This window comes from Grampus griseus (assembly GCF_964374135.1).
Source record: "Grampus griseus genome assembly, chromosome: 3".
Classification (NCBI taxonomy): Eukaryota; Metazoa; Chordata; class Mammalia; order Artiodactyla; family Delphinidae; genus Grampus; species Grampus griseus.
In genome coordinates this window covers 109,707,594-109,827,925 of record NC_139019.1, presented here as the reverse complement: position 1 = coordinate 109,827,925, position 120,332 = coordinate 109,707,594, and the positions used below count along the sequence as shown (strand labels likewise).

Sequence of the window (120,332 nt, the reverse complement as noted above, 5' to 3'; positions counted from 1 at the left end):
AATTGTCCTTACAGTCAGCCACTACTTTTAGTGGATCTTGTCTAGAACAATTATTACTGTGATGTTTTGCAAATGGTGATTTTCCATTTCCCTCTTTACTTCTACACTAATTGGAATTATACTCTAAGGAAGAGCTGCCCCTTCTCCCCCATTCATTTAATCAATGGTACTGTGGACTCCTGGATGTTTATTTTGTTCTGTGGGTTAAAATTCAATAATAGTGTTCCTTTGTTGCTCAAATTCTTACACCTTTGGCTATTAGAAGAGTTCCTTCACGTAGGCTCCTTCATTCTTTCAACAAATCCTCATCTTTTTGTTAGGACTTCCTTACTTTGTGGGACCACAAGATGTTCCGGGTTCATCTTGTGGACTCCTTGCCCCATCTTTGGAAGCAACCACTTCTCCAAGGGGCCTGCCTTGGTTTTTAATTGGAGAATGGTGTTTAGAATCCATGATCTGGGTGCTGTCTTAGTAGGTTTCTTATACATTTTGTATAATAGTGTTCTAAGGTAGGTAGTTAAGACATGGAGACCTGCCATTAGCAGGAAGAAATTAGTTAATTCAACATTTCTCAGGTTAACTTTTTTTACTTTCACAGGACTCTTCCTCAGCAGCAAAGCTCTTTGACAACAGGTGGAAGAGACAAAGTCTTTAATTAAAAATTGCCATTAGAGACTTCCCTGGTGGTCCAGTGGTTAAGACTCCGTGGTTCCAATGCAGAGGACGGAGGACGAGGTTTCGATCCCTGGTCGGGGAAACTAAAATCCCACATTCTGCGCCGTGCAGTCAAAAAAAAAAAAAAATTTTGTCATTACTTCCTCCCATCCCCCACTCTATAGTATATCTAAATTGAGACATAGGCCAAATATATATCCATATTCAGACCTTGGGTTATAGTGCCTTAATTGAAAGAAATTGGCCCAAAGTAATATTTCAAATTGTATTTTTATATACTGTCCTGTGGGTTTATACATCCTGGGAAAATTGTGCCATAAAAAGATTTAGGTGTGGGGACTTTCCTGGTGGCGCAGTGGTTAAGAATCCGCATGCCAGTGCAGGGAACATTGGTTTGATCCCTGGTCTGGGAAGATTCCCACATGCCACGGAGCAACTAAGCCCGTGCACCACAACTTCTGAGCCCGCACTCTAGAGCCCGCGAGCCACAACTACTGAGCCCACTTGCCACAACTACTGAAGCCCACGCATCTAGAGCCCGTGCTCCGCAACAAGAGAAGCCACTTCAATGAGAAGCCCGCGCACCGCAACGAAGAGTAGCCCCCACTCTCCGCAAGTGGGAAAAGCCTGCGCGCAGCAGCAAAAACCCAAGGCAGCCATAAATAAATAAATAAAAAGATGTAGGTGTGGTGGTGGTGGTGGTGGTGGTGTGTGTGAAACAGGGAGAAAGGCAGTGTGAGAGAGGAAGAGAGAAAGGAAAGCCAGTACAATACCTGGGTTGCAGACATTCTCAGATGAATTTTAGGAGAGGTTACAGATGGAAGTTGAGGACCTGGAAATTGCCAATGTCCTTGAAAAGTCTTTTGTGTACCCCCAAAGACACTTGTACCTGCTATTCAAGGTAATCAGTAATAAACACAAACAGTATAACTCCTATTTGGAAGGTACTGTACCACGATGTATAAATAACACTTCAACAGTGATTTCCTTGGAGTTCACTATCCGTTGGGGAGACACACACAAAATCATTGAGAGCAACGGAAAGAAGACTTTCATTGAAACATAGCAAATTGAACCCATGTTTATTACACACCTAACTAAAATGGTAGAAAAGAAACAAAGAGCATAAACCCATAAGGCAAAGAGAAAAGTAGAGGAGATGAAACATGAGAAATTGCAACTCTTTTGGAAGCTGGAAAGTTGATAGAATCCTGAATGCCAACTTAAACAACAAAACAAGGCCAAATTGTTGGTCTACAGTGACAGAAAGTCAACAGTAAGCAAACCAATTTATGCCACAGAACTTTGCAAAGGCTCCAAACTTGATGGTACAATATACTCATCAGCCAAGGTGCAGGGAGTGCTCGAAGACAGAAAGAGTGGTGCTAAGTTTATGTAAGAAACTGTGCCCCTGTGTACTCCTCTCCTGTTTGTGCTGTTTCAGTGGGTTTATTTTTACTATTATTATTTTTTATTACTTGAATGTGACATACTGTGAGTTAGCAGTAGTATACACCTGGGTTCAACCTGCTATGATTAATGAATACTATGTTAATTTAAAATTAAATAAGACATAGTACAAGTTGCCATATGCTACAAGCCACTTGGGTTATAGATAATAAATGCTATTAAACCTCGTTGATAAATCCCCAGCACTGGATCTTACTCTCCCCAAAATTCTGGACAAAATCAAGAATGAAAAACCATGGAACTATTGGGTAACATTTTTACATGGACATTGTGGTATACACTTGATAAAACAATTCCCTTCCTTAAGAAGTCCTGAGGGTACTCTGAAAAGATTGGTTCTGTACTAGGCAAATCCATAGGATCACTAAACATATAAGCCAATACAACTAGATACTTGCACAAAGAAAATCATCCCTAACTAGTTAGCTGCCTTGAGGGGAATCAGTGTGTATGTGGACAAAGGAGAAAACACTCATTCACATAAAATTTAACAGCTAGTATTAAGTACCTGTCTTTGTCCTCTGAGGATTCAGAGGCTATTAAACACTTATAGACATGTCTTAAGTGGTGCAAACTTAAGTCACTAGAGAGCTTAGAGTAGAAAATTGCAGGGAGAGTTCGGTAAAGCCTTTCAAGGGAGGTGTATTTGGCTGAGAAAGAGTTGTTGAGCCCATGCAAATATATATATGTGTGTGATTAATACTCAGATATATAAAATATAGTTAATTGATCAGCTTGTAATCAACATTTAAATGTCCAAGAAAAATTGATTTTTTCACATTTTACTAGATTTATTGGTTTAATATCTTTAACATTATGATAAAAGAATGAGAGATATTATTTCACTTTTTCAGAAGAATAATGAGGGTCACTCCTGGGGACGTTGGTCCTCAGAGCCTTGATACAGCTACTCATCCCCATCACTCTCTGCAAGGCCAGAGGGAACACATCCCCTTACAGTAGAGTCTCTGTTGTATGATTTTTGTGTTCTTGTTTGTAATTTATGCAAGCCTAACACAATTATACTAACTTAACACATTAAAGATGAGAGTGGAAAGGAGGTGACATATGAGAGATATTGAGAAGGTAGAAATGACAGAATTTAGCGATCAGTTGATTTTGGTGGTAAGAGAGGTATACCTAGGAAGGTTTCAAGATCTGTTGTCTGGATGACTGTATAATAAAAGTATTCATTTCAGTATAATTATAACAATAATAGCAACTACTACCTTGGCAAATATAAACTGACGCTAGCAATGGGAGAAACGTCAAACTATTTTTAACATAATGGAATATTACAGTTTGTGAAAATTTTCAGATACCACTTGGGTATCTGAAAATGTGTCTATAGAGTTTGATAGTGAACAAGTTGCTAATAGTTATCATATTTGGGTGGTAAGATTATAAATTACACTTTTTATTTCCTTACTTTCCAATTTTATTTTCTTTCTTTCCTTCTTCCTTTCCTTCTTTCTTCCTTTCCTTCTTTCTTCCTTCCTTCCTTCCTTCCTTCCTTCCTCCCTTCCTTCCTTCCTTCCTTCCTTTCTTTCCTTCTTTCTTTCTTTCCTTCTCTCTCTCTCTTTTTTTCTTTCTTGTGTGGCTTGCAGGTCCCCAAAGAGGGATTGAACCTCGGCCATGGCAGTGAGTGCCGAGGCCTAACCACTGGGCCGCCAGGAAATTCTCTTCAATTTTCTTTTTAAAACTTTATGAGATGCACTTGACCTACAATAATCTGCACATGTTTAAAGTGTATAATTTGATGGATTTTGACATATGTATACACTCATGAAATCATCACCACAAGCGAGATAATTAAACCTTGCCCCACAAAGTGTCCATGTGCCCTTTTGGAATCCTTCCCACCCATTCCTCTTTGCTTACCCTATCCCCCACCAATCCCCAGACAACCACAAATATAGTTTATTTAACTATGGAATAGTTTGCATTTTTTGAATTTATATAAATAGAATTATATAGTGTGTACATTTTTGGTCTGCCTTCTTTCAGCATAATTATTTTGGGAATCATTCTTGTTCTTATGGCTGTCAACAGTTCATTCCTTTTTATTGATAGTAGTATTCCACTGTATGGATATACCAGATTCGTTTATCCATTCATGTATTGATGGACATTTAGACTGTTTCTAGTTTTTGGCTATTACAAATAAAGCTGCTATGAACATTCATGTATAAGTCTTTGTGTGGATATATGCTTTCATTTCTCTCGGGGAAAGTCCTAGCGGGGAATTATTAAATATACTATGAACCCTATAAACCAATAAAATAACAAAAGGAAGCACTATAGCTAATAACCCAACAAAGGAAATAAATGGAATTCAAAAAAAAAAAAAGTAAAAGAGGAAAAGAAAACAAACTCAAATGGGACAAATAGACAATAAATATCAACATGACAGATTTAAACCTAATCATGTCTGTAATCGCATTATATATAAATGATCTAAGCACTCCAATTAAAAGTTAGGGATTATCGGATTGGATAAAAGAGCAAGACACGCTGCCAACCAGAAATGCACCTTAAATATAAACACACACATAGGTATACTAACACTAATAAAAGGAAAACTAGAGAGACTATATTAATATCAGACCAGTAGATTTCAGAAGAAAGAATATTACCAGGGCCAAAGAAAGTCACTGTGTATGACAATGTGGTCAATTCATCAGGAGGACATAATGATCCTAAACATTTATACATAATAACAGATTTTTAAAATATGTGAAGTAAAACTGATGGAAATAATAAAATGAGAAATAGACAAATCCACAAGTATAGTCAAAGATTTCAATACCGATACTCAGTAACTGGCAGAACAAGTAGACAGAAAATCACTAAGGGTATAGAAGACTTGAACAATTCAACCAACCAATTTGACATAATTAGCATTTATAGAACACTCCATCCAACAATAGCAGAATACACATTCTTTTGAAAGTGCATCCAGAATATTTACTAAGGTAAGCCCATATTCCAGATTGTAAAACAAGTCTCAATAAAGCTAAAAGGATTCAAGTCAACTGAAAGAATTTTTTTGAATATTTATTTATTTGGCTGTGTCAGGTCTTAGTTGCAGCACACGGCATCTTTGCTGTGGCATGCAGGATCTTTCGTTGCGGCATGAGGGCTCTCCAGTTGCTGCTCTCTAGACCTCTTGAGCTTGCTTGCCCTACGGCATGTGGGATCCTAGTTTCCTCACCAGAGATTGAACCTGCGTTCCCTGCATTGGAAGGTGGACACTTAACCCCTGGACCACCAGGGAGGTCCCTGAAAGAAATTTTTTAAATTAACTTTTATTGGGGTATAGTTGATTTACAATGTTGTGTTAGTTTCTGCTGTACAGCAAAGTGAGTGAGAGTTATGAGTTTTATTCAAGGTCTTACTGAGGACTATAGCCCAGCAGACAGCTACTCAGTAGCTCTGAGTAAACTGCTCCGAAGAGGTGGGAGAGAAGCCAGTTTATATGTGATATTTTTGGCACTCAAGTATACATCTTGGTAAAAGATAGATATCTCATGATGTCTATATGATTTTAGTGCTTTCCTATGTGTGGGAAGATGCAAGAATCTGAGTTCATTAAAATTCTTCCTGAGATATACATCTAAGCGGCCTCCTTGTCAAAAGTGCAGAGCATCCTGATATCGTCATTTCCTCTGTCTGAAGCACGGACTGCACTGTCTATGAGTGTCTGCAGCAGGTTAATCCCTATAGAATTGGGTGGTGAGCAAAAATGCTCTTTTGTTTTTCTTTGTTTACAGTACAGACAAGGTTTATCTGACCACAGTGGAATTAAACTAGAAACCAATATCAGAAACATCTCTAGATAATTCCCCAATATATGGAAACTGAATAACAACACTTCTATATAACTCACGGATCAAAAATGAACTCATTCATACTTCCCTGGTGGCACAGTGGTTAAGAATCCGCCTGCCAATGCAGGGGACATGGGTTCGATCCCTGATCCGGGAAGATCCCACATGCTGCCTAGCAGCTAAGCCCGTGCGCCACAGCTACTAAGCCTGCACTCTAGAGCCCACAAGCCAGGACTACTGAGCCCTCGTGCCGCAACTACTGAAGCCCAAGTGCCTAGAGCCCATGCTCTGCCACAAGAGAAGCCACTGCAATGAGAAGCCTGCGTACCACAAAGAGAAGCCCGCGCACCGCAATTAAGCCCATGCACCGCAATGAAGAGCAGCCCCCGCTCACCGCAACTAGAGAAAGCCCGTGTGCAGCAACGAAGACCCAATGCAACCAAAAATAAATAATAAATTAATTTAAAAAAATGAACTCATAAACTCAAAAGGAATATTACATATATATATATATATATATATATATATATATATATATATATATATATAGGCCACTCCGCCCAGCTTGTGGGATACTAGTTCCCTGACCAGGGATCGAACCTGGGACCTCAGCAGTGAAAGCACAGAGTCTTAACCATTGGACAACCAGGGAAGTCCCCCAAATACTTTTTTTTTTCCCAAAAATACTTTTAACTAACCAAAGATGAAAGCAGAACATTTGTGGGATGCTTCTGATGCATACTTAGGGAAAACTAATAGCACTAAATATTAGAGAAAAAGAAAGTTCTCAAAACAACGACTTCAGCTTGCACCTTAAGAACTAGAAAAAGAAGAGTGAATAAATCCCAAAACAAACAGAAGAAAGGAAATAATAAAGATCAAGAGCAGAGATCAATGAAATAGAAAACAAACCATAGAGAAAGTCAATGAATCTAAAAGGTAGTTCTATGGGAATTCCCTGGCAGTCCAGTGGTAAGGACTCCTCGCTCTCACTGCCGAGGGCCTGGGTTTGATCCCTAGTCAGGGAAATAAGATCTCACAAGCCCCTCGGTGTGGCCAATAAATAAATAAAATGAGATAAAATAAAATAACATAAAAGGTAGTTCTAAGAGAAGATTAATAAAATCAATAAATCTCTAGCCAGACAGCTCAGAACAAAAAGAGAGAAGAGGCAAATTACCAATATCAGAAATAGAGAGATGCTATCACTACAGATTCCACATATATTAAAAAGACACTAAGGGAATAGTAAGACAACTTTACTCATTTAATGAATTAGGTAAGGGCTTCCCTGGTGGCACAGTGGTTGAGAGTCCACCTGCCGATGCAGGGGACACGGGTTCGTGCCCCAGTCCGGGAAGATCCCACATGCCACGGAGCATGTGAGCCATGGCCGTTGAGCCTGTGCTCCACAACGGGAGAGGCCACAACAGAGTGAGAGGCCCACATACCCCAAAATAAATAAATAAATAATAAAATAAATTAGGTAAAATGGAAAAATTCCTTGAAACCCGAACTAACAAGTTTCACTCAAGAATAAACAGATGAACTAAATACTTGTATATTTATAAAGGAATTGAATTTTTAGTTAAAAAATTTCCCACAAAGAGAACTCACATTTTCAAAAATGTGATTTCGTACTTTTATAAACATTTAAATTTATACATGAAATAGAAAATATTGTCTAATTTTTCCTTTGGAATTCTTCTTTGACCCATGGGTTATATAGAGTGTATTATTCAGTTTCCATATATTAGGGGATTTTCCAGAGATGTTTCTGTTATTGATTTCTAGTTGAATTCCACTGTGGTCAGATATAATACCTGGAAATATCTTGTATGACTTGAATTCTTTTACCTTTATTGAGACTTGTTTTACAATCTGGAATATGGACTACATTAGTAAATACACTTTAGTAAATGTTCTGAGTGCCCTATGAAAAGAATGTATATTCTGCTATTGTTGGGTGGAGTCTTCTATAAGTGTTAATGTACACAGGTTATGCATGTGGATAAGGACTGGAAATGAAATTGAACCAATATAAAAAAAATGTAGACTTTACTGTTCATTAGTGAGTTTTTTTTCCTGTGTAAATTGCTTGAAATCATATGAAGGAAAACTATGGTTTGGATTGGTATAACTACCCTCCTAGATGGTTCCCAAAGATCCTATTTCCTGTTGTTTATGGCCTTGTATAGTCCCTTCCCACACTGAATAAAGGCTAACCAAAAAAAAAAAAAAAAAAAAAAGAATAAGGGCTAACCTCTGTGACCAGTAGAACAGTACAAAAGTGACAGTGTGTGACTTCAGAGGCTAGGTCATAAAAGGCATTGCAGTTTCTGCCTTGTCTCTTGAAACATTCACTCTAGGATGAACCGGCCTCTGTGGTATGAGGATACTCAAGCAACCTTGTAGAAAGACCCGTATGGAGAGGAACTGAGTCCTCCAAGCAACAACCAGCAACAACCTGCCAGTCACATCCAGGAGCCACCTGGGAAGGAGGTCCTCCATCCGGAGTTAAGTCTTCATATGACTACAGCCTCTTAAGAGACCCAAACCAGAACTGTCTAGCAAAGCCACACCTGAATTCCTGACCCACAGAAATTGTGAGAGATAATAATTGGTTATTGTTGTGTTAAGCCACTAAGTTTTGATCAATTTGTTATGCAATAATTTTAAAAACCTAATGCTCATATATTTTAAAGTAAACATTTATTCAAAGACCACATTCAAGCTTCCGCTCATCTCCTTTGAGAAGTTTTTCCTAGACAACCTAGCTGAAATAACCCCTGAACTCATTCTATCCCTTTGCTCTGCTTTTTGTTCTTTACATTTATACCCAGAAATTTAGAGTTGTGTGTGTGTGTGTGTGTGTGTGTTTGTGTGTGTGTCTTTCTTCTCCACTAAAATGGAAGCCCCATGAGAACAAGGACTATTTGTTCACTACTGCCCCTAAGACCGAGAGTGCTTAGAACGCTACCTGGTGTATCATAGGCACTCTACCAATAATTGTTGAAAGAATGAATAAATTAATAATAACAAAATCATTAATATTCTCATTTGCCTTAATAGTATACTTGGATTTTATTTTGGGGATGCAGATATGTATAGAGACTATGAGCAATGTGTGAATTTGTACTAACTACTTTTCTTAATGTTTGAATTAGGATCATTTTTACAGCAACATTTTTTGTTGATCCCCTTTTCTTAACAAGGCATTGTGGTAGGCAGCCTCTAAAATGGCTCCCAATGACTTTTGAGTCCTGGTATTCATGTCCTTGTACAGTCCCCTCTCACACTGGATAGGGCTGACTTGTGCAACCAATAGAATATTGCAGAAATGAATGGGACTTCTGATCATAAAAGACATTGGAAATTTTAAATGGAATATCTCATTCCAACTGAATTTCTTCAAACAATTTAAAAAATGAAAAAGAGGCTTTAACCCAAGTTTCTGAGTGACTCATTATGCAAGCAAGGAAAGTCATTGACTGATGGCAGGTTCATTACATCATGTTTGATTGTAGCAGCCAAAGAAATATATCCACAGAAAATAAACTTAAGATTATTAGCCTTTCTGTGAAAACAGTTACTCAGAGCTGAAGACATTGAGAGCAACATCAATAGTCAATTAAGACACAAGCTAAGTCATATCGACTGGTTTTCCTTGACTCTTTAATGTTTTTGTAATAGCTTCTTGAGATATAATGAACATGCCATACAATTCACCCATTGAAACTATACAATTCAGAGCTGTACAACCAACAACAGAATCAATTTTTGAACATTTTTATCACCCTCAAAAGAGACCTTGTACCCATTAGCAGTCGTTACCCATTTCGCCCCCAGGCACCCAGCCGTAGGTAACCACTAATCTGTTTCGGTCTCTGTAGATTTGCCTATTATGAACATTTCATATAAATGGAAGCATACTGTGTATTGTCCTTTGTGCTGACTTCTCTCAGTCAGCATAAAGTTTTCAAGGTTCATCTATAGTGTAGCATATATCAGTATTTCATTTCTTTTTATTGCCAAATAATATTCTATTGTATGGACATGCCACATTGTTTATCCATTCATTAGTTGGACATTGATGTTGTTTTCCATCTTTTGGCTATTATGAATAATATTGCCATGGACATTCATGTGCAAGTTTTTTGAGGACTTTTAAAAATTCTCTTGGGTGTATTCTTAAAACTCTGGGTTATATGGTAACTTTATGCTTAACCTTTTGAGGAAAGCCAAAACAAAACAAAACAAAACCTCTGTGCATTTTTCAAAAACTGGGTATTTGTCTTTTGTCTTTTCACTTTGTTGATGTTGTCCTTTGAAGCACAAAACTTTTTAATTTTGTTGAAGTCCAGTTTATGTTTTTCTTTTGTTGCTTGTACTCTTGGTGTCATATCTAATCTAATAAACCATTGAAGATTTATGCCTATGTTTTCTTTTAAGAGTTTTATAGTTTTAGCTTTTACAATTAGGGCTTGGATTCATTTTGAGCTGATTTTTGTATGTTGTGAAGTAGGAGTCCAATGTCATTCTTTTGTATATGGGTATCCAGTTGTCCCAGCACAAGTTGTTGAAAAGACTATTGTTTGCCAATTGAATTGTCTTAGAATCCTTGTTGAAAATCAACTGGCCATAAATATGAGGACTTATGTCTAGACTTTCAATCCTATTCCATTCATATATATGTACTTGACTCTTGATGAGTACACAGAAGTTACTGATACCAGTCAGTTGCTTATTCAAGAAATTAATGTTGAGTTTGAAGAATTACCACTAAGAGTAGTCTGTGTGGGACAACTACACATGAGAATATTTTCAAAGAAGTTGAGGAAACCCTAATTCAGTATAACCTGCCGTTGAGCTGAATAAGATGTGTTATAATTGATGGTGGTACCAATATGTGTGGAGGAGAAAAAGCTTAGTTGGACAGATTTACAAAGCTTTTGAAAATGTAAGGTGTTTAAAGCCTGTTGCAAATACTTGAATTTATCATGTGTCATCAGACCAACATTATCAACAGTGAATTTCATTTGCTCTTCTGGACTTAACCACCACGTGTCCCAGGAATTTTTTTAGAAATAAACCTGAATATTCTGACTTGCTGTACCACACAGCAGTTTGATGGCTTAGTAATGGTAAAGTATTATTGTGATTATTTGAGCTCTGGACTGAGATAGAAATTTTTTAAATTGTGGTAGAATACATATAAAATAAAATTTAACATCTTAACCGATTTTTAATGTACAGTTCAGTGGTATTAAGTACATGCACATTATTGTGCAACCATCACCACTATCCATCTCCAAAACTTGTTTCATCTTGCAAAACTGAAACTCTATACCCATTAAACAATAATTCCGCATTTCCTCCACCCCAGCCCCTGACAACTGTATTCTCCTATCTGTCTCTATGAATTTAACTACTCTTGTTATCTCTTATAAGTGGAATCATACAGTGTTTGTCTTTTTGTGACTGGCTTATTTCACCTAGCATAATATCCTCAAGGTTCATTCATGTTGTAGCATGTGCAAATTTCTCTTCCTTTTTAAGGTTGAATAATATTTTGTTAATGAATATACCACATTTTGCTTATCCATTCATCCATCAATGGACACTTGGGTTGCTTCCACCTTTTGGCTATTGGGAATAATGTTGTCAGATGGAAGTTTTTGTGAATAAGTGCCCTCAACGACTGTTGAACACTAAATGGCTTGGAAATTAACTTTTACTGAAGACTCAATAATGCTTATTAACAAGTTCAACCTAAGTTACAAGGCAAACTGTTTATATGTGAAATTTTACTGCAGACAAGTCATTTCAGCAACAACTTTTTTTGAATCACAATATCAAGTTGTTTTGTATACTTCCTGTGCTGTTCAAAGTTATAAGTAAAATGTCTATTACCATACAGATTTGCAGCATATATTTTTTCTAAGCTTGAACTACAGTGCCCATGGAGGTTTCTGGACTTTGTGGCAGTGAAAGCATGGAGTCCTAACCACTGGACCACCAGGGAATTCCCAGCAATGAATATTCTTAACTAATATCACATGCCAGTGTATTGATATCAGTATTTGGCAGTACCTATCTGTGTGAAAAGATGTTTTCAAAATTAAATACATAAAACTTTACAACAGATAAACATTAACAGAAGAATATCTGAAATCACACTTGATGATAGGAAATATTAACTTTGAATCCCAAGTAAGTGAAATGTTATCCCCGCTCCCTGCCGAAAAAGAAAAATTATTATTCTCATTAGTAGACTTGAATTACAAAGCTTAATTACTACATTTTGAATTTCATGAAAAATTGACAGAAAAAAATTTTAACCTATTATGTACCTACACGAAATCCTTGATTTTTGCCACTTGGCCTGTAAAGCCTAAAATATTTACTATCTGGCCTTTACAGAAAAAGAATACTACTCAGCAATAAGAAGGGATAAATTACTGAGACATGCAACAACGATAGATGGATCTCAAAGGCATTATGCTAAGTGAATGATCCCAGAAAGAAAGAGAGAGAAAAGAGCTAAAGATCAAGTCTTGAGACACCTCTATTCAGAAGTCAGGGAAAGGGAAAGGATCTCCTGCAAATGAGACTGAAAAGCAGCAGCCAGGAGGGAAACTTGGAGCGTGTGGCCTCTCAAAAACCAGGAGAAGAAAGTGTCTCAAACAAGAAAAAATGGTTAACTGTGTTAAACACTAGTAAGGTAAAGACAAAGATTCAACTTTTGGATTTGACAGTGTGGGAACTGATGGTGATCTTGGAGTTTCAGTGGCATGCTGGTAGCGGAAAAGATAGAGAGGAAAAGGTTTAAAAAATTAAATAATGCATCTGAAAATGTTTAGCTTTGTGCCCGGCACATAGTATGTACAGTAATTATCATTGAAGCAGACATGGATGTTGCCCGCCCATGTCCCTCACCTCTACCATTTCAGGAATATCAGTGTAACTCTGAATTATGCAGATGTTCCTGATTTTATTTGCCTGAAAAACGTCTCTGGCTGCTGTAGTTTGCTCTACTTACATGTAACAGGCCGAAGTTGCTAGAAAGCCCTCAACAGTGATCAACAGGAGTAGTTATATAAATACTCCAGGGACTTCCCTGGTGGCACAGTGGTTAAGACTCCGGGGTCCCAGTGCAGGGGGCCCGGGTTCAATCCCTGGTCAGGGAACTAGGCCCCGCATACCGCAATCAAGAGCCTGCATGCAGCAACTAAAAGATCCCGCGTGTCTCAACGAAGAGGCTGCACATGGCAAGGAAGATACCGCACACGGCAAGGAAGATCCCGCGTGCTGCAGCTAAGACCCAGCGCAGACAAATAAATGAATAAATAAATAAATAATAATAAAAAAAGTACTCCAGCTTCCTTGCCCCTCAGATGTGGTAACTGAGATATGTGTTCTCCAGTGTTCCCCAGAAGGATTACGAATGGGAAAACCTGGTACTTGTGCAATTTGAAACAACCATCCCCCAGAAATTTGATTCGTAATCATGACACCTCATGTAACAGTGAAGATTTGGACTGATCATGGTTCTAGATGTTAATGTTCTCCAACTCAGGCTGAAAAATGGCTGCAAAGTCAGACACTGAGAATTGAAACTGTCTGTATCCACATGGATTACTATCAACATTAAATATCTACATGGATTACTGTCAACATTAACATAATTTTATTATTTCATTGTCATCTTCAACATTACTACTATTCCAGGAACGTTGGACCAGGAACAGAAAAATTGCAACTTTTCATTTCAGAAACTTCTCAAAGTCTCATTTAAATGAACAAAAACCTAGTCAACTTTTCAATAGATGACTTAATTTTACTTATTTATTTGGCTGCGCCACGCGGCTTGCAGGATCTTAGTTCCCCAACTAACTAACTAGGGATCGTACCCCGGCCCTCCCGCAGTGGGAGACCAGAGTCCTAACCACTGGACTGCCAGGGAATTCCCTATTTATTTTTATTGAGGTGTAGTTGATTTACATTGTTGTGTAGTTTCTCCTGCACAGCAAAGTGATTCGGTTATATATATTCTTTTTCATATTCTTTTCCATTATGGTTTATTGTGCGACATTGGATATAGCTCCCTGTGCTATATGGTAGGACCTTGTTGTTTATCCATTCTATAGACAACAGTTTGCATCTGCTAACCTCAAACTCCCAACCCATACCTTCCCCATTCAACAGATGACTTTAAATGACAGTTTACACTGTGTGGTGGGCAGAATAATGGCCCCTCAAAGGTGTTTACGTACTAATCCCTGGAACCTTTGAATATGCTATGTTACATGCAAAATGGAATTAAGGTGGCAGATGGAATTAAGGTTACTAATTCAGCTGACCTTAATATAGAGAGATTATCCTAAATTATTTGAGTTGGTCTGCAGTAATCACAAGGGTTCTCAAAAGCGGAAGAGGGAGGCAGAACAGAAGGTCAGAGGATGTGATTTAAGAAGGAGTCAACCAGCCCTTGCTGACTGTGAAGATGGATGAAGGGGATCACAAGCCGAGGAATGTGGGCAGCCTCTAGAAGATGGAAAAGAGCCTCTGGAAAGGAGCAGTCTTGCCAACACTCTGATCTTAACACAGGGAGACCTGTGTCAGACTTCTGAGTTATAAAATTGTAAGATGATAAATTTGTGTTATTTTAGGCCTCTAAGTTTGTGGTAATTTGTTAAAGCGGCAATAAAAACTAACACACTCTCAAGACTCTTTAAAACCTTTACCTTGCTGTGTGTTCTAATCCTAACCTATTATACCATGATTCTTATCCAATCCTAATCAAGCCCCCTAAACTGAAAAACCCCCTTAGACCAGACCCCAAAACCTTATAAGTGTTCCAATTTCCCCTTGGAAATGCTACTGAAAACATCAAGGCACTGGTCTCTTTTATCAGTAAGTAATAAACTCAACTTTGCCTTATCAACCCACCATTTTGGGGCTATTTTTTTGGTGCCAGCGTTTGATCATCGTTTTATCCATATGCCTAGAACAGTACCTGCTATATAGTAGATGTTTCATAAACATTTGATACATAATGAATAAATTATTTGAGTTTCTAAAATAACATAGAATAATATTTATGTAGATATATTTACGACAGTAATTCCTATGTCTAGAAGTGACTTTCAGAAAATCATTTTAAAGACTGAGTGAAACCTTGTACGTGGATGTTTATATGTTTTATTCATAATCATTAAAAACTGGAAGCAACCCAAATGTCCTTCAATGGATGAATGCCTAAACAGGCTATGTTATAGTAATAGAATACTACTCAGCAATAGGAAGGGATAAATTACTGAGACACGCGACAACGATAGATGGATCTCAAAGGCATTATGCTAAGTGAACAAAGGCAGACTTAAAAGGCTACATACTGTATGATTCTATTCATGTGATATCCTGGAAAAGGTAAAAGTATAGGGACAGAAAGCACATCAGTGGTTGCCAGGAACTGGGGTTGAGGTGAGGCATTCATTACAGAGGAGCAAGAGTGAATGTTTGGGGGTAAAGGAAATGTTCTATATCTTGATTGGGGTGGTGGTCACATAGCTGTATGCATTTGTCAGAACTCATAGAACCATACATTGAAAAGGATAAATTTTACTGTATGTAAATTTTATTACTTTTTAATTTTTTATTGAACTATAGTGGATTTACGATGTTGTCTTAGTTTCTGGTGTACAGCAAAGTGACTCAGTTATATATATATATTCTCTGTATGTAAATTATACCTTCACAAAAATCTGACTTAAAAACACCCCAGAACTCTACTGAGAATTGCTGCTGTAACAATATATACTGAATACTTTGTTCAAATATTGCCTGTTAATAAAAGTCATATTTTTCTTTGAGATTATTTTCTCTTAAAGTTCTATGGTTTGTATTTTCTGATTACACCAAACTGTGCAGTTGACTTACATTGCTCTAGAACATGAAGTTAGAGACAGAAAAGTCACTTTGTTAAAATGGATGCATCTGATTAAATAAAATGACAGTATTAAAATGTTACGAGTTGAGAAATATATAATTAGGAATTTTTTCTCTCATTGCTAAAAGGGAAAGAAATTCCTATTTGCAGAATAATTCCAAAGGAAAGTGTATTTTTTCCAACCCAGGCCCCCTTTTGTTTTTCGTTTTTTTTTTTGGCTGCGTTGGGTCTTCGTTGTTGCGCACAGGCACTCAGTAGTTGTGGTGCGTGGGCTTCTCAATGCGGTGGTTTCTCTAGTTGTGGAGCACAGGCTCTAGGCACATGGGCTTTAGTAGCTGTGGCTCGTGGGCTCTAGAGCGCAGGCTCAGGAGTTGTAGCGCACAGGCTTATTTGCTCCGCATGTGGGATTTTCCCAGACCAGGGATCGAACCCGTGTCCCCTGCACTGGCAGGCGGATTTTTAACCACTGTGCCACCAGGGAAGTCCCCTCTTTTGGTTTTTAAGTAAGGTCTCATTTATATTGAAAAATTATTGTGATAATTTATGGAACCAAAAGCATATTATCTTTTGGTTAGCCAAGTAACATCTACACCAGAATAAGTAAAGGAATATTCTTGTAAAGTTTATGACATATCTTCAATGTTTTAATACTTCTTTAATTGTGTAAAATGATAATCTTTCTTGTTGTCAGTCTCCATCTTCCCTCCCTTCCTATACAGGCTTGTAAATCTTCCAAGGCAGAATACAAAAGAAAACACGTGAAATTGGCATTACATCTACGGAGGACAATTTGGCAATCTCTATCCAAACTGAAAATACCTTTTGATTTAAAGATTGCAGTCTAATGAGTTATTGGTATACTTATCCATTTTATGAGACTATTAGTTGCGGCTTAGTTTGTAATTTAGTAATGGCTTGGCAACAACCTAAATGTCCACCTGTAGGAGATTGGTTGAAATAGATATTTGCAATGGAATATTACACTGCCCCGAAGAATGAGACAGTTCTTTACACAGTGATATGGAAAGATATCCAGGATATTTTAAGTGAAAAAGGAAGGAACTTAACAGTGTATATAGTACGTTATCTTTTGCATAAAAAGAGGTACATATAAGTGTATTTTAATATATATTTACAACATATCTTGGGAAGGCTACATTAGAAAATGTTAAGTGATTGCCTCCGGAACTGGAGTAGTTGAAGGGCAGGGATGGGACTGCCAATTATTTTTCACTATATTTTGTCACAGTTCATTTTGAGTTTTGCATGAAATCATTTCCTAATTTATATAGATAGATAAAAATCTATATAGAGTTTAGCTTAAAAGAATATGTGGTCACTTCAGAATTTTAAAAAGAAAAATATTATACTACTATTGCTGCTGATGAATTACCAGCTTTTAGGGCTAATAAAAACATTTTCATATGCACACTCTTTATAGTTTATCATAAAGTTCCTCAAAATCCTTGAATTTTATTTTAAAAAATCTTTTAAATGCTTGCTTCAAAATTAGTAGAGAGTGAAAAAAACACCTTCATGAGGCTCCTTCATGGAAAGAAAACAGATAAGAAGCAGGAAATTATAAAGTGTTTTCCAAAAAAATGAACCCAAAGTAGTTTCTCTGGACAGTTACCGTACTGGGTTCTATGAGACCCTTTGAAAATCCTGTCTAATCTATAACTATGGCTTTACTCTCAATTAAATTATAGTTTGCCCTGACTGGCAGGATGTTAAGAACTGAAGAAAAGTGTTCGGAATGATATCTTGAAAAGAAGTATTAACAGTAGAAGATGTTTAGATGATCAAGAAAAAGGGCTGGCTTGGCTTCGTCTGAGAAGTTCAAGCGAGGTTCTAGGCGGCCTCCTGCAGAGAAATTCCCAGCGGACTTCCTTTTCCTGCCGGACCTGTCGAGGGCCGCCGCACTGACTCCGGTCTTCGACGGCAGCACCGCACCACGGGCCTGCGGGCTTCGACCACACCCTCAGGAGGGGCGGACTGCCTGACCTCCTGAGCCCCAGAACTAGTAGATCCGGCTCCACCCGGCCCCGCCCTTCTGAACCTCGCTAGCGGCTACGCGCTGGAGGGTGTGCGCGCCGAAGTGTGCGCGCGTGAAGCGTGCGCGCGTGAAGCGTGCGCGCGCGAAGTGTGGAGGCCCGATCCTGCCGGTCCCGCCCTGTCAGACGCGGCCGCCGGGCTCAGGGGCTCGGACCTAGGCCCCCTGGGCCAGTACCCGGCCAGCCCGGCGTCGTCGGAGCACGTCACCACCTCCAGCGTCACCTCCCGGCGCTGTAGGATCCGCAACCCTCCGCTTTTCTGACGGGGAGGGGCGCGGCGTCGCCACGTGACGCCTCGTCCCCGCCCGGGCCTGGTCACATGGGTGGCGCGGCCGCTGCGTCAGTCACTGTCCTGGTTGCGGGAGTCGAGCGCCGTCGCTGCCGCCGCCAGCGGACGGGGCGGGGGATCCCTGTGCCAGGTCCTCGTCAGCCCGCCCCTGCCTCCTCAGCCAGCCGTCCCGGTCTGGGCTCGACAGTCATGGAGCGGGGCGGAACCTCCGCCTGTGCTGTGTGAGGTGCGTCGCCACCGCCGCCGCCTGCGCCTTTCGAGACCTGCCGAACCCCCGCCGCCGCCCGGAGCTCCTCGCCCTTGGCAGTTTGTCGCCGCCCCCCGAGCGGGTTCGAATGCGCGTCCGGTGAAGGTGCAGGCCCGGCGCCGCCTCTGCCGCAGCCGGGAAATGGTTCGGGCCTAGCGGAGCCGGGACTGGAGGTGAGAAGAGCAGACAGACGGACTGAGGGCCGGGCCCGGCCGCGGGGAGGGGCTGGGGGGAGGGGAGGACAGGGTCCGTTTGGGGGCCCGGAGAGACCCTTCGGGCTAGGGCTGCTCGAGACGGCTTCCCTCGTCTTCGCGTTCCACCCCCGACCCTCAAAAATACAAATTAATTAAAAAGGCTAACCCAGTCCTAACAAAAATTACCAGAAATCAGTCTTTTCACTGTTTCTCCTTTCCCCTTTCGTCCATTAATCCATTCCTTCCCTCAGAAATTCCATCGACTGATCTGTTACTTTTTAATACCCTTCTCAATTTCAAGTTATTTCTAGTTAAAGAGAAAATAGGCCTAGGTTCTGGCTATCATTACCCAACTAGTTCTCGCTTTCCTTCTCGCGATCCTGCGTACGTCCTCCTCCACCTCCTCCTCCACCACCTCCTCCTCCTCCTCCTCCTCCTCCTCCTCCTCCCCGCCCCCCCCCCAAAAAAAAAGAGGAAAAAAATTTCCGCCTTCGACTGGCGAAGGGGCTTGACTAAAAATGGGAATGTGGGGGTGTAATACTTGAATACCCCCCATAACTTCAGAATCGGTTAGCTAGTTACCCCGATACCTTGCATTTGGATATTGATGTGTAGGCCTTTTCTCCAGCTGCCTGTGCCCGGGGTTAATCTCGTAATTGACGTCAGTGCTTTGTTCCTTCCACTTTGCTGTTCCTTCCACTCTTTGAGGATGGATCGTGGGATATAGGAGTTTGAGTTGTATCCTTATTGCCTTTTCTTTCACAAACGGTATCATTTGTAGGAATGATACAAAGGTGCAAATTTGTACAAAGATACAAATCTGAAATGCTTTTGTATGGAGTTCAAACTAAGACGAAGAGTTCGATTTAGGGTTCTCACGGTCACTTGCAATTAAGAATTGTGCGATTTCTTTTCAGCTGGCCTGTTGGAGATTTTAAACTAAGGCCAGTCCCTTTTCCAGTTACCACTGTTTTTCCTTACAGAATCTAAGCGATAGTTCCTTGTGAATAGGATGTTTGTAAATGTGACGTTTAAAATGTCTTGTTTTTGAGGGTTCAGATATTAAAAGCGCAAAGCTTTGTTTCCATATTGATTCTGCAAAGCTTTGTAAAGTGCTCCTTTTATTTAACTGTCCTTTAACTTATCAAAATTGAAATATGAGAACTTTCTTAATTTGACATTTAATAAAGAGCCTCTGTGGCCTGTGAATCTTGCCTAGAATCATCTTTGGTTTTACGTGTATGAAGAAGTGTTGGCAAGTGGCCATCTGGTTTTTAACAAAGCTGGCTTCTTTAAATTGCTCAGGTTTATTTTACTCATTCATCAATGCCTCCTTCAGTCTCCAAACATTAAAAAAAAATCTTAAGAAGTTATTTTAAATTATCTTTTAGCATTAACTTACCTGAGGCAATAAAAAAAAAATTTTTTTTTTTTAACACCAGCATTTTCATTCAGTTTGTGGTGGCTTGCAGGCTGACGGCTTTGGTTTTTGTTAGCTCTACTGGAACAGTAGGCAGATTTTGCTTTAAATAAAATTCTGTGTCAAGTGGAGGCAAGATAGGATGTTTGTGAGTGACCAAACTTTTACTGTTTGATTTAAAAAAAAAAAGAGCTTAGCTGTGATTATTCGAAAATGGTCTACAGTTTTGAGGTGTAAAGGTGATTCTACAGTGCTTTGAAGCTGTGTAATTAAGCATTCTTAAAGATAGCATATTTTCATTCAGCTTCAGTTTCTTCTTGTCAGATGATGTACATTCCCTTCTCTGTGCTCTTGAGATACTGTACCCCCTTTGTGACAGTTGATGCATTCTGCTTTGTATTGTAATTTTTTTATAGATCTGTCATGTCTTTAGAGCAAGAACTATATTTATACCTCTTTGTGTCCTTCCCAGTATTTTATACAATTACTAGGTTGAATTTGAATGTGGTATCCAACCCAAGATTTCACAAAAGGGTACTCTTAAAAAAAAAAAGCTGTATGAGCAAGTGATCAGTATTTATTTGTAGGGGAAAAAGTAGCTATCAGCTACAGAAGATGACAGAAGGTGAAGCCTTCTAAAATTATGTATCTTACATTTTTTTTAAGAGTTAAGGTAAATGTCATGGTTTTATGTGTACCTGAGAGGAACAAAGAAAACAGGTATTCTTTTGTGGCCACCTACTGGTTTAGAATGAAGTCCAAAATGTATGAGGCCTTCTCTTCATAATATTTTTCATAAAAATCAAAGAGGTAGTCTTTTTTTTAATATAAATTTATTTATTTATTTATTTATGTCTGTGTTGGGCCTTCATTGCTGTGCGCGGGCTTTCTCTAGTTGCTGCTAGCGGTGGCTACCCTTTGTTGCGGTACCAGGCTTCTCATTACCGTGGCTTCTCTTGTAGCTCTAGGTGCACAGGTTTCAGTAGTTGTGGCACGCGAGCTCAATAGCTGTGGCTCGCAGGCTCTAGAGTGCAGGCTCAGTAGTTGTGGCGCACGGGCTTAGTTGCTCCACGGCATGTGGAATCTTCCTGGGCCAGGGCTTGAACCCGTGTCCCCTGCATTGGCAGGCAGATTCTTAACCACTGCGCCACCAGGGAAGTCCCCAAAGAGGTAGTCTTAAATATCGAAGGCACACCTGGACAGTGACCCAGAAGTGCAGTGTGTATTATAAAAATTGATAACTTAGATTTGATTTTATTTTACTTTTTTTAAATTTTTTATTGAAGGATAGTTGATTTACAGTGTTGTGTTAATTTCTACTGTATAACAAAGTGACTCAGTTATATACATATATGCATTCTTTTTTATATTCTTTTCCATTATGGTTTATCCCAGGATATTGAATATAGTTCCCTGTGCTATGCAGTGTGACCTTGTTTATCCATTCTGTATGTAATAGTTTGCATCTACTAACCCCAAACTCCCAGTCCATCCCCTGCCCCCCTGTCTGTTCTCTCTGTCTTTTGAGTCTGTTTCTGTTTTGTAGATAGGTTCATTTGTGCCATATTTTAGATTCCATATATAAGTGATATCATACGGTATTTGTCTTTCTCCTTCTGACTTACCTTACTTAGAATGATAATCTCTAGTTGCATCCATGTTGGTGCAAATGGCATTATTTTGTTCTTTTTTATGGCTGAGTAGTATTCCATTGTTTATATGTACCACATCTTCTTTATCCATTCATCTGTCAATGGACATTTAGGTTGTTTCCATGTCTTGGCTATTGTGAATAGTGCTGCTATGAACATAGGGGTGCATATATCTTTTTGAATTATAGTTTTGTCCAGATATATGCCCAAGAGTGGGATTGCTGGATCATATGGTAGATTTTATTTTTTATTTCAGCTCTCTTCTACAGATAACTTACTATAAAAACTTTCCTGTATAATGTAAAGGATTTCCAGCTTTTGAACCCCCAGTCTTCATTATGGTTTTCCCATTTCCTTTTTTATTTTCTCTGAAAAGTTGGAACAATTATATTGATTTCTGGGAGGGTGTTTGCTAGTCTCAGTTAATTGTGAAATAAGGTGTAGTCAGTGAGTAAAAATTGCTTAAAGCTAACCTGACCTGTTACCTTGCTACTTTTCCCTTTGGTTTAAGGAGAGCACCCCTACTTGCAGTAACTCCCCACACCCAGAGATTGACATGAATAGATTACTCTGGAAAGCCAGTATGGTTTGGCTACCCAGATACTGTCGTGATCTGTTCTGGAACTGGGCTTCCTCTGTCTGCTTTGGGCCTGAATGGGTCTCCCATGATTTTGTTAACTTGGAGCTGCCTAGTGGGTTATGATGTTTCACTTTGACTTTTCCTTTTCTTGTCATCACTAGGGTAGGGACAGTTTTATGGAAAGGTGAGTAGAGTCAATACTCTTCATAGATAGGCCTTCCCACCTCTTTCCAATTGCTATCATTTCTTCCATCTGGAATATCACTTTTCCTGTCTTGTTCCTTGTCTCTTAACATTTCATCATCTTTTAAGGCACAGTGCAAATACCATTGCCTTAAGTTTTGCTTGATTCCCTACCCCAATAGTGACTTATCTCCTTTGAATCCCTGTATCACTTTGTATCTCTCTTAATATTTGTTATGCAGCTAACTATGGGACTGTAGCAGGCTGGATGACTTTGAGCACAATCAGTGAAGACTCACTAGTAGAATAAAGACTGTGTTATACTATTTTATTGTATATCTCTAAGAATTAAAATAATAATCCAATTTAAGATTTTAGTAAAAAAATTAACACTAATTCCTTAATATCATCACATATTCTGGTCGGTGTTCAAATTTCCTCGATTACAGTTTTTGGTTTGTTTTAACAGTTTGTCTGAATTAGGATACAAATAAGGTTCATACATTTTATTGTGTTGATGTGTGTCTCAACCCTCTTTTCTTTCTGTCTTTTTGTTCTTGTTCCTATACAATTGGTTTGTGAAAGAAACCAAGCTTTTGCCCTATGAGATTTCTCACAGTCTGGATTTTGCTGATTGCATCCCTTTGGTTTCATGTAATATGTTCTTCTGTCCACAGTTTTTCCTGTAAATTGGTAGTTACCTCTAGAAGCTTGCTCCGATTCAGGCTTGAATGTTTTTTTTTCAATGGGAATAGTACTTCATAGGTAGAGTTGTGTACTTCCTATGTATTCTTAAACCCTCAATCTGGCTTCTCATCCTAGCATGCCAGTGAAATAACTCTTATCAGGGCCACCTGTGACTTGTACATTGACAAATTGTATAATCATTGCTTACTCCTTTACCTCTTTCTGTACTTGACATTGTTAACCATTGTCTCCTTGATACTGTTTTTTTTTCCTTGACTTTTGTGACTGTCCCTTTCCTGCCTTTCTTACTACTAGCTGCTTCTTTGCAGACTCTTAATTCTCTGCTAATCATATTGATATTTATGAATTTCCACCTTGACCACCTCTTTTCACTCTTCCTCGTGATTTCTTCCATTTTTGTTGCTGTAGCTACCATCCTTAAGTGTTTTAAACTCACCAGAACTCTTTGATCCAACTGAATATCCCTGTTTAGATTGTCCAGTAGGTACTCTGTTTTAGTTAGGAGAGCGACACATACCTAACTGAAGCAAAAAGAAGAATTTTTTGGAAACATACGGGTATCCTGTGAATTCTCAGAAAGGCAATCAAGCCATAGGAGGACAGCTGGAACTCAGGAACAGCTAGATCCAGGGACTCCATATGTGGTCAAGAGTATCTCTTTATGTCTCACAAGATACTCTTTTTTTTTTTTTTCACACAAGATACTCTTTGTGTGTTCAGTTAGTTCTTTCTTGCTGCAGGTCAGTTTTTAACACTTACTAATATCTTTTGAGTTTTAAATCTTATAGTTTCTGCCATCAGAGAGACTGACCTGATTCTCAGTCTCAAATCTCAGGAAACGGACTCGTTAGGTTATAGGTCCAGCTCTGGACCACAGCTCTGGCTAGCGGGCTACATTCCAGAAAGAAGAGGAGTAAAGGACACTCTAAAACATAGTTGTCCAGTTCATTCATTCCATGGCTATTGAGCGCACCCACACAGAGTCCTACTTTTCTTATATATATTAAATATTTTTTTAACATAATCTCACTATCTCTATATACCAGCAAACACTCTCATCTCTTCTATGGAAACAACCCAAATTCATATCTACTTACCACATCCAGAGGTCATTGTTCTCTGAGTCCAGATTCTAAAGGTGATGCTCTTTGTTAATCAGGCCTAGCTATGCTTTGTCACATGTTTGAAAATTGTGGACTAAGTACTGAATTTAACCATCCCCAGCATAACTGATACACAGTGGTAGGAAAAAAAGAATAGCTAAAAACTCTTATGAGGGGAGGGAAGAGGAAGGTATCATTGTTCCGAAACTTAACACCGTATCTTGCTGGACAGGTACAGTAGAAGGTAAATGATAGAACCAGCAAATTGCATGGGGCTTCATTTGTTGACTTACTTCCTTGCAAATGGAGTGAGTTCTTTGGCAGCCAAATGAAGATTTTCAATTCTGTCCACTAGAAAGATTTTCCTTTTCTGACACTTAGAGGACATTTGAAAGAAAGGAGAGGGCAGTTCTGTGTTACCTTAGCACAAGGGTTGACACACTAAGGTTAGTAGGCCCAATGCTGCCTGCTTTTGTATGGCCTGAGAGCTAAGAATGGTTTTTACATTTTTTTAAAATGGTGGGAAAAAGTCAAAAGAAGAATATTTTGTGGTATGTGAGAATTACAGGAAACTCAAAATTCAGTGTCCATGAATAAAGTTTTATTAGAGCACAGACAATACACCCATCTGTTTATGTATTGTATGTAGGTGCTTTTGCTGATACAGTGGCAGAGTTAAGTAGTCCTAACTTTATGGCCTGTGAAGCCTAAAATATTTACTTTGTGGCTTTAAAACAGTTTGTCAACTTTTGTCTTAGCAGATCAAATGGCCCTTAGTGGATGTTTGAGTATGAGGATTGCCTTAGGGTTGAGCAGTTAGTTACAAGGTCCTATTTACTATGGTGGTTGTTAGGGGATTTTTTGTTTGATTGTGTGTGTGTGTGTATGTATGTATATGTATATATACATATCTCTGTGTGTATGTATGTATAAATGTGGGTATACATGTGTGTATACATATGTGTGTGTACATACCCATTTACATATACATATAGAGATATAAATAAAACAGGTGGAGTCTGCATATTGGCCTAGCTTTAGTTAAGGATTCAGACTTTATCTGTCAACTGTACCCTGCAGGTAGGATCACACTATAGGTTACATTGTAACATGGTTGCTCTTAGTACAGCTATGTGAATGGGGGAGAGAATTTTGAGGAAAGCTGGGAGTGAGTGAGGTGAGAGTAGAAGATGATCAAATAGTCCCTGTAAGTGTTGATTCTGCTACTTCTCAATCCCCTCACCCTTAAATTCTGCTATTTTCCTTGCCTTGGAGGATGTACCACTATCATTGTTTTTTCTAGAAACCTGCAAGTTGTCCTTGATTCCTCCATTTTACATCTCACATCTGTCTGGCCCCAAGATTCTACCTCCTTAACATCTTTGAATCCAAACCCTTTATCTACATTATCAACACTCCTACTATTACTGCCTTAATCTAGGCTTTCATTTCTTACCTGGATTCTTCTCATTTGTTTCCTTATAATCTACTTCATCCTGTACCAAAGTGATTTTTTTCCCCCTCTAAACTGCAAATTCACTTCTCTTAGAACTCCTTAGTAATGTTGTATTTTCTGTAGTATTTTTCTAACTGGGCATTCTTGTACATTAATGAGTTTTATGTAACTTCTAAAGGACTGCTTTATAGCCAAGTAATCCCTTGGGAGTTTGTTGCTGTGTTTAGATTTTGTTTATTATTGTGCTTGTGCCAACTCATAAAGCATTGTACTGATGATGCTCAGACAGGGAAAGATGGTGAGTTAAATTAGATCATGTCATGGTATATGTTAGTATAGGCAGGCCAAACCCCGGCTTAGTATTTAGTATCATATTTTCACTGTGAGATGTATCTGGTAGATCCCATCTTGTAATTAATCAACGTGAAACAGTTTGTTTGCAGTGTGTGTGTTTTATTCCAAACTTCAGCAGTGATTATACTAGATACACATTTAATGTAGTTTTCATTAAGGTACTGAACCACAAATGAACAAGAAAGATTGCCAGAGTTAACAAGTTGGCCTCTTTAAAACTGACATTTAAGGACCGCTAGCTGGTATGGTAGTATATATAAGGTTGTATTTCCCTAAATTAGCAAATAAACATTTGCAGTTATTAAATCTGTTTAGTTTTACATATTTATAAGCATTTTATGCACTACTGTTATTGAAGTCAAATTACAGAAGTGGTTTAAAAATATAGGACTATGAGAATTCCCTGGTGGTCCAATGGTTAGGACTCTGCGCTCTCACTGACAAGGGCCCGGGTTCAATCCCTTGTCGGTGAACTAAGATCCCACAAGCCACGCGGCACAGCCGAAAAAAAAAAATTGTGTGTGTGTGTGTGTGTATAAAACTAAACCTGAGACTACATATTTCCAGGATTGAATACATCATTGGTCTAGTTTATGTAAAACAACATAATCTGTTACATTAGCATTTTATTTATTTATTTTGCCTGCACTGCGTGGCATGCAGGATCCTAGTTCCCTGACCAGGGATGGAACCCGTGCCTCCTGCAGTGGAAGCATGGAGTCCCAGCCACTGGACCACCAGGGAAGTCCCACTAGTGTTATTTAAATTTTTGTTTTGTATTTAATTTTTTAAAGTTGTTTTAGTGTTACGGTTACATAAGAGCTATATAACATAATGCGTTCATACGTAATTTTATATCCATACCAGATTCTTAATATTATAATTTTTAAAAGGTCATCACTCAAGATCTGGGAGATATTAATTTTCTCTGGAAAGGTATCCTATGTCTTTCAGATTTCAGAAACAAACCCACAGGTCTAGTCTGATCCCATGTATTTCAACAGTCTTACCTTTCATTTTGTACTCCCCCAATCCTATTTTCCAACTACTCTTGATCTATCTCTATTCCCTGGGTGTATGCTATGTTCTCTCTTCAGGGCTGTCCCACATGGTATTCTTTCTGCTCAAAACTAACTTCCCTCCCTTCCTCTTCTTCCTTCCCTTCCCTCCTCCTATCCTCCTGCCACCTTTCTGTAGTTGGTCTAGCTGCAACGAAATCTTGGAGATCATGGGTAATTTTTATTTTTATATCCTTAGCCTTAGTGCAGTGTGTGACACAACATATGCTCTGGTTAACTACAGTATTAACGTTGTACCGTATATATAATATTGGTCTATACTGAAGAGACAGATTTTAAAATCAGAGTTATAAAGCCTTCAGAATCTTCTGAGTTCTGTTTAAATATGTTACAAGTCTGAATTAGAAAATAGTTTGACAATAGGTTTACTCTTATCACTTTATAAATTGATTTTTCAAAGTAAATATTCTCTCTGCCATAATAACTCATTTAATATATAAATTTGTATTCCGTGATTAAAGAGCAATAGCCTTAAATGACCTTAGCTACCTTTTAAAGCAATATGCTTATTTACATTTTAATAGAACCTTATTAACAAGAAGTTAGAGTAATTAGGATAGGGGCTAATTTAAGTTCACAAGCTTTGAGTATACGCCTTCTTCATTCAGTACATTAGCGTTTTCTCTCTAACCTTTTTTGTAATATTCTAAGACAGTAAATATATTTTAGGAAACCCAGCTACTTTATTATCACTTGTCTTCCACATATGCAGATGAAGATGAAATTAATCAGAAATAATTCCTTTTTAGTGTAAACTCTAAAGAACCTTTGCTGTGTAATGCTTTTTAACTTTTGTTTAATTTGCTATATGCATTTTAAGTAATAAAATTGCCTTTATTTTGCCTTTTTGACGTGTGTTATTTTCTCTTGGCTTCCTCAGGTACTATAAATGAAAGCAGTCTTGAAGTACTCTTTTGAACAGATCATTTCTTTCTGGGTGTTGTTACTGAAACACTCAGTTTTTATACCGTCTCAGTTTGCCAAGTATGATTATGAGATTTTACAGTCTAGCACTTGTATTTGGTGAACATTTGAGAGTGTAGGTTTTAAGTAAAAATAGAAATTGATCATTTCTGTACAAGTGTTTTTTTTTCTTGTACATATGTTGTTTTTTTTCTTTTAGATAAACTCTTTTAGAGAAATTGCTTTAAAAACAACCGAATTCATTTAGTATCAATATTAATGCTTTATTTGGTGATAATATATTGAACGCAGGAAATGAGGTAGTAAATGAGATAACCCCTAGTAAATGAGAGAACCTCTACTTTCTAACCAAGTTGTGAAGTTCATTAGTTTACTCATTTAAGTGATTTTCTACTAGGTTATGTTCTAGGTATGCAATGCTGAAAAACAAGCACGTTCCCTGATTATTATCTTAATTGTGATCAGGTACTCTGAAGGAAACAGGAATTGTCTACATGAATTTTTTTAAGCTGGAAAGAGCGCCACAGTTCAAGAAGCCTAAAAAAGACCCTTGGTGGGAGCTGGGAGGGGAGGGCAGTGAGATATAAAATAAATCTGATGAGATAGGCAGGAGTCACATCAGTAGAAAGTCAAATCCTGGCTTTGAAGGCCATGTTAAGTACCTTAAAGTTTATCCTAAGGCAAGTGGAAAGCTTACTAAAATTTTTAAAGCAGGGGTTGAGTGAAATGATCTGGTTTGTGTTTTAAAAAGATCACTTAAAAAAAAAAATCACTTTAGGGCTTTCCTGGTGGTGTAGTGGTTAAGAATCCGCCTGCCAATGCAGGGGACACGAGTTCGAGCCCTGATCCGGGAAGATCCCACATGCTGCGGAGCAACTAAGCCTGTGTGCCACAACTACTGAGCCTGCTCTCTAGAGCCCGCGAGCCACAACTACTGAAGCCCGTGCGCCTAGAGCCCGTGCTCTGCAACAAGAGAAGCCACAGCGGTGAGAAGCCCGCGCACCACAACGAAGAGTAACCCCCACTCGCCACAACTAGAGAAAGCCCACGCGCAGCAACGAAGACCCAACACAGCCAAAAATAAATAAACAAATAAAATAAATTTATTTTTTTTTAAAAAGATCACTTTAGCTGCTGTATGAAATATGGATTAGAGAGAGATGAGGGGAACTAGGAGTCCCAATTAGAAGGCTGTAGCATTTGTCCAAGTCTGAGGTAAAATGATGGCTTGTTTTGAACAGTGGCAGTGGAGAAGGAAGGGAACTGATAAATTCAAAACATATTTTGGAGGCCATGGTTATGGAGTGGATGTGGAGAGAGGTTGAAGGGAGTGTTCAGCAAGAGCAGGTGGTTGGTAGGATGAGGATCACTGGAGCAGAAGTTGTTGGCGGTAGGGAAAAGAGATCAAGAAATCAATTTTGGATGTATTAAGATTGATATTCCTCAGTCAAAGGACATGATCAAACAGGCTTGATGTGGCGTATATTTTGGTATTTGTATTATAGACATATAGATGGTATTTTAAGCCATGAGAATGTAGGGAAAGAATGTAGACTTAATCAGAGTCTGAATAAGACCTGTGGCTGAGTGCAGAGGAGCACCAATTTTTAAGAAGTCTGGTAGATAGAATGGGAGAAGCCAGAGGTGCTAGGAAAACTGGGAGGGCTGGGGTTATAGAAGCCAAAAATATATTAAGGAGCCATTAGTGGCTGAATATGTTGAGCAGTAGGTCAACTAAAATCATAGTGTCTGTTGAATTTAGCAACTTGCAAATCAGTGTGATCTTGGCAAAGGAGTGGAGTGTGGGAAGTTGGAAACAATGTTGGGAGGTTGGAAACAATGTGGAATAGTGATTGGATATATTTTGGAAAGCAGTTTGTGTATATCAATTAAAATTGAAGATGCTCATTCCCTGCAACCTGGCAATTCCACTTGTAGGTGTCTCTTCCAGGAAAACTCTCACTCACTGGTACAAAGAGAAGTGTATAAAAATGATCATTACAGGGACTTCCCTGGTGGCATAGTGGTTAAGAATCCGCCTGCCATTGCAGGGGACACGGGTTTGAGCCCTGTTCCGGGAAGATCCCACATGCCGCAGAGCAACTAAGCCCGTGCACCACAACTACTGAGTCTGCGCTCTAGAGCCCACAAGCCACAACTACTGAGCCCATGTGCCACAACTACTGAAGCCCGCATGCCTAGAGCCCATGCTCTGCAACAAGAGAAGCCACCATAATGAGAAGCCTGTGCACCACAACGAAGAGTAGCCCCTGCTCTCTGCAACTAGAGAAAGCCCGCACACAGCAACAAAGACCCAACGCAGCCATAAATAAATAAATAAATTTATTAAAAAAAAAAGATAATTACAGCATTGTTTGTAATGGCAGAGAAAGGGGAAACTACCTAAATATCCATCATCTGGAGAGTGGATAAGTAAATTGTGTGGATACACAGTAGTGAAAATAAATGAACTACAGCAACATGTATCATGATGGATTAACCTCAACATAATGCTGAGAATTTAAAAGGCTCAGAGTCTTTAAAGTGTACCCTTTTTAAAGGTTGAAAAATATGCAGAACAATTCAATGTCTTACTTAGGGATACATACATAGTAAAAGTGTACACCAAAATCAGAATAGTGGCTATCTCTTGAAGGGGAAGGGAGCATAGGAGATGTGATCCAGGAGGGGTACACAGTAGCCTTCCACTATATTGGCAGTGCTGTATTTCCCAAGGTGGTTCATGGGTAACACAAGTGTTCACTATATTGCTCCTTACACGTTTTTGGGTCACTTTTTAACAAACAAATGGTTGCAGAGAGAGTGGGGAATCACCAAGAGTCCTTTTGGCTGTGAAGGAGAATAGAGGAGAGAGAGAGTAATAGCTGGAGAGATCTATGGGATCAGGGAAAACTTTTTTTTTTTTTTTAAAGAAGAATATATTTGAATGATGATGGAAGGGATTCATTAAAGAGAGAAAAGTTGAAGTTGCTGGAGAGAAGGCAGTAACTGATAAAGATCTAGGAGAAGATAGCAAAATGGGCATAATTGTTCTTTGATAGAGAGATGCTTTTTCTTTTTTAGCCAGAGGAAAGAAGAGAATGGATGCAATGTTAATAGTTTGAAAGTTGATAGTTGATTTCTCTCTGGTCTTTAATCTTTGTAATCTTTGTTCAGTAAGATAAGGTCATTTGTGGAATGGAAGCTAGGAGGAAGAGTCATAGAACTCCATGAAAATACTTGTGCGGAATAGGAAAGAGCATTCGTCAGAGAAGGATAGTAAATTTCCGGGAAACTTTGAGGGCCTAGTTGAAAGTGATTCATGAAACATGATTATGAGAAATTAGATAATGTATAAAGATATGACGAAGAAAGCAAAAATGGTATGGAATTATCTTTGCTTTCATGTTTTTTACTACCTTTTTTTTTCTTGATCACGCAGCACAGCACGTGGAATCTTAGTTCCCCAACTGGAATCAAACAACCCCCCCCCCCCACCTCCCCACTGGAAGCACAGAGCCCTAACCACTGGACTGCCAGGGAAGTCCCTTTTCTATGTTATTTTAAACCTGAAGGCTATAGAAATCTCATGACTAACTTTGGGTGAAAGGTCCTTTTATGCAAAACACCATTTTGGGACCTGATGTTCTGTTATTGTTGGCTTTGATCTCCAGGTGTACAACCTCTGTTTGCCTATCTTGTAGGAACTGACCTCTTCAGACTCTCATGGGTAGAGAAATCCTGCCAAATGAGGCCAAGAGGGATTTCTCTACCTATAAGGCTTTTTGCTTTAAGATAGTGTATTTTAAAGTTACAGTTTAATAGCAGTTGTAATAAACTGGATTCTAAAATAATTGAAATCTTAGCTTAAGTCTCATTTTGACTTTTGGAGTGTAAATCATTTAATAATCTGGTAGCTGAATGGCTTCATTTTTCAGTAGGATAGTTCTAAGATACTAATTGAAAAAAAACCATTGTAACAGGTTCTGAACACTTGAAAGGGGCAAGTTAAAGGTCACATTTTACTCTTTAAACTATTTTTGAAGTTTTAAATTTTAAAAGGTTATAAAACTAATACATGTTTTTATTAAAAGGATTATAGGAGATGAATTTCTGGTTCATTGGGAATGCACACTTTTTTTTGAACTGTGAGTACTGTAATTTTTTTTATTGTGATATATGCATAACAAAATTTATCATTTCAGTCATTTTAAATGTACAGTTCAGTGGCATTATTTACATTCACAGTGTTGTGCAACCATCACCATTGTCCATTTCCAGAACTTTTTCATCATCCTAAACAGAAGTTCCATACCCATTAAACAGAAGTTCCATACCCATTAAACGATAATTCCCTATTCCCACTTATGCCCAGCCCCTTGCAACCACCATTCTACTTTCTATCTCTATCAGTTTGCCTTTTCTGCATACCTCATGTAAGTGACTGCTTCATCCATGGTAGCATGTGTCAGAATTTCATTCCTTTTTAAGGCTGAATTATATTTCTTTTATGTGTATACCACATTTTGTTTGTCCATTTATCTGTTGGTGAACACTTGGGTTGCTTCCACCTCTTGACTGTTGTGGATAACGGTGCTATGAACATGATGTGTACAACTACCTGTTTGAGTTCCTGCTTTCATTGGCCATATATACATAAGAGTATAATAGCTGGGTCATAGGGTAATTCTATGTTATACTCTTAGAGTGACCATCAAACTGTTTTCCACAGCAGCTGCACCATTTTACATTTTTACCAGCACTGCACAAGTATTCTAATTTCTCCATATTTTTGCCAACACTTTTTTTTGTTTGTTTTTTTAAATTTTAATTTGTTGATAATAGCCATCCTGGTGGGTGTGATGTTGTATCTCTTAGTTTTGATTTGCATTTCTCTAATGACTAATGATGTTTAGCATCTTTTCATGTGTTTATCGGCCATTTGTATATTTTCCTTGGAGAAAAACTTATTCAAATCCTTTTCCCATTTTTTGACTGAGTTGTTTGTCTTGGCATTCTTGTGGAAAATCTGTTACAAATGTGAGGTATAGGGACTTCCCTGGTGGTCCAGTGGTTAAGACTCTGCTTCCACTGCAGGGGGCATGGGTTCGACCCCTGGTTAGTGAACTACAATGCCGCATGAGGCGTGATGCGGCCAGGAAAAAAAAAAAGTGTGGTATATTTCTGGACTCCCAGTTCTCTTTTCTTGATCTATAGGTTTGTAGTAAGTTTTGAAATTGGGAAGTGTGTGTCTTCCAGCTTTGTTCTTTTGCAAGGTTGTTTTGACTGTTCTGGATCCTTTGACTTTCCATGTGAATTTTAGTATCAACTTGTCACTTTCTGTGAAGAAGTCAGCTGGGATATTGATAGGGATTCTGTAGAAACTGTAGATCAATTAAGGGAGTATTTTCATCTTAATAAATTTTCCATTCTGTGAATAGGATTGTTTCCATTTATTTAGGTCTTTAATTACTTTCAGTAATGTTTTGTAGTTTTCAGAGTGTAAATTTTGCTGTTCTTCTGTTAAATTTTTTTCTAAGTATTTTATTCCTTTTGATGATATTGTAAATGGAATTGTTTTCTTAATTTCATTTTTGGTTTGTTTATAGCTACTGTACAGAAATACAATCCTTTTTTGTGTGTGTATCGATCTTGTATCATGCAATGTTGTTGAACTCGTTTATTAGCTCTAACAGATTTTCAGTGGATTCTTCATGGTTTTCTATGTACAACATCATCATTTTACTTTTCCTTTCAAGCTCAGATATCTTTTATTTCTATTTCTTGCCTAATTGACTGACTAGAACCTCCATACAGTATTGAATAGAAGTGGTGAAAGGACATCTTTGTCTTGTTCTTGATCTTAGGGGAAAAGTATTCAGTCCCTCACCATTAAATATGATAGCTGTGTTTTCCTTGTAGATGCACTTTATTAGCTTGAGGAAATTTCCTTTTTTTTTTTTTTTTTTTTTGCGGTACACGGGCCCTCTCACTGTTGCAGCCTCTCCCATTGAGGAGCATAGGCTCCGGACGCGCAGGCTCAGCGGCCATGGCTCACGGGCCCAGCCGCTCCACGGCATGTGGGATCTTCCCGGACCGGGGCAGGAACCTGTGTCCCCTGCATCGGCAGGCGGACTCTCAACCACTGCGCCACCAGGGAAGCCCCCTTCTCTTTTATTCATAGTTTGTTGAGTGTTTTTGTCAAGAAGGGATGTCGCAACTTGTCAGATGCATTTTCTCCATCCGTTGAGATGGTCATTTGGTTTTTGTCCTATATTCTGTTGTTATGGTGTATTACTTTAATTGATTTTTGGATATTAAGCCAATCCTGCATTCCTCACTTAGTCATGGTGTACAATCCTTTGTAATATTGCTGGATTTGGTTTGTTAATATTTTGTTGAGGATTTTTATGTATATGTAATAAGCTTTTTATTGATCTGTAGGTTTTTTTCTTGTAATGTCTTTTGTCTTTGGTTCTCATATCAGGGTACTATTGCCCTTACAAAATGAATTGGAAGGAGTTTCCTCCTTTCTCCATTGTTTGGGAAGAGTTTGTGAAGGATTAGTGTTAATTGTTCTTTAAACGTTCGTTAGAATTCAGCAATGAAGCCATGCAGTCCTGAGCTTCTATTTATAGGCAGTTTTTGGACTACTAATTCAGTCTCTTCACTTGTTATGGGTCTATTCAGGCTTCCTGTTACTTCTTTTTTTTTTCCCTAAATATATATATATATTTATTTATGGCTGGATTGGGTCTTTGTTGCTGCGCGTGGGCTCTCTAGTTGCGGTGAGCAGGGGCTGCTCTTCGTTGCAGTGCGTGGGCTTCTCATTGTGGTGGCTTCTCTTGTTGGGAAGTATAGGCTCTAGGCGCACAGGCTTCGGTAGTTGTGGCACACGGGCTTAGTTGCTCCACAGCGTGTGGGATCTTCCTGGACCAGGGATCGAACCTGTGTCCCCTGCATTGGCAGGCGGATTCTTAACCACTGTGCCACCAGGGAAGTCCCCCCTTTATTCTTGTATAGTGGGATTTATTTATTTATTTATTTATTTATTTATTATGTTAGCTGTTTGCTGTATTTGGTTACAAGTGAGGTGTTTACTTTTTTTTTTTAATATTTATTTATTTATTTATGGCTGTGTTGGGTCTTCGTTTCTGTGTGAGGGCTTTCTCCAGTTGTGGCAAGCGGGGGCCACTCTTCATCGCGGTGCGCGGGCCTCTCACTATTGCAGCCTCTCTTGTTGCGGAGCACAGGCTCCAGATGCGCAGACTCAGTAGCTGTGGCTCACGGGCCCAGTTGCTCCGCGGCATGTGGGATCTTCCCAGACCAGGCTCGAACCCGTGTCCCCTGCATTGGCAGGCAGATTCTCAACCACTGTGCCACCAGGGAAGCCCTCTTGTATAGTGTTAAATACTCAACTACATTCAAATAGTTCTCTCATCTAATCCTTACCATCAGATTAGTATGAACATTTTATAATAGACGAAACTGAGGTTTAGGGAGATTATTTGCCTAAATCATATGTCTAGTATGTTATATAATCACAACTAAACAGCAGGTATCCCTAATTGTCCCATTTATAAAATTATGGTGCCTCAGCTGTTTACAGCTCAATTGAAGTTTGGAAGTTACGTTACTTTGTTAAGGTATTTAAGAAGTTAATAAAGAGGTAATTGCCTGTATTGGTTTTTGGTTACTAGATGTTTTATGTTTGAGAGTTTTTATTAGCAAGGATACCACTCTACATCAAGATTATCCAATAGTCTTTGCTTATAACTAAACCACCTGAATCACTACGATTTGAAGAACTGTGTGTTAGGAAATAGAGGGTCATTTTGCGAATTAATACCTTAGCTTCTTTGATATTGATTATGGAGAAATAAGGGAGGACATCCCTTTTTCCCCCAAATATTCTTCCAGTATATAGTTACTGCACATGTACCATATGCTCTGAGTTATTTTTGATGCTCTTCTGAGATTGCTATTCTCTTTTTTTCTTTGCTTTTTTGGCTTCGCCGCACGGCTTGCAGTATCTTTCCGGATCAGGGATTGAACCTGGGCCCCGGCAGTGAAAGTGCCGAGTGCTAACCATTGGACTGCCAGGAAATTCCCTGAGATTGGTATTCTTAACCTCTCTCTCATTTCCTTCCATTTTCTCCCCAGGAGGTCCCAAGGATCTTCAGAGAAATATAAATGACTGAGAAATAACCGCTTTCAAATTTGTCCAGTTCCGCTATAAATGCAGTTTCACTTGGACAGAGCTGCTAGTAGTGGGTGGATAAGACTTAGAATAACTGCAATGGGTAGCAGAGGCTGCCTATCAAAGCCAGCCCTTTCCTTCCTTTAGTACCTCAGTCCCATGTAGTCCATAGTATAATTCACTTTTAGTCTCTTCAGATACTAGGTAACTGAGAAGTAAAGATACAGATAGCACATTATCTGTAGTATAGACATTTAAAGTTATTTATTTAGATTGATTTTAGTTAGACCACAGAAATAAAGAATGGAAAACTCCAGAGAGGCTAAACAGATTCAGATCAAGGTGAAAGTCAAAAAGCCAGCCAGAGGGACTTCCCTCGTGGTCCAGTGGCTAAGACTCCATGCTCTCAATGCAGGGGGCCCGAGTTTGATCCGTGGTCAGGGAACTAGATCCCACATACCGCAACTGAACATCCCACGTGCTGCAACTAAGACCCAGGCGTAGCCAAACAAATAAATTAAAAAAAAAAAAAAGAGCCAGTCAGAAACAAATCAAGAGACTTGGGGAGAGCATTGACAAACTTTGAAAACCACAGTGTGAAGTTTGCATCTTAGATTGAGGAGAGTTTAGGCATGGCCTTCCCCTAGTTTGGGAGTGGTCCTGAAAGAGGAGGCAGACGACTTGAAGGAGGTGGTCAGTAGAATTAGGATGCAGTTTAGCATAAGATTTAGTCCTAACCTTATATTCCTCAGCTAAGATATAGGGCAGGTTGAGAAAGCATAGTTATTACATAATCAAAAGACTATCACTTTAATAGAAAAATGGGCAAAAGATGTAAATAGGCAGTTCACAGGAGAAGAAATATGAATGGCTAAGTAGGACATGAAAAAGATGTGTGGTTTAACTATCGGAGAAATTGACTAGAAAGCAGTTGACTATGAGCTTTATAAGGTCAAAGACCATGAGTCATTCTCCGTTTTATCTCTGGCTCCTAAGACAGTACCTAGACATAGTAGACAGGCTCATGTATTTGTTAAATGAATGAAATAAACAAATAACGTTGGAATAATTTTTTTTTTTTACTTCTCAGATTGGTGGCACAATTAAAAAAGACTCATAATGCCTGGGATTGAAAATGGCATGGTTAAAGGGCAGTTTCATACTCCATTGGGGCGCTGTCAGTTAACACATCTTTTCGAAAAACAGTTTAGTGATATACGTTAAAATGGTATAGCATATATCCTTTGACTCAGCAATTTCACGTGGAGAAATTTATCTGAAACTGAAATAGTGTGCGGGTGCACACGTGCACACACACACACACAATCATTATAATGTTTATCATACTAAATTCTGGATACAACCTACCTATCAGGGGCTTTCTGGCTAAATGAATACTATGCAGTCAATCAAAGAATGAAAATTCATATGTATTGATATGGAACTATGTTCATTACTTATTAAATGAAATGAGAACTGTATGTGTAACAGTTTTCTACACGACTAATGTGTGACTCTTTGCAATATTAAAGGGAAGTTTCATTTCCCTGAAACTATTGGTGACTTCTACTTTCTACTTTACGTTAATCATATTAGAGTTTTTGAGCAAAGAGCGAGTATTACTTGTGTAATTGGAAAAACAGACCCATCAAGGTTTATCTCTTTTGAAAAAGGAAGCCTCTACACTGTTGGTGGGAATATAAATTGGTGTAGCCACTATGAAGAACAGTATGGAGGTTCCTTAAAAAAACTAAAAACAGAGTTACTATATGATCCAGCAATCCCACTCCTAGGCATATATCTGGAGAAAATTATAATTCAAAAAGATACATACACCCCAGTGTTCATAGCAGCACTATTTACAGTAGCCAGGACATGAAAGCAACCTGAGTGTCCATCAACAGATGAATGGATAAAGATGATGTAGTATATATACACAATGAAATATTACTCAGCCATCAGAAAGAATGAAATAATGCCATTTGCAGCAACATGGATGGACCTAGAGATTATCATACTAAGTAAAGTAAGTCATCAGAGAAAGACAAATATGATATTGCTTATATGTGGAATCTAAAAAAATGATACAAATGAACTTATTTACAAAACAGAAATAGACTTGCAGACATAGAAACAAACTTATGGTTACCAGAGGGGAAGGATAAATTAGGAGTTTGGGTTTAAAATATGCACACTACTATATATAAAATAGGTAACCAGCAAGGGCCCACTGTATAGCACAGGGAACTATACTCAGTATCTTGTAGTAACCCATAATGGAGAGGAATCTGAATATATACATATATATATGTGTATAACTGAATCCCTTTGCTGTATACCTGAAACTAACACAATGTTGTAAATAACTATATTTCAATAAAAATTGTTTTAGAAAGGTTTATCTCTGTTGGAAAACACAAAAGTGGAAGACTGTTCCTTATTAACATTTACAAGAACAGCCAAAATATTTATTAGGGACAAGAAAGAAGATTTACCTAAATAGAGAGACATCCTTCATATTATGTGTGAAAACTGGATATTCAGATTTCAGTTTTCTTGTGTTTAGCTTATGAGAATAGTAGTTGGCATATTTTGCTGTTAGTTGAGTTAGTTGTATCTCATTCTTTCTATATACTCAACACCTAACAATTCTACTTCTGAGTTTACCCTAAAGAAATAATGAGGTCATCAGTCATATGGCATACATTGTGTTGCATCTAGTTTTCCTCACAAAACAGCATTTATGGAAATTCCTCCAAGGTAACTGGCAATGATCTACCTCATTTGTTTTAAAAAACAATCGTTTATTTAAGCATTTCTTTGTTCTTGGGCATTCAGTTATTTTAAATTGTTTTACCGCTAAAAACAGTACTGCAGTAAACATCTTCATAGCATATGGCTGTGCTTTTAATTCTGTGGAATATAGTCCCACGAGTGAGGTTACTGGGCTGAAGGATTTGTCTTTTTTCTGGCTGAGTTTGAAATGTCTTCACCATTTTATAACTGTTATCTTAGAAAAGTACGTGGTTTTTAACTGTTGTTATTAAATAAAACATTTATTTAAAAATTTTATTTATTTATTTAAAATTTTATTTATTTATTTATTTAGGCTGGGCCGGGTCTTAGTTGTGGCATGCAGGATCATTTAGTTGCAGCATGCTGACTCTTAGTTGCGGCATTTATGTGGGATCTAGTTCCCCGACCAGGGATTGAACCCTGACCCCCTGCATTGGGAGCGAGGAGTCTTACCCACTGGACCACCAGGGAAGTCCCAAAACATTTTATTATTGAATTGGTTTTGTTAACTATTAAAATCCCATATATCTTTGGGTTTATTTCTTCCCTCTGTTTTACTGATCAGTTTGTTCATTTCTGTGCACTACCATGCTATTTTGATAATGGTGATGGCTTATAGTAAGTTTTAATCTAGTGTGGCCAATTCTTCTTGTTCTCTCCCCAATGCTAAGTATTTAATAGATGCTTGTTGCATATTAAGTTAATAGTACACTTAATAATAAACATTAAATCTTGCTTTAGATAAATTTTGGATGCCCATTTACTTTAGGGAGCTGAGCTTGGCATGTGGATGTTGTCCCCTCCTAGCAGTGTAATAAATGTAATTTCTTTCTGAAATGTAATAAATTGTGACCCAGAGGAGTTGAGGAGAATTGGATATCGGTGTGAATTTGGAGACAGGAGTGCACCTTAGTCCTGAGAGAAATACTTTAAGCCCTAGAGAAGAGACAGTTTGATGGTAAATCCCAAGGCTGAAAAATGTTGGAAAGCACCCATAGTGCTCTAATATGTAAATTTTATCACTCTTATCCTTCCATCTTTTATTTTGAAAAATCTCACACCTATAAGAAAAGTATAATATACATCTGTGTACCCTTCACCTAGATTGTTAACATTTTTACTGCGAACATTTAATTGCTGCTGCTGCTACTCTTCCCTCTCCTCTTCCTGACTCTTTCCCTCCCTCACCCTCTGTCTTTCCCTCCTTCCTTTATCCATCTCTCTCTGTCTGTCTCTCTGTCTGTCTCTCCCACCCTCCACACACATACTATCTATATACATGCTATCTATACATAGTAAATATATATTCCAGTGGTCATTGAACCATTTGAGAGTTGGCAAACATGATGACATTTAGCCTGTGTGTTGTGTATGTCCTAAGTAAGAATCAAAGATTTTCTCCTGCATAAACAAATACAGTTATCACATTGCTATGATTATCTGAAATACCATTCATATTAAAATTTTCCCAAGTTTTCCATTAATGACCTTCACAATCATTTTTTCCTCCTCAGATCCAGGGTCTGGGGTATGAAGGATCATGCATTGCATTTAGTTGTGTCCTCTTTCTTTCTTTCTTATTTATTTACTTATTTATGGCTGCGTTGGGTCTTCATTGCTGCACGCAGACTTTCTCTAGTTGTGGCGAGCGGGGTCTACTCTTCGTTGCAGTGTGTAGGCTTCTCATTGCGGTGGCTTCTCTTGTTGTGGAGCACGGGCTCTAGGTGCTCAGGCTTCAGTAGTTGTGGCATGTGGGCTCAGTAGTTGTGGCATGTGGGCTCAGTAGTTGTGGCTCATGGGCTTAGTTGCTCTGCGGCATGTGGGATCTTCCTGGACCAGGAATTGAACCCGTGTCCCTGCATTGGCAGGCGGATTCTTAACCACTGTGCCACCAGGGAAGTCCTGTTGTGTCATCTTGAATGTAGAATATAGACATAATCTCCAGTGCCTGCCCCTGTCTGTTTGTCTCTCCTTTTGTTCTCTGACATTGTTTGAAGAGTCCAGGCCAGTTCTGAAGAATGTTTCTCAGTTTAAGTTTGTCTGCTTACTTGTGATTAGATTCAGGTTAAATATTTTTAGCAGGTAGAATACTGAGGTGGTGATATGTCTTTAGTGCATCACATTAGAAGGCACATGATGTCAGTTTGCCCCATTATTGATATAAGTCTGATCACTTGATTATGGGTAGTGTTTACTTCTCTACTTCAAAGATTTTTTTCTTTGTACTTGATATTCTGTGGGGGTGATACTGAATATTCCATTGCCTCCCAAATTTTTATCCAATGGTTTTAGCATCCATTGATGTTTTTTGCCTTAATTATTACTTTAGTGGCTGCAGAAAAGCGATTTTTTAATTCTTTCATTTCTCCTACATTTATTAGTTGGCATTTTTCTATGAAGAAGTACATTTGCTCCCTGACTTATTTGTCTTTTAATTTTATTCTTTGCTATTATTCTGCGGATTCAGGGATTTTTCTTTTGTTTTTAAGTATAGTTGATTTACAATATTGTGTTAGTTTCAGGTGTACAGCATAGTGATTCTGGCTTTTTTGAGGATTATATTCCATTATAGATTTTTACAAGATATTGGGTATAGTTCTCAGGGATTCTTTTTTCATTCAATTTGTTATATTCTGTTGCTTGTTCATTGTGATGCTCATGTTTTAAAATTTGACCAGTGAGAGCCCCTTCAAGCTGGATCTTGTGTCCTTTTGATATGTCTCCATCTGTTTTTGAGCATTTTCTTACTGTTACAACAAGATACTTTAGGCTCACTTTTTACCTTCCTTGCTATAACTCTGGAATTCACTATTTCCCCAAGAAGTCCTATTCCATTTTAGCAGGGAATGATATTAGAAAACAAAATTTGGTTGCTGCGGGTGCTTCTTTCTACCAGATTGTCACTGCTTCTAGACTCTTTCAGTGGATGGAGCTAGAGACACCATATATGTGTGTGTGTATATATGTATATGTGTGTATATATACTTAGGTATAATTTATTTTATTTTTAATATAAGCATGAGTTCATAGTACTACCTCCTAATCCCCAAAGGTTCTTTTTCTCCTTATTCCACTCTATATTTGTATCTGTTTCCTCATAGTAAGGTCCCTGGTTCCCTAAAAGTTTCAGGATGTTTACATTTACTTATTTGTTCAGTCTTGTAGCAATAAAATTGCTACACCATTATCTTTACCAGCAACCAACCAACTAAAGTTGCAGATATTTCTTTGCATTTCTTTTTGTCCCTAGGATTTCATTTAAAACTGTTTTGAATTTTACTGAATTGGGAAGAAGTAGAAAATATGAACAGACGAATTACCAGTAATGAAGTTGTATCAATAATTTAAAAAGTCCCGGGCTTCCCTGGTGGCGCAGTGGTTGAGAGTCCGCCTGCCGATGCAGGGGACACGGGTTCGTGCCCTGGTCCGGGAGGATCCCACATGCCACGGAGCGGCTGGGCCTGTGAGCCATGGCCGCTGAGCCTGTGCGTCCGGAACCTGTGCTCCGCAACGGGAGAGGCCACAACAGTGAGAGGCCCGCGTACCGCAAAAAAAAAAAAAATTAAAAAGTCCCAACGAACAAAAGTATAGGACCAGATGGCTTCACAGGAGGATCCTACCAAACATTTAGAGAAGAGTTAACACCTATCATTCTCAAACTGTTCAAAAAGATTGCAAAGGAAGGAGTATTTCCAAACTCATTCTTTGAGGCCAGCATTACCTTGATACAGACACGGACAACACAAAAAAAGAAAATTACAGACCAGTATCACTGATGAATGTAGATACAGAAATCTTCAACAAAATGTTAGCAAACTGAATTCAATAATACATTAAAAGAATAATACACCATGATCAAGTGGGATTTATGTCAGAGGTTCAAGGGGGTGGTTCCACATCTGAAAATCAGTGTTATACACATTAACAAATTGGAGAATAAAAATTAAATGATCATTTCAATAGATGCAGAAAAAGCCTCAGACAGAATTCAGTGTCCATTTATGATAAAAAGCTCTCCGCAAAGTGGGTTTAGAGGGAACATACCTCAACATAATAAAGGCTGTATATGATAAGCCTGTAGCTAACAACATAATGGTGAAAAGCTGAAACCATTTCCTCTAAGATCAGGAACAAGATAAGGATGTCTACTTTTGCCATTTTTATTCACCATAGTATTGGAAGTTCTAGCCACAGCAAACAGGTAAGAAAAAGAAATGAATCCAAATTGGAAAAGAAGAAGTAAAAACTGTCACTGTTTGCAGGTGACATGATACTATAAATAGAAAATTCTAAAGACATCACCGAAAAACTACTAGAGCTCATCAGTGAATTCGGTAAAGGTGCAGGATAAAAAATTATTATACAGAAATCTGTTGCATTTCTATACACTAACAATGAACTATGAAAATAATCCTATTTACAATTGCATCAAAAAGAATAAAATACCTAGGAGTAAACCTAACTAAGGAGGTAAAGGATCTGTATTTGGAAAACTATAAGACACTGATGAAAGAAATTGAAGATGATACAAATAGATGGAAAGAGATAAACATGTTCATGAATTAAAAGAATTAATGTTATTAAAATGACCATACCACCCAAGGCAATGTACAGATTCAATGCAATCTCTATCAAAATACACGTGGCACTTTTCACAGAACTAGAACAAATAATTTTAAAATTTGTATGGAAATAGAAAAGACCTTGAATGGCCAAAACAGTCTTGAGAAAGAACAAAGCTATACGCATCATGTCCCCCGATTTCAAACCATACCACAAATCTACAGCTATCAAAACAGTATGGTACTGGCACAAAAGCAGACACATAGATCAGTGGAACAGAACAGAGAGCTCAGAAATGAACTCATACGTACATGAGCAATTAAACTATGACAAAGGAGACAAGAATATACAATGAGGGAAATATAGCCTCTTCAGTAAATGGTGTTGGGAAAACTGGACAGCTATATGCAAAAGAGTCAAACTGGACTACTCTCTAACACCATGTACAAAAATAAATTCAAAATGAATTAAAGACTTAAATGTAAGACCTGAAACCATAAAACTCCTAGAAGAAAACATAGTATGCTCTTTGACATTGGTCTCAGTGATATTTTTTGATATATTCCTTCAGGCAAGGGAAACAAAAGCAAAAATAAACAAATGGGACTGTGTCAAACTAGAAAGCTTTTGCACAGTGAAGGAAATGATCAACAAAATGAAAAGGCCGCCTACTGAGTGGGAGAAGATATTTCCAAATGCTCTGTCAGATAAGTGGTTAATATTCAAAATGTAAAAGAACTCATACAGCTCAACATAAAAAACACAAACAGCCCAATTGAAAAATGGCCAGAGGATCTGTAGACATTTTTCCAAGGAAAACATTATAGATGGCCAAGAGGCACAGGAGAGATACTCAGCATGGTTAATCATCAGGGAAATGCACATCAAAACCACAATGAGATGTCACCTCACACACAATAGCCTTTATCAAAAGAAAACAAATAAAAAGTGTTGGGGAGGATGTAGAGGAAAGAGAACCCTTGTGCACTGTTGGTGGCAATGTAAATTGGTGCAGCCACTAAGGAAAACAAGATGGAGATTCCTCAAAAAATTAAAAATAGAACTGCCATATGATCCAGCAATTCCACTTCTGGGTATTTACCTGAAGAAAACAAAAACACTTGAGATATGTGCACCCTTATGTTCATTGCAGCATTATTTACAATAGCCAAGATATGGAAGCAACTGAAGTTCCCATCAGTAGATGAATGGATAAAGAAGATGTGATCTATAAATATTTATAATGGGAAATTACTCAGCCATAACAAAGAATGAAATTGTGCAATTTGCAACAATATGGATGGACCTAGAAGGTATTATGTTAAGTGAAATAAATTAGAGAAAGACAAATACTGTATGATTTCACTTATATGTGGAATCTTAAAAAACAAACAAACAACAAAGCAGAAACAGAGTTTTAGATACAGAGAACAAACAGGTGGTTGCCAGAGGGAAGGGATTGGGGGGGAAGGAAAGAAACAGGTGAGGGAGATTAAGAGGTACAAACTCCAGCTGCAAAGTAAATGAGTCAAGGGTTTGAAATATACAGTGTGGAGAATATGGTCATAACTATGTAATATCTTTGTATGGTGACATATCTTAGCTAGATTCATTGTGGTGATCAGTTTCAAATGTTATAGAAATATCAAATCACTATGTTGTGTTACAGGAACTAACATAGTGTTGGAGGTCAATTATACTTCAAAAACAAACTCAGAAAAAGAGATCTGACTTGTGGTTACCAGAGATGGGGGGTGTTGGGGTCAGGATCTGGGTAATCGGATGAAGGCAGTCAAAAGGTACACACTTCCAGTTATAAATAAGTACTAGGGAGGTACTGTACAACATGATTAATAAAATTAACAGTGCTGTATGTTTTATATGAAAGTTGAGAGTAAATCATTAGTTATCACAAGAAAAATAATTTTTTTCTATTTCTTTAATTCTGTATCTATATGAGATGATGGATGTTCACTCAACTTACTGTTATGATCACTTCATGATATATATCAAATCATTATACTGTACACCTTAAACTTGTACAGTGCTGTATATTAATTATACCTCAGTAAAACTGGAAGAAAAAATTTGTCATTAATATATCAACTTAAAATAAGTACCGGATGGGTACTTAAACAATGTACCTTAAGTAATTAAAAATTTTAGATGAAGAACCTCCTTTCTACTTGCTAATTTTCTTTTAAAAATTTTTTTATCTAGTAGTCACATATTGTTGTGATACAGCAATTTGTTATTTTTTACTGAATCCTGTTTCAGTACAGTTGCAGATGTCCTGAGGAATATCGTTTTGCCTCTACAAACAGAGATATACTTCAAATTGAGTCATACTTAAATTTCATAATAATTTTAGGGCAGCTCAAGTGGAATTACTGGAATTACTGCTTTGGGGAAAACTTTATTTTAGGCAGAGATACTGATGTTGAAAGACACAGGAGAAAAGAATAGAACTGACATATTAGATGTGAAAATAAGTCAAATCAGAAAAAAATTAGAGAATAAGAGCTACAACTAGAATATTAGTTTTTATAAGCTTATATAGTTCTATATGTTATTGTTCTATAAGCTTATAGTTCTATAAGCTTATAGAACTTAATATTAGTTCTTATAATCATTTAATTTCATTATGAGCTTCTTGGCAGCCTTGTTTAAAAGAGGAAGTATTCAGTGTGATGACTTATTGTTTAAGAAAAGGTTTTTTATTATTGAATTATAGGAGGAATTTTGTTGTGGGAATCATCCGTTTTTGAAGTAAATGTTCACGTTTTTCTTGCATGATTATTTTAGTGCTGTTGAATACATAAAATTAAATCATAGTTTAAATAAGGCATTTCTGTTGTTTTCTGATCTTTCAAGAATTAAATTTAGGGAAACATAAGGAAATCGGTCGTTAACATAGACCCTAACAGATACAGATAAGTTTGTATGTTGCAGCACCATGGCCCTAGAGGTCTATTTGAAACCTGACTGTTGGTGATATACAGTTATTAGTTGGTTCAAGTGTGCTGGAGGATAATAAATGTTCTTTGTTTTTATTTTTGAGTACCAAAGTGTAGATGTTTTATGGTATTTATTAAAGAAAGAATCAAATACTTTTTGTGGTTCTGATGGGAGACCAAAGCAAGCACACACTATTTCCATAACCTCAAAATAGTTTATATTCTTTTATAAATTTATTAGAAAATTGTGCATGTAAGAAAGAACTTGAATACACATTTGGACACTTAGAACATTTTTTTAAACACTAAATTGCTTTATTTGCATGATATTAAACTGTGCAAATCAGGATGTTTTATCTTTGAATGTTTATTTGTACTTATAAAAGTCCTCAAGAATATATTGGTTTTGCTGTCCATTCTCATTTTATGATTATAGTTTCCCCCAGTCTTGATTGACTTTAATTTTCTGATTTGATTTGATTTATGAATCATAAGGCTGGAAATACTCCACAGTATAACCTGTTTTTTCCCTTTGGCCGCCAACAGGACTTTCAAAACAAAACAAAACATAACCAGGACAGATGATTAAATCTATCTCCTGGGAAGAGTGTGTTGACAACATTTTTCATTATCTATTTAACCAAAATTCCTGCTGCTATAAATAAACTATTTTCCTTGGTTTGTTCTTAGTGACAACAGTATGACAACATACTGTCATGATTATAGAAATGACACCCTCATTTACCCTTTCTCCCAAAAGACTTTTTCTTTTTCCATACAATTTCGACTACTGTTACTAACCCAAGTTAATTTTAGATTCTATTGCTGAAAGCCTCAGTTTTGCCATTTATTGAGGTGCTAATTGAAATATTAATGTATTTAGAGCAGAAATGTCGTTTTTTAGGGAATCTAGAGCAACAGCAAAGCTGAGGTCAAACTGCCATAAGGATGGACACCAAGGAAGCTGTGTTTGGGACAAAAAGAAATCAAGATAAGGTAGATGCAAAGTAGAGAAAAGCACTGGACCCTGGGGGGAGAGGGTGGTAGGTGGGAGTGGGTTGTATGCCTCTAATGGCAAAGAATAGCTAGATTTCTGAAGAGGAAACCACAGAAGGCTTATAGGAAATATTAAGAATTATGGGTTTAAGTACTACTTTCCCTTTGAATATAGAAGTTTTAGTTGACTTTTAGCTAGCAGAACATTTAAAAGTTCATAAGGTTAAGTATTTCAGTGGGGTGGATCCTAATATTCTGGGCTAATGTTTCCTGTCTGGATAGTTGTGGAAGACACTGTTGGTTTAGTTGATAAAACCGTTGCCAAAACCCAACTTCAGTGCTAATGCCTGTTATTACTTGAAAGTTGAAAGGGAATCTCCGATTGAAGCGTTAAAGTGACAAAATGAGTACAGAACATTTAATTTTTCCTTTTCTTCCTGTGATGTAAAGGTTGTGTTTCTCTTCATAGCAACATGAACCGTGAAGACCGGAATGTGCTGCGTATGAAAGAACGGGAAAGGCGGAATCAAGAAATTCAGCAGGGGGACGACGCCTTCCCACCTAGCTCTCCTCTCTTTGCTGAGCCATACAAAGTTGTAAGTTGTCTGTTGAATGTTTTTTCCCCTGTAACATAACATTTTTTGCTTTTAAAATTTTTAAACTTGAGTTTTTATATTAGAAAGAGTTATTATGTTACACCTTTTAACAGTTTTTCCTTTTCTCATAATAGAATATACTTTTTTGATGTAAACTTTTCATTGCAGTATAACATACTATAGAAAAGTACACAAAGTAAGTGTTACAAATGAAAGAATTTTCACCACATGAGCATCCTCACATAATTAGTACACAAATCAAGAACTACAGCATCACTAGTACCCTAACGTCATCCTCACAACCCCCCATCCCTACCCCCATTGCTACCCTATACTCTTGAAATATGGTCTGGAGTAGCTCAAACATTCATATCTGTATTACTGGCTCTACCACTAACCCTGAGCAGGCATTTCACCTTTCTGAGCCTTGAATTAAATTAAAAGTTTGTGAATCACTATGCATTGTCTGCTGTTTCCTTGGCTGTTTGGGTATAACATCAAAGACAAATATTTCATAGATTCTTTTGTTTCTCCCTATTTCTTGCCATTTGCTTACTTAGTTTACTAAGTTTCAGTGATTATTAGTAAGTTTGAATAAATGTGTCTTCAGCATCAATCTGATTCTTTTTCTGTTATTATATACTAAATTCTGATTTTCTATATGTTTAATGCTTAATTAACAATATCAAATTTAGATTAAAGCATGTTATCAAACGTTCAATAAATTGAACTAATTGCTTTTTTTTTTTTTTTTTTTTTAACTATCATGGTACTTGATTTGGGATTACATAAAACACTGAATCTGATGACTGTTGTAGCTGTAGTGGCCACAAATGTCTCTCTAATGTTTGACTTGGCTTTGGATTTCATTGGAAGTATTATTATAATTTAAAGGCTTGTACTGTGTATAATAGTTGTAATACTATGTATTGCAGCACTAGTGACCATTGTTGGCTTTATAGTATGAGATTGAGAGTGGGTTAGACTTTTTTCTGATGAAATATGAATGTAACGACATATCCTGGGTTTACCCTTATAACATTTGGTGTTTGTAGAAACCATTTGGGAGCTTTATAAAAACCATTTATTCAGAGCTTATAAGGATTGTCCAGTGAAGGCCAGTTATACTAACATCATTTATGAGTGTAACACAAAACTTTGGGATAAAAGACATTTTGGAAAAAAACAGGAGTTTGGTCCAGATTCTTTGAATCATACTACAATTTATTTTGTAATTACATTGTAATGAATTGGATTTGATTTCTGATCTTGATGTTGTCAATAAATTGCTGTAGATTTACCTCTCAGACTGATTTTCAAATAATCTAAAGTCATTACTGATTCCTGCCAACCTCAAAATAAATAGTGGTGGTTCAGGCTTTTCTGTTTGTTTCAAAGTCTTGATTTCCCTTTTAATGTAATCAGTCAACTTTTTTCTTTCATGTATATGAATACAAAAGAGTCCTAAAGCTTGTAGACATCTTAGACCTTACTATTCAAGAATAATTCTTGAAACTTAAAGTATGTATTATTGACTTCAAAAGTTGGAGCATTTGATGGTCAGAATTAATAGTCAAGATTTAAAACTTTATTACTGGATTTTCCATGCTTAATTTGTTGTTGATTTTTATTAACTTCTTGAGTCACAGTAACAGAAGGAATTCTAAAAAGTCATTTGCGTATAACTTGTTTAACTAAGTTTTTATTTCTGCCTCTAACTATAACATTGAATTATAAGGAATATGATGTTTTCCTAGACTGCCAAAATGTGCGTATTGGCTAATCTGTGACTTGGAACTTAATTACATAAAGGCATAATTTTCCTGCTTTTCAAAAGATTTTACTACTGTTCCAATATATTTATTGGTGAATTTGGATTTTTAAAAAATCTCCTGTAGTCTATTGTGTATATTTCTCAGTGTCCTCTAGGATATTTGTGTTTCAACATGAAGGTTTTTCACTTTCAGTTCATTTTTTTATCATAAAAATATATACATTTGGAGTTTGTTTTGAGATTTTAACCTTAAGATATGAGATGAGACTTCCTTTTGAAAAGTTCCATTCCATTTGAAGTTTGTAAAGTTAGTTTAGAAGCATCTTTTATTTCTAGTTTTGCTAATTTTATTTTACAATTGTTTTTGTAGACTAGCAAAGAAGATAAGCTGTCAAGTCGTATTCAGAGTATGCTTGGAAACTACGATGAAATGAAGGATTTCATAGGAGACAGATCTATACCAAAGCTTGTTGCAATTCCCAAGCCTACAGTACCGCCGACAGCAGATGAAAAATCTAACCCAAATTTCTTTGAACAGAGACATGGGAGCTCTCATCAGAGTAGCAAATGGACTCCAGTAGGACCTGCACCCAGCACTTCTCAGTCTCAGAAACGGTCCTCAGGTTTACAGAGTGGACACAGTAGCCAGCGGGCCAGTGCAGGTGCCAGCAGTGGCGCTAATAGCAGTGGCCAGAGGCATGACCGTGACTCATACAGCAGTGGTGGGAGCAGTAGCCGGAAAAAAGGCCAGCATGGATCAGAACACTCCAAATCACGCTCTTCCAGCCCTGGAAAACCCCAGGCTGTTTCTTCATTAAGCTCCAGTCATTCCAGGTCTCATGGGAATGATCACCATAGCAAGGAACATCAACGTTCCAAATCACCTCGGGACCCTGATGCAAACTGGGATTCTCCTTCCCGAGTACCTTTTTCAAGTGGGCAGCACTCAAATCAGTCTTTCCCGCCTTCATTGATGTCAAAGTCCAGTTCAATGTTACAGAAACCCACTGCCTATGTGCGGCCTATGGATGGACAGGAATCCATGGAACCAAAACTGTCCTCTGAACACTACAGCAGCCAGTCTCATGGCAACAGTATGACTGAACTAAAGCCCAGCAGCAAAGCTCATCTCACCAAGCTGAAAATACCTTCCCAACCATTGGATGTAAGTCACACATTTAGAGCTTTTTAACATTGTAACTATATGAAGCAATTCACCCTGAAATTATGTTTGAACTTGAACTGTCTCTTTGTCTTAATAGTAAGGAATGTAAAAGTTTAAGGAAAGACTTGTGATTGACTCCCAAGTGAATCTGTAGAGCTCTTAGCTGCCCCTCTTGAGCAGTAGAGAAAATGTCATTCATTGTTCTCAAATATTAAAATGACAAGTCAGTTACAGAATTAAAACATGGTCTATCAATACCTTAGATTTCCTCGTTTTGATTTTATGGAATAATACATCTTGTGTTCTTTTGTTTTAAAAAAAATTACTTCTCTTCTCATTGTGATGCTCATCAATGAGATGTGGGCATGATTCGTTGCAGTGAATGTTGGAACTTTTTTGGGTACATGAAGATGGTAATGTTTTATGGTTTGGAGGCCATGATCCTTTTCTCTGGTTACACTTAAAGGTTTGAGGCAGCTGCTCCAGGCATAGTGGTGGTTTGAAATTTACAGTAGTTATAACTATGTACCAAAACATGCTATTCAGAATAACCAAAGAAGTGAGTATTCATTGTGAAATAGCTGAAATTTTATCTTTTAATCTAGTTTTTGCAATAAAAAATATTTTAAGTAATATCAGTAGCTGAAAATCATAGCTTAAAACGGTGGGGGAAGGGATCAGGAATAGGTAAAATGCTGTCTTAAGGACATTTAAAAATCTTTCTTGTGGCCTTGGGAAACTCATTGTTTGTAGCATTTGTCATATAATTACTCCTCTCAAGAGAACAGTAAAGTGGTAACTTGTTCTTTCTTCAAATAATATAACATGATCCTTAGAGTTAGACTTCACTGTAGCTCTCCAGTTCCTGTTTGTACTTCAGAATAAAATTAACTTTCGAGATTTAAGAAATACCATGTAAAATGTCCAGCATGTTCCAGACAACTAATCTTTCAATAATATTGGTTTTATTCTGTTTGTTATTTATGTGAAATGATGATCTCAGTACCATGGTATATTTTGTATATAAACCAGCTTTTAAATTTTTGACAAATTGTTCACCTGAAAAAAGTACATTTTAAAAATTATTTCTAATCCAAGTGTAAGAAAGATAAGATTCCTTTTTTGGCTGCGTTGGGTCTTTGTTGCTGTGAGGGCTACTCTTCGTTGCGGTGCACGGGCTTCTCATCGTGGTGGCTTCTCTTGTTTTGGAGCGTGGGCTCTAGGCGTGTAGCCTCAGTAGTTGTGGCACACGGGCTCTAGAGCGCAGGCCCAATAGTTGTGGCGCAGGGGCTTAGTTGCGCTGCGGTATGTGGGATCTTCCCGGACCAGGGCTCGAACCCATGTCCCCTGCATTGGCAGGCAGACTCTTAACCACTGCGCCACCAGGGAAGTCCTTAAATTTTTTTTTAAGGAATCTTATCTTGGGACTTTCCTGGTGGCGCAGTGGTTAAGAATCCGTCTGCCAATGCAGGGGACACGGGTCGAGCCCTGGTCTTGGGAAGATCCCACATGACGCGGAGCAACTAAGCTCGTGCACCACAACTATTGAGCCTGCACTCTAGAGCCCGTATGCCACAACTACTGAGCCCACCTGCCCCAACTACTGAAGCCTGCGTGCCTCAAGCCCATGCTCTGCAACAAGAGAAGCCACAACAATGAGAAGCCTGCGCACCTCAGTGAAGAGCAGCCCCCACTCGCCGCAACTAGAGAAAGCCTGTGCGCAGCAACGAAGACCCAATGCAGCCAAAGATAAATTAATTAATTTAAAAATTTTTTTAAAATATAAAGTTCTTCCAGTCATGTACAGCTTGGTGATTAAAATTTTTTTAGTGCTTGAAAATTTGTATTTAAGGAAATTAGTCCAAAGATTCTAATTAGTGTTCTGACTTAGAGTAGTGCGATACTAAATATGCCTTTAATTTTAATCTCATTTCTAATAATGTTAAAGCTGTGCAACAAATGATGAAAATCTAATAAGAAATGACTCCATATCTAACGTGTGTTTCTTTTCCTCTTTCTTTAGGCATCTGCTTCTGGTGATGTGAGCTGTGTGGATGAAATTCTTAAAGTAAGTTTTTTAAAAAATAGTTTTAGTCTCTTTAATTATGATGCTTTGCTACCTCTTACCCTCCTTCCCTTTGTATTTCACAAAGTGTCTGAAACTGCAGCAGATTGCTTACATGTATAACCTGATTATGGCCGTCAAAAATAATTGACTCTGTTCTACTTATATTCATACTTAAGTTCTAAATCACTTGGTTTGTTTACTATTTGCCCTCAAAAAGCTGGGGTTTTTTGGTTTGTTTTTTTGTTTTGTAAGTAAAAACAAACTCTAGTCTTAACAGCTTGCTTTGAAAAGAGGAAGAAACCAAATATAAACTGTACCTTCTCAGGTTTATTGGTTAATAATTTGAAGTACTAAAAATCTCAGTAGTTATCAGTCAAACCATTGTGTTGAAAATAGCTTGCTTTGTAGTTCATCTGTATATACTGGTCAAATCCTACGATGAAAGATCTTCTCTGAATACTACACATTTTGAGTGTTTAATGGAATATGTTTAAACTTGACACATGACCAAAGAGTACATTCTTCTGTTGGGAAAAGAAAACGTTGTCCTTTGGAAGAAGAGAAAGTCCAGTGAACTGAGTGACAGTGACTGCTTTTGGCTCAATAGACAAAAAGCATCAGTCACATATTAATTGTATTTTTTGTGTACACTCTTGAATTTTTGTGTCTGTACTTGTATTTCACTATGGATACTTTTGAAAGACTACTTGTAATGGCTGCTTCCACTTCATTTTCTCCTTCCTTCCTTTAGCTTGCTAAAATCTCTTTTACTTCTACCATTCTGCTGAACTTGTTTCTCCAAGGTCATTATCTTCCATGTCATCAGAGGCTTCATTTGAGTTCTTTCTGCTGTTTTGAAGAATTTTTATTTTTTTCTTCAGAAAACATCATCCTTTCTTCCTTGACTGTTGTCGTGCTTCTCTGTTCTTATTTTCTGCACACCTTTCTTGTCTCACATTCTCTGCCCTTTGGGAACACTTGTGTCTTCTCTTATCTCTTAAATATGAGTGCGTTGTCTAGCCTCTCCTCTTTTCTTTCTCCTCTTTGATGTGATTTTCCTCCATCCTTTGGGATTTATCTGTTAGACAGCTATTCAGTCTTTCCTGCTTTGGCCTCCTTTGGGTTTTGGTTTGTGTCTCTTAATTGCTTCTTAGCTGGGTCTCCATTTGGATTTCTCCCTGCTTCTTCAGACTCAACATGTCTAAAGCCATATTTATCAGAGTTAACTTCTGTTAGTAGTATCTCCATTCTCCCTTGCTTATAAGTGTAGAATCCTAGTTATTTTCCACTTCTTTCTCTCATGTTCTATTTAATCACAAAAACTTCATGTAGACTTTGAAAATTCCTTGAAAATATTCATTCCTTCATTTCCATTTCTGCCACTTTGAGCTTCAGTAATTGTAATATACAGTCCTCACTCTGCCTGTCTCCAGAGTTTCCCTGCTCATCTGTCTTCTGTATTGCTGCCAGATTCTTTGCTTTAATCCTTTGTCTTCATAAAATGATATCCTTCTTAGAAGTTTTCAGTGGCTCTCTAAGGACCCTAGAAAGAATAGTGTGCAAATTTAACATTTTAAATGTTAGGCTGTCCACAGGCCAGTTTCACCCTCTCGCACTATTGATTGACCACTTTGCCAAACTGGTTTCCCTAAGCCGTACACTTTCTTGCTCTTTCATCTTTGTAAAGTAAACTTTCATGGAATGTGTTTCTCCTTCCTCTTCAGTTATACATAGATTCTGTTTTTTCTTAGAATCCCACTGAAATCCGTATTCCCCCTGTATCAGGCCATCAGACTACAGTGATAACTCATATTGCATTCATTTTTCAGTTGCCATGTACATAAAAAGTTTAAGGGAGCATATATCTTTACTCCTAAATCCTCAAAAATGCATGGCACTTTAATACCTGGAAGAAATCTTAGATTTTCTTATATTTAATTATATCTTTGATGTTACTGACCATTTATTCTACATTTTATGTATATGCAGGACTTGGCACGTGGCCTTGGGTATAATAGGTGCTCAGTCATTTGATGGTGGGGAGTTAAATAGATTTTCTATTGAGAGTATTTTGGTATTTGAGGTGTAAAATGCCAACATTGAAAACCTGGGGCATATGAGTTTCTGTTTCTTTTCCCTTCCCTATGTACAGCGTGCAAGGAAGTTCAGGTCTACATTCCCTTCGCGTTTTTTTTTTTCCTCTTCTTTTTTTTTTGGCTGTGTTGGGTCTTTGTTGCCGTACGCAGGCTTTCTCTAGTTGTGGCGAGCAGGGGCTACTCTTCATTGTGGTGCGCGGGCTTCTCATTGTGGTGGCTTCTCTTGTTGTGGAGCACAGGCTCTAGGTGCTCAGGCTTCAGTAGTTGCAGCACACAGGCCCTAGAGTGCATGGGCTCTAGAACGCAGGCTCAGTAGTTGTGGCGCACGAGCTTAGTTGTTCCATGGCATGTGGGATCTTCCCAGACCAGGGATCAAACCCGTGTCCCCTGCATTGGCAGGCGGATTCTTAACCACTGTGCCACCAGGGAAGTCCCCCTTTGTGTTTTCTTGATATTTGTAGTCATATTATTTCTGGGAACCCCATCACGAACTTAAAGGAAAAAAAGTTTTTCTAATCTAAAAGTAATACATGTTTATTGTAAAAAATGATGTATTAATTCAAAGCTTACTAATTGAGTACCTACTGTGTGTCAAGCACTAGGGACATAGTGGTGATAATAGTGATAGTGTTGCATCCTTTGAGCTGACATTCTCGAGCAGGATGTAGGAAATAATCAATTATATACAATTACTTCAGAAAGTGAAATGCTATTAAAAAATAAAGCCTTGTAAGAGGATAAAGAGCAAGTTTAGTGCAGGTGGCTGTTTCAGAAGATTCAAGTGGTAGAAGCTGCATCAAGTGCCCTTGTCTCTTCCTCCTTCAGTCATTCTGTTGTCCAGAGGTAGCCACTGTTAACTGTCTTCCAGAGATTTTTTCATCGATAAGCATTTACGAGGATATACACTATGATGTGTATTTGCCACTTAATAGTAACTGTGGATATCATTTTATTTCAGTAGGTAGCTTTCTCATTTTTCTGTCTGCTTGGTGTTCCATTGTATGAATGTCTGGTAATCTAATCCTTTGTTGTTGGATATTTAGGTTGTTTTCATTTTTTAAAAGTGTGAACCCCTTGAATATGTATCTTTACATAACTGTGTGGGTATAGCTATAGGGTAAATTCCTAGAAGTTATATCACCTTTAATTTATTGTATTTTCTCAGACTACTTGATGGCTTACTTTGAACTAAATGCCAGAGATAAAACACTCCCTCCTTATTCTGATACCTCTCTCTTTCCTGCTTCTCTAACATATACATTGTGATTATATCCAAACCTCTACTTGGACATACTTGGCATATGATTAGACAGAAGGCATTGAATAAAATCAGACCTATGGCCTTTCTTGTCTGTTTTCCTCCTTGTGTGCTTTTGATAGCTCTCTTCTTATTTCCTCCACCTGACCAAAATATCCTTTCAGTGAATGGGCTCTGTAGCCAGACTACCTAGGATCAAATTTTGCGTCCATTACTTACTAAGTGTGTGACCTGGAGTAAATAACTTAATCTCTGTGCTTCAGTTTTGTCCTACATAGAGTCAGGATAATAACGGTATCTACTTCATAATGTCATTATGATGACCAGTTGAGTTACAAACATGTAAAATAACAGTATCTGGCCCATTAAAGGTACGCAGTAAATGCTGGCTGCTTTTCTTACTGTTAATCCCTTCCTCCCACTCCCACAGCAAGCTCTTCCTCAGTAGCATTTTACTAGCCTTGTGTTTGATTACAGGCTGATTTCTATAACTGTTCACAGGTCTTACCATCTTAACTCTAAGCTCCTTGAAGCTAGAGAGTGTAAACTGTTTATCTTCCTATTACCTACCCCATAACATACATAGTGCCTTGCACACACTGTGCTTAATTAATATTGATTGATTAAATATGTATACTTTTGGAGGAGCAATCACGAAACCAGCATTTATAATACAAATCTGGTTTTTAGCTGTGTAATTTTTATCCTTGACCTGCTTGAAAACAAACTGTAATAATTACATTTCAGGAGATGACGCATTCATGGCCTCCCCCTCTAACGGCTATTCATACACCATGCAAAACCGAACCTTCCAAATTTCCTTTTCCAACTAAGGTAAGTAAATGAAGTGTGTCTGTATACTGTAAGAAAACTCTAAATGGCTTGACTAAAATCATGTGAATTCAGAATTATCTTGCCATTCTCATTCTAGTGGGAGATAGATAATAAATAAGTGAATAAATAGGTAAGTTTGGATAGTGATATTACTATGAAGAAAATAAAACTAGAACATAGAATCGAGATTAACTTGGATTGAGAGATACTTGGAAAATCTTTGAAGGCAACATGGGAAAGAGACTTAGAAGCTATCAATGTTTGTTGCAAACTATTATGATATGCTAGGCCACAGATGATAAGGACTTCCCAAACTGTTTGTATGAGGAACTCCTTTCCAGAAGACACAACAACCGTACTTACGTCATATGGTAAAGGTTCCTCAGACAACAGTTCCAAGCTCATCTAAAATGAGCAGATTTGGTTTTTTTACATTAATTTATACTTATACAAATAATGCAAAGATATATTCTCCTTGTGAAAGTTTGGGCAGGACCCCTAATAATAGTCTTCCCTATATTCTGTCTCCTACATCTCACCAGAGCTACTTCATACATACGTTTACAAGTCTTTTCATATACATTTACATACACATGTAATATAATTGTTACATACTTGTATTTTCTCATTTGTTTAATTTCTGTACAGATACAGTCTACTATATTTTTCATCAGTCAGCAATAGGTCTTAGAGATTTTTTCATGTTATTTTATGTGTGTATATATATATATATATATAGAGAGAGAGAGAGAGAGAGAGAGAGAGAGAGAGAGATTATATATAGATAATATATTACATATAGAGGTATTTCAGTTCTTTTAACTGCATCCATTTTATAAGTATATCTTACTTTATTTAGCCATTTCCTGTTGGTATTTAACTTGTTGCCAAGTTAAATTGTAAACATTGCTATAGTGGATAACTTTGTTCATGCCTTCTTGTGTGCATATGAGTTTCTTTTGTGTAAAGAGCAAGAAGTATAGTTGTTGGATATTGAGGGTATATAGTTAATATATTCTCTCAAATCCCCTCCATAGTGATTGTACTAGTCAGTACTCCCACTTGTATTCTCTGTTATTCCTTACATGCACAGCACTATTTGTTATTTTAAGTACCAGTTTTTTGAGTGGGAAATGGCATTCCATTTCCTAGATTGCTAGTGAGCTTCATCATCTTTAGTCCATTTAACTTCTATGTGGATGAATTGGCCTATTTCCTCTGCCTTTTGGGCTACGTCTTTCACTGAATAAGTTTCAGCAGAATTTCTTGTTTTGTTTTGTGTTGTTTGAATTCTGGATTCAAATAATTTGTTCCATATACTGCAAATGTTTCTCCCAGTTAGAGCCCTTTTAAGTTTTATGGTCTAGAAGATTTTAATTTTGATGAATAAATTTATCTTTTTCTTCTATAAAGCTTTTGCTTTTTAATGTCTTGTTAAAGAAAGCTTTTCCTTCTCCAGGATCATAAACATATCTTCTTATTTTTCCTTTAATGTGATTGCAGTTTTGTTTTCTTTGTTTATATTTAGCCCAGTTTATTTTTGTAAGTGATGTGGGGTATATCACTCACATCTGCCTATATGTGTGCCATACCACTCTTTTACTTTCTTAAGTCAACTTTGTTTACACATAAAAAATGCACATATATTTAATGTACAGCCTCAGTTTTGATAGACATATGCACCTGTGTAACCACCACGTTAATCAAGAATTAGAACATTTCTGTCACCCCACAAAGTTCCCTCAAGTTCCTTTCCAGTCCCCCTCACCCCCACCACTGGCTGCACACAATGGCTGACCTGTTTTATGTTGCTATAGGTAAGTTTTGCTTTTTCTAGAATTTCATATAAATGTACTCCATACAGTGTATACTTTTTTTGCATATTTATTTGCGTTCTTTTGCTCAGTATATACTTTTGGAATTCTTCCATGTTCTTGAATATATCAGTAATTTTTTCCTTTTTATTCATAGTTCATTTTTATTTCTGTTGTATGAAAATACCAAAATTTATTTATCCATTCACCTGTTGATGAACATTTGGGTTGTTTCTAGATTTGGGCTATTAAGAATTAAGTATTTATAAACATTCACTAACAGTCATTTCTGTGTTTATATTTTCTTTTCTTATGGGTAAATACTGAGTCATATGGAAAAAAGTAGAATTGCTGGGTCATGTGTTAAGTGTGTGTTAAATTGATTGTATCACACTCCTACCTTATCCCACTCCCATTTCCCAGCAGTGTATGATAGTTTCATTTGTTCTACATCCTTGCCTACATTTTCTATTGTCATTCTGTTTAGTTTTAGCCATTTTAGTGGGCATGTAGAGGTATCTCATATTGATTTTAATTTGTATTTCCCTTATGACTAATGATGTTGAACCTCTTTATGAGCTTATTGGCCATTCTTTTTGAAATACCAGTTCAAACTTTGGCCTTTGCCGTGTGTGTGTGTGTGTGTGTGTGTGTGTGTGTGTGTGTGTGTGTGTGTGTGTGTGTGTGTGGTGGTTGTGGTGATGCCAGAGTTGGGTGGGTGATGATTGTAGTTTTGTTTTGTTTTTTCTAATAATGTCTTTGGTTTGATATCAGGATAGTGCTGGCTTCTTAAAAGGAGCAAAGAAATGTTCCCTTCATCTCTATTTTCTGAAATAATTTGTGAAATATTAGTATTAATTCTTCCCTGTATGTTTAATATAATTAATCAGTGAAGCTGTCTGTACCCCTAGTAGTCTATACTGGAAGGTTTTAAATTACAAATTAAATTTCTTTATTAAATATAGAGCTATTCAGATTTTCGATTTCTTCTTATGTCAGTTTTGGTAATTTTGTTCGTTTCAGTCAAATTTATTGGCACAGTTATTTATAATCTATACTTACTATTTAATGTCTGTAAGATATATAGTGAAGTACTCTTTTCCCTGCTATTGGTGATTTGTAGTTTCTCTTTCTTTTTGTTTTCCTTGATTTGTCTAGCTAGACCTTTTTCAGTTTTGTTGGTCATTTCCAAGAACCATCTTTTAGTTTTTTTCAGTTTTCTGTTTCTTTGATTTTTGCTTTTACTGTGATTATCTTCTTCTTTCTACTTATTTTGAAGATTCTTTTTTTAAATTTTTTATTTATTTATTTATTTATAGCTGCATTGGGTCTTTGTTGCTGCACGTGGGCTTTCTCTAGTTGTAGTGAGCAGGGGCTACTCTTCGTTGCAGTGCGTGGGGCTTCTCATTGCAGTGGCTTCTCGTTGCGGAGCACAGGCTCTATGTACATGGGCTCCAGTAGTTGTGGCCCGCAGGCTCTGGAGCGCAGGCTCAGTAGTTGTGGCGCACGAGCTTAGTTACTCCGCAGCATGTGGGATCTTCCCAGATCAGGGATCAAACCCGTGTCCCCTGCATTGGCAGGCAGATTCTTAACCACTGCGCCACCAGGGAAGTCCCTTTCTACTTATTTTGGGTTTAATTTGCTTTTCTCCTGATTTCTTAAGTTGGAAGCTTAGATCATAGATTGTAAACATTTCTTGTTTTAAGTATATAAAACTATCAGTTTCCCTCTAAGCCCTGTTTTAAATGTACCTCACAAATGGTGATATATTGTGTTTTTATTATCATTCAGTGCAGAATATTTCCTAATTCCCTATGTGACTTCTTCTTTGTTTTATTTAGAAATATGTAGGGGTTTTTTTTGTTTTTTTTTTTGGTACGCGGGCCTCTCACTGTTGTGGCCTCTCCCGTTGCGGAGCACAGGCTCCGGACGCACAGGCTCAGCGGCTGTGGCTCACGGGCCCAGCCACTCCGCGGCATGTGGGATCTTCCCAGACCGGGGCACGAACCCGTGTCCCCTGCATCGGCAGGTGGACTCTCAACCACTGCACCACAAGGGAAGCCCAGAAATATGTAGTTTTATTTTCAAGTATTTGAGGATTTTCCAGATATTATTCTGTTACTGATTTCTAATTTATTTATATTCTTGTCAGAGAATATATGCTGTAGAATTTCAGTCCTTTTAAATTTATTCAAATGTTTTAAGGCCTAGTAAATGATCTCTCTTGGTGACTCTTCCATGTGCACCAGACACAGTATGTTCTATATGTGTCAGTTAGATATGGTTGGTTGAGAGTAGTTAAGTCATCTATATTTTTACTGACTTTCTATCAACTTGTCCTCTCAGTTACTGAAAGGAGAGTGATGACATCTGCATCTGTATTCGTGGTTTTGTATGTTTCCTTTCAGTTTTGTCCATTTTGGGCTCATGTATTTTGGAGCTTTGTCCTTAGGTACATATATATTTAGGATTTCTGTGTCTTTCTGATGAATTGATCTCTTTTTTTCATTATAAGATTTCCCTCTATGTATCTGGTATTAATGCTTGTTCTGAAGTTTATTTTGTTTGATCATATAATAATTCTATTTTTAGTTTTCTGAGTAACCTCCACACTGTTTTTCATAGTGGCTATACCAACTTATAGTCCCACCAACAGTATAGGAGGGTTCCCTTTTCTCCCCACCCTCTCCAGCATTTGTTATTTGTAGACTTTTTAAAAATTAATTAATTAATTTTTTGGCTGTGTTGCATCTTCGTTGCTGTGTGCGGGCTTTCTCTGGTTGCGGTGAGAGGGGGCTACTCTGTTGCAGTGTGTGGGCTTCTCATTGCAGTGACTTCTCTTTGTTGCAGAGCACAGGCTCTGGGCACGTGGGCTGCAGTAGTTGTGGCATGTGGGCTCAGTAGATGTGGCTCACGGGCTCTAGAGCACAGGCTCCGTAGTTGTGGCGCACGGACTTAGTTGCTCCACGTCATGTGGGATCTTCCCAAGACCAGGGCTCACCCCGTGTCCCCTGCATTGGCAGGCAGATTCTTAACCACTGTGCCACCAGGGAAGTCCCTATTTGTAGACTTTTTAATGACGGCCATTCTGACCAGGGTGTGGTGGTACCTCATTGTAGTTTTGATTTGCATTTCTCTAATAATTAGCAATGTTGAGCATCTTTTCATGTGCCTGTTGGCCATCATCTGTATGTCTTCTTTGGAGAAATGCCTATTTAGGTCTTCTGTCCATGTTTTGATTGGGTTGTTTGTTTTTTTGTTGTTGAGTTATATGAGTTGTTTGTATATTTTGGAAATTAAGCCCTTGTTGGTCGCATTCTTTGCAATATTTTCTCCCATTCTGTAGGTTGTCTTTTCATTTTGTTTATGGTTCCTTTTGCTGTGCTATTTAGTTTGACAATCAACTCTCCTTTGTCTGATATTCATATAAAAGCCACTCCAGCTTTTTAAGAATTTATGGTTAACATGGTTTAACATTTTCTTTTCTTTTATTTTTAATCTTTTTGTGTCTTTATATTTAAAGTGAATTTTTTATAGGTGGCATATAATTGGGTCTTGATTTTTTATTTACTCTGCCCATGTAGTGTGTAATCTTGGCACATTCAGAAGATTTCCCTTGGGGCTTCCCTGGTGGCGCAGTGGTTGAGAGTCCGCCTGCCGATGCAGGGGACGCAGGTTTGTGCCCTGGTCCGGGAGGATCCCACATGCCGTGGAGTGGCTGGGCCCGTGAGCCATGGCCGCTGAGGCTGTGTGTCCGGAGCCTGTGCTCCGCAGTGGGAGAGGCCACAGCAGTGAGAGGCCCACGTACAGCAAAAAAAAAAAAAAAAAGATTTCCCTTTAATGTAATCATTAGTGTTGTAGGCTTTAAATATTCCATTTGCTACTTGTTTTCTATTTGTCCCATCAGCTTTTTCTTTCTTTGTTCCCTTTCTTGAGATCCTTTTGGGTTAAATAATTATTTTTTAATATTCTGTCTCTTATATTATTTAATAGCTATACCTCTTTTTTAATTGTAAATTAAAGCTTGAGTTTATCAGAAGACTTTGAATATAAGTTTGTAATTCTGGCTAATAGCTACTTTTCCTTTTTTTCCGTAACTATTTCATTGAGATGTAATACACATACCATACAGTTCATCCATTTAAAATGTACAATTCACTGGGTTTTAGTATATTTAGAGTTGTGTAACCATCACCGCAATTATTTTAGAACATTTTCATCACCCCAGAACGAAACCTTGTACCCTTTAGCAGTCACCCGCCTGTTTCCTCCAGCCCCACTCCCCACCCCCCAGCCTCTAGGCAACCACTAATCTTACATTATATCTCTGTAGATTTGCCTATTCTGGACATTTCATATAAATACAGTCATGCAACATGTGGTCTTTTGTGACTGGATCTTCTTGTTTTTTGTTTTTTGGCTGCATTGGGTCTTCGTTCCTGCGCACAGGCTTTCTCTGGTTGCGGCGAGCGGGGGCTGCTCTTCATTGCGATGTGCAAGCTTCTCATTGCAGTGGCTTCTCTTGTTGCAGAGCATGGGCTCTACACACGTGGGCTCTGGTAGCTGTGGCGTGCAGGCTCAGTAGTTGTGGCTCGCGGGCTCTAGAGCGCAGGGTCAGTAGTTGTGGCATACGGGCTTAGTTGCTCAGCAGCATGTGGGATCTTCCCAGACCAGGGATCGAACCCGTGTCCCCTACATTGGCAGGCAGATTCCAGGGATCGAACCTGTGTCCCCTGCATTAACCACTGCGCCACCAGGGAAGCCTGCTGTCATTTATTAAGTTGAGGAAGTTCCCTTCTATTTTTATTTACCTGAGGGTTCTTATCAGGAATGAATTTTGGATTTTTTGAATGTGTTCTTTGAATTTATTGATATAGTGAGAGGATTTTCCTTTTTTTTTGTCTGTGAAATGGTGACTACATTGGTTAATTTTAAACTTTTAAATCAACATTACATTTCCTGGTAAAAACTGCACTTAGTCATTATGTATTATCTGCTTTATGTAGTGTTGAATTTGATTTTCAAAAAAATTTTTTTTCAGAATTTTTGCACCTATGTTCCTGAGGGATACTGGTCTGTAATTTTCTTTTCTTGTTGTCTTTGTCTGGCTTTGGTATCAGAGTAATGCTGACCTCATGGAATGAGTTGGCACATTATTCTCTCTTCTCCATTTTCTGGAATAATTTGTATAGAATTAATATTATTTCTTCCTAAATGTTTGCTAGAATTAACCAGTGAAGCCCTATGAGTATTGAGTTTCCTTTGTAGGACAGTTTTGTAAAAATTGAATTTATAATCATGTTATCTATTTCTCCTTGCATCTGCTTTGGCAGTTGTGTCTTTCAAGGGATTTGTCCATTTTATCCACTCATTGTCAAATGTTGTCAAATTTATTGATGTGAAGTTTTCAATAATTTTCTTTTATTATACTTTTAAAAATCTGTTGTGATGCCACTTCTCTTATTCCTGTTATTGGTAATGTATTTCTTCTCTCTCTTTTTCATCTGTCTAGAGGTTTGTAAGTTTTATTGATCTTATTTTTAAAAAACTGCTTTTTTTCCCTCTCTCCATTGTTTTTCAATTTTGTTGCATTGATTTCTACACTGATCTTTATTACTTTTTTGTTCTGCTTTGTTTTGCTTTATTTTGCTCTTCTTTTAAAAAAATTCTTAAACTGGAAGCTAAGGTTGTTGATTAGAGATCTTTCTCACTTTCTAATATAGGATTTTAATGCTATAAACTACCTTCTAAGTAATGTTTTGTTTACATCCCAGAGATTTTGATATGTTTTCATTTTTGTTCAGTTCAACATAACTTTTTGTTGTTGTTGTGTTTGTTTTGTTGTGTTTTGTCCACATCATGCATGGCATGCAGGATCTTAGTTCCCTGGCCAGGGATCCAACTTGTGCCCCCTGCAGCGGAAGCACGGAGTCCTAACCACTGGACTGCCAGGGAATTCCGTCAACAGAAACGTCTGCTTTCTTTGATTTCTCCTTTGTTCTGTGGGTTATTCTGAAGTGTCATTTAGTTTCCAAATATTTGGAGATTTTTTCCATATATCTTCTGTTATTGATTTGTGGTTTAATTCCATTGTGGTCAGAGAACATACTTTGTGTGACTTGAATCCTTTTACATTTGTTAAGACTATTTTATGGCCCAGAATATTGTCTCTTCTGGTAAATGTTTCGTGTACCCTTGAAAAGAGTGTACCATTGTCAAGTGGAGTGTCCTGTAAATGTCAATTAGATCAAGTTAGTTATGGTGTTATTCAAGTTTTCTGTGTTTTTATTCTTTTTAATTCTCGTTCTGCCAATTATTAATTTATAGTTAATCTCCAGCTATTACTTTGAATTTGTCTCTTTGTCCTTACTTATTCATTCCTGCTTTTTCAAGTTCTGCTTTTAGGTGCTTAAACATTTGGGATTGTGATTAGCTCTAGATGAATTGGCCCCTTATCATTATGAAATGACCTCCCTTTAATCCTGATATTATTCTTTGCTATAAAATTTACTTTGCCTGATATTAATATAACCACTTAGCTTTCTTTTGATTAATGTTAGGTTGTATACCTTTTTCTATCCTTTACTTTTAACCTGTGTTCTTACATTTAAAATGCATTTCTTATAGGTAACGTAATTTTATCTAGAGCTTTTTTGTATTCAGTCTGACACTCTCCTTTTTTGGGGGGTATTTAGTCCATTTATATTTAATGTGATTATTGATATGGGTGGGTTTATCTCTGCCATCTTGCTTTTTGATATATACCTGCCCCATCTGGTCTTTTTTGCCTTCTTTTTGGATTGAGTATTTCTTATTATTACATATCAGTTTTGGCTTATTAGCTGTCATTCTTGTGTTATTGAATGTTTACTTCAGGGTTTGTAGAATGTATCTTTAACTTACTGAAATCTGTCTCAAGTAATACTAAGCCATTCTTTTCTATCATATAAAAATTTCTCAACATTATGCTTGTGTTTTTCACTTCTCCGCATCTGTTGTTGCATACATTTACTTTCATGTAAGTTATAAACCCCACAAAATTGTTAATCATTTTTAAAGTCTGTTATTTTTTAAAGAGATTTAAATAATAGGAAAAAAGGCTTTTGTATTTCCCCATATAGTTACCATTTCATTTGCTCTTTCTTCCTTTGTGTTAATCCAGATTCCTCTCTGGTATCATTTTCCTCCTACCTGGAGGACTTCTTTAACTTTTCTTTATAGTGCTTATTTGCTGGTGATAAATGCTTTTAGCTTTTGTATGTCTGAAATAAATTTTTATTTCACCTTTTCTTTTTTGTTTTTAAGATACTTTCACTAAATATAGATTTCTAGGTTGAAGATGTTGATCCATTGTCTTCTGGCTTGCATTGTTTCTGATAAGTAATTTATTGTTGTTCTTTCTTCATCTGTGTATAATGTGTCTTTTTTTTTTTTTCTGGCTGCTTTTAAGAGTATTCTGGTTGCAACTGATTTTAAGTTGTTCATTTATGATGTGTCTTGGCGTGATTCTCTTCATCTTTCTTGTGCTTGGGTTTGTTTGATTTTAGCTTCTTGGAACTTTGGGTTCATAGTTTTCATCACATTTGGAAAAATTTTTCTATTGCTACCTCAAAATATGTTTCTGTACTCACTTCTTTCCTTTTTTCCTCTTTAGAGACTCCAATTACATGTATATTGGGCCTCTTGAAGTTGTTCAACAGTGTAGCAATGTGCTCTTCATTTTTCTCAATCTCTTATCTTTTGTTGTTTCATTTGAGTTCTTTCTATGGCTGTATCTTCAGGTTCAGTAAACTTTTGTTCTGCATTGTCTAGTTTGCTATTAATCCCATTTGACATATTTTTAATCTCAGATATTTTAGTTTTCATCTCTGTAAACCTGGTATGTTTATGTGTTTTATCAAACAGATACTAAGTTCTTACTATGTTTCAGATACTAAATTTGACAATGTATTTTTTTAAAATTTTATTTATTTACAGTATTTTTGGTCACGCCATAGGGCTAGTAGGATCTTATTTCCCATACCAGGGACTGAACCTGAGCCCTCTGCAGTGAGAGCGTGGAGTCCTAACCACTTGGACGACCAGGGAATTCCCGAGAATGTATTTTTTATTGCAATGCTTTTTCTTTTTTTCCAGCTTTAAAAAAAATTTTTTTTAATTTTATTGAAGTATAATTGATTTACAATGTTGTGTTAATTTCTGCTGTATAGCAGTGATTCAGTTACACAAACATATACATTCTTTTTCATATTCTTTTCCATTATGGTTTATCATGGGATATTGAATATAGTTCCCTGTGCTGTACAGTAGGACCTTGTTGTTTATCCATTCTGTATATAATAGTTTGCATCTGCTAATCCCAAACTCCCAATCCATCCCTCTCCCACCCCCTCCTCCTTGGCAACCACAAGGCTGTTCTTCATGTCTGTGAGTCTGTTTCTGTTTCATAGGTAAGTTCATTTTTGTCATATTTTAGATTCCATATACAAATGATATCATATGGTACTTGACAGTGTATTCTTTTTTAAAAAAAATATTTATTTATTTATTTGGCTACATTGGGTCTAAGCTGTGGCACGTGGGATCTTCGTAGCGGCATGTGGAATCTTTCATTGTGGTGTGTGGGCTCTTTGTTGTGTCATGGAGGCTTCTCTCTAGTTGTGGCTTACGGACTCTAGAGTGCAAGGGCTCAGTAGTTGTGGCACGCAGGCGTAGTTGTGGCACGCAGTCTTAGTTGCTCCGCAGCATGTGGGATCTTAGTTCCCCAACCTGGGATCGAACCTGCGTCCCCTGCAGTGGAAGGCAGATTTTTAACCACTGGACCACCAGCACATCCCTGACAATGTATTCTTTATTGGTGATACTTCTAGTTAGAAAGGTGAGGGCAAAAGAACGATTGCAGTGGGCTCAAAAAGTATTGGAGGCAATGATTATATAAATGGAGATTTTCTTTTGAGGCATTGTCTGTAAAAGGGAGCAGAGAAATGTGGTGGTGCCAAAAGGGTATGGTGATATTATCAGGGGGGCATTTTTTATAAGATGAGGACATTTTATCGTATTTATATGCTGATGAAAATGATTTTGTAAAAAAGGAAAAACAAGTGATATATGGGAAAGAGAGAAGGTAACCTTAGGAAATCTCCACAAGAGGGATTGACATTCATGCCCAAGTAGAGAAGATTGGCCTTAGAATAGAGCACAATTAGGTCATTCTTTTTCACAGGAGGGAAAGCAGAGTGAATGGGTGTAGTTAGAGATAGGTAGGTAGATTTTCCAGTGATAGTTTCAAGCAAACTAAAGCTTTTGACTGCCTTTACTCATATTCACTGTATGTTCTGAACAATCCCTGGCAGTGTTCTAGGTGCTGTACACGCAGCACTGAACCATTTAGATGGCGTCAATGTGTAGAATAGTTCCTAGCACATAATAGCTATTCAGTAAATGTTTATTGACTGAATTTGGGTATATATACTCAGGTAACTATGTTTAGATTTTTGATATTTATTAAACAGCTCAGTTAGCTGCTTAATGATTATTGCTTTGGTTGGGTTGCTTTTACAGGGTTTTGCTCTTTTATAGCTTGTCTCATGCTCTGAATTTTCAGTGAATACAGCTTCACATATAATATAGCTTAAAGCTTTATATGAAGCTTTAATAGGTATTTATTCTCCTTGTGCACTGACCGTATGGACTAAGTCTAATGAGCGGACAGAGAAGGGACAAAGTTTTGATACTCAGGGAATTTGGAGACGGCATCCTAGAGAAGATGACAACAACCGGGATTAGAGCGGGAAGTGCAGGAGTGCCAGAAGCACATGGGAAGAAGAGGACCACAACAGAGAAGATTTCCTACCCATTAACAGATCTGAAAGAGCAGTTCACAGTCATGGGTGAGAATTTGAGTTTAAGAACATACTTGGAGAGCTAGTTTATTAGTGAATCACTATCATTTGCTTAACCATTCTTTATCTGTGCCATTTAAAAGCAACACAACAACAACAAAAAAATCCAGTCTGTTCCATGTTGTTCTCCAGCTACTCCTCCACTTTAGAGTTAATCTTATTAAAGAGTGGTTCATATTTGCTGTCTATATACTTTCCTCCATTTAATCCTCAGTGCAAGCTGATCTTGCTTTCACTCTCAGTGTCTCACCAAAAACATTAAGATCACCAGGGGCCCATTTTGGCAACTCCAATTAATGTTTTTCATTTTTTATCTTCATTGAGCTTCTCATGAGTATTGAATGTTGTTTAACCTATTTCTTCCTTGTCTCCCACTATACACTGCTCATCTAGATTTACTTTGTTTCTTCAGTTGCTCATTTTTCTCTTCTGTCTCTCCCTCTACCATTAAAAGTAAGTTTTCCGGGCATTGTGTTGAGTACTATAAGAGAATTCAAAAGAAGAAATGTGTTCTGCCAATGTGTCAAGCATTTGGTTGTGGAAATGAAGTAATACAAAAGAAAGAAAAAAGAATTACATGTTAGTGTTTAATTGGATGCACAGTTAAACATGAGGAGAAGTCATTTTTCTCCCAACCAAAAAGCAAAGAGAAAAACAAGCATGGTTCTCTTCTGCTGTTCCATATCTTAGTGAAGCTAGAAAACCTTATAGGAGTTATGTTTGGCACTTTGCTCTTCATCACACCTCATAGACTGTCACCAAGTCCTAATGATTTTAACTCCTTTAATGCATTTCAATTTCATTCATTTTTCTCCATCTTTATTGTTACCGCTGTGGTAAGTCAGTGGTCTCCAGAGTGGAAAACATATACCCCAGTGTTGTGTGCATTAGAGAATGGGGGATGGGGGTGAAAAGTTTATTCTTATTTTTTAGTTCTAAAAATCCCAATTTATTTGCTTTTTAATTTTAAAAGAAAAATCAAATACGTACATTTTGCTGTCTCTTGATCCAAATGGCAGATGGTCACATTTTATGTCTGGTATGTGAGGTATCCCAAGAGAAGTTTAGGTCTTTTCAATATGGAAAATTGATAGAGTTGTTTTCATTCATTTGTTCTTCCTAGCTGTGTCATATTGCAGTTTTAAGTGTGCTTGGTTAAGATGATTTACAGATTGTATTAACTGGTTTTAATTCAACTAATCTTCACTAATGCACAGATGGCTTAAAAGACCTACCTGCAGTGAAACTACTGGATGAAAGTAACACTAAAATGCATTCTGACCAAACAAGAAAATGGCAGAGTTGAGATTGTCCTTCTCCTGTTATGAGCTCTTCATCTGCCACTACAAAGTAGAAACAAAGATGCCATAAGCAGAAAAAATGCATGTTTATCATTAACCTTGCCTTTAGTGTATATAGCAAGTGCCTTGAGATAGTAACTGATGAAACTGAAAGCATCATAATTTGTACTTAGTGATATTTTGAATTATGTGGTATTCAGTTCAGTCGTTATACGTAGATCAGGCCTAATAAAATTTTATTAAAAACTTCTTTTGATGTTTCTCCCAGTGTTCTATAATCTTTGTTTAAAAACTCAGTCTTTTTACTCCAATGAAAATGACTGAAATCCACTACAGAGAGAACACAGAGAAAACATACTAAAATGCGTTCTTTTGTCAGGAAACACTATTGAAACAGGCTTAGAAAGCAAAGCTAAAGATTCAAGAAACAAATATTAGAATAAATCATGCAGTGTACAAAGTTAGCTATATATAGATTGATGAAAGTGCAGGTGCTTCTGGTAGTTTAAGATATTGTTAGATTCTTTTTTAGTTATAAAATACTTGAAAAGCAATTTTTTGTGTGTATACCACTCAAAGAAAGATATAACAGAAGTTAAATCCTAAAGTATAAATAATTTTTCTTCCTCCTTCCTTCATGGAGAACCTGTGTGGCACTCCCAGATACCTTTTATACTAATGCAGAAGTTCACTGATTATTTGTTTAATGACATAAGAAGTTAGCTCACTTATAAAAAAAAAAAAAAAGAAAAGAATTCATCGAAAGGCAGTGCTTAATCCATAATGATTCTGAAGAATATCTGGCTCTGACCTAGTCGCCCAAACCACTACAATGTTAGTATTTTAAAATAATCACATCAAAAATAAATGTAGTCTCTGTACCTCTCTATCTTGAATTATATAAACGCATAATCCAAGCTAAAAAAACCATGAATTAGACATCCCCTTCCCTTCCTTTCTCTCCCTCCCTCTTCTCTCCTTCCTCCCTCCCTCACTCCTTTCTCCCTCTCCCCTCTTCCCTCTCACTCTTTCACACACAAGTCCCAAATACATTAGATCTTTTCATAACATATTTAAAATAATAATAAATTAAACCCTCTTCTTAGAATAAAAGTGATGTCTTAATGAGTGAAAAAGTGACTGCTTCAAGCTAGGAAAACAGGATTTAAAAAATAATGTCATTACTATGTATTTTTTATTGTTGACAGAAACTATGACGATTGTCATATGTGCAAACTTTAAAGACTTAGAAACAGAATTTTCTAACTTCAGTGGGTTTTGAACCTATTTCCTAAAAATATTAAACCACAACCTTTTATTTTCTTGAAAACCTGTTTTGTATCATTGAACATTGGAAATCTATTAGCTCAATTTCAACAGAAACCTTTGCATAGTTAAGGTATAAATTGAAATTTTGATATCGTGATTTAGTAAGTATAGCACTTCCATTTGTATAGCTGTGTCTTTGTGATGTCCAATGAAACCAAATATCAAGCCAGTTTTGGTGTCAGACCTTTGAAGCACTATATATTTTGTGTGTGTGTAAGAAAAGTGTTGTTGTCATTGATAAATATAATTTTTAAATTACTCTAGAATATTATCTGAGCCCTTTAAAATTTCAGTATTTTGGTTTTACATAATATATACTAGTTAAATAACAATGCATACAGTATACGTATTTGGGAGATACAAATGCAAAAATTTCTTAGTGGTGGGAGGTACATGATCAAAAAAGCTTGGAGACCAGTTTGTTTAAGCTGTTGTCATCTCCTATTTGTACCACTGCAGTTATCTCCTAACAAATATCTTTACTTCCATTCTAGATTTCTCAAAGCTGTTCTCTACTTAATAGCCAAGGTAATCATCACAATATGCAGATGTGCTTGTATAATTCTTCTGCTTAGTAAATTGCACACACACACAAATCTTTAATATGGTCTATAAAGTCTATAAACTATGTGATCTAGCCTCTCTGGTCCTGAGTCTAGTTTCTTAACCCTCTTCCTTCTGTACTTTTTCCTCCCATGGGCTGCCTTTAAGTTCTTTATACTAGCTGTGCTTCTGTTCTTTCTTGCCTTTACACATGCTTTTCTCTCTACCCTAAACACTTAACCTTTCCCTTCGTTTCCCAGTTTACTTCCTACATAACTGTCAAATTTCATATTGAACAGTACCTACTCAGGGAAGCCTTTGTTCATTTTCCCAATCAGGGGTGTGTGTGTGTGTGTTTGTGCGTGTATGTATGTATCTGTATGTGTCTGTTTCACGTGCACACACACACACAATTGTAAGCTCTTTTATAATGCTGTGTAAGCATTTGCCCTTCATTGTACTTAACACAATTGCTATTTTACCGTGATTTGCATGAGTAGTTGCAAAGATATTCATTGACATTAAGCTCCATGAGGACAAGGCCCATGTTAGTTTTTGCTTAATTCTGTTTTTCCAGTACTTAGATATGTGAGTGAATGTTTTATCAAGGAGTTTGGGTTTCATCCCTAGGAAAAACAAAGAGCCATTGGAGGCTCTGTGAAAAATAGGAGTAATTATGACAAATACTAAGACTTGGGCTTTAGAAAGGTCAACTAGAGGCTATAGCTGAGTGAAGGAGAGAGAGACTAGAGCCAGGAAAATCCATTAGATGGCCATCGTAGATGAAGAGAGGTGAGGACCTAAAGTCTTTGCAGCGTAGATGGAGAGGAGAAGGTGTTGCATGTAGTAGATGGTCTGGAGACAGAATCCAGTAGCATTGGTAACTAGCTGACTGATTATTGTCAGAGCTGAGGGGACGGAGTCAGAGATTACTTAAAAGCTTGGGCTATTAAACTTTTAGGCCATTTACTAGGTAAATGAGTATAAGACAATTAGCCTTTCAAGGGGGGTGGAGAATTCTCTTCATTTTTAATAAGATTCACAGGAGTGACCTCTTGGCCACTGCTGTATTTAAAGAGTGTTTTAGAATAGCTTTATTGAGATATAATTCACATACCATGCAAATTATCCATTCAGAGTATACAATTAAATGGTTTTGATTATATTTATAGACATATGCAACCATTACAACAGTCAATTTTAGAACATTTTGGAAAATCCGTGGTGGTCCAGTGGTTAGGACTCTGTGCTTTCACTGCCAAGGGCCTGGGTTCAGTTCCTGGTCGGGGAACTAAGATCCCACAAGCCACATGGCACAGCCAAAACTAAACAAACAAACAAATAAATAAATAATTTTTTAGAACATTATCACCTCAAAAGGAAACTCCCTACTGTTTAGCTATCAACCTTTTCCCCTCTGTTCCCCTCCCAGTGCTACCCAACTACTAATCTGTTCTCTATAGATTTCCCTTTTCTGGACATTTCATGTAAATGGAATCATATCATATATGGTCTTTTGCAACTGGATTCTTTCACTTGGCATAATGTTCAAGGTTCTTCCAAGTTGTAGCATGTATCAGTTCCTTCATTATTTTTTATGGCCAAATAATATTCCATTGTATAGATGTATATCATTTTGTTTCTGAATTCATCAGCTGATGGACATTTGGGTTGTTTTGAGCTTTTTGTTTTGTTTTGTTCTGAGCTTTTGCCTACTATGAATAATACTTCTGTAAACCTTTGTATGCAAGTTTTTGTGTGGACATATGTTTTTGTTTCACTCGGTTATATACCTGGGGGCAGAATTGCTGGGTCATATGGTAACTCTATGTTTAATCATATGAGGTACTGCCAGAATGTTTTCCAAAGCAGCTAGCCGCACCATTTTGTATTTCCCATTAGGCTTTCAATTCCTCCACATTCTTGTCAACACTTGTGATTATCTGTCTTTTTGATTCTAGTCATCCTAGTAAGTGTGAAGTGGTTATCTCATTGTGGGTTTGATTTGTATTTCCCCCCAGTGACAAATGATGTTGAACATCTTTTCATGTGCTTTCTGGCCGTTTGTATATCTTTTTTGGAGAAATATATAGTCAGATCCTTTGCCCCCTTTATCATTGGTTTACTTGACTTTTATCATTGAGTTGTAAGAGCTCTTTATATATTGTAGATACCAGTCTCTTATCAGATATATGATTTGCAAATATTTTCTCCCAATTTGTGTGTTGTCTTTTCACTTTTTTTTCTTAGAATATTTTTGTTTTTATTGGCATTATTATTATTTTATGGTAGTGTCTTTTCACTTTCTTGATGGTGTCCTTTGAAGTACAAAAGTGCTTAATATTGTTTTTGGGGTTTTTTTGCGGTATGCGGGCCTCTCACAGCTGTGGCCTCTCCCGTTGCAGAGCACAGGCTCTGGACGCACAGACTCAGCGGCCATGGCTCACAGGCCCAGCCGCTCCGTGGCACGTGGGATCCATCCGGACCGGGGCACGAACCCGCGTCCCCTGCATCGGCAGGCGGACTCTCAACCACTGTGCCACCAGAGAAGCCCAAAAGTTCTTAATATTGATGAAATCCAATTTACCTGTTTGTTTCTTTTGTGTCTTGTGCTTTTGGTGTCATGTAAGAATTCTTTGCCAAATCCAAGGTCATTAAGATTTGGGCACTACATTTTCTTCTAAGAGTTTTGTAGTTTTATCTCTTATCTCTTACATTTAGGTCTTTGATCCATTTCAAGTTAATTTTTTTTAATATTGTCTGTGGTAAGCATCCGACTTCATTCTTTTGCATATGGCTGTTCACTTGTCCCAGAACCTTTTGTTGAAAAGAGAATTCTTTCCCTGTTGGATGGTCTTCACACCCTTGTTGAAAATCAGTTGACAATTGATGTAGGTTTACAGTTTTTTTTAACACCAAAACTATATTTTAGCTTAGATACTGTTAGGATTTCTCTTTCACAGATAATTCTGTCATTAAAGGAAGATTGTGCTTATTTTTAAGTAAGCTGTTACAGATGTTAGGGATATTTGTGTAATCTTAGTACTACATTGTGTACCACAGACTTCACCTAGAAAAATGCACAATTTGCACTTGTGAAACAGCTGTTCTGATCTTGAAAGTTGAGTTTGGAAAGTCGTGTTTCTTTCACGGACAGTGACGTTTTGGTTTTCTTTTCTTTTTGGCTTTCTTTTTACGGATGCTTCCTGAATGCCAGGCACTGTGCTAGTAGGGCTTACAAAGAAGTATATAAAACGAGTATGGAAAATCTCTTCCTCAGTTTGCTAATTGTAAGATATTGGGAGCAGGGAGAGGAAGTAAAATGACATGGGAATAACATAGTAGGAGTTGCTAGTTCATAAAAGTGGTATATTTTGAGTCTATATAGTTTGTACAGCTATTTTCACTCTAGTATATGGTTATTAGTATTACTTTTTTAAAAATAATATTTTCTTAAGACCAAGAATTAAATTAGGATATGAGTACCATGGATGCTGCTGAATAGAAATGAATGATAAAGACTTACATAGCTTGATGCTTTTTGTATTAAGCTCTGGGAAACTCTGTTATTGACCACAAAATTGCTGAGGCTGATCAGATGGAATCATTAAATTCTTTTGGTGTTTTTTTCTTTTATGCATTCTTAGGAACTCAACAGGATCTTTCATTGAATTAGCTGGAATTGAATAGTTTAATTTGAAGCATTTTTCTCTAATGAACCTTTTTCTCTTAATGTCACTATACAATTTTATGTCCCTTTTTCTTAGGAGTCTCAGCAGTCCAATTTTGGCCCTGGAGAACAAAGTGAGTATTTCTTTTCCTCTTGGTTTTCAAATTAAGCTGTTTGTTGCACATTCATTTCTCATGGTCACATCATGTATTTCTTTAATAGTTCTTTTGTATGTCTTATCCCAGTTTTTAAAATTTTTTTGGCCACACCGCATGGCATGTAGGATCTTAGTTCCCCGACCAGGGATTGAACCTGCATCCCCTGAAGTGGGAGCGAGGAGTCTTAATCACTGGACCACCAGGGAAGTCCCTTATCCCAGTGTTTATCTGATGATCAGTAATGGATTGAACTGAATCTTGGCTTGAAAGATGAAGAATTAAAGATCATTGGAGATCAAAATTAACTGTTTTTACTAAGTATTTGAACTAATAGTTCAGAGTTCATGAATTCAATTTGATGGGCACCTCATAACCCCAAGAGCCATACTTCTGTCTTTCCATCTCCTTCATGAAGATACTGGGTTCTATTATGGTAAAACTCCAGGCAAGAAGGAGTCATTGTAGCTTACCATGGCTCTTCTCTTCCCATATCTATATTTATCTATTCTTCCTGGGTGTTTTTGGCTGGGAAGAAAGTCTCCTGTCTGCTACACAACTCCCCTCCACCTCCACTCTCTTGGCCTCTCAAAAGAACTTGAGGGGAAGATAGCCTTGGGGAATTCAAGTGTGATTCAAAGAGTTGATGGCTGTGTGAATTGGTAATGGTAAGGTCAGGAACCTTGCAAATGTTTGGGCTTCACCATATAGCTCTTTAACAAAACAAATGTTCTTTTGCCAAGAGCAATAACTTTTCAGGTAGATTTACTCTGGTAATAAGCTATTTTGGGAGATTAATATGTGGAGCATTTTAATCCTTAGTTGTCTTTAGTGATCTTAAAGCAGAGACAAAACTAGAAGAATATCCATTTTAAGGTTAACAAACTTTTTATGTATCTGTTTCTTCGTTCTGCCTTAAAGCTGCAGTTACAGGAAAAAAAGGACCCAACATTGTTGATATACAGCAAATAGCTAGCTGTAGGCCAGAAAGTTTACATTTTCTCTTAAAATCTTCTAAGAATGTCTCATCCTTACTTCTCCCCTTCCCCCATTCTCTCTCCCCAAAGCTCCCTATTGGCACCCGGGCTCATAAGCTTCACCTACTCTTTATTACCTGTATATTTCACTTAATTTATTTTAGAACTGTTTTTATATCAGTATAAAGCTCTAGTTCATTATTTTTAAAAAGCAAAATTGTATTATATTGTTGAAAGTATTGTAATTTGTTTATCTAGTCCCCTGTAGATGGACATTGGTTTCCAGTTTTTGCTGTTGCAAATCATACTATAATAAATTGTGTGTGTGTGTCTGTGTGTGTCCGCGTGTCTGTGTGTTTATGTATTCCTCTAGATATACCTGTAAGGTAAATTCCTTTCCTTATAATTGCTAGGTCAGTGGATATGTGCATTTACAGTATTGGTAAGATAATATTATCAGATTGCTCTCCAGAAAGATTGTATGAGTTTAGAGCCCTACCAATGACATAGGAACATGCCTATTTCCACCAGTATTTCATATTATCGCATTTTAAGGTGTTAACCAAATTGATGGATGAAGAATTTTATCCCAATTTTATGATTTATATTTCTTTGAGGTTATATTGATAGATATTTAAAAATATAAATAGCCATACTATAGTTGCTGATTTCTGCATTCCTTTTTGTTCCAGAAAGATATAATCCTTCTTCTAAAACTTCCAATGGGCACCAGTCTAAATCGTAAGTTTATGGCTTAGTAAGTTTAATGTTTGTCTTTTTTTGCTAAAAGTCTAACTGTAGTCTCGATATTTAGAACAACACTTAGAAATATGTACTTAATCTTTTAAGGCAGCGGTAGGCAAACTTTTATATAAAGGGCCAGATAGTGAAATAGTTTAGGCTTTAGGGGCCAAATGGTTTCTGTCTCAACTACTCAATTCTGCAGTTGTAGCATGAAAGCAGCCATAGACTATGGGTGTGGCTATGTTCCAATAAAACTTTCTTTACAAAATAGGTCTAGATTTCGCTTGTGGATCATAGATTGCCTACCCCTGATCTTCGATTGCGATTACACTTTTTTCTCATCTTTCAGAAGTGTGTGTGTGTTTGTGTGTGTTGATAGCTTGTTTTTAATTTTAAAAAAAACATGAAAAAGTATAGGATTCTTCTTAGTATGCCCTCCATTTGACCACTAAGTGTAGAATATTAAAGCAACATAGTTCATACTGTATAAGTTTTCCTGCTTTTATTTTGTAGGTAGACCCAGGAATATATTGGCTTGACCAAAAAGTTCATTCGGGTTTTTCTATAACATCTTACGAAAAACCCGAATTAACTTTTTGGCCATCCCAATAAATCAAAATACGATAGGGTTGTATATTGGATGATAATAAATTCCAAGCTTAAAGAATGAACTAACTACTGAATTCCTGAGACCACAATTTAACCCAATGATTAAAACAAAATTCTAAAGAAACTGGCCACAGTGCTAGCTTTATACCATAACCACAGTGTATACTGATAACCTCAGCCTCTTCAGCTAAACATAGTGGGAGCTGAGAATGAAAATATATGAATGCAAGGAGATTAGCCTCACTGCTGAAGAATTCAAATTATGTAAATTCCTATTTATCATGTTTATTCATGGGCAGAAAACTGATGGGAGCTTACCATGTATGTGCATATCACTTTGGTTGCTGACAGAACAAAAGCATGAAGGACCTTGAGCGGTCTGGTAAAAGCTTTGACATATTCACATGTGTAAACAGGTTCACTGAGCTGCCATTATTAAAGCATAAGGGCTGAGAGAATTCAGAGTAAGTACATTTCTTTACAGGAAATCAGTCATAAAGATGCACTAAGCCCTTGTCCAAAAGAAAAAATTCTTTCTCTCTGTCCCACTTAATTGGTCATCCTTAGAACACTTTTCCTAATTCTGTAAGCATGTGGTTACTTTGTTTCAAGGTGATCTTTTATGTGGTACTCTGAATTTGGGATCAGATTTAGAAACTCAGGTTAAGCTTTGAGCGGGGAGTATAAGTAGTTGTTGGAGTGAAAGAAGATTTCCTTTCCGCTGATTGGAGACTGTCATGAAATTTTAAGAAGAAAGGTAAATGGAGCTAGTGGTAATGAGAAATTAAACATTTTCTAGTTGTAGTTCTCCCTAAGCTTTGTATTAATTTTTCCTTTCTTGTAAAAAGGCAAGGAGTGTTTTGTGGTTCATTACTAAGTTTTTAATTTTGGTCTTATGGCCTTAAGGAAAATTTAAATCTGTAATTTTACTTTCAAAAACTAATTCCAGAAACTATCAACTTATAGTATTTATTTGTGGTTTTTTTGATCAAGGAAGATTTGGAGACTGGAGTTTATTTTTAATTTATACATGGTTATTTCTCTTGTATAACCAAGGTTCTTACCCAAAATTGTTACATCTGCAAGGATCAGTCGTCTTTCATAGCAAGGCATTTATGAACTAGAACTTTGTGTGTTCTGGTTTTCACAATCACCCAAGTGTACATCTCTCTTCATGAAACATTGGGGACAGTGAAAGAGAATTGCTGATGCTTTCATTTTATCTTCCTTCCTTTTAGGAGTTATATTTCTCTAGTGGACTGTTGGGTATGCATATGGTCATTTGTTTTAATAATGGAAGAGTTTGTGTGTATGCAATTGGAGAAAAGCTAGAGATAACAGAAGTGAGTATAAGAGTTTGTGGAAGGTAGCTTTTGTTTAATTAGAAAAGAAAGATGAATATTGTACTTATGGAAAAGTGAGCTTCCAAAACTGTTAAATTCCACCTTTCTTAATTTTTTACTCTAGATGTGCACCAGACCAGATAGAGTAAGACTTACCTATTGTTTTCTTTATTTTTCAAGTAAATCTTTGGCTACCACAGTGATTATTCCTAGAATTATTGGTAGATATTTAATACTCTGGTATGCCATGAGGAAGTTCCAAAAATAATAATTCTTTCTGCGTTTTCCTTTTAGTATGTTAAAAGATGACTTGAAACTAAGCAGCAGTGAAGACAGTGATGGGGAACAGGTGTGTCTACTACTATATAATTTTGCCAGTTTCATACAGTGTTTTCATTGTAGTTTATAAGAATTATAATTGAATAATACATTTATGATTCAGTTATTTAAAATAAGTTCCTTCCTGCTGTCTGACACTAGAATGTTATAGTTTTCCACTTTGTCTTTAAACCTCCATTTTTTTCTTATTTAAAAAAACTGGCTTTTCCTTAATACTTATCATATATCAGAATATACTCATGAAGCATGAGATTGTTGACAAGAACTATTAACACAGCTTTTAATCTTATCCTGGCAATTATTCTTTAGGTAAAAACAGTATTTTTGTAAGTGTTAAGTGACCATTGATGCATACATTAGAGAAGCCAGTTTTTCTATTAAGATTTCAGATATTGTTCACATCAAGCAGATAGAGTACTATTTATTCATTCACAGATTTCCTCTCATGTTTTAATTTTAGGATTGTGATAAGACAATGCCAAGGAGTACACCTGGAAGGTAGGCATCCTTTTATTTCTTGTTTTATTTAGACTGGAAGGGTCAGTCTGATAACAGTGTAGTGATAGAGTAATTGAATATACTTATAAAAGTAAATACTATCGATTATAAAGTAAATATTATCTATTGTGATGACGGTTTTACAACTCTGTAAATTAACTAAAAATCATTGGATTGTATACTTAAAATGGGTGAATTTTATGGTGTGTAATTTATACCACAGTAAAACTGTTTTTTAAAGGTAAGTACTAATGGCTGAGCCGCATTTCAGATATTTTTAAGGAAGTATTTATTTCATTTATAATGAAGTTTTAGATTCATAGAATTATAAGAGCTTAACAAATAGTAAACATTTTAAATAAAGTTCATTGTCAGATTTGAATGCTTACCTGTTGTCCCTCTAAAAAAAAAAACTTTTGGTCGTTTATATGTTTTATCTCTTTTAGTAACTCTGAACCTTCACACCATAATAGTGAAGGGGCAGATAACTCCAGGGATGATTCTAGCAGCCACAGTGGATCTGAAAGCAGCTCTGGATCTGACTCAGAGAGTGAAAGTAGTTCCAGTGACAGTGAGGCAAATGAGCCATCCCAGAGTGCATCTCCTGAGGTGAGAGGGGGGCAAGGGGGTGCCTTCCATAGGCCCTCGGAAGGCCCCTGGTGATGGCCAGTAAACACTAGTTTCAAATATAAAAATGAAGGAAAGAAGATTACATATTCTGACAAAAAGAAACTGAACTGTGTATCTTGGAGGAAATTTAGATACTTCAGTGTCCTTGTTATGTGAACATATTTGGTCTAGAATAGGGACTATTTGCAGTCATATTTTAGGTCACTAAAATATTGGATTTATTTACTTTGGGTTTTATTTTTGTTTCAACCTGGTAATGTTATTTAGTTATGGTGGAAAAAAAGTCTTAAATAGTATAATTTCACTATAGGTTGATAAAATGTTGTTAAAAATCTCTGTGGTACCTACATCATTTGTTTACTTTCTGGAATTAAATGTACTGTATGGTCATTTGGATTCCTGACAGGGATATTCAGTAATTAAATGCTATATATAACATTAAGCCTTTTGCTTTGGTTCAGTCAGAACAATGAAAAACAAATGCCTTTGTGGCATTAGGCATTATGTTTTTCCCTCTTCCTCGAGATTTTAAAGGAAGGAGAAAGTTTCAGTACTGAAAAAGCATACTTCTTTCTCTGTTTTTCAGCCTGAACCACCACCCACAAACAAATGGCAACTTGATAATTGGCTGAATAAAGTGAACCCACATAAAGTGTCACCAGCTTCTTCTGTGGACAGTAATATCCCATCATCTCAAGGCTATAAAAAGGAAGGCCGAGAACAGGGCACAGGGAATAGCTATACTGATCCAGGTGGTCCTAAAGAAACAAGTTCTGCTACTCCTGGACGAGACTCCAAAACTGTCCAAAAGGGATCAGAGAGTGGGCGTGGGAGGCAGAAGTCTCCTGCACAGAGTGACAGCACAGCACAGAGGAGAACTGTAGGCAAAAAACAACCCAAAAAGACTGAGAAGGCAGCTGCTGAAGAGCCCCGCGGAGGCCTGAAGATAGAGAGTGAAACTCCTGTAGACATGGCTACCAGCATGCCCTCCAGCAGACACAAAGCAGCTACCAAAGGCTCAAGGAAACCCAATATAAAAAAGGAGTCCAAATCTTCCCCTCGACCTTCAGCAGAGAAAAAGAAATACAAGTCAACAAGTAAATCTTCCCAGAAATCAAGGGAAATCATAGAAACAGATACCTCATCCTCAGATTCGGATGAAAGCGAGAGCCTTCCTCCTTCCTCACAAACTCCTAAGTACCCTGAGAGTAATAGGACTCCCGTTAAGCCCTCCTCAGTGGAGGAAGAAGATAGCTTTTTTCGGCAACGAATGTTCTCTCCTATGGAAGAGAAGGAACTTCTTTCACCCCTCAGTGAGCCTGATGACAGGTATCCACTTATTGTGAAGATTGACCTGAATCTCTTGACTAGAATACCAGGAAAGCCTTACAAAGAAACAGAGACACCCAAGGGGGAAAAGAAAAATGTTCCAGAAAAGCACACAAGAGAGGCTCAGAAACAAGCCTCAGAAAAAGTTTCCAACAAAGGCAAAAGGAAACATAAGGTTTGTAAAGGGTTTTTGTTGTTGTTGTTGTTTTTTGAACATCAGCATCTAAAATGCAATGGAAATCTCAGTGAGCCAAAAAATAGCTAGTTGAGTCAGCTATGAGGGAAAATAGAGATGAGCCTAAAGCCCCAATGAAGCTCCAGACATAAGAGACTCTTGAAGACCATTCTGCCTCTGCCTGTCTCCTTTAGTAAAGAATTATAGTTTCTAATCAAATAAGAAATGAGCCAGTGCTTCTGTTCATGATGTGTGCTGGCCAGTATAGAGGCGAGAGTGAAGCAGAGATTGCAAACTGGCCTTCACAACATTCTTTAAATTTTGGTTTTCAATGTCTTTAGTTGGGATTATTTACTCTTCAGGTTGTCACAGTCCCTAACACTTTTTTCTCTCTTAACACCCAGACCAAGTCACACTTTTTTTTTTTTTTTTTTTGCGGTACGCGGGCCTCGCACTGTTGTGGCCTCTCCCGTTGCGGAGCACAGGCTCCGGACGCGCAGGCCCAGCGGCCATGGCTCACGGACCCAGCCGCTCCGCGGCATGTGGGATCTTCCCGGACCGGGGCACGAACCCATGTCCCCTGCATCGGCAGGCGGACTCTCAACCACTGCGCCACCAGGGAAGCCCCCTCACAGGTTTTTTATATCAATACCTATAAGTCAAATTTTGATTTTATAAAATGTATGTATATCACCAGGAAACTGGGTGATGATCCCGCATCTTGCGGGATCTTAGTTCCCTGACCAGGGATCAAACCCGGGCCCCGGCAGTAAAAGCACCGAGTCCTAACCACTAGACCGCCAGGGAATTCCCAGTGATGATTTTTGAGATTTGCTGCTTTGGTAAAATTAAGTGTCAGGGGCAGTTCCTGAAGATACAGCAGATAGTACTGAGAAGAGACTCAGCCAAGGATAATGAAGAATGTGGATTCCTTTTTCGCATGTTTTCACATGTCCAACTTTAATCATTTGTATATGGGAACAAATTCTTTTGTTATGGCAGAAAGTTTGCAATATTCATGCCCTGATATTTAAGTCAATAAGAAATCTTAAATGCATCAAGCAAGTATCTTGGGGATTATAGACAGGCCCATAGGTTTTGTTTCAGCAAAAACGTTTTTCAAAAATCTTTAGGCTTGGCTATAAGCAAAAAGATGGACAGTAACAAGTATTGGTGAAGATATGGAGAACTGCAGTGCTGGTGGGAATGTAAAATGATGTAGCCACTTTGGAACATAGTTTAGCAATTCCTCACAAAGTAAATATGTAGTATTACCGTATGACCCAGCAATTGCACTCATAGGTGTATACCCAAGAACAGTGAAAACATGTCCATACAAAAACCTGTACTTGAAAAGTAGAAACAACTCAGTTGATGAATGGATAAATAAAATGTGGTATATCCATACCACCATATATTCAGCCATAAAAAGAAATAAAGTACTGACAAATCTTACAACGTAGATGATCCTTAAAAATATTATGCTAAGTGAAGGGAGCCAGACACAAAGGCCACACATATTGTATGATTACACTTTTTGAAATGTGTAGAATAGGCAAATCCATAAAGACAAAATGTGTAAATTAGTGATTGCCAGATCTGGGGGTGGAGCGAATGGGGAGTGAGTGCCAATGGAGAACAGGGTGCTTTTCGAGATAATGAAAATATTCTAAAATTGATTGTGGTGATAGTTGTACAACTTTGTGAATATGCTAAAAGCCATTGAATTGTGTACTTTTAAAGGGAATTTTATGGTATGTGAATTATATCTGAATTATAATCTCATCCCCAGCCCTCCCCAAATCATTAGGCTGAAAAGATGCCACTAAAAGGCTATTGCAGCATTTCAGCTCTTCTCATCTAAAATAGGAGGCTCCTTCTCAGACTTAAAACCGAATTTATTGAACATCGTTCAAATGAATTCTTTCACTTCACATTTATCTTCTTTCTGAAGTTTATCAGAGATAAACTGTTTGAGGGTAACACGTACTGGAAACTGAAATTTGATGAATAGAAATCAAACCTAGCTGCTTTTTTTCTATTTTTCATGCAGAATGAAGATGATAACAGAGCCAATGAGAGCAAGAAACCCAAAACGGAAGACAAGAATTCGGCAGGCCACAAGCCATCCAGCAACAAAGAGTACGTTTGCAAAACATGTTACATGTGTGTCAATCTGTTATTTGCTATTGGGTACTTTCTAACATGCTCTTAGACTGTTCCTTTTAGTAAGTGTATGTCATACACATCTATACACAGTCATATACCAAATAGTGGGAGGTTTTGCTTTTAGCTAATTGGGATGAAAAGCAATTAAGATTCAGTCACATCTTCCTCTCTCCTTTTTTTAGTGGAATAGGAGGTATTTATAGGATAAGAATTAAAGTAAAGCTTTACCACTTTCAGGCTCGGTGACAAACTTAGGTATAACTTGCAGGAGACTTACGAGCATTAATATCATCATTCACCATTCATCTTTTCGTTAATTTATTCAACCACTATTTATTGAATACTTGTGTGGCAGGCCAAGGTTTAGGCACTGGGTATACAACCATGATGGGGGGAAACACCAGACAAAATGTCTGCCCTCATGAAATTTACAGTTTTATTTTGTTTTGCAGAAATCATGTGTTCTAGTAAACAAATAGGGAAAAACAAATTTGTCTTGAAAGCAGGCAAAGTCAAGTGGAAAAAATCCATCACTCCTGTATGACCGTGTGGAGAAATGAGGGCATTTGTTTGGTTTGGCAGGTCATCTAAACAGAGTGCTGCTAAAGAAAAAGATTTGTTGCCTTCTCCTGTTGGGCCTGTTCCTTCAAAAGATCCAAAAACAGAGCATGGTTCTCGGAAGAGGACTATTAGTCAGTCTTCTTCCTTAAAGTCAAGTAATAACAGCAACAAGGAAAATAGCAGCAGCAGCAAAAACAGTTCCTCCACATCAAAGCAGAAGAGGACTGAAGGGAAGACTTCCAGTAGCTCTAAGGAGGTCAAGGTAAGGCATTGGGGGCTTGAGCCTTTTGAAAAAAAATCTCCTTGCCATGTGACTTCTCCAAGGTGACACTGTGCTTTGAAAATTTCGTAAACATCTTAATTTTGTAGACCTGTGCATTTTTACTCTCAAAATGTCATAATCTTGTTAATAAACTTGTGCAGTGGTCTGAGACCATGAAAGGAATGAAGTCATCTGGCCATATGCATATTGGTTAGGGTAGAAACCCATAATTGGAAAAGTTGGTTATGGAAAAACAGTTGATTATGATCAAATTTGTAAATAGCTCCAGTTGTTCTGATTGGGTTCTTATCTATGGTTTTAAATGGACTTTGGATTTTTTAGAATTAGATTTTACAAGCAAGTTATACTACTTATAAAGTGATAAAGCAACCATTTGGTTTCATGAAGAAGAAAAAATTTCTTTAGCTGAGCTACCACTGGAATTATTTCTAGAGTATGATCATAATGTGGGGGAATACTGTTAATGTTTGTGGGTATGTAATTAGATCAAAGAAGCTTTTTCAAGGCTATACTTTAGGCTCTCACCCTGAATTTGTTTACCAGGTTATTTGTATTGCTTTCTAAAGTGTTCTGATCAGGAGCAAACTACCTGACAAAATTAAGAAAATACCTAGATTTTTAAGTATATAATTTACTGAATTATTTGTGACTTAAATAAACAGAGACTTAAGAGTTGAAAAAAATTGACTGTTAAAGGCAGTTAGTTGTGCTTATTAAATGTGGTAATTAAATATTTCAAATTTTGAGGTAATTTAAATGTTGAACATCTCAATTGAGATATACAGAAGATGTTTTCTCCTGCTGGACCCTCTTCCATAGTAGTTAGTCCTAGTGCCCTCGAGGAACCTGTCCTCTTGGCCTCTTTCACTGTCCCAGTTCTCTGTCTACCTCCTGACTGGCTCTTTCTCCATTTCCCATCCTGGAACTGTAGGATTTCAGGCCTGTGTGCTTCTTTCTTTAAATCTCTTCTCCCTCTCTCTGTCTCTGTCTCTCTCTGTCTCTGTCTCTCTCTCTCTGTCTCTCGCTTTCAATGCACTCATTAAGTGAGCTCACCTGCTCATTTGGCTTCTGTTAGCTCATAGGTAACACTCTCTGTGTCTCTTCCTTATTGGTTTGTCAGGTTCTTGAAAGCAGGGATTTGTATCTCACATGTTTTGTGTTTTATCCAGTGTTTAACTTACTGGATAATGAGGAAACATTTGGATCAAATGTAGTTATTTGGTTCTTTGTTGTTATCAACAAAATATAAAATGTATTGGCCCTGACCCCTTTGATTTCAAGATCTTATGGCACTTAACAGTTGTTAAAATTGTTAATGTTAGTCTTGGCAGTTTCCAGTTTAGGCAATTATATATGGGTTTATTAAAGAAAATTCTATAATTAACTTAGAAAATATGCTCTTTCTCATGTCAACTAAAGAAAAATTAGATAACGTGAAAAACCAAAATTACATATAATTTTTATTTTGTTTTTCTAGATATTTGCTCATATCAAATTTTTGAAATATGCTGGCATAAATTTTGTTCATTATAGTCTCTTACGTTTTTAATATCTATAATATTGCTACTTATGATCCTTTTTTTTTTTTTTTTTTGCGGTACGTGGGCCTCTCACTGTTGTGGCCTCTCCCATTGCGGAGCACAGGCTCCGGACGTGCAGGCTGAGCAGCCATGGCTCACGGGCCCAGCTGCTCCGCGGCATGTGGGATCTTCCCGGACCGGGGCACGAACCCATGTCCCCTGCATCGGCAGGCAGACTCTCAACCACTGCGCCACCAGGGAAGCCCATGATTCTCTTTTATTTTTAGTATTAGTTTTCTGTGCCATGTTTCTCTTTTCCTTGATCAGTCTCATCAGAGGCTTATCACTTTTACTTGTCTTTTCAAAAAACAACCTTTCTTTGTCTTTATTCTCTGTAGTTTATTTTTGTTTTCTGTTTCATTAACTTACATGCTTTATAATTTCCTTTTAATTTCTTTTTGTTTTGCTGCTCTGTTTATTAACTTTTAAAGATGGATACCTAGCTCAAGTTTTTTAAAATTAATTTTCAGTCCTTTTTCTCTAATATTCTAATATAAGCAGTTAGACTATATATTTTCCTCTAAATACTGCTTTAGCTTAATCTTCAAGATATGGTATATAATATTTTTATAATTCAGTTTAAAATGTTTTTTAATTTCCTTTATGATTTCATCTTTGATCCAAGACTTATTTAAACGTGTGTTACTCACTTTCCAAACATAGAGATTTTTCTAGTTGTCTTTTGGTTAGTACTTCTACCTTAGTTGCAATGGGGCTGGAAAGTGATCTGCGTGTAGCAGTCTTTTGATATTTGTTAAGAGTTGCTTTATAAAAGAGCATAGTATATGGTAGATTTTTGTAATGTTCTATATTTGTTTGAAAAGACTGTGTCTTCCACATGAATTGGGGACAGGGAGCTATATAATTCAATTAGATTAATCATGTTTTCACACCTATATGCTGACTGATATTTTGTCAGTTTGTCCTGTTGTCCACTGAGAGAAGTTCTTCTCGTTTTTTTTTAATTGAGATATAGTTGATATATAACATTATATTAGTTTCAGGTGTACAACATAATGATTACATATATGTATATATTGCAAAACAATCACTGCAGTAAGTCTAGTTAGCATCTCTTACCACACATAGTAATTTCTTTTTTTATTTTCAGAAACGTCAGTTTTCCATCAATAAACTTAAACTTAGGCATTTGTAGATCTGTTTATAAAACACAGAGGGAAAGCTGTCCAAGTAATGTTAGATTGCAACAGTATTTAGGAAGCAATTTCATAAACATGCAGACTGTGTAAAGAGCTTAGCATTTTCTCAAATCTCAGGGCTTTTATTTTCATTCTTGAAGGAAACTGTAATGGGTGGAACTGAAGGACTCTTTTACAAGAAAAGAAAAAAAAATGGTTACATGGTTTTTTAAAAATAGATTTTAAGCAGAAGTAATAAAATATGTATTATTGTGTCATAGGGCTGGATGGGGAAGCAGTTGGGAGGACAGGGTCATAGCCATTGCATAGAGGTCTGTGTTGATAGGAGACAGGATGGACATGTTGATAGAAGGCAGAATAAAATTTAAGAAAGTGTCCAGGCTCCTTTTTTGGCTGCGGTGGGTCTTTGTTGCAGCACTCGGGGTCAGTAGTTGCGGTATGTGGGATCTTAGTTCCCTGACCAGGGATCAAACCCGGGCCCCCTGCATTGGGAGCATGAAGTCTTAGCCACTGGACCCAGGGGGAGTCCCTGTCCAGGCTTTTGAAATCTGACAGATCTGGACTTAAAGCCAAGTTTCCAGGAATACTGCTTAAAGCTGTTTGAACTTGGACAAGTTACTCAGCCTCCTTGAGACTAATTTTTATTCTATCCTAATAGCAGTACATATTTCATAGGGTTGTTGAAGGATTAATGATTGTGCTAAGTACTTGGTTAACTGAGTGCCTAGTAGGTAGGAGGCACATAGTAGATGTTAGATATTATTGTTGTTTTCATTGACCAGTTATTACCAGTAAATTTTGTTTTAAGTAGTACTGCTATATTGATAATAGTTTTGTGTCTTCCTTATGTTTTTACAAGTGCCAGGGTCAGTGCCTGGCACATAGTAGACCCCTGATATTATAAAGAATATTTTTGGTTATATAAAATGGGCTTATTCCATAAAAAGGACATTTACATTCTGAAATTTTAATATTTTATAACAAGGAAATTAATTACCAAAGGCAATGGAATTTTGTTTGCTTTTTAACCACTGGCTCAAATACTTTTAATTTTAATCTCACAATTTTCAACATAGTTATATATATTTTTTTGGTCAGGAAAAGGCTCCAAATAGCTCTTCTAACTGTCCTCCATCTACACCAACTCCTGATGCTTCTAAGCCTCGGAGAACGAAGCTTGCCTTTGATGACAGGTGAGATAAATATGAATTTTTATGCATTCAAGAAATCATTCCAGTCAGCATATAAAAAACTCATTTTAATTTCTGTCAGTGACCAGAAGAATTGATTGAGTTGTGATCAAAGAATATTCAGATTTTAATTTGAAAGGCACCTACTAGTCCAAGTATTGCTCCTTTACCTTATTAACCCATGATTCTCATGGGGAATGTGAATAATGTACCTTCCAGTAGAATCTTACTGCTGCTGACTTTACTGTTTAAAATAAGGGCTTTCTTAAATAAGTAAGAGCAATGTTGCTTTTTTCCCCTTCATTTTGATAAAAGGTTATGTTTCCTACCCACATTTTGTTTACTCTCAATCTTTCAAACAACTTGGGTAAGTTAGCAGTTAATACTAGGGAGTTTGATTTCTGTTTTCCTAGTAGAAAATTTGCCAAGTTGGCCAAAATGATTTATGCTCTTAACCCAATTTAAACATTCATCAGAAAAAACTGAATTGAATGTTTAGTAATAGTTCATTTTCTTTACTTGAGGACATGAAAACTGAGGAATATTAGAGACTAAAGTGAACTAGTATCATGAAAATATTTACCATTTTACTTTTAATAAAAATTTACATTGCAGAAATTATTCAGCAGACCATTATTTACAAGAAGCAAAAAAGCTAAAGCACAATGCAGATGCATTGGTATGTAAATATTCTCCTCACATTTATATATTTAATCAAATTAACTTAAATCTTCATTTGTTCTCATAGTACATCAGTGCGGCTCTCATTTACCTTTATTCTCCTTTCTTCAGTCTGATAGGTTTGAGAAAGCTGTATACTATCTTGATGCTGTGGTATCTTTCATTGAATGTGGGAATGCATTAGAGAAAAATGCTCAGGAATCCAAATCCCCATTCCTTATGTATTCAGAGACAGTGGAGCTCATCAAGTAAGTGGGAAGACTTGCCACATCACTGGCAATAACATTTCTCTGGTCCTTCTAGGAAAAGACTAATATAGTTATATACAGTAAAGCTACAGAGGATCCTTAGTCCTTTATTGTCCTTGGATAAGGAGAACTAGACCCTTCAGTGCAGCAGTCTCCAACCTTTTTGGCACCAAGGACTGGTTTCATGGAAGACAATTCTTCCACGGACTGGGGGTGGGAGATGGTTTTGGGATGATTCAAGCGCATTACATTATAGTGCACTTTATTTCTATTATTATTACATTGTAATATATAATGAAATTATTATGGAACTCATCATAATGCAGAATCAGTGGGAGCCCTGAGCTTGTTTTCCTGCAACTAGATGGTCCCATCTGGGGGTGATGGGAGACAGTCACACCCAAAGTGTGTTGCTTATGTCCCGTCTACTCTGTAAGATGCAGCTTAATTGTCACTTGCCACTCACTGATAGGGTTTTATTTTGTTTATTTTTATTTTTTTATTTTTTAAATGATTTTATCTATTTATTTTTGGCTGATTGGGTCTTTGTTGCTGCATGTGGGCTTTCTCTAGTTGTGGTGAGCGGGGGCTACTCTTATTTATTTATTTATGGCTGTGTTGGGTCTTCATTTCTGTGCAAGGGCTTTCTCTAGTTGCGGCAAGTGGGGGCCACTCTTCATTGCAGTGCGCGGGCCTCTCACTATCGCGGCCTCTCTTGTTGCGGAGCACAGGCTCCAGACGCGCAGGCTCAGTAATTGTGGCTCACGAGCCTAGTTATTCCGCGACACGTGGGATCTTCCCAGACCAGGGCTCGAACCCGTGTCCCCTGCATTGACAAGCAGATTTTCAACCACTGCGCCACCAGAGAAGCCCTACCGATAGGGTTTTGATATGAGTCTGCAAGCAATTGATTTATTATGGTCTCGGTGCAGTCAAACCTCTCTGCTAATGATGATCTGTATTTGCAGCCACTCCCCAGAGCCAGCATCACCGCCTCAGCTCCACCTCAGATCGTCAGGCATTAGATTCTCATAAGGAGCACACAGCCTAGATCCCGCACATGCATAGTTCACAGTAGGGTTCATGCTCCTATGAGAATCTAATGCCGCTGCTGATCTGACAGGAGATGGAGCTCAGGCAGTAATGCGAATTATGGGGAGCAGCTGTAAATACAGATGAAACTTCGCTTGCTCGCCCACTGCTCACCTCCTGCGGTGCTGCCCAGTTCCTAACAGGCCACAGATCAGTACCGGTCCGTGGCCCAGGGGTTGGGGACCTCTGCTTTAGTGGGTATTTTTGCCTTTATTTAGGTTTGTTTTTTTTTTTTTTTTTAACATCTTTATTGGGGTATAATTGCTTTACAATGGTGTGTTAGTTTCTGCTTTCTTTATTTAGGTTTGATTCTAATGTTTAGAGGACTAAGGAGGTCATAAGACAGATGAAGTATTTCATTTTGTGTCATTTGTTTCTTATATTATCTCACAGATACACCATGAAGCTAAAGAATTACTTGGCACCAGATGCTACAGCTGCAGATAAAAGACTCACAGTACTTTGGTAAGTGTTATGTGTTTTAGCCTCTGCTAGATGACAAAGCAGTTTCATAATGAATTGTGCTATATTCTTCTGAAAGTTATCCTTGAATCTTCCTTCCATAACTCAGTCATAAATCTGTTCTTTATGGGTAAAGTAGAAAATAACTCAGAATTCCTTCAGAAATACTTTAGTTGCTGTGAGTCTCTGATCCATTGCCCTCTTGGCAAAAGCCTTGGTAGAGGGGGACTGATATGAGAACTTTCTGTTGTCTTAAGTGGTCACTTATTCAGGCTCTGGGGTTTTTTTTGTTTTTTATATTTAACTATAGTTTATTTTTATTACTCTCAGACTTCTGCTGTGTATTGAAGTAAAGGTGGACACCATAAAAAATCCAGGCTTTTTTTCTTTTGGTAGCCTCTCTCTCCATTTACATATACATATGCCTTACCTTAGGGAGCAAACATCTAGCTTGCTCAGGATAAAGAATATGGTTTGTTTGCTTGTTCCCAGAGGGATAGTTTATTTGTTGTGGGTATATACTTTACCTGGCACATGTTTAACAGCTGGGAGTGCAGCCTTGGGAAAAACTGCCATGGTCCTATTTGTCATGGAGTCTAGTGTCTAGTGTGACAAAACAGAAATTAATCAAATAACCACACAAGTATATGAATTAAGTACTTTGAAGCAAAAGTTTATGTAACTATAACGGTAAAATGTAGGGATACTTAATCCTTAGGTAGAGGAAACATGTACACAGCTGGATAGTGGAAAGAAACTGGAAACTTTCTGTCAAGGAACTAAAAGACAGGGAGAAGTAAGTGAAAGTAACTGGAGAGGTAGGCAGTGATGATCATGCAGGGCCTTTGTAAGCCGTGTTGGGTTTATATATGTTACATCAGAATTGTAATATTCAGAGCCAGGAGTCAAGATGGCGGCATGGGAAGACGCAGAGTTAGCGTCTCCCCACAACTAGGGCGCCTGCCGGACGCTGGCGGGAGACCTTGACGCCCAAGGAGACGGGAGGAACCCCCAAGTGACCGGGTAGGATGTGGGGGGACTGAGGGGAGAGGAGAAGTGGAGGCGGGACAGGACCATGCTGCTGAGGGGTGGCTGGGATGGGGGAGGGGTTCCCACACCTGGAGGGACCCTCAGGGGCTCGGATCAGTGGGGAGTGCACCTAGCGTTTCCCCTGCCCAGTTGGCCTGGAAAACCTGCCCAGCTCTCAGGCCAGATCCTACGCCCTCAGAGGCCCGCTGCGGGCTGTGTTGGTCCTGGGGGCATAGGAGGGACGGTGGGGGAGAACAGGAGAGGCAGGTGGGGGGACCCTCCAGGACCAGAGGAGCAGGAGAGGTGCAGAGGGCTTTGCCCTGCCCACTCAGCCTAGGAAGCCTGCTGGGCTCCCAGGCTGGGTCACCAGCCCTCCACAGGCCCCTCCCAGGCCCTGTGGGTCCTGGGAGCATAGGAGGGAGGCGGGGGAGAACAGGAGAGGCAAGTGGGAGGGACCCTCCAGGACCTGAGGAGCAGGAGAGGTGAGGATGGCATTTGCCCTGCCCACTCAGGGCAAACCAGGGGCACGCCTGGACCCCTCTGTTTTGTTGAGCCTAGGCCCAACCCCGCCCCCCGCCAGGGCCTTTTCCAGCCCTGTGGGTCCTAAACATAGGCCCTGCCCACAGCCTAAAAACCCCACCCCTGCCTAAGCCCCACCCACACAGCCAAGGCCTTTTCTCCTTTTTTTTTTCCCCCTTTTTTACTATTGTGGTTCTGTTTTACCTTCCGATTGTTGTTTCATCTGTATTTTTATATTCTTTCTAACATATCTGTTAGTTTCCTGGTCTCATTTTATTTTTCACTCTTTGTTATTGCTCTGCTCTTTTTTTCTTTTTCTTTTTCTTTTTTTGCCACCCTGCATGGCTTGCGGGATGTTGGTTCACAAGCTGGGGATTGGGCCAAAGCTCTTACTGTGGGAGCTCCGAGTCCAAACCACTGGACTAACAGAGAACCTCAGACCCCAGGGAATATTCATCAGAGTGAGCTCTCCCAAAGGTCCTCATCTCGGCACCAAGACCCAGCTCTACCCAACAGCCTACAAACTCCAGTGCTGGAAGCCTCAGGCCAAACAACCAGTAGACAGGAAAACAATCCCAACCATCAAAAGAAAAAAAAAAGAGAGAGAGACAGCAAAAAAATATGTCACAGATGAAGGAGCAAGGTAAAAACCTATAAGACCAAATAAATGAAGAGGAAATAGGCAATCTACCTGAAAAAGAATTCAGAGTAATGATAGTAAAGATGATCCAGAATCTTGGAAATAGAATGGAGGCACGGATTGAGAAAATACAAGAAATGTTTAACAAAGATCTAGAAGACCTAAAGAACAAACAAATAGAGATGAACAACACAATAACTGAAATGAAAAATACTGATTCAATAACAGAATAATTGAGGCAGAAGAACAAATAAGTGAGCTGGAAGACAGAATGGTGAAAGTAACTGCCAAGGAGCAGAATAAAGAAAAAAGAATGAAAAGAATTGAAGACAATCTCAGAGACCTCTGGGACAACACTAAACGCACCAACATTTGAATTATAGGGATCCTAGAAGCAGAAGAGAAAAAGAAAGGATCTGAGAAAATATTTGAAGAGATTATAGTGGAAAACTTCCGTAACATGGGAAAGGAAATAGTCACCCAAGTCCAGGGAGCGCATAGAGTCCCATACAGGATAAACCCTAGGAGAAACACACCAAGACACATATTAATCAAACTAACAAAAATTAAATTCAAAGAAAAAATATTAAAAGCAGCAAGGGAAAAGCAAAAAATAACATACAAAGGAACCCCCATAAGGTTATCAGCTGATCTTTCAGCAGAAACTCTGCAGGGGAGAAGGGAGTGGCAGGATATACTTAAGTGATGAAAGGGAATAACTTACAACCAAGATTACTCTGCGCACCAAGGGTCTCATTCAGATTCAACAGAGAAATCAAAAGCTTTTCAGACAAGCAAAAGCTAAGAGAATTCAGCACCACCAAACCAGCTTTACAACAAACGCTAAAGGAACTTCTCTAAGTGGAAAACACAGAGAAGAAAAAGACCCACAAAAACAAACCCAAAACAATTAAGAAAATGGTCATAGGAACATACATATCAATAATAACCTTGAATGTAAATAGATTAAATGCCCCAACCAAAAGACACAGACTGGCTGAATGGATACAAAAACAAGACCCATATGTATGCTGTCTACAAGAGACCCACTTCAGACCTAGGGACACATACAGACAAAGTGAAGGGATGGAAAAATATATTCCATATTTCCATGCAAATGGAAATCAAAAGAAAGCTGGAGTAGCAATACTCATATCAGATAAAATAGACTTTAAAGTAAAGATTGTTATAAGAGATAAGGAAGGACACTACATCATGATCACGGGATCAATCCAAGAAGAAGATATAACAATTATAAATGTTTATGTACCCAACATAGGAGCACCTCAATACATAAGGTAAATGCTAACAACCATGAAAGGGGAAATCAACAGGAACACAATAATTGTAGGGGACTTTAACACCTCACTTACACCAATGGACCTCTCATCCAAACAGAAAATAAATAACGAAACACAAGCTTTAAATGACACAATAGACCAAATAGGTTTAGTTGATATTTATAGAACATTCCACCCTAAAGTGGCAGAATACACTTTCTTCTCAAGTGGATATGGTACATTCTTCAGGATAGATCACATCCTGGGTCACAAATCAAGCCTTGGAAAATTTAAGAAAATTGAAATCATATCAAGCATTTTTCTGACCACAAACTCTATGAGATTGGAAATCAGTTACAGGAAAAAAACTGTAAAACAACACTAATAGCTGGAGGGTAAACAGTGTGGTACTCAGTAACCAAGAGATTGCTGAAGAAATCAAATAAGAAATAAAACAATACATGGGAACAAATAACAATGAAAACGTGACAACCCCAAACCTATGGGACACAGCAAAAGCAGTTCTAAGAGGGAAGTTTATAGCAATTCAGTCTCACCTCAAGTAACAAGAAGAATGTCAAATAAACAATCTAACTCTATACCTAAAGCAACTGGAGAAAGAAGAACAAAGAAAACCCCAAGTCAGTAGAGGAAAGAAATTATAAAGATCAAAGCAGAAATAAATAGAAACAAAGAAAACAGTAACAAAGATCAATAAAACTAAAAGTTGGGGACTTCCCTGGTGGCGCAGTGGTTAAGAATCCACCTGCTAATGCAGGAGACATGGGTATCCTTGGTCCAGGAAGATCCCACATGCCGCGGAGCAACTAAGCCCTGTGAGCCACAACTACTGAGCCTATGCTCTAGAGCCTGCGAGCCACAACTACAGAGCCCGCGCACCTAAAGCCCGTGCTCCGCAACAGGAGAAGCCACCACGCTGAGAAGCCCTCACACCACAACGAAGAGTAGCCCCCGCTCACCACAACTAAAGAAAGCCTGCACACAGCAACAAAGACCCAATACAGCCCATAAATAAATAAATAAACAAATAAAAACTAAAAGTTGGTTCTTTGAGAAGATAAACAAAATTGATAAACCCTTAGCCAAACTCATCAAGAAAAGGAGAGGATGCAAATCAATAAAATTAGAAATGAGAAAGAAGTCACAACTGACACTGCAGAAATACAAAGGATTATAAGAGACTACTAAAAACAACTATATGCCAATAAAATGGACAACCACGAAGAAATGGACAGATTCTTGGAAAGGTACAATTTTCCAAGACTGAACTAGGAAGAATTAGAAAATATAAACAGACCTATCACAAGTAATGAAATTGAAACTATAATTAAAAATCTTCCAACAAACAAAAATCCAGGACCAGATGGCTTCACAGGTGAATTCTATCAAACATTTAGAGAAGAGCTAACATCAGTCCTTCTCAAACTCTTCCAAAAAATTGCAGAGGGAGAAACACTCCCAAATTCATTCTATGAAGCCACCATCACCCTGATACCAAAACCAGAAAAAGATATCACAAGAAAAGAAAATTATAGACCAATATCACTGATGAACATAGATACAAAAACCCTGAATAAAATACTAGCAAACAGAATCCAACAACATATTAAAAGGATTATACACCATGATCAAGTGGGATGTATCCCAGGAATGCAAGGATTCTTCAGTATACGCAAATCAATCAATGTGATACACCATGTTAACAAACTGAATAAAAACCATATGATCATCTCAATAGATGCAGAAAAAGCTTTTGACAAAATTCAACATCAATTTATGATAAAAACTCTCCTGAAAGTGGGCATAGAGGGAACCTACCTCAACATAATAAAGACCATATATGACAAACCCACAGCCAACATCATACTCAATGGTGAAAAACTGAAAGCATTTCCTCGAAGATCAGGAAGAAGACAAGGATATCCACTCTCACCACTCTTATTCAACATAGATTTGGAAGTCCTAGCCACAGCAATCAGAGAAGAAAAAGAAATGAAAGGAATACAAATTGGAAAAGAAGTAGAACTGTCTCTGTTTGCAGATACCATACATGATACTATACATAGAAAATCCTAAAGATGCCACCAGAAAACTACTAGAACCAATCAATGAATTTGGTAAAGTTGCAGGATACAAAATCAATGCACAGAAATCTCTGGCATTCCTATACACCAACAGCGAAAAATCAAAAAGAGAAATTAAGGAAACACCCCCATTTATCACTCCAACAAAAAGAATAAAATACCTAGGAATAAACCCACATAAGGAGGCGAAAGACTTGTACTCAGAAAACTATAAAACACTGATGAAAGAAATCAAAGATGACATAAACAGATGCAGGAATATACCATGTTCTTGGATTGGAAGAATCAATATTGTGAAAATGACTATACTACCCAAAGCAATCTACAGATTCAATGAAATCCCTATCAAACTACCAATGGCATTCTTCACAGAATTAGAACAAAAAATCTTACAATTTGTATGGAAACACAAAAGACCCCAAATAGCCAAAGCAATCTTGAGAAAGAAAAACGGAGTTGGAGGAATCAGGCTCCCTGACTTCAAACTATACCATAAAGCTACAGTAATCAAGACAGTGTGGTACTGGCACAAAAACAGAAATATAGATCAATGGTACAGGATAGAAAGCCCAGAGATAAACCCACGCGCATATGGTCACCTAATTTACGACAAAGGAGGCAAGAACATATAATGGAGAAAAGATAGCCTCTTCAATAAGTGGTGCTGGGAAAACTGGACAGCTACATGTAAAAGGATGAAACTAGAACACTTCCTAACACCATACACAAAAATAAACTCCAGATGGATTAAAGACCTAAATGTAAGACTGGACACTATAAAACTCTTATAGGAAAACATAGGAAAAACACTCTTTGACATAAACCACAGCAAGATCTTTTTTGACCCACCTCCTATAGTAATGAAAATAAAAACAAAAATAAACAAATGGGACCTAATTAAACTTAAAAGCTTTTGCACAGCAAAGGAAACAGTAAACAAGACGAAAAGACAGCCCTCAGAATGGGAGAAAATATTTGCAAATGGAACAATGGACAAAGGATTAATCTCCAAAATGTACAAACAGCTCATGTAGTCCAATATCAAAAGAACAAACAACCCAATTAACAAATGGGAGGAAGACCTAAACAGACATTTTACCAAAGAAGATGGATGGCCAAGAGGCACATAAGAAGATGCTCAACATCACTAATTATTAGAGAAATGCAAATCAAAACTACAATGATGTATCGCCTCTCACCGGTCAGAATGGCCATTGTCAAAAAATCTAGCAGCAGTAAATGCTGGAGAGGGTGTGGTGAAGAGGGAACCCTCCTGCACTGGTGGTGGGAATGTAAATTGATACAGCCACCATGGAGAACAGTATGGAGGTTCCTTTAAAAACTAAAAATAGTACTACCATATGACCCAGCAATCTGACCACTAGGCATGTACCCTGAGGAAAGCATAATTCAAAAAGAGACATGTATCCCAATGTTCATTGCAGCACTATTTACAATAGCCAGGACATGGAAGGAACCTAAATGTCCATCAACAGTGAATGGATAAAAAAGATATGGCACATATATACAATGGAATATTACTCCGCCATAAAAATAAATGAAATTGAGTTATTTGTAGTGAGGTGGATGGACCTAGAGTCTGTCATACAGAGTGAAGTAAGAAAGAGAAAAACAAATACTGTATGCTAATGCATATATATGGAATCTAAAAAATATGGTACTGATGAGCCTAGTGGCAGGGCAGGAATAAAGAGACAGACATAGAGAATGGACTTGAGGACATGGGGCCGGGGAGAGGGGAAGCTGAGGCGAAGTGAGAGTAGCATTGGCATATATACACTACCAAATAAAATATTTAGCTAGTGGGAAGCAGCAGCATAGCACAGGGAGATCAGCTCGATGCTTTGCGATGACCTAGAGGGGTGGGATAGGGAGGGTAGGTGGGAGGCTCAAGAGGGAGGGGATATGGGGAATATATGTATGCATATGGCTGATTCACTTTGTTGTACACCAGAAGCTAACACAGCATTATGAAGTAATTATACTCCAATAAAGATGTATAAAAAGGAAAGAATTGTGATATTCATAGTTGAGTTCCTAGTTTTACTATTTTACATTATTTATATTGTAATTTGATGTAGAGATTCTGCCCCAAAGTGATTTTTTTTTTTTTTTTTTGCCATGCCACGTGGCCTGCGTGATCTTAGTTTCCTGACCAGGGATTGAACCCAGACCGTGGCTGTGAAAGCACTGAGTCCTAACCACTGGGATGCCAGGGAATTTCCCCGCAGGGATTTTTTTAGTTCATATGTTATAATAACATGTTGATGTCCTGTAGGTGAGGTTTTGATTTTTGAATGTCAACAAATAGGAGGCTAGTCCTAGGTCTCTTCCCCTTCCTTCCTCTCCCTAGGGTATGTACCATAAGATGATCACATCTTTTGGTTTTGCCTAAGAGTTAGTGTTGTTGTCCTTATGCCATGGTCTGCTCACATGAGCCAGTCATGTAGTCTGGCACGACGCAAAGGTTGTCTATACAGATGTGGCCAGAGTCTGTTGTCCTGGTAAATAAGCTGCCCTTTTCCATTGGCTAGCCTGCGATGCCAGTCTTTGCTGTACCTGAGGCTATTCAAACTGAAGAAAGAAACTGCTCTGAAGTATTCAAAGACACTAACAGAGCACCTGAAGGTAAGTGTGCAAAAGAGGAGTATCTGTTTCCCAGGGGAAAAAATTTATAAAGTCTCCTATCTCCACCCCAGAAGTGCCCTCATGTTTTCCCTACCAGAGCAGGGGAGAAGCTACTATTTGGGAACTTTCAAATAATTTGATGTTTAAACTGCACACGTATCTGATTGTAGAACCTATGGAGCCATATTCAGTAGCTCTTAATAATATTTCAGTAGATGTAGCCTATTTTTATCACAAAACCTAATTTATACTTTTTAAATGGTCTTTTGTTTTCACTATCATCCTCCTTAAATTATTCTCTTAGTTTCCTAAAATATCTTCATACGTTTTTTCATGATAGCACTACATAAGTCTTCCTAAAATTCTGCCCTGATTATGACTTGGAACCCTTTCATAGCTTATCATTCCCTGCAGAGTCAAGTCAAGTCAAAGATTCTTACCCTGACCTGCAAGGCCCTCAAGATTTCTCTCTCTCTCTCTCTCTCTCTCTGTCGTTCTCTCGTTCCTTTTCTAAACCTTTGCTGTAGATAAACTGTATGGGTCATATACATTCTCTTTTCTGCAGCCTTTGTACATAGTATGACTTACCTCTCTTTGCCGTCTCCCCTGTTCTTTATCCATCTGAATGTTACTCATTCTTTGTCTCTCCCTTTCAGTTTTCCACAACACCCCAGCTCCCATCTAAATAACTTCCTTCTGTTGCACATTTACACACACACACACACACACACATTTTGGTTTCTTAAGTTTGTAAACTTTCGTAAGATCAGTACTGGCCCAAAGCTTTTGAATATATTTAGTACCTCATAAGTAGTGTTTTTTGTTGTTGTTGTTTTTTATTAAGTACGTTCTCTTTTCTCTACAGAATTCTTATAATAATTCTCAAGCACCATCACCAGGTTTGGGAAGGTGGGTAAATTTTATTCTATAAAATATTATGTGACAAGTTTATTTATTTTTATGTAAAAGTGGAATGGGTTTGGCCACTTTCCAAAAATGGAAAGATGACAACTTTAAAAAAAAATTAAGGCCATGTCTAATAATGTATTTTTTAAAGTATTTTTTTCTGTTTTTTTTTTTAAGTTGAAAATATCATGAACATGATCTTAGAAAGATTAAAGAGGGGACATTTCACCTGCAGAAGTCTTAAGTTTTTTACAGCACCTCAACCCTTCTCACAGTTTGATTTCTGTGGCTAGCCTGGTTTTTATCGCCTTGAGCTTATCTTTACTCATGTTTTGACACGAATTTAATAACAGTGGCATGATTACGGTTTCTTCTCCATTCCCACATCACTCCCAGCCCACCCACCCACAAAAAGGAGGAAAAACACCATGAAATCTTTTTTTCCTAAGTTTATTTGTTCAATTATTTTGTTTATGCTAATCGACAGTCTGTCTTTTGCCTTTATGTATTTTCTTAACCACATTTAAAGTGCGAAATGTGCAGATAAAAATATTCTTAACAAATAGCTTTTCTCCCCTCAACTACTGTTTGATTTTCCTTTTTTTATGGTCTTGGGCCTTTTCAGAAATTTTAGTACTGCTGAAATGAACCTGCCAGATTTCAACATGTGTTTTCTAGGAAATGCTTAATTGACAGGAAGCTTGAGATGATTGCAGTTGATTGAGAAAGCTGTTCTTCTTTGTCAGCTCTGAATAAGTTGGTTAAACTAGGAAAGTACCAGAAATTACGGAGTTCAAAATAAGATGTTTCCATCTACTACCACATTTTTTTGTGCGTTAGTTGTTAATCCAGCCAGCTTTCTATGAAACAGTTGGAAAGTACCCAATTATTTGCCCAAATAGGTGGAAAGTGTGTTGAGCTGGGAGTGAGATGATGTAGCTTCTAGGTCTTGGAACCGCTACTACTAAGGTATATGACTTCCTCACTTCTTTCCCATCTTTTGTTCTGTTGCCGTTTGTTAAAGGAAAGAGTCTAGATAAAATGATAATTCGCAGTGGTCTTCAGTGAGCTAAGTATTTATTTAAAAGAAATTGTACTTCTCTCGAAACTCTTCTAGTTTAAAAGAATCTTTAAATTTTAAAAGTCTTCATGTAGGAAGAGCCAGTAGTACATTGATTTCCTCACATTCACCATATTCATATGAATAAACTTCCTATTTCTCTGTGTGTAGCAAAGCTGCTGGGATGCCTTCCCCTGTTTCTCCAAAGCTGTCACCAGGCAATTCGGGAAATTATTCTTCTGGGGCCAGTAGTGCTTCAGCAAGTGGTTCTTCAGTGACCATTCCACAGAGGATCCACCACATGGCAGCCAGCTATGTTCAGGTTACATCCAACTTCCTCTATGCCACCGAAATTTGGGACCAAGCTGAACAGCTTTCCAAAGAGCAGAAAGGTAGGGAGGTCTCTGGAGAGAATCTGAATGATGGAATTGTTAAAAAGAGCTTTTATGATATAATTAAGTATAAGTCTCTGGTATGCATTTAGTTTATTATCTAGTCTAGAGTTAATGACAATCAGTTTGCTGATTGCCATTGCTTATCAATCGTGAATATACTGAATTCAGTCAAAAAATACCTTGTACTATAGTGGTGACACAAACTAAACAAAAAATAGTTTTTGGTCTAAGACAAATATGCCTTTATTCAGGCAAATTTAATTACAGCTTATACTGTAAAAGTAATAAAATATATATTCTACTCTGGGATAGTTAACAGTAAATTTGGCTATGGGCATAGGATTACATCCAGACATCTTGTACATATGAGATGTTTAATATATAAGAAAGCATGTTCATATTGAATTTTTAGGTATATTGGAAGAAACTTATATGATAAAAGAGACTACAAAATGAATAGACGTATAACATTCTTTAATATTAGGTCGTTTGAGGTCTTGCACCCTGTTTGTTATCTCCAAAACTAAGAACACTGAGAATTAGAAAGTATTAAGGATCTTTGGAAAAGAACAAGATAAACACCATCTTATTTTAGTAGATGTTTTTAGTAAATATGTGTGTGTAGCATCTATTCAGGCAGTTCCTTTGTAGAGAAACACTTAAAGTAGCAAATCAATCAAGTGTCCTTTTGTCACAGAGTATATTTAAATACTTATAGCATGAACAGGTAATCAGATGAAAATGAAAAATTCCTATCCCTAAAGAGGGATAATAGTGGGAGAAAGGTAGAAGGGGAACCCCAACATGCAATAAAAAGTTGTGTTTTTGAAAACCTAATTTGTTTCTAAAATTTTAAATATTGTCAGTGCTACTCAGGAAAGGTTACAAAGCTGAAATTCTTCTTAAGTCATCCCTACTTTACATTCTTCTCCCTGATGCCAGTTTTCTGGCATCATTCTTCCTTTCCTTTCCCTCCCTCCCTCCAACCCTTCCCCCCTCATTTCTTTCTTCTCTCCCGGGCTCCTTGCTTACACACTTACTTGCCTGCCTGCCTGTCTGCCTGCCTACCTATTGTGTGGCAGTTTGCAAACATTGACTAAAGGAAAGAGAATGGTATAATGAACCCCATGTACCTTTTACTCAAGTTCAGCTTCAGCAACATATTTTGCTAATCTTGTTTTATCTCCCACCCTTGACCACTCCCCACTGCCCCCCGTCCTACTTTTCTTTACCCTGTGTATTTTAAAGCATGTATCAGATACGACATTTCACCTGAACATACTTTGGTACGCATCCTTAGGTGATAAGGAGTTTTCAAAAACATGACCGCCATGCCTTTATCACAGCCACCAAAATTAACAATAACTCCTTTATGTCATCTAAGACATAGTCTCCCATCAGATTTCCCTATTTTCTCAAATATGCCTTTTTTTTTTTAAACAGTTGGGTTTGTTTCAAACAGAATCCAAACATTCATTAATCAGTCTCTTAAGTATCTCCCTCTTCTCCACTTTTTTTTGGGGGGGTGGGGGGGCAGGCATGCCATTGATGTCAAGGAGAAACTGCAGCATAGCATGTGTCATAGTCTAGATTTGGCTGATTACTTCTTCATGGTACATTTAGCTTGCTCTTCTGTCCACCTCATTTCGTTCATGCTGATAGATTAGATCTTGAGACTTGATTAGATTCAAGTTCATTATTTTAGATAAGAACTTTTCATAGGTGTTACTCTATATTTCCTATTACATCATATTACGAGGCATGTAATGGTTATCCCTTTTTTAGTGTCAATAAGATTTGACCATTGGTTCATTCAGATGGTGTCGGCCTGACTCAGTTTGATGTTAAGATTCCCTATTAAACGTTAACTTAGGCTTTTAGCATCCATTGATGGTCATCACCTACATGTGCTATTCCATTAGGAAACAGAAAATTCATCAGGAATTTATTAGCTGGAATTCTATAAAGAAGATTCTTTTCTCCTCAACTGTTTGATTACTTCTTATCTTGTTTAAGTATACTGAGGTCTTTGTCATCACTGCACATGTAAAAACTCTCCTTACTGAGTCCTACATCCGTCTTCTTCCAAAATTGCATTGGGATCAAATGTCAGGATATTATCATTCCTTCCTCCTCTCTGCACCCTGCCTTACATGCACATCAGTCTGTATTTGTTTGCATAGGAAGAATCCTTTCATTTCTGTCTCTTACATTTTTAAACTACTGTCTAAAACATGAGATTTAATGTATCAAAGTTGTATGACATATGATTATAGCAGAAAGGTTGTCTAACCTCACAGTGGCTCTTATCGGGAAAAATGCAGATAACATCCTCCTTTTTTGTACCACTTGCTTCTTATACAAAAACAGTACGCAGAGAATGTTTTGAGTCATAGTACATTGTAGAATTAGGTCTCCATTTTAATAATGTTTGCTGCATACTAGCAATTTCCATCAGTGACATTTTGTTTATATGTGTAACTCTTAATTCCTGACCATATAGTCTTTTAAAAATGTTTCGTGACTTAGGGAAAAAATATAACTTGACAAACTATGGGATGATTTGTTTTAAAACACGAAGAGTTATTTTAGTGCAGGAGGGAGTGCTTTTTACTTTATATGAATAGCATTTTACAGTCTAGACTAAAAACTTTATAAAGCACTTATTTAAAAGAGTGTGCATCATTTAATAAGTGTTTTTGGTTTTCTAGAATTCTTTGCTGAACTGGATAAAGTAATGGGTCCTCTCATCTTTAACGCAAGCATCATGACAGACCTAGTTCGTTATACCCGGCAGGGACTGCACTGGCTTCGCCAGGATGCCAAGTTGATATCCTGAACTGAACACATTCTTGTTGCCTCTGATTTTCTCCACAACACTGTGTCACATCACGAAGGAAAACTGCCATAACATACCACCTAGTCGACACTAAGAATGAGGAATGGTTTTCTCCTCCCTGGTTCATGTGTTGTTTTTTATAACCCAAAGCCATCATGTAGTTTGACCCCTTCAATATTCCCAATATGAAAAATTATTTAAATGCTTTTAAATCTGCAGCACGTTGATAAGCTGGTTTCTGTAATGATTATGTAATCATTATTATGTAATCTTATTACAATGATCTGTAATAAGATTGAAATTTCAGTTGCAATTCATAACTAATCAGTTGAAATTCTATTTATTTTAATTTTTTTAAGTGCCCAGATTGGGGCTAGTTTAAAACTTAGTTATTTCTGCCTATGAATTTACTCTGTTGAATATTTTGTGTAAATTTAATGTAGGCATTTTTATTTATATACTTTGGGAGCTTTGTTACCTAAAAATAATGTCTTTTTGTGGTAACTCTTCTAAGAGTAAGAGTTGGTTCATCTAGAATGTGGACATGTTCTTTCTACACCTACTACCTGATATTACTTCAGATCTTAAGTACAATTTTATTATTGCAGAATTTATACTTAGTATTAAGGATATTCTTCTACACATGAAAAATCACTTAAATATGAGAAGATGGCGTTCTACATGGATGTAAAAGGAAATGTGTCTGATTTGGTATGCATTATTTCAAGAACTGTGAACATGTGTTAATAACACTATAGCAATCACAAGGTGACTATAACTTGCATTTAATGCATTACAAAAGAGGGCAGGCAAACTTTCTAGGAGAAGCATATCATGTGAAGGGTTTCATAAAAGGACAATCTTGAACCTTATGGATTTTATTAAAACCATGTTTTTTGTTTTTTGGGGTTTTTTGTTACTAATAATTTGACACTTAACTGAAACAGAATAAGTTACTGTTGAACAAAGGATGATCTAACTCCTGAGCGTTGCTGCCTATATCTCTTGCATTGATGGTGTTTGTAGGGTAAAATCTCTCTTCAGAATTCTAATTTAAAATTTTTTTCCCACACTAGATTGTGATGCTCTGATAGGAGCATTCAGTGACTGATGTAGGAATGGGCTGGAGCTTTGGTGTGTGTGCTTTTGCTATACAACTTAGAGCTCTAATGCCTGATGTAGAGATGATCAGTTTCTCCTTTTAAACCTGTCTTGTGTTTACTACCTTTGTATTATGAAGGCCCTCATCAATGATGTATGTTTCTGATGGGATCAGAAAATTCACACTAGAAAAGTACCTAACTTGGTTCAGTATGAATTCTCTTGGGAAGGGGAGGGAAGCAGGGGTAGAGCTTGAGAAGCCAGCTCTGTAAGAGTTGTATATCAAAGTACCTTTCCCTATAAGGTGCATATAGGAGTCAAAAGTGAGAAATATACCTTCTATCTTTTGTTTTTAGTGCCCCTATCATGTCTGGTGTGCCTTAAATCTTACCTTTAAATGAAGGGTCTATGGATTGTTTACAGATGAAGTTTTACACTAGTTGCAGATCACCCATATGGTTGGTATTCTGTAGTAATAATGTTAAATTCTCTTTCCTTTTCAATCGTCCTTTAGGGTCACATAAAGATTAATTCTTTCAGAAAAGCTAATGCTTTGGTACATGACTTAGTCTAACCTGTTGGGTAATGCTGCTTCAAAAAATAGTTTGTCCTTCTCCCAATTTCAAAAATGAATCCATCCAATCAGAAAAAAGGATTGCCCTGCTATTTATAGATGATTGCTAAGGCTTGAAATGGGAAAGAAGGGATAGAAAATCTCCAAGCCCAGTGGTATAATGACTCCTCTGCATCTGAGTCTACAGTTACTTATGAAGCTAGTGAACTTTCATTGTCCTGTGGCCTCTATAGAGCTTCTTAATGGTTTTGTACCTCAAGTTGTTTTTGCATATCGCTGAAGATTCAGATCTCCAAATTATGCTGAATTTAACAATTTTCCCTTGGAGAAATTGCCTCTGATACCTTGCTAACTTAATCTTAGTGTGTTTTAGGAACAGTTTTCCTTAAGAGGACAGCTTCTCAGTGATCGTTATTCAGTAAGAAACTTGCCACAGTTAATCAAGTAGATGTCTGTCCTGTTCTTCTCTGATTTCTCTGAGTCTGATTCCTTAATTTTCCATGATATCTTAGAAATGGAAAAAGTATCCTCTGAGCTTTTAGACTTCCAGCAACAGCAGCCAGTGGGGCACTTCTGAGTTCCAGTGTGTTCTAGTCTCTTGTGGGTCCTGAGAGGTAGCAGGAGCATTTCCCAGATCACAGTGATAATTTGTTAAAGCAGAATTTCCTGCATGTTTTTTGGTGCTGTGGTAAAGTACTCTCTCTCTAAAACTGTGTTAATTCTTGGAAAATGAATTTTTATAAGCTTTTCATTGTTGAGGGTTTTTCCCACCAGGTGGTAATGGGCAATGGATCAAAATCCTTTTCTAAATAATTGAATTTTCAGTGTAATAGTCTCTGGAAACACCACTCCCTCTCCTCTGTGTCCATCTCCTCAGAAGTTCTGTCTGTCTTCATCTGTTCCAGCACATACTTTGCACTCCTTCACAGGCGACCATTCCTTCTTCCTCAGTAGGTGTCTTCAGTGTTCTCTAACTATTTACAACTGATTTTGACAAATAGCTAAAAACTTACTTAGTCTGAGACTTGTATTTAATATAGTTAATTATAAAAATAGCAGCTATTTAAAAAATTACTCTGTTGACTGCTCTAAGACCACACTTGTATGCCAGGAGGCAGTAGCCTACCCCACTGGACTCTTTACAGGCAACCAACGAACATACTATGGTGGATGAAGTTGTCACATGGTATAGTCTTGCCCGGCCTAGGCTGGGCTGTGGGGAGCACTCCCCTCCAGGTGATTCAGGCTTCCTCAATCCAGCACAGGTCCAGTCTGGCTGGGGAGGATTCAGCCCATTTCTTGCCTCAGTGCCACCTTTTTCTGGGCAAGTAGTTAAGAACTGACTTTATAAGCAATGAGTACTTCAGATAAATTTACAGCTGTAGTTGCTGAAGAGTAGAGAAGGTTGAGCATCACTAGTTTAACTCTCCAGTGTAAAAGCTGTCTAGAGAAATGTGTGCACGTGCCCACACATGCCTGTGCTCTGTGGGGCTCTCATGCTGGTGGATCCACAGGCATCTGGGTTGCACTTTGAGCGACACACTTATGGCTTTATTAGGTTCGCTGTTGTTGTTGTTTTTTAATTGTTGTTTGTTTCTTTTCATTAAAGAAAGGTTTAATCAGCTAGATCAGACAGCATCATTTTTATATTTAATGACAGTAACTTCGAGAAATTACCTTATTGAATAAGCTTGCATTGTGAAGCAAGAGCCTACAAAACACACCTGTTCTAAGTGAAATCTCTGGCTCTGGAGGCCAGCAGCACTCTGCGGAGTTTCAGCACAGCCCGTGATCGCTCCAGTCAGTGATGCCTAGTTGTGTAGGGGAGAGGTACGCTGTGCACTCTTATAAGTGTGAGGGTATGCGACTTCGGATTTTAAAATTATGTACACATACACACTTTATATATATGTATGTATGTATGTATGAAAACATGAAGTTAGTTTGTCAAAAATGTGTGTGTTTAGTATTTTAGCTTAGTGCAACTATTTCCACATTATTTATTAAATTGATCTAAGACACTTTCTTGTTGACACCTTGAATATTAATGTTCAAGGGTGCAATGTATATTCCTTTTAGATTGTTAAAGCTTAATTACTATGATTTGTAGTAAATTAACTTTTAAAATATATTTGAGCCCTTCCGTAGTATAATAGGGCTCTTACAGGGTGGGAAGGATTTTAATTTTCCAGTTGCTAATTGAACAAAAGGGCCTCATAATGTATTTTGAATTATAGAAGTTTGCCTCTGGGTCCCACGAACATCTACTGGGAATGATGCTTTAGGCAGATTGTGATGATTTTTTATTTTTCCTAAATAAATTGGGAAGCAAAACATTTCAAATCCATATAGATTCCTATAACTCATATTCCCTAATTATGTGGAACACAGATTTCATTTCAATTTCATGTATCTATCTATGTCTTGGAGAGGCAAACTTTTTTCCAATAATAAATAATATTGCACATCTAAGGTTGCTATTCAGTAAAATAAATAGAAGAGATAAGTATTGAATGACTTAGAATATGTAGTGACAAGAGGCCAAATTGTTCATGTTTGTGAGCATATCTTTCACATATTCACTAATAGAGACATTCATTTTAGACCCCTAGACCCTGTAACTAAGCTGGCAAGTGATAGGAAGTAAGTTATTAACAGTTGGTAAAGCAGATACAGATTCTATTTACTCGAACCATATGGTTAATTAAAAAGAACTTACAGTCTCCAGAAAAGCGAATGGAAAGAATATCTCAGTCTCTTCTGTTTGATAGAATTTGGTCACAGAATAAGGCATTAGAGTTAAGTCTAAACCAAATCTTACAATCTTTAAGCAACCTAAAATAGCAACCTAAGTAATCGTCATATAATGAAGTTGACTTTCAGGAATGTCAGCTTGGACCTCTCCTTGCCACCATTGCTCGGCTAAGCATAAATTCCCATTTTTAAAAAGAAACAGCTAAAAAGCTCTCTAAATGAGTATGGGGAAAAAAGCTCTCACCCAGAAATTCTAGTAATATTCAGTTTTGACCTCTTACTGCTTCCACATAGGGTTTCTTTTCAGGTTTTATCCATTGGAATTTTCTACCTGCTGTGTTCCTCTCTGGAAAATATCTATTTGGAAATGCTGCCTTTCAAATCAATGCCATGATTATCCATACTGTTGAGTTTGTTGTTGCTGTTCAAGAAGTGTCCCCATTTTACAACTTTATGCACACACCTGGCAAATCATTGACATGAGCATTCAGCAGTACTGGGGTCGGGGCGGGATGGGACGGGGCTCACCAACAGAGCTGGCCCAGGTGGTAGTGCCTGAAAAGGCATCACCTTTGAGGACCGGATGTAGGGTTGGTAAGCACAGTTATGAAAATTTCTATCTAGCCTCCGTTTTGAATGGTTTTAAGAAATTTTGTATATGGAGGATGGAAATACTTATATATTTATTGAAAATCCTTTTATTTGAAATTAAAATTATTTGGTGAATAATGGTTTGATATTTGGGGAGGGTTTTGGAGGGGAGGTAATGCCGCTGATAAAAGCCTTGTTGATTCTGCAGAAAGGTACTGTTAGTGTCTGATAGAATGCCTTTGTTTTGTACATGATCCAAATCTTTGTTTTACATTTCTTTTATCCAAAATATTTAGGCATCTGACATTTTCAACCAAAATTTCAATTATATACTGTGATTTTTATTTGTTGTAATACATTAAAATTTCAGAGGTACTTTGGGGCTCAAAAGCTAGGATTTCTAAGTCAGTATGTGCATTTCACATAACAAAGCTGTTAATGGTGAGCAAAGTATTATATACTAACTAGATTTTTCCACATCTGTATAGTATATTATATGTATTTTGTGGTATTGAGATTATAGAAAGTTTAGAGTGTCAAACATGCGTTTAATGTGTATTTTTAAACAAATTTATGGCAATTAAAATATTTGGAGACAAGGGTATCACATTTCAATTTGTAAAGATCTTTTTAACTCTACTGTGTCATTAAGATGCTTTGTATAATGCCAAACCATAGCTGGAGAAACGAAGTTTAATAAATATCAAATAGATTTTCTGTATTAAAGTTTATAAACACTGCTCTCTACACTTCTTCAACTCCTACTTTGCCCTTTTCGTGTAATTTCTGTTTTGTATTTTAGGGTCCAGTGCTACTCTTCTTTAAAAGTCTGGTCCCATCAGTCCAGGTCTTAATTTCTGATTATAGAAATTCTGAACTGGCTGGCCATGGGTCCTTCTGCATAGATCAGAATTCACCCTGCTCCAACAGCAATCTCATACACATCCTTTTTGTTATTCTTCATGGCTTGGGCTTTTATTGTTTCATTTTCTTCCAGTTCTCTGTTCATAGACAAACTAGGGCACATCGTCAGGTACTGAGTGCCAGTATCGCCTGTCTTTTGACACCTCACTGAAATGTTCTTTACGTGGAGTGAAGGGTTAGGATCCAGGGCCATAGTTTATGAACTTGCTGAGGTTAATCACTAGCTATTAGTAAACTTTTGCCTTTAGCCTGCCATTGTGTTCTTTATTTCTTCAAGAAATGTTAACTCTCACTGCGCTTTCCGGATTGAGAAGTTAACACATTATTAGGCCTTGCTGGGTTTTCTATAGTATACAAAATAAATCCTTCTTCCCCTCAAAAGCATGAATTCCAGGCTGCCAGAATTTCAGTTTGAGACATTTTATAGTATACATAGAAAAATAAACTCTTAAGTTGACTAGTTATGCTTATCTGCATATCAACATTGTAAGAAGAAACGGAGACCAATTTAAAGCATACACCTGTCTTTAAACATCTAAAAACACAACATTGCTTTACTTAAGTGCCTCCAACCAAATGCAGTTAATCAATATTCCATAGAACGGAGCATTGTTGTAGGTAAGTGCTGTCCTCTTTTCCCCTGGTGTATATACATCATTCCTGGGCCACATTTAGGGAACAGCGTCTTTTTCTAAGGGAAAAGAAAAGGTGATTTTTAAGACAGAGGTCTAGCAGTGCCCAGAGCCACGTCTACTGCATTTCCTTCCTCTGCTTGATATCCAATCTCAGGGTAGAGCGAAGAAAGGAAAGGAACTACTCTTTCATGGTACCTGTGTGGAGCCGTTCTTGGCTTTTAACTCTTGAGGGATTCTCCCCCGTGGAGCTCCCACCTCAACCCAGGCACTTTTCCACCCCAATTTTATTTTTAGGTCTGTGTATGTGCTGATCTCTCCTTTGCGCAGCTTCCCAGGCCTCTTGGGCCCAGGTTTGTGGAGTACCTGCATAGCCTTGTGATACATTCAGAATCATCCCAACAGGAGGCTCCAATGGGCCTGAGGGAAACCCCTCTCCAAAATGGGGTCATTCTCCTCAGCCTTCTCTTTGCTGAACTCAATTCTGGTATTGGGGAGCCATATACCTGTAGGACAAAGACAGATTCACCTCAGGTATGGAAGAGTTGAAGCCTTGCTGTACAACTTGGAATAATGATTCCCCACCCCACCCCCCACCCCCCCCCGCCAGATACTGTAGACTCAGAGCAGAGGGTCCATTCCTCAGGACTGAGTCTGGTGCTCAAGGTCTGCTTACAGTTCTTCCACCACCACTACCATCCCCACCCACCCACGTATGTATCCTTCTCTTCTTACCTGGCCTAACAGCAACAGGCAGACCAGGAGTACTGCGAAGAGTTTGAGGTGCCACATCTCAGTAGATGGGATATTGGATCATGAAGGCTGGGGACAGTTCCCACTCCCTTTTATAGGTAGATCTGCCTCTTCTATGGTTGCCAAGTGAGATGGGGGCAAAGTTTATATTTGCAGTCAGGGTCAATTTAATAAGTTAATGTCTACCAGAGAGGAATGTGCTCAAGGCCTGCCTTTCAGGCATGTAGTATTTACTGATCCCTCATCTGGACTTTGAGTGATCTGTTGCTGGCGTGGACCTTTTCACCCATTTTGCCAAAAGTCAGCACTACCGCCTCCCCTTTGAAAAGCCACGTGAAGCCATTGAGGGAGACCAGACACCTAGCCACGTTTTGATTCCAAAATAGCTTAGTGAGATCACTTTAGTCAAAACAGAATTCTAATAATGAGGTCTTCAGAAATAGTGTTGACCCCTTTCAGCCTTGTCTAGGAAAGCACTGACCTATTTTGTTACAGGCAATTGGATAAGGCCCTTATCTCCCATCTGTGGGAGGATACTTCAGCAAGCATGGTCTACAAGTGCCCCAGATCCCCATTTGTATAGATGGACTATCACCCTAATTATTTGTTCCACATCATCTCTGTAAAGAATGGAAACCCAGCTGCAGAAAGTTCAAAGTCTGGCCTACCTGCCATCTCCCAGGGGAAGGGCAATCAGGACTGACTGGTTGTTTCAATCATGGGTGAATTGAATGAATAAGTATAGGTTGACTTTGTTTCCTTTTTTAAAATGTGAATGAGGAGATAGCAGGGGCCCCTAAATCAGTGAGAGAGCTTGATGGTGGTGATAAACATTGTCAACCTTGAATTACTAGCTTTCTTGCCAGTAGCTGACTGGGCCTTTTACAGAGCACATCCTTCCAGCAGCCTCAGGGAAGCAGGCATAGGGCTGAGATCTCTCCAAAGCCCAAAACATTGTCACCTTAAGTAGGAACCAACACAAGTTTCTAGACCAAGAAAGAGCATGTACCTAAACCATGAGTAGTTATGGGTACCCATTAAATGACATAGACATTTTAATAAATTTGTGTGGAAAGGTGTGAATTCTGAGTAAGATAAATAGGACTTCAGATTTTCCTATAACCTGGAAGGAAAAGCCAAGAAGACAAATGCAACAAGATTTTTCTTCAGCCTTGTGTCTCCCTGAACACCTGGCTGTTACCTCTTCCCAAAGCCCTTCTCATCTTCACAGGTTGGATATGTGGTGAGGGCCTGCCTGTTCCCAAGGAAAAGTGGAAGAGATGTGGCACAACTGAAGGTGGAACAGGACAGTCACGAATCCTCTTGCCAAGGGAGAAGAGGGTGGTATGGTGGGCCTCAGAGCTGGGATTGGGCGGGTTGTGACTCCACAGATCTGTCTGCTTGGTTCCAGTCCTCTCAGGACCAGGCAAGGCCTGGAGGGAGATACCACTGCTTGCACTTAAGGAACATTGAGAAGCAGAACTATGCCAAACTCACCTAAGCAATCCTGCAATTTTGAGACTAGTCAGCTGTTCCTTCCCTTTACTCCTGAGCTTTGATACAGAATGACCCCAAGTAGGGGCTTAGCTAGAACTTTTGTGGGGTGGGGAAGAGGCTGTGTGGTGACCTAGTGAACACTGGGTAAGAACACAAATCTGATTAAGTGAAAGACTGAACAGCGTGATATCCTAGAGCCAGTTGGGTCTGTGGACTGAGTGCCAGCCTCCTGTTGAGCGTAGACGGATGTGCCAAATGGGATTTGGAAAGTGCTGATTCCAAAGACGGATACTTTCTCCTAATCCTCCATTTCTGCCTTCCTGTATTTCAAGGAAAATCAAAGTAGCCTTTTGTATTAACTTATAAAGCCAATACGACAGCCAAGGATAAGGGCCTGAGGCTCTGGGCCCCCTCTGTGCGCGGGGAGGACTATTCATCATCATGGGTGTGACAACACTGCAGAAGCCTTTGTAGCTCAAGCCTCTTATTTTTTTTTTGGCCTCACCGCAAGGCATGCAGGATCTTAGTTCCTCGACCAGGGATGGAACTCGCGCCCCCTGCGGTGGAAGCACAGAGTCTCAACGACTGGACCGCCTCTATCTTGTATGCCATCCCTCCTCCCAAAAGAAAAGATGCATTAGTTACTGCCTGTGGAAGGAATCACTGTGAGGGAGAGTATTTCATGTGTCTACAAACTCTGTAGTTGTTTTATTTAAATATGGAGCAAAATCAAACTTTTAAAAGCAAAGCAGCATCCAAACAGCATTAAACTGAAGTGACAGAAGTTGTCCACAGCCATCCCACATCCCTTGAGTAGCTGTGGCCTATTCCTGACATTAAAAAATAAAAATTGTAAAAGTCTAGGGGCTCTCTACAATCAAGTATTTTGCTGAATGAATCAACCCAAAGTACATGTTCCTTCCTCCAGCAGAAAGGTCTAGGCGTCCATAAGGAGAAATGCTTGGCTGGGAGGCAGGAGCCGGGGGCCCAGGTAGGGGAGCTGACCAGATGCCAGCCCTGGCCCTCTTTGGGCTTTAGTTTCTTGTTCTGTCAATGAGATGGGAGCATATCTCTGAGGCCCCTCAGGCACTGACATTTGGGGGTTCAAATGATTAATTTAGAAGAAGAAAGTGAGACTGAAGCATGTTTGATAGCTTACAGCTTGGAAACTCTGAATACAACAATACAAGTGTTTCTGAGGTTAAGTGCCTAGGGTGAAATGGGAGACAGAGTGTGTAGCTACATGAGCAGCTATCTGAAACACATTCCAGGTAGAGGGGAAATCATGAAGGGCTTGACAGTAATTGGAAACTTTTGCTGCCCCTGAGCAGGAGATGCCTAATGAAAAATGAAAGCCTCTGAAATGGAAAGACTTTTCCAGGTAAAACTTCAACAAAGGGTCAAAGTGTATTTGCTCAATTGCTGGCTAGAACTGGCACGGACTTCTGGGCCTGTATCTCTGGGACTCTGTTGGCCGACGGAAAAATCCCCTTTGCCGCATTCTGCAGAGATAAAAGCCCTTGTGGGAGCAAGTGCACTGCTGGGGAAAAGAAGGGCTAAATGAACACGGGATTGTGCCCCAGCAGCAGATGAAGGAGCCACACCCTGGCTGAAGGCTCCAGGTGGGTGGGTTATAGGCACAGAGGCCCACAACAGTGATCCCTCGTTAAGAGACTTCACCCATTTTCCTTTTCTTTATGGATTTCTACAGATAGAATAAACCATAAAATGATTCCAGATCCCATACATATCATGTACAGGAGCACTGAGATATAACTCATATTCCACACCATCCACCAGCCCCACACCACCCCCGCAGGACCATGCTACACAGAGCTCTGGGTCTCCAAGCGTAGAGAGGGAAGCCCCTTGGTGAGGGACAGGCTTAAAGCAGCCTTTAACAATTTTATCCAAAAGCAGAAGCTTAGCAAGGGCTTATAGGACAGTCTTCTCCGTAGAGCACTCCTGGGATAAAAGGTTTCAGACCAAGAGGCTCAGTGCCTGGTCTGGGCTAAGAAAGGGTAAGTTTGATTTTGGGCTGGTATCTCCAAAGGACTCAAAAGAACCAGAATAAAAGTCTAAGGGTAAAATGAAGCCAAGATATGGGACAAGGAAGGGTGGCCATAGTCCCTAGGAAGCTTGGGGCTAAAACTGGAGGGAAAAAAAACCCAGAGATCAATGGCCTGTCAAGGCAGTGATCGATCCTCCCCTGGCCGGTGAACCTGTTCCAACTATGCCAGGTTAAGGATGCATTTATACCTTCTTCAGGCCCACAGCTTTCACCAGATTCTCAAAGGAGTCTATAACCCATATACGTTGCAGATCAGGCAGCAAGCCCTGGGAATAAACTTGGACAAAAAGCCAAACAGGAAAATTAGACTATGTTTGGTGAGACAAGAGTTTTCATCACACCGCTGTCCTTTGTTAAGCCTGTACCACCCTGCCAGACTCTTACACGCCACTCATTTCACTGTTAACCTCAGACCTATGGCTTTGTCTTAATACATCTATTTGATGAATGCGAAGCTCACAGCTAAGGAATGAGGGTGTGATAACACATTGAGGAAGCAACAGTTAAAGGCTATGGGCCCAAGTCTGTCAGTCTCAGCTGTACCTCCTTCTCCTGCCTCACGATCAGTGCCATCTTACTGATTTTTGTTTTGTTTTGAGGTAGTTTTGGTTCCTGAAAGGCAGAAACAATTATTAGAATAAGAAGGAAAGACACAGCCTGGGCCAGATGCTGGCTGCCCTGTGAAAGTTGCTGCTCTGGACCAGCAGGAAATCTCCTTCCATACACAGCTAAAAACCACTGTTAGCAACCTGGTACAAACACAGCCAGCTTGCTGACCCCAGCTCTAGAGGCAAAGGGGTCACCTCACCCTTTCCTTTCATAGCTGACTTCCTATCATGTGGTACAGCACAGCTCTAAGAGCACAAACTTTAGCGCTCTACCATTCACTAGCTGTGTAATTTGAGGCAAATTACTTAACGTCTCTGTGCCTGTGTCCTCATCTGCAAAATGAGTGTAATAATGATACTTCAAAGGTGGTTTTGAAGGAAAAAAAACCAAAGGTAGTTGTGAGGTTTAAAAGAACTTTTTTGTGTAAAGGGCTAAGAAGAGTACCTGACACACTGTAACTACTAGATTTTATTGTCAGTATGGAAATAGTGGGCAGGGAGCCAACATTACCCACAGTCGATGCCATCCACGACTGTTCAGCTACAGGAGTAGCTGCAGCTACATTCTTGTAGGTTATGGAACAAGGAGCGAGCTACAATCCTTCACCAAACTCAGACTAGCCAAAACCGTTCAGGACTCATGCTGGGGAGGGGAATTCATGAACTTGAAAAGTAACAGTCACATCCAAGGACTCTGCTCACACAAAACGCAAAATCATAACAGTGCAGCCTACAATAAGTTTATTGTGTCTTCAAGACACTGCAATGTAGACTCCTCTCCCAGAGAAGGGTCTTTCAGAGACAAGGAACTATTATCCAGATGAGTTGCTCATTTGTCATTTTCATAGGCAGCTGGATTCTTCCTCTTGGATTTCTCAAACTCCTGGGTTCCCCATGTGTAGACAAGATAAAACACTACGAATGCTATAAAAATAATAAATGAAAATAAGCAGTGAGCACTTACAAGACACATGGATCTCAGTCCTCTTTTCTGATTCACAACATATTCTGCCTTCCTGTCTCTAGTTTTTAAGAAACCACTCTTAAACGAGACGATCAAGAAAAGTTACATTACAAACCCATTTTTACAGGTGTGTAAAAGAAAGGGGTTTACCCAGGAAAATTGGTGACCAACTCTTCCCTTATGGCTCCCCTGTTGCACATTTTAAAATATTTTAATGAGATAACTGAGATCAAATTCACATAACATAAACTTCATCATTTAACCATTTTGAAACGTACACTTCTGTAGTTTTTAGCAAAGTCACAATGTTGTGCAACTATCATCACTATCTGCTGCACCTTTAACACAAAACAGTTCATCGCTAAGAAGTGGGTAAAGATGACCTCAGAGGGAGACGCTGGAGTCACACAAGTGACCTTGGGCCTGTCATTTAAGTTCTCTATGACTCACCTCCCTCGTCTATAAGATGGGGAGGATATGACCAGTTCAACGTCATTCAGGACTATTCAATGAGAAAACGTGTGTATGGCGAGCTGTAGAGTGCTCAGTGAGGGACCCGCAGTGCCCACTGTGGATGGGAGTCCAGCCCCCCGCCCGGCCAGAACACTCACGCGGCGCGACGCGAAGGATGCACGCCCGAGTGCGGCGCAGCACGTTGGGGATGCCCTTGCTGAAGTAGTGCGGGAAGGCGCGCTGCTCAAAGGGCGACAAGCTGTAGGTGATTACATGCCGCATCCGCATCAGATGCCCAAACTCGCGGCCCATGGTCGCGGTGGCGCCTGCAGGACGGAGGGTGGAAAGGCGCTGGGCTCAGGCCCCGGACATGCCGCCCCCAACCCGAGGCTCTCCCCGGCGCTCCTCATCCCTCCCAGCCTAGACGGCGCCCCCACCCCGCCAGGGCCACCGAGACCGCACTACCGGACCCCACTCCCGCACCGAGGTCACCTCGCCCTCCGCAGCGCGGGATCCACCGGCTTCCGTCCACCACTTCCGGTAGGATCGGACGCCGCGCTAGGAGGCAGTGAGGTCACTTCCGGGAGGACCCCTTCTCGGCTGTCTCCGGAGGAAGGCGGCATCCTCACCGGGCGGGAGAGGAGCGCCCCGGCCGAGTGACGTGAGGTGGGTGGTGCCTGCTTGGGGGTGGGGCCAAGCGCGACTGAGTGGGCTCTGGGGGCACCCTCTCGAGTCTCTCAAACTTCTCCTCGGTTCCCGCCTTTCCCGGGAGCTGCACGGACTAAGAGTTGAAGAGCCAGGGCCCCGCCGGCCTCGAGGGCCTCGCTGGCCGCGCGCTTAGGGTCGGGTGTTCTCCCGTGGTGGAGAGCGCCCCTGAAGCCGCCGCCTGGCAGCCGACGCGACGTTTTGTAGGGTTTTGTCCAGTAGCTGGAACAGGAATCGGTTATGTTCAAGCTCTCAGCGACCTCAGGCCCCGAATCAGGGACACGGATCTGGGACTTCTCTTGGCACCCACCGGATTAGAATCCACTGGCAGGGTGTAGACTTTCCCAAGAGAGAATAAAAATGTTTCCTCAAATTTAGCCACAGGAGCCCTCAAGTAATAGTCCAGCAACTGCTGAACAGCTGTTAGTGGTGGTAGGAGGGAAGAAAGAAGCGACCTCCACAGCAGCCGGCTTCTCTCGGACAGGGTTCTGCCGCGGGCGGGATGTCACGTTGCCCACAGTTCACTCCACTTCCCAGGAGGGAAGCGATTCCATTTTCGGAAAAGTGCTGTCTGCTTAAGGATGCCGCTGTCCTGTACAGCTGACTGACTTTTCCACTTGATGCAGCATGTCTGTGAATGTTTTGTTCATGGCATTGCTGGCCATGTGTAATCTAGGACTAAGTTCTCATTCAACAGTTTGGCTGTGTTTTATAATCCTGCTTACCAGCCACGGGCCAGGGAGGCTTGGCAGGCAATGAACTTAAAATTTACAAATAGGGACTTCCCTGGTGGCGCAGTGGCTAAGAATCCACCTGCCAATGCAGGGGACGCGGGTTCGAGCCCTGGTCCAGGAAGATCCCACATGCCGTGGAGTAACTAAGCCCATGTGCCACAACTACTGAGCCTGAGCTCTAGAGCCAGCGAGCCACAACTACTGACCCCACGTGCCACAACTACTAGCCGGCACGCCTAGAGCCCGTGCTCCGCAACAAGAGAAGCCACCGCAATGAGAAGACAGTGCACCA

The 120,332-nt window shown here is 38.2% G+C and overlaps 3 protein-coding genes across 4 annotated transcripts; 1 reads left to right on the top strand and 2 right to left on the bottom strand.

Annotated features, from left to right (window-relative positions):
• Window positions 1–18,438: 18,438 nt before the first annotated feature.
• Window positions 18,439–111,918, top strand: AFF4 (ALF transcription elongation factor 4). Its single transcript, XM_082650176.1, has 22 exons — window positions 18,439–18,690; window positions 47,591–47,682; window positions 48,152–48,278; window positions 50,423–51,217; window positions 53,241–53,285; window positions 57,387–57,473; window positions 76,130–76,166; window positions 77,857–77,905; window positions 80,155–80,209; window positions 80,660–80,697; window positions 81,144–81,306; window positions 81,914–82,831; window positions 84,885–84,973; window positions 85,583–85,823; window positions 89,683–89,777; window positions 90,390–90,453; window positions 90,567–90,703; window positions 92,189–92,260; window positions 100,386–100,479; window positions 101,345–101,388; window positions 102,617–102,837; window positions 105,552–111,918. The coding sequence occupies exons 3-22, from the start codon at window positions 48,156–48,158 to the stop codon at window positions 105,677–105,679; spliced, it is 3,495 nt and encodes a 1,164-aa protein (XP_082506302.1). The 5' UTR covers window positions 18,439–18,690; window positions 47,591–47,682; window positions 48,152–48,155; the 3' UTR covers window positions 105,680–111,918.
• Window positions 111,919–112,143: 225 nt separating this feature from the next.
• On the bottom strand, window positions 112,144–113,125 carry LEAP2 (liver enriched antimicrobial peptide 2). Its single transcript, XM_082650191.1, has 3 exons — window positions 112,991–113,125; window positions 112,622–112,761; window positions 112,144–112,314 (listed from the first exon to the last, which is right to left on the bottom strand). The coding sequence occupies exons 1-3, from the start codon at window positions 113,045–113,047 to the stop codon at window positions 112,278–112,280; spliced, it is 234 nt and encodes a 77-aa protein (XP_082506317.1). The 5' UTR covers window positions 113,048–113,125; the 3' UTR covers window positions 112,144–112,277.
• Window positions 113,126–117,902: 4,777 nt separating this feature from the next.
• On the bottom strand, window positions 117,903–119,218 carry UQCRQ (ubiquinol-cytochrome c reductase complex III subunit VII). Of its 2 annotated transcripts, none has more exons than XM_082650189.1 (3): window positions 119,085–119,218; window positions 118,760–118,927; window positions 117,903–118,108 (listed from the first exon to the last, which is right to left on the bottom strand). In XM_082650189.1, the coding sequence occupies exons 2-3, from the start codon at window positions 118,911–118,913 to the stop codon at window positions 118,014–118,016; spliced, it is 249 nt and encodes an 82-aa protein (XP_082506315.1). In that variant the 5' UTR covers window positions 118,914–118,927; window positions 119,085–119,218; the 3' UTR covers window positions 117,903–118,013. The 2 variants fall into 2 exon arrangements, with proteins under 2 accessions (XP_082506315.1, XP_082506316.1); XM_082650190.1 differs by having other exon boundaries at window positions 119,094–119,218.
• Between the last annotated feature and the right edge of the window lie 1,114 nt (window positions 119,219–120,332).

Excerpts from the sequence above, each read along its gene's own strand:
- LEAP2 (XM_082650191.1), bottom strand. The coding sequence starts at position 113,047 with ATGTGGCACCTCAAACTCTTCGCAGTACTCCTGGTCTGCCTGTTGCTG. Across the intron at positions 112,762-112,990 it reads GCCTGTTGCTGTTAGGCCAG|GTATATGGCTCCCCAATACC; the intron begins GTAAGAAGAGAA and ends TTTGTCCTACAG. Across the intron at positions 112,315-112,621 it reads TGTATCACAAGGCTATGCAG|AAAAAGACGCTGTTCCCTAA; the intron begins GTACTCCACAAA and ends CTTTTCCCTTAG.
- UQCRQ (XM_082650189.1), bottom strand. The coding sequence starts at position 118,913 with ATGGGCCGCGAGTTTGGGCATCTGATGCGGATGCGGCATGTAATCACC. Across the intron at positions 118,109-118,759 it reads CATCCTTCGCGTCGCGCCGC|CATTCGTAGTGTTTTATCTT; the intron begins GTGAGTGTTCTG and ends TTATTTTTATAG.
- AFF4 (XM_082650176.1), top strand. The coding sequence starts at position 48,156 with ATGAACCGTGAAGACCGGAATGTGCTGCGTATGAAAGAACGGGAAAGG. Across the intron at positions 80,698-81,143 it reads CCAAGGAGTACACCTGGAAG|TAACTCTGAACCTTCACACC; the intron begins GTAGGCATCCTT and ends TATCTCTTTTAG. Across the intron at positions 92,261-100,385 it reads AAAAGACTCACAGTACTTTG|CCTGCGATGCCAGTCTTTGC; the intron begins GTAAGTGTTATG and ends TCCATTGGCTAG.